The sequence below is a fragment of the Rutidosis leptorrhynchoides genome, chromosome 10 (genome assembly GCF_046630445.1).
Source record: "Rutidosis leptorrhynchoides isolate AG116_Rl617_1_P2 chromosome 10, CSIRO_AGI_Rlap_v1, whole genome shotgun sequence".
NCBI classification, from domain to species: Eukaryota; Viridiplantae; Streptophyta; class Magnoliopsida; order Asterales; family Asteraceae; genus Rutidosis; species Rutidosis leptorrhynchoides.
In genome coordinates, this window is record NC_092342.1 from 198,552,705 (window position 1) to 198,696,883 (window position 144,179).

The following is a 144,179-nucleotide window of genomic DNA, read 5'->3' on the forward strand; positions in this document are numbered from 1 at the left end:
ACTTATAATGTTTATACATATATTGTATAAGTAATGTATTTAATCACTTTTAAGAACTTAAATACATAAAATCATATAAGTGTATTCACAAAAGATAGCTATATTTGAATCCTCATTCCATTTTTCACAAAATTTCTATACGTATACCTAGAGTATTTGTACTCGTATCATACCAAGCTTCTATACGTATTTACTAATAGTAAATACACATCAAATCACCACCTAACCCACCCTTGTTACTGCCCTTAGAGCAAGGTAATTGGATTTTGGATGCATGCATGAATTATTACACAAAAATACAACATGTGAACTTGTCCATCATCATCATCATTCACGATTTTATGGTGTATATATACATGATCATTTTGCTTCATTTACTACTTCAATTTCCTAGCTAAAACACACACTCTTTCTTACTCTCTAAACTCCATAACAACCCAGCAAAATTCCATAAAGATCTAGCTTCAAAAACCATACTAAAACACCATAAGAAAACCATACAAAAACACTTCAAGAAAACCCTCCAAGAACACCAACTTACTTCCAATCTTTCATCCACTTCTATCACCCTTTTGATTCTAGCTTCTTACTTCTCTTTTACAGCAACTTCATCCAAGGAACTTGAGGTAGAATATATGTTCATAACCTTATTCGATTCATATATATATAGCTATCATATTTTGTGGTATACAAGTTTAACAACAAGAACATAGTTTGAATGTTTTCAAACTTGTTTGCAAACTAAATAGATCCTTCTAACTTAACTTTTAAAATACTTCAAGACCTGTAATATAACTTATGTATATGCTAATTTAACAAGGTAAAACTTGGTTTTTCAAAGTATAAGTATTTTTAGAAAAATGGTCATTAAATGATTTTGTTGTAACGAAAATGATTAACTTCATAAGTTTCACTAAAGTTTGACCTATGCCGTGTGATTTTGAATACAAACTAAGGTATTTACAGTTCATAGTCTTAAAGAGGGACTCGATCCAAGGAGATGGCAAGTTGAATCAACGAAAACGGACTTGTAACGAAGAAACTATGACCGAAACAAAATTGGTTATCCAAGGCTTAAATGACTTCGGGATTCATTGGAAAAATTTACATAAAATCACATACTTCTAAGATAACATGATATTTTATATATATGTACTCATAATTCAATTTCATATGGTTCAGGATCACCCGTAAGCAACACGAGAAGATTAATCATAAGATCCCATGATTGTACGCAACACGTCATTTGACAACACCGGTACCATGGGTCAAGATTAATCTCGACCAATACATTTATGATGGGGTTTTACGGGAGTTTTATTTATTTCGTTGGGGGTTGTATTTATTCATTGCGGGTATATTAAACATCTAAAAATGAACCATTAAAAATTGAATTGCTAACCTCGGACTGCTAACTTCGGACTAAGGAAATATTCAAAGTATTAAAAGTATAACAAGTATATATATAACGTTTGTTTAAAATGAAAACATATTGATATATTATATATGGATAGGTTCGTGATATCAACCGGAAGACCGAGTCAAATTATTTATATCATCAAGACAAAAGTGAGTATATAGTCCCACTTTTAAACTCTAAATATTTCGGGATGAGAATACATGTATTTTATGTTTTACATTATGGACACAAGTAATTGAAAAATATATTCTACGTTGAGTTGTACCACTGGCATACTTCCCTGTAGCTTGGTAACTAATATTTACAGCGGTAATGTAAACGCGAATCCTGTTGATAGATCTATCGGGCCTGACAACCCCAACCGGACTGGACGACCAGTATTCAACGGTTGCACAGTACTTCGTTTTGTGACTACACTTGGTACGGTGTAGTAAGATTTCATATTAAAGGGAATATGCGACGTGAAAATGTTAAGTATGGTTACCGAGTGCTCAACAACTTAGAATACTTTTATTAAACTGATTATATACGAAATCTTGTGGTCTATATATATATTGCAGCCGGCATTAAACCTATATCTCACCAACTTTATGTTGACCTTTTTAAACATGTCTATTCTCAGGTGATTTCTAAAGCTTCCGCTGCATCATGTTGGATCTAACCAGGATCTTGCGTACGCATGTTTGTGTCAAAAATAAAACTGCATATCCAAGATGTTGTACTGTAAAATATGCTAGAAACCGTGTTGTTGTCAACATTTGTAAAGTTTGTAAGTCGAAGATTATCGCTAAACGTTAATCTTCTTTTTATTGTCTTAAGTTTGTAACAAAAATAATGGTTATGGTTTGTAATGTATAATATATGCAGTTTTCTTTCAAAAATGTCTCATATAGAGGTCAATACCTCGCAATGAAATCATACGTTATCTAACGCGTTCTTATGGTTAAGGACGGGTTATGACATGTGGTATCAGAGCGGTGGTCTTAGCGAACCAGGTTTGCATTAGTGTGTCTAAACCGATAAGTCGTTAGGATACATTAGTAAGTCTGGACTTTGACCGGGTTTGATTTTAAAAAAAAAAAAAAAAAAAAACCATTGCTTATCACTGTTGGTTAAAAATTCATATGTAAATATTATGTAAGTACTAATGGGTTAGTTGTTGTGTGATAGATGTCGGGCTCGAAACTTATTATCACATTCAGCGACTCCGAATCAGAATCTTCAGATTGTGTTTCAGTCATTAACATATCCGATGACGAAAATGGTATTTTTGGGGAAGACTCACAATTTCCAGATGAACCAACTATAGAAATATCGGAAAGTGAACCCGAGGAGGAAAGTGAACCCGAAGAGGAAAGTGAACCCGAAGAAGAAAGTGAACCCGAGGAAGAAATACTAGAAATTACGAAAGAAAAATTCGATCAAGGAAAGAAACGAAAAGCGAATGAATTAGAAAATTCAAATCCCGAACTTAGTGAGAATGACGTAGCACCAATTCCACTCAACACTACCACCCCTATTCCCGCTATTCCTATTAGTGCTATCCCCGCATCTAGTTCTTCGGCTCCTCAGCCAAAACGTAGGCAGACAGCTAGGATAAGCGTTAGGCCATTCATTGGAACTAAACGCCCTAGAAAATAGACCAAACGATGCACTGCCGTATTAAGCCATGGAATCATATAATGTTTTGTATAATATTATTAGTGTGGTTTGCTTAAAGTTTGATGTAAGATAAGCATATGTAAAATAGCGAAGTATGAAATGCAATAATTTTCCATGGTTAAGTATTATTTAGATTGTAGTAATTGATTCTGTACTAAGCTATTAAGTATGAACATTAACGGGTAGGTACTACCCAAGATATAATTATAAAACGCTAATAAGAAGAAAAGGCTTTTATAATAATACCTGGTTCATATTATTAACAAGCTATAAATGTACTATAAATACATACTACATCTATAATAATCCATGTGAATAATTATTTTCTTTCATTAGGAAATGGCGCGATTGAACCGAATGACGGAACAAGAAGTCGAGAACTTCATCAACCAGCGAGTCAACGATAGAATGCTATGGGTCGAAGCTGCAAGAGCTACTGCAGTTAATCCAAATCCTCGTGTAGGATGCTCCTACAAGACGTTTCAAGCTTGCAAACCTTCATCATTCAGTGGAACGGAAGGACCTATCGGTTTAACCCGATGGATAGAAAAGATGGAGACGGTGTTCAAAATCAGCGGTTGTGATGAAAAAGACATGACCAAGTATGCATCGTGCACTTTACAAGATAGTGCACTCACATGGTGGAAGAATTATGTGAAGGCGGTAGGAGGAGATGTAGCTTATGATACTCCATGGGAAGAATTCAAAGCAATGATAATCACCGAGTATTGTCCAAGGAATGAGGTTATTAAGTTAGAAGATGAGTTACGAAGTTTGAAGGTGGTTGGTACTGAAATCACCAACTACAACCAGCGATTCATGGAATTAGTTTTACTATGCCCTGAATTGGTCCCAACCGAAGCACGGAAGATTGAAATGTACAAAGGTGGTTTGCCCAAAAAGGTCAAGGCAAACGTTACGGCGTCGAAACCTAAGACAATTCATGAAGCTATAACCATGGCGAACGAGCTAATGGATCAGGTCATTTTGGACAAGAAAGCATTTAATACTGAGGTGAAGGTATTGGGGAACAAGAAAAAGTGGAATGGAGGTTATGATCGAGGTAACTAACAACAACCTTATAAGAAACAAGAAACCACGAAAGGTGCGGGTAGCGGTTCAGGCTTTGGTTACAAAGGACAAAGTCCTTTATGCAACCGTTGTCACAAACATCATTTTGGTTACTGCAGTGTGTTGTGCACCAAATGCAATAGACAGGGACATCTTGCTGAAGATTGTAAGGCTCTCGTTACAAATGCAAATGGTAACAAGACTCCTGCCACCAACGCAAATAGAACTGCTTTGGCTAACATTACTTGTTTTGGGTGTGGAAAACAAGGTCATTATAAGAGCCAGTGCCCGAATCAGAATGGCGGACCTGCACGTGGAAGAGCGTTTGTTATTAATGCTAGAGAGGCACGAGAAGACCCGGAACTTGTTACGGGTACGTTTACCATTAATAACTTATCAGCATCTATTTTATTTGATACTGGCGCCGATAGAAGTTACGTGTGTATAAATTTTTACACTAAATTGAATTGTTCATCATTACCTCTAGATGCTAAGTACTTGATTGAGTTAGCTAATGGTAAGCTAATTAAAGCCGATAAAATTTGTCGTGATTGTGAAATAAATCTAGCCGGAGAAACGTTTAAAATCGACTTAATACCCGTAGAATTAGGAGGTTTTGATGTAATAGTCGGCATGGACTGGATGTCCAAAATAGGAGCGGAAGTTGTTTGTGCTAAAAAGGCAATTCGTATTCCTGGTAAGGATAAAATGCCAGTGATGATTTATGGAGAGAAGGGTAATTCAAAGCTAAAACTCATTAGTTGTTTGAAAGCCAAGAAGTGTTTAGAAAAGGGATGTTACGCTATTTTAGCACATGTTAATAAAGTCGAAAAGAAAGAAAAGGGCATCAACGACGTGCCTGTGGCAAGAGATTTTCCTGAAGTTTTTCCGGAAGAGTTGCCGGGATTACCTCCATTTAGATCGGTAGAATTTCAAATAGATTTAGTACCAGGAGCTGCACCAGTGGCTCGTGCTCCATATAGACTTGCACCGTCCGAGTTAAAAGAACTTCAAAGTCAGTTAAAAGAATTACTGGACCGTGGATTCATACGACCGAGTACTTCACCGTGGGGAGCTCCAATTTTGTTTGTTAAGAAGAAAGATGGATCTTTTAGGATGTGCATAGATTATCGTGAATTAAATAAGTTAACTATCAAAAATCGGTATCCACTACCGAGAATTGACGACTTATTTGATCAACTCCAGGGATCATGTGTTTATTCGAAAATCGACCTAAGATCGGGCTATCATCAACTACGTGTCAAAGAAGAGGACATTCCGAAAACTGCTTTTCGAACACGTTATGGTCATTACGAATTTTTGGTCATGCCGTTTGGGTTGACAAATGCGCCAGCTGTATTCATGGACCTCATGAATCGAGTTTGTAGTCCGTATTTAGATAAGTTTGTTATCGTTTTCATTGATGATATTCTTATCTATTCCAAGAGTGAGCAAGAGCATGAAGAGCATTTAAGGTTGATACTGGAGTTGTTGAGAAAAGAACAACTTTATGCTAAATTTTCTAAGTGTGCTTTCTGGTTGAAAGAAGTGCAATTTCTTGGTCACGTTGTTAATAGCGAAGGAATTCAGGTTGATCCAGCAAAAACTGAAGCTATTGAAAAATGGGAGACTCCTAAGACACCAACGCAGATACGTCAATTTTTGGGTTTAGCCGGTTATTATAGAAGGTTTATTCAAGATTTTTCCCGAATAGCTAAGCCGCTGACAACATTAACGCAAAAAGGGAAGAAATACGAATGGACCTCGGAGCAGGAGAACGCATTTCAATTACTGAAGAAGAAGTTAACTACGGCGCCTATTTTATCGTTACCTGAAGGGAATGATGATTTTGAAATATATTGTGACGCTTCGCGACAAGGTTTTGGTTGTGTTTTTATGCAACGAAAGAAAGTAATTGCATTTGCATCTCGACAATTGAAGATTCACGAGCGGAATTATACGACGCATGATCTAGAATTGGGAGCAGTCGTGTTTGCATTGAAGATGTGGAGACACTACTTGTATGGGGTTAAATTCACTGTGTTTACTGATCATAAAAGCCTTCAACATATTTTTGATCAGAAACAGCTGAACATGAGGCAACGTAGGTGGGTCGAGCTGATAAACGACTATGATTGTGAAATTCGTTATCATCCCGGGAAGGCGAACGTGGTGGCCGATGCTCTAAGCAGAAAGGAACGAGAACCAATCCGAGTACGAGCGATGAACATAAAAATTCGCATGAATCTCAACTCACAAATCAAAGAAGTTCAACGAGAAGCACTTACTAAAGAAAATATAGGAAATGAAATAATGAAGAAGTATGAGAAGCAACTCGTTATGCGGGAAGATGGAATTCGATATTTTGCAAATCGTATTTGGGTACCGAAGTTGGGTGGATTAAGGAAGTTGATATTGAACGAGGCACATAAGACAAGATATTCGATACATCCTGGAGTTGGAAAGATGTACCAAGATCTTAAGATGCATTATTGGTGGCCTAATTTGAAGATAGACGTTGCAACATATGTTGGGGAGTGTTTAACTTGTTCTAAGGTCAAAGCAGAACACCAGAAGCCGTCAGGGTTACTTCAACAACCAGAAATCCCAGAATGGAAATGGGATGGTATTACCATGGATTTCATCACGAAGTTACCAAAGACTGCCTGGGGATACGACACCATTTGGGTGATTGTTGATCGTCTCACCAAGTCTGCACATTTCTTGCCTATAAAGGAAACGGATAGAATGGAGAAACTATTACGATTGTATATAAAGGAAGTTGTTTCAAGGCATGGGATACCTATTTCCATTATATCCGATCGTGATAGTAGATTTACCTCAAAGTTTTGGCAATCACTACAGGAGGCATTAGGAACTCGTTTGGATATGAGTACCGCATATCATCCGCAGACCGACGGGCAGAGTGAGAGAACAATTCAGACTCTTGAAGACATGCTCAGGGCATGTGTGATCGATTTTGGAAACGGATGGGATAAATATCTACCGTTAGCAGAATTCTCGTATAATAATAGTTATCATGCGAGCATTGGAGCTGCGCCATTCGAAGCATTGTATGGAAGGAAGTGTAGATCTCCTATCTGTTGGAATGAAGTAGGAGATCGACAATTAACTGGTCCCGAGATCATACATGAAACGACTGAGAAGATAGTGCAAATCAAGGAGAGATTAAAAACAGCCCGCAGTCGCCAAAAGAGCTACGCCGATGTCCGAAGGAAACCATTAAAGTTTCAGGTCGGGGACATGGTTATGCTAAAGGTGTCACCTTGGAAAGGTGTAATACGTTTCGGCAAAAGGGGTAAACTGAACCCAAGATACGTAGGCCCGTTTAAGATCATCGAACGCATTGGACCGGTAGCTTATCGACTCGAGTTACCACAACAACTCGCCGGAGTACATAATACCTTTCACGTCTCAAACCTTAAGAAGTGTCTTGCAAAGGAAGACCTCACCATTCCTCTTGAAGAAATCCATGTCGACGAGAAACTACAATTCGTCGAAGAACCAATCGAAATCATGGACCGTGAAGTTAAACAGCTCAAACAGAGCAATATACCGATTGTTAAGGTTCGTTGGAATGCTAGAAGAGGTCCCGAGTTTACTTGGGAACGAGAGGATCAGATGAAGCAAAAGTATCCACACTTGTTTCTCGATGACGCAAAATAGGTACAATTTTAAAATTTCGGGACGAAATTTATTTAACGGGGAGGTAATGTAACGACCCGCACTTTTTCGATCATTCTATACTTATAAGATTAATATTTACATAAATTAAACCTTGCCAACATGATAAGCAATCCAAATTGTCGAGATTTATATTTCCGAAAAGAGTTTTACACAACGTTCGACCGTCTAGTTTGACCGATGATATCACGAACTATACAATATATGATAATTATACGTTTGTGTATATAAATGTATATATACATATTTAACATGATTAATAAATGTTTTAATATCTCATTTTGTATTAATAACAACAAGTTATATGTGTATTTTGAAACTACTAACTTAAGTTTTCAAAACGATAACTATACGTAACGTTATTTGACATAAATACTTAAGACTTATAATGTTTATACATATATTGTATAAGTAATGTATTTAATCACTTTTAAGAACTTAAATACATAAAATCATATAAGTGTATTCACAAAAGATAGCTATATTTGAATCCTCATTCCATTTTTCACAAAATTTCTATACGTATACCTAGAGTATTTGTACTCGTATCATACCAAGCTTCTATACGTATTTACTAATAGTAAATACACATCAAATCACCACCTAACCCACCCTTGTTACTGCCCTTAGAGCAAGGTAATTGGATTTTGGATGCATGCATGAATTATTACACAAAAATACAACATGTGAACTTGTCCATCATCATCATCATTCACGATTTTATGGTGTATATATACATGATCATTTTGCTTCATTTACTACTTCAATTTCCTAGCTAAAACACACACTCTTTCTTACTCTCTAAACTCCATAACAACCCAGCAAAATTCCATAAAGATCTAGCTTCAAAAACCATACTAAAACACCATAAGAAAACCATACAAAAACACTTCAAGAAAACCCTCCAAGAACACCAACTTACTTCCAATCTTTCATCCACTTCTATCACCCTTTTGATTCTAGCTTCTTACTTCTCTTTTACAGCAACTTCATCCAAGGAACTTGAGGTAGAATATATGTTCATAACCTTATTCGATTCATATATATATAGCTATCATATTTTGTGGTATACAAGTTTAACAACAAGAACATAGTTTGAATGTTTTCAAACTTGTTTGCAAACTAAATAGATCCTTCTAACTTAACTTTTAAAATACTTCAAGACCTGTAATATAACTTATGTATATGCTAATTTAACAAGGTAAAACTTGGTTTTTCAAAGTATAAGTATTTTTAGAAAAATGGTCATTAAATGATTTTGTTGTAACGAAAATGATTAACTTCATAAGTTTCACTAAAGTTTGACCTATGCCGTGTGATTTTGAATACAAACTAAGGTATTTACAGTTCATAGTCTTAAAGAGGGACTCGATCCAAGGAGATGGCAAGTTGAATCAACGAAAACGGACTTGTAACGAAGAAACTATGACCGAAACAAAATTGGTTATCCAAGGCTTAAATGACTTCGGGATTCATTGGAAAAATTTACATAAAATCACATACTTCTAAGATAACATGATATTTTATATATATGTACTCATAATTCAATTTCATATGGTTCAGGATCACCCGTAAGCAACACGAGAAGATTAATCATAAGATCCCATGATTGTACGCAACACGTCATTTGACAACACCGGTACCATGGGTCAAGATTAATCTCGACCAATACATTTATGATGGGGTTTTACGGGAGTTTTATTTATTTCGTTGGGGGTTGTATTTATTCATTGCGGGTATATTAAACATCTAAAAATGAACCATTAAAAATTGAATTGCTAACCTCGGACTGCTAACTTCGGACTAAGGAAATATTCAAAGTATTAAAAGTATAACAAGTATATATATAACGTTTGTTTAAAATGAAAACATATTGATATATTATATATGGATAGGTTCGTGATATCAACCGGAAGACCGAGTCAAATTATTTATATCATCAAGACAAAAGTGAGTATATAGTCCCACTTTTAAACTCTAAATATTTCGGGATGAGAATACATGTATTTTATGTTTTACATTATGGACACAAGTAACTGAAAAATATATTCTACGTTGAGTTGTACCACTGGCATACTTCCCTGTAGCTTGGTAACTAATATTTACAGCGGTAATGTAAACGCGAATCCTGTTGATAGATCTATCGGGCCTGACAACCCCAACCGGACTGGACGACCAGTATTCAACGGTTGCACAGTACTTCGTTTTGTGACTACACTTGGTACGGTGTAGTAAGATTTCATATTAAAGGGAATATGCGACGTGAAAATGTTAAGTATGGTTACCGAGTGCTCAACAACTTAGAATACTTTTATTAAACTGATTATATACGAAATCTTGTGGTCTATATATATATTGCAGCCGGCATTAAACCTATATCTCACCAACTTTATGTTGACCTTTTTAAACATGTCTATTCTCAGGTGATTTCTAAAGCTTCCGCTGCATCATGTTGGATCTAACCAGGATCTTGCGTACGCATGTTTGTGTCAAAAATAAAACTGCATATCCAAGATGTTGTACTGTAAAATATGCTAGAAACCGTGTTGTTGTCATCATTTGTAAAGTTTGTAAGTCGAAGATTATCGCTAAACGTTAATCTTCTTTTTATTGTCTTAAGTTTGTAACAAAAATAATGGTTATGGTTTGTAATGTATAATATATGCAGTTTTCTTTCAAAAATGTCTCATATAGAGGTCAATACCTCGCAATGAAATCATACGTTATCTAACGCGTTCTTATGGTTAAGGACGGGTTATGACAAATATTGATACGTGAGTACTCATAATTTAACTTTCACATATTAATAGTGTATCCCTGACTAGTGCTCGAGTATATAGGATTATACATGCTTGTACTTTTGATATTGCCATTAGATAGGTTATGTTGAATCCTGAATTAGTTACATATGTGGTTGAGATAAGGTATAAGATATGCATTTCGTTGGAAAGCTAGCGAAAAATAGTTGAATTTTGGTTTAAGAATCGCTTGAATCCAAGTAACGGTTAGAAAGTTATGAAATAAACAAATTGCATAATTAATTTCGTAATTAATATTGCTAATGATAATTAGTGAACTAATTTTCTGGGTTATAAAAAGTGGTTATTTGGATCCTACTCGTCGATTAGATAAATTTTCATATAAAGCACGTCTCGTTTCGTTGAACGGTTGTCAAGTTATGGACAAAAGAAGTTTTGTAAATTTTGATGAAATGTCGAAACGAGAACTGAAATTCTCGCTGATCTGCGTTGTTTCAGATTTAAAAAAAATACCATTGAATTCTTTGAGGTAAGGTATAACAAACGACTCTGGCCGTTTGTCAATTCGAGTCTCGACGATTTTTCTAAAAATCGTCAAAGTTGACTGTTTGGTCACATTTTAAAATTCTAAAAAGAGCTGAAACTTTTTTTATTTAAGAATGTCAGTTTTGTATCAGTTGTCATGGTCGGCCTGATGTGTGTCTACTTTTGCCAAAAATTATGTTATATCTTTGTGGTAACGAGAATTTTCAGGCTTTGACCGTTTGTCAATTCGAGTTTCGAGGAATTTTCTAAACATCTCCAAAGTAGGCTACTCGGTCACTTTTGTAAATTTATTAAAGCTGAAAAATCAACTTTGAAACCCCAAAACCGCGTTGTCAAGTACGAGTTGTCTAGGTTTAGTTTACTTCTGTAACATTTATGCTTAATCTTTTTGGTAATGTGTAACTTTTATCTTTGGCCGTGTATCAATCGGAGCTCCGATAATTTTTCTAAAAATCGCTGAAGTGGCCCGTTTAGTCATGTTTGACCGAAAATCATTTTTGTATAAGTTATTGTATATTTGCATGCGATCTCATTTTTACTTTGACCTTTGACTTTTGACTTTAACCTTTGACTTTTGACTTTGAACTTTGACTTTTCCAGTTAACTTTTCAGTTATTTTTTTTGTGTTGACTTTCTCTAAAAACTAAAATACTATTTTATGATTATGAAACCATTTGTGTTACGTTGTTTCACATGTCACCTTTTACTAGAATCTTAATTGAGCATGAGCAATATAACATGTTACTCTACTGTTGAGTCAGACTCGAGCTATAGGATAGGATTACACTATGACCTGACCTAAATTGCTATACAAATATTGACCAACATATATATATATATATATATATATATATATATATATATAGGTTCGTGAATCCGAGGCCAACCTTGCACTTGTTCAATGACGTTATATGTATTTTTACTACGAAAAACAATAGGTGAGTTTCATTTGCCTTTTTACCCTTTATATTTTTGGGCTGAGAATACATGCGCAATTTTTATAAATGTTTTACGATATAGACACAAGTAATCGAAACTACATTATATGGTTGAATGATCGAAGCCGAATATGCCCATTTTGCTTGGTAACCTAAGAATTAGTAAACCGATCTACTAATTGACGCGAATCCTAAAGATAGATCTATTGGGCCTAACGAACCCCATTCAAAGTACCGGATGCTTTACTACTTCGATGTTGTTTTATATCATGTCCGAAGGATTTCCCGGAATGATAGGGGATATTCTTATATGCATCTTGTTAATGTCGGTTACCAGGTGTTCATCATATGAATGACTTTTGTCTCTATGCATGGGACGTATATTTATGAGAACAGGAAATGAAATTCTTGTGGTCTATTAAAATGATGGAAATGAATGATTATGATAAACTAATCAACTCACCAACCTTTTGGTTGACACTTTAAAGCATGTTTATTCTCAGGTGTTAAAGAAATCTTCCGCTGTGCATTTGCTCATTTTAAAGATATTATTTGGAGTCTTTCATGGCATATATCGAAGAACGTTGCATTCGAGTCATTGAGTTCATCAAAGATTATTATTAAGTCAATTTATAGTTGGATAGTGGATATTATGAAATGGTATGCATGCCTGTCAATTTTCGATGTAAAGAAAGTTTGTCTTTTAAAAATGAATGCAATGTTTGTAAAATGTATCATATAGAGGTCAAATACCTCGCGATGTAATCAACTATTGTGAATCATTTATATTGTATATGAACGGGTCCTTTCACTTAAACTCCAAGTTTAATGTCATGAATGAAGATCACATCAACTAGTCACCGTTGCATGGGGAATTAATGACCATGGCTAGTCACCACCTACATTCCCTCTCCTAATTACACGCCACCACCACCCCCCTATAAAACCACCACTTTCTTCTTCTTTCACCACTTTTATATGCACATTACACTTAAACTCTCTCTAATTACCAGCCACTTTCTCCTACATTCTTCTTCATCATCAACATCTCCATCTTCATTCATCAAGGTAAAAACACTAACAACACTTATATTATCCATTACAAGTTAACTTTCAAGAGGAAAGGGTGTAAAAGCTTAATCTAGGGTGTTAAACACTCAATGATGATTGCATGGATAGCCCTAATCTTGACCTTAAGTGACTGATATTATGTCTTACATATGTTCAACAATCAGATATAAACTTGCAATAAAGATTAAAATGGCTAAAACACGTAGAAACATCATTAGGTTGAAATTGTCCAAATCAGTCCTAATGAGCAAATAAAAGATCATGACCTAAAAACTAACATAAACTTTGGTTTTGAACTTAATACTTTTACCACATGTTCTTTTATATGTTTGTGACTTTCTGTTAATTTTCATAATTTTCTAGAAAGAAAAATTATTTTTAATTTCTCACTACATGTCTGTTTTCAAGCAAATTTGACCAAGTCCTAAAGAATCAAGTATAAACCAAAAACCAAAATGATTCTGGAAATATATATTTGTAATCTTTAAATGGTACACATAGAGGAGTAGATCGCAATTTAAATGACCTAAATCCATGTAGTAATCATGGAGAGATGGTCATTTGAATTTGACCCATGATTTTGTTGTAGTCAAATGATGGTCTAGAGCACCATTTCTAAAAAATAGGTTAATAAAGACCTGGAGATGATTCCTTTTAAAAGAGTGTACTTTTTTATCTTTTAAACTCTTTATAAAAGTCCTAAGTAATAAAAATGTATTTTACTATTTTTAAACTTGCATGGGAGCTTATAGTGTAAATCTGGAGAGTTTTACACACCTGTAAAAGAATGCACTTTTGACCAACTTATATATTGAATCCGGAAACCAAACTTACATATTTGGAAACTTCACAAAAGAATCTTTCCAGGGGTGGTAATCTCTTCTTAAATGAATAAGTATTTTGGGAGAAACACTTAGGTAAAGTTATTGGTCCAACACCGAAATTCCGAAAATACTAAACTAAGAAACTAAGTAACAAATGAAACGAGAACCGAAACGAACATGTGAAACTTATCGAAACTAACTAAAAACTTAACTAAACCCTATATTAAATATAGTATGACCTATGCCCTTAATTCATATATTTAGGTCTCGATCCCGGATCACCGCGAAACGTTTAAAACCGCACTTTCCGAGCTTCGCACCGTGTTGCATCGATCCTGAGCTTCATATTCCCTTTTTCAATAGTTTTGGGCTGAGAATCATGCTTAATGTTGTAATACATGCTTTATGTTTTTCAAAACATGTTATATATATATATATATATATATATACATATATATATATATATATACATATATATATATATATATACATATATATATATATATATATACATCTATATATATATATATATATATATATATATATATATATATATATTTTTTTTGAAGCTTGATATGAGTTAACTGTGTGGTTCCTTTTAAACGTTTTGGTAACTTGAAATGAGAATAATGTCTAATCTATGTTTTATGTTGTGGACACGAGTAACTAAACTATATTCTACGAAGTAACTTTTATAGTCCACTAAAATCTCGATTCCAATAATGTTAATTACCTGGATTTGGTAAACGCGATTAATGAGGATAGATATATCTGGGTTGACAACCACATTAGGATAGGACTTCTAGGCTATCGGATGCTCAAACTTCGTAACGTGTCACTTTTGGACTGTGGGTGACCAGGATTTTTGGGTACGGAAACTTCGGTATCTAAAACGTTAAGTTCAATATTGGATATAGTATGACCTATGCCCTTAATTCATATATTTAGATCTCGATCCCGGATCACCGCGAAACGTTTAAAACCGCAGTTTCCGAGCTTCGCACCGTGTTGCATCGTTCCTGAGTTTCATAGTTCCCTTTTTCAATAGTTTTGGGCTGAGAATCATGCTTAATGTTTTAAGACATGCTTTATGTTTTTCAAAACATGTTTGCTATATTAATACGATATTATATTATATTATATTATATATATATATATATATATATATATATATATATATATATATATATATATATATATATATATATATATATATATATATATATATATATATATATATATATATATATTGAAGCTTGATATGAGTTAACTGTGTGGTTCCTTTTAAACGTTTTGGTAACTTGAAATGAGAATTATGTTTGATCTATGTTTTACGTTATGGACACGAGTAACAAAACTATATTTTACGAAGTAACTTTTATAGTCCACTAAAATCCCGATTCCAATAATGTTAATTACCTGGATTTGGTAAACGCGATTAATGGGGATAGATCTATCTGGGTTGACAACCACATCAGGATAGGCCTTCTAGGCTATCAGATGCTCAAACTTCGTAACGTGTCACTTTTGAACTGTGGGTGAACAGGATTTTCGAGTACAGATACTTCGGTATCTAAAACGTTAAGTTCAATATTGGAAGCTCCCTCATATAGAATATACTTTTTGACTTTTTTTGAACCAACTTGACAATCGTTTGGAAACTAGCTTTAACTTGAACTGTTGTTATACTTTGAAATCTTGTGGTCCACAAAAACCATTTAAAGACCGTTTATGAACTTGATAACTATAAAATCTTATAGTCCGTGGAACTGTTTATAAACTTGAAATATTACGAACTACGAAGCTATTTTTGTATTTGAAAGCTTGAGATCATATTACGTCTAAACCATTTATGAACTTGAAAACTTACAATCCGTATTACTAGTAAGTTTTTGCAAAACTTGTGATCCTACGATCCTACTTACGTTCAGGCTATTGAAAATTTGAAAACTAGCGAATCATGATACGATTTACAAACTTGAGAACTTGTGATTCATTTACCATCAACTTCCTTTTTAAAATATTTTCACGACAAATCACAAATTGATTTAAACTGTGAACCTTGGTGGTCAAATCGTTTTACTTGTGCAACTAAAACCTATGAACTCACCAATGTTATGTTGACCAACTTTTTATGCATGTATTCTCAGGTTTGTTGATAGATTCCAAGCACTCTGATAGAAGACTGGACTAGGACCATGAAGTCATGCCACCTCATAAAGAGTTAGGTGGGAGTGTGACAAGAGGAGATTGAGGCCGAGAGGTTTAGTGTTGCAGGGAATGCAAAGAAAACTCCAGAACGTAACACGTAGTCTGGATCTGGCCGAACTCTTGAAATTGATATTGTTGGCCCTACTCCCACTCCTCCACCAAAAACTCGCTAGTTGAGGTCAAAAAAGGATCGAGAGCATCTAGTAGATCCTTCAATTAACCCAAAACCTTCAAAACGTCCAATGAGTATGTGATTACTTTTAATATTTTACATGCTTCTTTGTGTTTATTTTTTATTTATTCATTCATGATATTTAATTATGATTTCTTCTATTATTTTACTAGCTTTTGTTGTAGTTGTTCTTTTAGATTCTGATTCTGATAAAGATGAGGATGATGATGATGAAGATGATGATGATGAAACTCCTCATTCCCCTCTTTACAGTTCTTTTATTCCTCTTCAGGCAAATCCACTGGATCCTATGTGTGAATTTATTGAGAATCCTCTTAATAAATCTGGTAGTTTTCTTGAATTTATGAATGTATGATTTTCTTGATAATACTTTGTTTTCTTTGATAATTTTCCCGAGTTTCTATTCTTATGTTGTTTAGAAACTTACTAATTAACTTGTTTATTTATTCCTATTTACGTAAGTTCTGTTGCTGATCTTACCCCATCACTCACCAACCTTCCCTTCACCGAAAGTCTTCAATCTACAGTTGCTTCTCTTATCTTGCACACACAACATGTGTTGCATAGCTTGAAATGCAAGAACTCAAGGATATTTGATTGTTCAAGGTCAGGAGAACAAGAAAAAATTGTTTGTTGTTGAACGAAGGATTAAAGAGTTAGTAACAGAATTTGCGAGGGCTGTTGATATTGGCAAGAAAAAAATGAAAGTTTGGTGGATGTTGAGAGATTAAGTGTAGCTGTAAGAGAAGAAAATGAAAATCTAAAGAAAAAACTAGAAGAGGAGAGTGTGAAGTTGAGCGATGCATCCAAAGTTGTTGTTGTTGCTGAAGGTGAACTGAAAAAGCTTGTGAATGGGCTCCCAGAGTTTATGGAGAGTTTGCTTGATTCTAACACCGTGAATGATCCTTTTCAAACTTACCTTCATGCTTTCGTTAATCAAGCTACTTCCAGTGCTATTGAAGTCGTTCTTAGCAAGCTTCTAGATGTCCTTCATCCACTACCTCAAGAGATTTCAAAATTCATTTTGGCAGATGCAGATGAAAAATGAGGAAGCAAAGACAATAGTAGCCAACTTGAAAGTTGATGTGCTAGGTGAATTATGCAGCAGATAAAATGTCTCCGTGAAGGAGATTTTGGAAAGTACCACTTTAAATGTCCATGGTTATTGAATGATTTTAGTTTGTAATGATTACATACAATGTTACTCTTGTGTATAATCTGCTTATTATTATCATATTATTAAGCCGTACAATGTGTAAGAGCAAAACGCAGAACTGAATCATTAAAGACAGAAGAACATCATATTTTACAATCATATCTTTAGAAAAATAAGAAAAGACAAAGTATAGTTATATCAATTTACCAAAAATTTGGCATAATTTGATTGTGAAAAAATATTCAGCTAAAGACGCAGGATGGACAAAAGCAAAATTATTTCTATTTGACACTTAGTCAAAATTCTTATCAAAAATCCAACAATTGAAAACGCGGGACGGACAAAAGCAAAATTATTTCTACTTGACACTTAGTGAAACTTCTTATCAAAAATGCAACAATTGAAGATGCATGACAGACAACAGCAAAATTTTTAGAACAAACAGATATATAAACAAACAGATTTACTTCGTATTTTTAACATGCCAGAGCTTTATTTGTTTCTTGAAATGTACTTACACTTTTGAAGTAAGCCATTATACTTTTGTCATGACATTTTATAGGAACTGAATTTTTCCTCGGTGCTTCTAATGAAGTCTATCTTTACACTAGTCAATCCCTTGTGCCTATTTTTGCCGGTACAAAAGCTTATGCCATCGATAGCAAAAAATGCTTTACTTATGTGGGCAGGATAATGAATGCAATGTTTCACATTCGTCACCTGTAGCACTTTGCAAAAGAAAAAAAAAATAGAATTTATTAATAATATGTTGCATCCTTACAAAATTTGTTTACATTTTTAGACGGTTAGAGTAATCAGTTCTAACTGGAAAAACACATAATATTGTTACATGCCTTATTGTAATATTTACATGTTTTTTCCAGAGAAAACATTTTTTTTTGTTTCTATGTACATTCTTTTTTGAACATCATTCCATCCTCCAGCTTTCTTGAATCCTGTCCTTCAATTGTTTATTCGATAAAACTCATTGACTTGAATCCATGAAAAGAGACGTTCTTGTTACCTTCTTCTTGTCATGTTGTCCTTTGGATCATGAAAAACTGAACGTTCTCTTACAGGAGCAACATACTCAGAATGGATAACTGCTATTCCATTTTTAGTAGGGAATTAAAGATCGACATGTGTTATTGAAGTTGCCCCAAACTTACCCAAATATCTTCTTCCAAACAATGAATTAAACCTTGATATCCCATCCAGCACCGTGAAATCAATTGTTTTCGTGCGGATTAGTGGATATTGACCCAGTATTACCTCCCACTTGATTCTTCCAAATGCCCTTACAGTTTTCCTTGTAATCCCTGCAATTCGCAAATCCGTTCTAAGGATTCTATTTTGAATGCTACACGAAAAATACCTGAGATATTCTAAATACGTGATATCAGCTTCACTCCTAGTGTCTGTATAAATCTATGAATGAATTAATTTGCTATTACTGCAGAAATGACCACTTGGTTCTTCAGATAACCTTTAGTTTTGATTTTTCTAAAATATGAGTGGTGCATACATCCATGCCTCTTGATCTTCTCGGTTTTGTGGTACAACATCTTCTCCTTCATTCCAAATTATATTGATTCGCAACTCTGTCATTTGTTCGCTTTCCTCTCTCCATTCTCCGTCTTAATTTCTTTATGTCCTTCATCATAGTTCCTCTCTTCTCTCCATACGCCCTCCATTCCTCGACTTTCATTGCCATCTAAATCTTTTATTTGGTTCATTGTGTTTGTACTTCTTTCTACGTAACAAATGATTTACCTCACCAGCCTTAATTTTTACGATGATTTCCCTCATTAAAGATTTGAAATTGTCTGTGTCATGACTATATGCCTCATGAAAGTTACACCATAACTCACTTTTAGGTCCTTATCGCTCTTCCATTGGTGCTCGAGGATTGTACGTTTCTTTTAATTGCTTTGTAAACAAATTTCCTTTGGAGTTTTTGTCAAAGTCATTATCAAAGGATAACTGTCCAACGGTATCCTTGTGTGATGATAATCATTTGGATGATTATTTCCCTTCCATCCTTGATGAAAATTATCATTTCTTCTCTGGTGCCTATAAAAATACCATCGTCCATTGTTGTGCCTTAAACCGCAAATCGGTATTGTCCCATTTCCACAGCTCGTAAATGCTTGTGAACAATTCCTAAAGCTTGGTGTAGCGTTTAGGCACATCATATCATAGTGAATGAACTTGGCTTCTAAAGCTTCTCTTATCTAAGCAAAATATAATAACCATACACTAGCTGTGACTCTGGAATATCTGGTATTTTCTGACATTCAAGAGTGTATCTTTTCATAAAGTTACTCAACGACTGATTATTATGCATTTTTATCTCGTGTGCATCTAAATTCGTCGGTGTGTAACTTCTCAAGCTTTGATAATGCATGACAAATATGGCTCGTAAATCTAAAAAGCTAGTAATACTTATTTCCTGTAAACTGGCAAACCATTCCCTTGCCATTTTTTGTAAGACCATCGGAAACATATGACAGGCTACTTCATCTTCCTGGTATTGTAAGCACATTACTCCTTTAAACATAGCTAGAAAATCCTCTAGGTCCATTGTTCTGTCATAAACTCTAATTGATGGTATCCCCAAATTTCTTGGAAATGGATAATTGGTTATGCGATTAACAAAACATTGAGTTGATTCTGAGACGACCCGTCCTAATCCATAAGGACGAATACAATAACATATGTTTACATCGCGAGGTACTTGACCTCTATATGATACATTTTACAAACATTGCATTCGTTTTAAAAAAAAATAAACTTTCATTTACATCGAAAGTTGACGACATGCATACTCTTTCATAATATATCCATCTATAATTGACTTAATAATGATCTTGATGTACTCGATGACTCGAATGCAACGTCTTTTGAAATATGTCATGAATGACTCCAAGTAATATCTCTAAGATGAGCAAATGCACAGCGGAAGATTTCTTTCGTACCTGAGAATAAACATGCTTTCAAGTGTCAACCAAAAAGGTTGGTGAGTTCATTAGTTTATCATAAATAATTATTTCATAATTTTAATAGACCACAAGATTTCATTTTCAGTTCTCATAAATATACGTCCCATACATAGAGACAAAAATATCATTCATATGGTGAACACCTGGTAACCGACATTAACAAGATGCATATAAGAATATCCCCTATCATTCCGGGACATCCATCGGACATGATAAAACAACATCGAAGTACTAAAGCATCCGCTACAACGGATGGGGTTCGTTAGGCCCAATAGATCTATCTTTAGGATTCGCATCAATTAGTAGACTGGTTTACTAATTCTTAGGTTACCAAGTAAAAAGGGGCATATTCGGCTTCGATCATTCAACCATATAATGTAGTTTTGATTACTTGTGTCTATTTCGTAAAACAGTTATAAAAAGCGCATGTATTCTCAGTCCCAAAAATATATATTGCAAAAGCATTTAAAAAGGGAGCAAATGAAACTCACCTAATGTATTTTGTAGTAAAAATACATATGACTATATTGAACAATGCAGGGTTGGCCTCGAATTCACGAACCTATATCATTTGTGTATTCATTAATACATATAATTGTAATCGACCAATTTCATATATTATAGCTTTATATATTATTCATTTAATTTGTATATATATTTGCAAATGATTATTATTTATACAGTTATATATATATATATATATATATATATATATATATATATATATATATATATATATATATATATATATATATATATATATATATATATTAAAATACCTAATTTGTTTTTTATGAATATTTATATAAAAATTGTTAATATAATATATATTCCTACTTATATGTAATATTAATTATGAGTATATTTTTATATACTTAATAATATAGTAATTAAAAGTTGTATTTTATTATAATGATAATATTAATAATAACATTACTTATAATAATAATTATAGTAAGAATCATAGTAATAATAATAATAGTGACATTAATAATAATACTTATAACAATATTGATTTTTCTGTTATTGCTAGTCATGATACCGATTTTAGTATTTACATAATAATATTCGTGATATTAATATTACTTTTGTTAATATTAACACTTCTATTATTTATAAAAAGATTTTAATACTAATATTAATGATAATAATAATAGTTTCTGTTATTTTCGTAATAACAATAGTAATACTAATAATCATATTCATAATAATAATGATAATCATACTTATATCCATGATAATAATAATAATAATAATACTGTTAATACTTAGTGATATTACATAACAATAACTAAAATTATAATAATAATAACAATTATAATATTAATATTAACATAACAATAGCAATAATTAATAATCATATTTGTAATTTTAATTATGATAGATAATAAATGGTTACTAATACTTTTTTTTAGTAATAATAATAATAATAATAATAATAATAATAATAATAATAATAATAATAATAATAATAATAATAATAATACAATATTAATAATAATAATGATAATAATAATAATAATAATAATAATAATAATAATAATAATAATAATAATAATAATAATAATAATAATAATAATAATAATAATAACAACAACAATAATAATAACAACTTTTAAAAAATGAAAACTACCTTCAAGAGCTTTAAAAAAAATTGCCACAAACGAGCCTCGAACCCGCGACCTCACGCTAACCCGAAACAACACCCAACCATCCACACTATTCTGTTTTTCAGTTTACATCCGTTCCCCAAAATATTTAACCCGCTAGTTTTCCTGTTTCATATGTTTTCTTCTTCTTCCATACTCTGATCGACCAAGGTGAAATTCTTCAACCAAATGTTATTACAACTAATCGAGCTTAGATATGTGTTTCAAATCAGGTTTCCTAATTCTTGTTCTAATATGTATTGATTAACAGCAACAAATCTAAAAGTAATTACATCAAGTTCTTCATGTTCCATCGTCTCCAACTGTGTTGAGCTCCGAATTGATTGGAAAAGAATTACAGAAAATTGAAAGTGAAGAGATGTTCTAAATATATTACCGAAATTATCTGCCAACTTTGAAAGGTTGAATCGAAAAAACTGATAATGAATTTCGGAGTCAAAGATTCAAAACAAAAAGTCAACCATCAGTTCAAGAATCAAATTTGAAATCAATTGAGTGTTTCTGATGAAATTGATGGTCGAAGAAGGTTGTATGGAAGACTTAACGAGTACCTCATTAAGAAAGCGAGCACTATAACTAATCCAGACTGCAAAATCACATATTATCTTCATCTTCACAAAGTTCCTGTTGTATGAATATTTATTCTGCTATACTATGATTATGATGGATCGAATTCACTCATCCCATGATATAAATCGATTCCTAGTGTCTAGTATCAGTTGATCGATTGATGTAGATGGAGAAGAGTCGACAAACGTTCACAGGAAAATAGAGAAAAATTAGAAAAAGATAAGGAACAGAATTTGGTAACCAGTAATGTCGTGTATATATCTGTATTATATATAATTAACTGGGTTTCTTTTATATCTGTTTATATATATATATATATATATATATATATATATATATATATATATATATATATATATATATATATATATTTTATTAAATTTCGTAATGTTAGTTATTAATATAATTCTATTAGCAATTTTAGTAAGATTTCTAATAATATTAGAGATATAATGTTGATAATATTAATAATAAACATAATAACCAAAATTATAATTTTGACTACTAATTATAATAATAATGATATTATTAATAATAATCTTGATTAAAATAATAATAACAATACAAAATCATTTGTAGTAACTAAAATTGTAATCTTTCAACTAATTACGATATGAATAATGACAACAACAATACTAATAATACTAATAATAATATAACAAATTGATTATATAAAATTTCATATTTATATATCATACAATATAATAATAGTAACACTATTATTAATATTAAATACATATTCTAATAATAGTAATGAAAGTAATAATAATATTAGTAAAGGTAACAAATTAAATGCATTAAATTTCATATCAATATATTATCTATAATAGTATAACTAATACTGATGTTAATTATTAATATTAATATTAGTATTAATAATAATAATGAAAGTAATAATAATCTTATTATAACAACTATATTTTAATTTATTAATATATTATTAATTATATAATATTTAATAATCATATACCATTTTATATAGTAACTATTATTGATTCTTTATTATTTAATTTTATATATATTATTATACATAGATCTCATATGTCTTTATATATAGAGTCAGTTTAAATTGTACTTAATTATTTTGTATCTCATTTTATATAACTAATTCCAATGTTTAAATTATATTTTATAATTTCAAATTACTACATATATATATATATATATATATATATATATATATATATATATATATATATATATAATTATTTACAAACAGTTGTTCGTGAATCATCGGAGATAGTTAAACGTTAAATGAATCCATGAAAATAGTTCAAGAATTTTTGAGACTCAACATTACAGACTTTGCTTATCGTGTCGAAATCATTTAAAGATTAAGTTTAAATTTGATCGAAAATTTTTCGGGTAGTCACAGTACCTACCCGTTAAAGAAATTTCGTCTCGAAATTTGAGTGGGGTGGTCATGGCTAATAATAAAAATATTTTCATGACTCATATGAGTTGATAAATAGAGTTTTATCATCATTGAGTAATATGGATAAAATAATTTGATTATAGAGTACGAGTGAAGCTATCACTAAAGAGTGGAATGAGTAAATACATATTTGACTTAACCGGTGATGTAGTCACAATTGATTTCCGAAATTTAAGGGATTAAAGAGAATCTTCAAAATATAAAAAGATTTGATTCTTCGGCGAATAAGGAATTTAAGATCTCTATAATTAAATACGATGATCTGCCTCGTTTACTCTGTCTGATATTTCCATTATAAATTAAACTTTTTCCATTCCATTATTTTCACTATTCCTATACTTTCTTTCTTAGTTCATAATTCCAAAAGATTGTGAAATTGCTTAATCCCGTTCTAATCCTTGATATTTTCCTAATTATCATTTCTGTCATCCTTCTTTTCAATCTTCCACCAGAAAAATCTGTTTACTTCTACTTTTACCTTGGGGTGATACTATTCTTAACTATACCGTGTCTTTATATTGCTATTCGTATTAATATCCACGGTTTGTAACTTCTGTGTTGTTATTGGGCTTCATATTTTCTCTTATATTTTGGAGCTCTTTGCCCTTTTATTATCCTCCCGACCTCAAGTAAAGCGAGTAACGGTCCAGAATTCGTAAGTATGGAATTTCAGATAAACATCATGTTCTAAATAAGGAAGAATGTATTAGCATGATTTGATTTGTCAAATTACCAGAATCACTGAGAATAGAACTATCAAGAATATACTTTATTGATATATTCAGAAGTTAAGCAGAATGAAAGAGTTATGTAACATGGCACATGATGACGTTATGGTCTGTGAATCATCACGTTTCATTAGAAACTCAGCATGACTTACTGTAATATAATCACGTTGATCAAGTGTCATTATATAATACTAATTCATGCATCAGTCCCCAACATTACTTCAATAACATTCATATTTTAAGCTCGAAAGTTTACAGAATATAGAAACTAACAGTTTCTATATGATGTAACACTGATAGCACTAAGAGATTAATGATTTTAGATAAGAATAGTTATGAAAATATCTCCAGAAATATGGAGGATATTTATAATGAAAGATACGATGATATCTTGGAATTTCTAATATCGAAGGATGGTGAAGAAAATTTGTGCGTAAGAGTTTGGAGTCAGAAGAAAGGTATTCGCTAAAGATTTCATCAGAAACAGAATCATCATGATTCTTAATGTACAAGCTTAGTCCTTATGATTTGTTCAGAGACTCCTTCGTAGTTTGCTCAATCAGTTTTTCAGTTTCAAACTTTTTTTCTGAGCTTTGACAACATACAATTCTTTATCATTAATTTTTGGCTGTTGAGGTCGTTTACAGTTTTTTTTTTTTTTTTTTTGCTTCATTCAACTTTCAAAATTCAGAGTATTAATTCGCAGACTGGGTGCTTTTCAGAATTTCAGAATGGAGGATCATAGTTCTAAGAGATAAATGTTATATCGATACATATAACTGTTATTGTGGAAACGTTGCGAGACTTACAATACAGATTTGCTGATTCCCGGTAATTGGTATGGCAATTCTTGTTACAAGATGCGGATGAGTACATGATGAGACTTCAATAGATAAATATAGTGATTTGTCGGAGAGATTTAAACCAAGGAGCGACGAGGTTGATGGTACATCTGCTGGTAATATGGTGGAATATAAAAGGTTCTCCGATAACAATAAAAGAGCATGCATATATATCAAGGTTATAATAAGGTTGTTTCGAATGAAAAGTCGAAGTTGACTTGCTGGAGCTGTGACAAAATTGGCTAATTTGAAAAGGGATTGCAAAGTTATTTTTGATAATAACAACTCCCAAAGAGTTAGCACAGATACATTTTAAACATCTACTTGGATTCCAGAAATTCTCCCAGGTGCTTGACTGTGGATAACATGTAGTTGGATCATCATCTCGATTGAGGTGTTTTCAAGAATCATGAAAGGTTTGAACGCAGATCGTAATCATCAAGATACAAATGAAGTTTAGGATGAAATCAAGTGGCAAACTTGAAGAATTGTTTAGTTTCATATGTTATAATCAATATTTTAATTCATTTTAATTATCCAATGTTGGTAGTCCTTAGTTGATAGTCCACAGTTAGCAATATATAATATTCGAATTAATTAATACGTGTCGTGACCCGTGTACATGTCTCAGACTCGATCACAACTCAAAGTATATATATTATTATAGAATCAACCTCAACCCTGTATAGCGAACTCGATCATTACAGCATATAGAGTGTCTATGGTTATTCCAAATAATATATATAGATGCGTCGATATGATACGTCAAAACCTTGTATACGTGTCCCGATATTTAAAGTGCGTAAAAATAAATAACATAAATTAAATGACGATAAATAAAGTGCGTAAAGTAAATAAAAGAAATTAAACGACGATAAATAAAATTGCGAGAATGTAAATTACGATAATTAAATTGCGATAAATAAAATGTAATCAGTTAGCTAGGAACAATTAGCTAGGAACAGTTAGCGTGGATTCTTAACAAAATTTCTCATAGTTAATTTGTTTGTTTCTAACAAATTTTATTTTTGTCAAATGTTTTCTTCTTTATGTCACTTGTTGGATTCTGATAAATCAAAATCCAAATATGAAATTGGATGAATATAGTTATTCTATGGTGAACGGATTTGTATATCGGTGGATATAAGTAGGATAGTAAACGACTGTTGAATCAGATTCGAAGAATGTACAGTGTAACTTATTAATGTGAAATCTAAATATTTTTAGGGTATTACCTACCCGTTAAAATATTTTCACCATTAACAGTTTGTACAAAAGAATTTTTAATTACAATCTTTATGAAAATATACTTACATATATTTTTTCCTCAGATGTAATCAAGGATTTAATGAGTTAATATGATATTAAACTCATCTGATTTACCGTTAGAACAAGAATATATATAATCTCTAAAACATTAGAGATTATATAATCGTCATGTCGAACAAAGATAAATGATGTAGAACGTCATGTAGATTATACTCGAGGTACAAAATGAGATGTTGAGGCATGTGATGTTAAAACTTGGGGTGTTGGTGGTGTTGCTGAAGCTGGTAAGTTTTGCACCATATACTCCAAAGCTATTACTCGAGCTCGAAGTTCATTGACTTCTTGTATTACTCCGTGATGATTGTCGGTTCGAACGAGCGGATGAATAAGGTCTAGAATGGTAGATAGAATATAATCGTGTAGAGCTACTCCAGAAAAGAGGCTGAAAATGGTGTTTCGGATAGGTTCGCCAGTAAACGCTTCAGGTTCATTGTCAAGAGGTGAATTCGGTTGGTGGAAGGGATCGCATTCTTCGCGTCTCCATTGATTAAGTCGACTATGAACCCATCAGATGAATTGGGGATGGCTGATTGATTGATTCATTCCGGTGACACCGCTTTCGGAGCTTAGGTAAATATCTGATGTTATGCGAGGTGTATATGAAATAGCTTATATTTTACTAGGAAATACTATTAAATACGATACAATTTTACACAAGATATTTATTTATTTATAGAATGGATATACTTAAACCTTGCTACAACACTTATAGGCAGTGTACCTAATCGTACAGTAGTGTAGTTTTTAGTAAGTCCGGTTCGTTCCACAGGGAATCTTTTAAACAAGCTTAACGCTATATTAGTTTTATTTTATAAAAATACGAATATATATATAAGTAATATTATTATTTTAAAGGGGGGTTTTTACCGTTTAATGACCGGTTTGTCGATTTTAAAACTTTAGTTGCAGTTAAAACAAAATGTAAAATATTAAATAAATAAAAGACTTAATTTAAAGCGTAAAGTAAATAACGATAATGAAATTGCGATAAATAAAAGTGCGATAAAATAAACTTGCGATAATTAAAAAGTACGATAATTAAAAGTGAAATTAAATACAATAACAATAAAAGTGCGATAATTAGAAGTGCAATTAAATATAAAATAAAGGAAATTAAATATGAAATAAAAGAATTATGCTTATTTAAACTTCTGTAATCATGATGTTTGACGTGTTGATTTTAGTTTTATGCCCATGGGTTAATTGTCCTTTGTCCTGGATTATTTAATATGTCCGTCTGGTTTTTGTCCATAATAGTCCATCAGTCATAAATATAAAGTGCGAGTGTCCTCGTCAAATTATCCTTATACCCGAAGTTAAATATTCCAACTAATTGGGGACTTAAACTGTAACAAGATTTTAATACTTTGTTTAATAATTACACCAGGTTATCGACTGCGTGTAACCCAGGGTTTTAATACTTTGTTATCAATTATGCCAAGTGTCCTTGTACATAATTTCACCCCTGTTTTAATAATTCTAGTGACTATTAATCCATTCCCGTGTCCGGTTAAATGAACGATTATTCGTACATATAAATACCCCGCCCATCGTGTTCGATCGAGTGTATATGGTTATTTATAGGTACGTCCAATTGTAAACCTTTATATTAAAATTAACAAACTATCATTTAGTTAAACAAATATAAAGCCCATTAATAGCCCATAGTCTAATTTCCACAACTGTCGTTCTTTTGTCCAAACCCCAATTATGGTACAAAGCCCAATTACCCAATTTTAATAATTAGCCCAACATCATGATTACTTCGGATTAAAAAAGCATAATAATAACTTAGCTACGAGACATTAAATTAAAAAGGTTGAACATAACTTACAATGATTAAAAATAGCGTAGCGTTACACGGACAGAATTTCGACTTACACCCTTACAACATTCGCTAACATACCCTTATTATTAGAAATTAAAATTAAAATTAAAATTAAAATATAAATATAAATATTTACGTATACATATATAGAGAGAGAGAGATTGATTATGGATATTAAAAACGATCAAACTGCGTTGCCTTTTATAGGGATTTGAGTCCAGGGAATCTCCGCGACTCGCGACCCTTTCCTTCTTCAAACTCCGCGAGTCGTGCAGTTTGTTTTTACAGCTCACCAAGCCTTGGCTCCTAGCTTGTCGACGGATTATATAAATAAATATAATATATAAATAATTTTAGTAATTATTTAAATATTATATTATATTTATGTGCATAGTTGACTTGTAATTTTTAGTCCGTTGAGTCGAGCGTTGAGAGTTAACTCTGGTCCCGGTTCCGGATTTTCGAACGTCCTTGCGTACAATTTAATATCTTGTACTTTGCGTTTTGAATCTTGTACTCTTGTAATTTTGAGACGTTTCTTATCAATAATTGGAACCTCTTTGATTGTATTTTGTACTTTTGAGCTTTTTAGTCGTTTGCGTCTTCAATTCGTCGAATCTGTATTTTGTCTTCACCTTTTATTATTTAAACGAATATTACTTGTAAATAGAAAAATTGCAACTAAAAGCTTGTCTTTCTTGAGGAATAATGCTATGAAATATATGTTCGTTTTTAGCATTATCAAATATTCCTACACTTGAGTGTTGCTTGTCCTCAAGCAATATAGTCTTGAAATACTAGAATCACTTCTTTATTCTTCACACTTTGTACATCAGTGATTTCTATACGGCGGTATAAACAATGGTAGTAACGATATGGTTTACAGTCCCACATGACTATAATAATTTAGATCCATTAAGGAAATTGGATCTTTATGAAAACATTTGATCTTTTGAAAATTAAATCTAGCTTTTACCCTAGATAAGTTTTCCGGAATAACCCTTCACCGGTGTTTGCAAATTCTTTTTGTGGGTTTGGTGGGTTTCTGATTTGAAATTTTAGCTCAAAACTTGTGGTTTTGTGTCACCCACTTGCTTACCTTGTATTGGGAAAGCAACACGTCCAATATACTTGTTCCGTATATTACCTTTCGGTAAACTACCGTCCGGTTGTAAAGGAAAGCGTTGAACAAGCACTGTTTAAGGCAATGTCCCCTGACATGCTTTTAATTATGGTTTATAACGTGTCGGACGCAATTACTATCCTTTGTAGGAGCAATAGTAAAGCTCACCCTTATAATTTTTCGGTCTGGCACAAGGTCCTGTCTTCGACCATGCTATGCAACCATCGTTCTTACGGTTGACACCTGATTTAGTTCAGGTGACCTAATGAATTCCAGGTGAATTCCTAGGATTTTACGTTCAATGGTAATGAACGCATTGAAAATAGGTTTTCAGAAAACAAATCGGTTTTAATTTTTGATCAAAATATTTTCTCGTTCAAGCTCGAGTTTAGATATCATTGAATTCCATGAGTTTGTAATTCTCAATCTTTAAGGTCAATCTCAAGGATTGAGTAATATCAGTCTTAAAAGCTGATTTTTGATCTTTTAAGGAGATTATCCTTTCTGGGGATCTGATTCATTAGTCTTATCAAGCTAATTTGCACGGTGCCCCCCATTGTACGAGATAAATCCTTCTCATGGTTAGGATAAATCTAACCACTTGGCGACCCAATTTGATGCTGAGGTCCGTGGATTTCCTGCTGATTTTAGTGATGACTTTTCTAGGTTTTTCGTCAACCTACAGCTGGTCTGGACGACAACTTCATGACCTAAATCAAGAAGCGCGTTTCTTTTTCGGAAGACTTTACTTCCTTTTAATGATGGAATTGATTCATCGTGTAGATCCATCTTTCTTTCAAAAAGTATTACCATAAACTGGGTAAAACATATTATTTTAGTCCAAAATAAAAGTATTTTCAATTATTTGTTACAGAAATATGTGACATATGTTTAAGATAACTTGGTGAATTTTCCCACACTTGGCTTTTATTTTTCCTTTTTGTTCTCCTCTATTCCATTCTTAAATGAATTCTAACATTTTGGTTTGTTTCTCAATTTATGTCCTTTTCGAGGTATCAATAATTTCGGTGTTAACACCTAGTTTTATCGTTCATAAATATGTATAAACATGATTTTGAGTTCATTTAGTTGAAAATTTTGAAAAATTTTACTAGAAGTGGGTAGTCAGTATATAAGACTAGGGTTGTTCTTTATTATCAGAGAGCACTAGATTCTAATACAACTACTGATTTACTAGTATTTCTAATGGTAACCAAGTGTATAAAGTAAAAAAATTTAAAATTCCGAAAGAATTTAACCTCTTTCCACACTTAAGATCTTGCAATGCCCTCATTTGCAAGAAATCAGTAACAATTTAAATTATTGAGGGTGATTAGCGTAGAAAAATGATTAAATTTTACCAAAGTTTCCAAACATATTGTTGTTTGTGTTGAATGATAAATGGTGCACATCATTTGTTCATTCCGTCTTGTTGTTATTTCACATATATTTTGCATCTTGTCGTCAAAATTAGTTGCTTTTGCTGAACTTAATGCCAGTCTTTGAAAATGCGTTGTTTTACCGTGTTGTATACATAAGATAAACTGCAAACATATATACATATTTTTGAAGTTTGGTATATTACCCCACATTCAAAAATTATTAAAATCTAATAATAAAAGTTAGAAAATTATAAAAACTATTACAATATTAACATAAGTATTAAATGTATCAACATTACAAATAATAAAATAAATAAAACTAAGTAGACTAGGGTTGTTACTGATACCAGTAGGGGTTCCATGCATAACCGTATGTGTTATAAAATGCTTCAGCTGGGTTATAAGTAGGATACGGTGGTTGCATCTCTATAGACCAGGGAGGAAATATGGGCGATGGAGTAGGAATATAGTTTCTACCTACATGTTGGCAATGAGCTATGATTTGGTTTTGATGAACTTGCCAATCTTCAAATGCTCGATGTCTAGCATTTTCATATTCTTGTGAAGCTATAAACCTTTGCATTTCTGTCATTTCATTTCCCCCTCCCACATTACCTCGCTGTTGATTTCTCTCAACCTGTGGATGTCTTCCTTGGTATTGTACTGCGGCGTTATTTCTCCTCTTCAAAACCTTCGCACCATGGTATACATTTAAACCTATTGTATCGCGGGGTTCTGGTTCTTCGACTAATAATCCCCCCCGACTTATATCTACATCGAGATACTCTGCAATTAATGTAATAAATATACCACCTCCTATTATACTGTGCGGTCTCATCCCCCTAACCATAGCTAATAAATAATAACCCACACAATAAGGTATACTTACAGCGCTTTGTGGGTCTCGAATACATATGTGGTAAAACAAATCCTATTCATTTACCTTTTCCTTATTCTTACCTCGTCGTGTAATCGAATTGGCTAAAAACCTATGAATTACTCTTAACTCAGCTCTATCTATATCTAAATAAGAGTAATTTCCCCCTTTAAATCGGTGATGGCTAGTCATTTGACTCCATACACCATGTGTATCAAAATTTTCATCAATTTTCCTACCATTTAATATCAACCCTCGACAATCGGCAGATGCTAACTCCTCAGGCGTATATATACGTAAGGCCTGAGCCATGTCTAGTAAAGACATGTGGCGCATCGAACCTCCTAACAAAAATCTAATAAAAGATCGATCGGTTAAACTAACTACCCGATCATTTATTTCTATACTACACAATAATTCTTCACACCATACTTTATATACAGGTCTACGCATGTAGAATAAACGTACCCAATCGTTAAAAGTAGAATTACCATACCTCTGAGTAAGTAATTCCCTAATTGACCCGGCCAATTCTACAGCTTCTAACGGTTCCCATTCTATTACCCTAGGTACTTCAACAGCTTTAGAATGAAGAGTATGCAAGCCCCTTTGGTATTTTGGATAATCTATCCAACGCCTGTCAAATCTCAAGTTCGGGTGCAAATCTTCCAAGTGCATATCTGAAAATGTCATAACTGGATGAGGTATATCTTGTTTATAATAGCTATCAACATCCTATTGTTCTGCATTCTCAGGAGGAGCATTGCGAGCTTGGGATGAAGATTCACCCCTTTCAGTCTGCAAAACACATCAAACACAATTTTTGTGCATCCAAATATGCATTAGTGTCAGCAAAATCATCAATCAAAATAATTACAATGACATGTTCAATTTATATCAAACTTATGCTTATTTTCATATTTTTATCAAATCTACACTTTTTCAAATAAGCAGATACGAAAATGTTCGCCAAGTTCATAAGTATTCAACTCAAATAACTTGTCAAAATAATCATTACTAGCAATTAAACAAGTTTCAAATGGCATTATCTCTCAAAAATCAAATTCATGAATTTTAGACTTGAAAAAGTCCACTTTAATTCTCAAAAATCATGTTTAGGCTCAAAGTATGGATCATTTAACTACCTAAACATGTTACACTACTTAATTTAGCAACAATTCATGACAAAAATCGGCCATAACCTGTTTATATCAAAAAGCCCCAAATTTGCTCAAGAACAAAACCCTAGATTACTCAAAATTTGAAGTTTAAGGCTTCTAATCATGTTAAATAGCATCAATCTAGGTTATACAAGCATAATACATAAGCAATTTAAACATAATTACACTAAAAAGCATCAAAATCGAATTGGGTATAAAATTGCTCAAGAACACTAATTTTCGGATTAAATGGTGTTTAGGTGTAGAAATTTACCGTTTTTCTTGTGTAATTCCTTGATAGCATCCTTCTCAACATGATTTTTGTAAAAAATGTGATGATTTTTGGTGAAAAAATTCGATTTTTGGGAGTCTTTTTCGCTATTTTTCGCAGTATGTTTGTGGGCGTGGGTGGTGTGGACTGATCAGTTCGGGCCTTTTATTTTTTTTCTGTAATTTTGGTCCTCCGCGACTTGCGGTGTTTTTGTTCTTCAAACTTCGCGAGTCGCGGCGTTTTTTTTTTTTTTTTAATAAGCCTTAACTTATAAAACAAATATAAAATAAATTTAAAATTTTGTTTTCCTTTATTTAAGGATGAGGTCGTTTCGGATCGATGTCCTAGTTCGTCCCTCGACAAAATTTTAAAATTTGTCTTTTCAAGCGATTGTTTTAAAAGCTTAGATTTTTGGGTTTTTTTAATGTTTTTGGCATACTTTAATTCAATAAGATTAAAAATAATGATAATAAAAGTTCTCGTCCCTCCCTCGGGTAAAGCAATTTCGGTTCAAAGACCTAGTCTTCAACTCACGACGAATTTTAAAAATCATATTTTTAACTTAACGAAATAAAGTAAATTTTTGTTTTTAAATTCACACCAAACTTAAATTTAAAATGCATAAAATTAAAAATTCAAACCAAACTTAATTTTAAAAATTCATATTTTTAAAAATTAAAAATTCACACCAAACTTATATTATATTTTTGTTTTTATACATACAAACTTAAAAATATCAATTGTTCAAATATTTACAATTTTAAATATATTAATTTAAAAAGTTTACAATATTAATTTAAGATTTATATATTAATTTTAAAAACATGGTAAAAATAAAATTAAAAATCTTTTTGGTCTTTTATCCCACTTTAATCAATCAAATATTATCAAAAATATGCGCCCCTCTTTTCGGTAAAGTAATTTCGGTTCCATGACGTAATTTAACTCATGACGAATTTTTGAAATATTTTGGGTTGATTGATTAAAGATATTTATACCTTAAGAATAAACGTTAAATTTCACAGTGATGAAATAAATTTTTGTATGATATCAATAATTTCGGTCGCCAAACCTAATTTTATTCAATACCAATTTAATACTTTATAGCGAACAAATTAGCGTTTATTATCAAAAGGTTAAAAATGAAAATAAAAAATAAAAACTGTACAGACTTACCTGTGAGATAGTATTCTTAGTGATACGATCTATCCCACTCATAAGATAGTCGGTTTAATTGGTTTTCCATGGCTACATAGGCGTAACCTCGAGCATTCAGTGTTTTTTCTTCTAAACATATGAACGGTCCGTCTCTGCATAAAGTAACAAATTCGGTGTTTGAATAGGTTTGATTATTTGAACATTTACCTCCATGTGACCATTTTCCGCATTTGTGACATCTTTCTAGGTGTCGTGCTCTTCTTTTCGCTGCAGATTTTGATTTTCCTTTACCAAATTGTAACTTATTATCTTCGCATCTGGATTCTTTTCTTACTCCGTCCAATCTTTCTCTGATTACTGATACTAGTTCACTTAGAAGTGTGTCATTATTACGTTTAGTGATCAAAGCGTGTAGCATTAGACCATGGTTTAGTTCACAGGAAGTCTTCATTTCGTAAAAACCTAAAAAAAATAAAAATTCAGAATGGGGGGAGAAGACTAGTTCTTTAGGGTCTGCTAGGGAAAGACCATTCGGGTTTCATTTTCGAGAACTACACGAAAACAGAAAATCTAACTCTAACAGAAATACATATTATCCTTTAAAGACTTGATTCTCCCCACACTTAGTTAGCTATGGTATCGAAATTGTGATTAACTTCGTTGTCGACTTCCATCGGACTATCTATGTAATATTTAACTCTGTGACCATTAACTTTAAATTCAATTCCATTTGAATTTATTAATTCTATCGTTCCGTATGGGAAAATTCTTTTGACTATGAATGGTCCAGACCATCTTGATTTCAATTTTCCAGGAAATAGCTTGAATCGTGAATTGAAAAGAAGAACTCTGTCTCCTTCTTTAAATTCTTTTGAACTTCTGATTCTTTTATCATGCCATTTCTTCGTTCTTTCTTTATAGATTAACGAATTTTCGTATGCTTCATGTCTTAATTCTTCTAATTCGTTTAGTTGACTTAACCGTAGACGTCCAGCTTCATGTAAATCAAGATTACATGTCTTCAAAGCCCAAAATGCTTTGTGTTCAATTTATACTAGAAGATGACATGCTTTTCCGTAAACGAGTTTAAAAGGTGTGGTTCCAATTGGAGTTTTGTAGGCTATTCTAAAAGCCCAGAGTGCATCCTCCAATTTAATGGACCATTCCTTCGGATTTGATCCTACAGTTTTCTTTAGAATACGTTTTAAAGCTCGGTTGGTATTTTCAACTTGTCCACTTGTTTGTGGATGATATGCGGTGGAGATTTTATGAGTTACTCCATATCTTTTAAGAACTTTCTCAAGTTGATTATTACAGAAATGAGTTCCCCGATCACTTATTAAAGCTTTCGGTGTTCCAAACCTTGCAAAAAGACATTTTAAAAAGTTGACTACAACTCGTGCATCGTTAGTTGGGAGAGCTTGTGCTTCCGCCCATTTAGATACATAATCAATGGCTACGAGAATATAGAGATTATTATGAGATTTTGGAAATGGACCCATAAAGTTAATACCCCAAATGTCAAATACTTCACATACTTGAATGACATTTTGTTGTATTTCATCACGTTGACTTATTTTTCCGGCCCTTTGACAAGCATCACAGGATTTGCAAAGAAGGTGTGCGTCTTTGTAAATTGTAGGCCAATAGAATCCAGCATCATAAACTTTTCTTGCTGTTAGTTGAGGCCCATAATGCCCTCCTGTTGGTCCTATGTGACAATGGTTTAAGATTTGATTGGCTTCATCTCCGAATACGCATCGGCGTATTATTCCATCTGGACAACTTTTAAACAAATGTGGATCTTCCCAGAAATAGTGTTTTATATCACTGAAGAATTTCTTTCGTTTTTGGTACGATAATCCCTTTTCAAGGAATCCACATACTAAGTAGTTTGCATAGTCTGCAAACCATGGAATTTCATTATAATCTATCTTCAATAGATATTCATCAGGAAAGTTGTCTTTTATGGCCGATTCATTTAGAACTTCTAATTCGGGATTTTCAAGACGAGAAAGATGATCAGCGGCGAGATTTTTTGCTCCTCTTTTATCTCGGATTTCAATATCGAACTCTTGTAAGAGTAAGATCCAACGGATTAATCTTGGTTTGGCATCTTGTTTCGAAAATAGGTATCTAAGAGCAGAATGGTCGGTATAGACCACCGTTTTTGCTAGAACGAGACATGAACGAAATTTGTCAAAAGCAAAGACAATAGCAAGGAGTTCTTTTTCAATAGTTGTGTAATTCGTTTGTGCTCCTTGTAACGTCTTACTAGCATAATATATAGGTTGAAATCGTTTTTCAATCCTTTGTCCTAAAACGGCTCGCATTCCAAAATCACTTGCATCGCACATAAGTTCAAACGGTAGATTCCAATTTGGTGTTATCATGATCGGCGCATTAGTAAGTTTCTCTTTAAGAATATTAAAAGATTTGATGCATTCATCTGAAAAGATGAATGGAGCATCTTTTTCTAGGAGTTTATTCATAGGAGTGGCAATTTTAGAAAAATCTTTTATGAAACGTCGGTAAAAACCGGCATGCCCTAGAAAACTCCTAACTCCTCTAACATTGGTGGGATGTGGAAGTTTAGCAATTACATCTACTTTAGCTCTATCCACTTCAATTCCTTCTTTTGAAATTTTATGTCCAAGAACAATGCCTTCTTTAACCATGAAATGGCATTTCTCCCAATTAAGTACTAGATTTGATTGTTCGCATCTAATAAGCATTCGTTCAAGATTAACTAAACATGATTCAAATGTATCACCAAAGACTGAAAAGTCATCCATGAAAACTTCCATGCATTCTTCTATCATGTCGTGAAAAATCGCAATCATGCACCTTTGAAAGGTTGCAGGGGCGTTGCAAAGTCCAAATGGCATGCGTTTGTAAGCAAAAGTACCATAAGGGCACGTGAATGTGGTTTTCTCTTGGTCCTCGGGTGCTATTGGAATTTGAAAATATCCGGAAAAACCATCAAGAAAACAATAGTAACTATTTTCGGCTAATCTTTCCAACATTTGATCAATGAAAGGTAAGGAAAAGTGATCTTTTCTGGTGGCGTCATTTAATTTTCTATAATCAATACATACACGCCATCCTGTTACAGTCCTAGTAGGAATAAGCTCATTTTTCTCATTTGTAATGACAGTCATGCCACTCTTCTTAGGCACGCATTGAACTGGGCTTACCCATGGACTATCAGAAATCGGATAAATTAAACCTGCATCTAGCAGTTTAATAATTTCTTTTTAACAACATCTTGCATATTAGGATTTAGTCTTCGTTGGCGTTGCACATACGTTTTATGACCTTCTTCCATAAGGATTTTATGTGTGCAATACGAAGGACTTATTCCTTTAATATCATGAATCTTCCATGCAATAGCTGGTTTATGAGCTTTCAACACAGAAATGAGTTGAGATTTTTCATTTTCAGTAAGAGAAGATGATATTATTACAGGTAATTCAGATTCACCATGTAAATAAGCGTATTCCAAATGGTTTGGAAGTGGCTTTAACTCTAATGTCGGAGGTTCTTCTATCGATGATTTGTATCGATATCTGTCTTCTTCTTTTAGCATTTGAATTTCTTCTGTTGTTGGTTCATATCCATTAGCTATTAGTGTAGCTAACATTTCAGGTTCATCAATTGGTTCAGTTCCTTCTCCTAAAGAACATTTTCCTGTTCCTTGTAATTCTGGAAATTCTTCTAACAATTCTGCATGTGAATCTATAGTTTGAATATAATAACATGTATCATCTGCAGATTGCGGTTGTTGCATTGCTTTATCAACTGAAAAGGTAATACTCTCATCCTTTAAACTTAGGGTCAGTTTCTTACCAAACACGTCTATCATTGCTTTAGCCGTGTTTAAGAATGGTCTTCCTAATATGAGAGGAACTTGAGAATCTTCTTCCATGTCCAGAACAACAAAATCTACTGGAAATACTAAAGTACCAACTTTAACTAGCATGTTCTCCATTATCCCTCTAGGATATTTTATTGATCGATCGGCTAGTTGTATACTTATTCTTGTTGGTTTCAATTCTCCAAGGTCTAGTTTAGCGTATAGTGAATACGCCATTAGATTTATACTAGCACCTAAGTCTGACAATGCTTCTATTGAACTAAGACTACCCAGAAAACATGGAATTGTGAAACTTCCTGGATTAGATAATTTTTCTGGTATCTTATTCAACAGTACTGCAGAACAATTAGCATTCATAGTAACAGCCGAGAGTTCTTCCATTTTCTTTCTATTCGTGATCAGATCTTTCGGAAATTTAGCATATCTAGGCATTCCTGAAATTACATCAATGAAAGGAAGATTTACATTTATCTGTTTAAACATATCCAAGAATTTGGATTGCTCGGCTTCAAGTTTCTCTTTCTTCAATTTACTTGGGTAAGGAAGTGGTGGTTGGTATGGTTTAACATAAGGTTTATCCTTAACTGTGTTATCTTCATTAACCTTTTCAACTACCGGTTCTTTTTCCTTATCTTGATCAGGTTGTGGTTCTTGTGGAGTAGGAATAGCTTCATCAGAAGTTACAGCTATTTCAAGTGGTTTAAGTGTTGTACCACTTCTTGTGGTAATGGTTTTAGCTGTTTCATTCTGGGGGTTAGCATTTGTATCACTAGGTAAACTTGCCGGTTTTCTTTCACCTATTAACCTTGCTAGGTTACTTACTTCTTGTTCCAAGTTTTGAATAGAAGCCTGTTAATTTCTAAATGCTTGAGCATTTTGTTCATTGGTTTGTTTTTGAGATGTGAAAAACTGCGTTTGAGTTTCAACTAGCTTCGTCATCATATCTTCTAAATTCGGCTTTTTATCATCGGGTTATGGTGGTTTGTTTTGAAAATTAGATCTTTGCTGATTGTAAGTATTATTGGATACTTGTTGATTGCTAGGACCTTGTTGATTGTTGTATAGAATATTTCGGTTATAATTCAGGTTTTGATTGTAAATCGGTCTTGGCGGTTGATAATTATTCTGATAATTATTTCCAGGCCTTTGGTTTAGATATGAAACATTCTCTCTTTGTTCCATTGTTAGTTCAATACTGAGACAATCTTTTGTCAAATGTGGTCCTCCACACTGCTCACAACTAATTCGTATTGAGTGGATATCTTTAGTCATCTTTTCCATTCGTCTCTCGACAGCATCTATCTTTGCAGAAATGGAATCTAAGTCATGGCTAGAATCGGCTCTAGCTGCTTTGGATGATCTAACGATATCTTTTTCTTGGTGCCACTCATGTGAGTGGGAAGCAGTGTTATCAATAATTTTTTAAGCATCAGTTTCGGTTTTCTTCATAATAGAACCACCAGCTGCTATATCTATGTCTTTCCTTGTAGTGATGTCGCATCATTGGTAGAATATTTGTACTATTTGACATGTGTCTAAACCATGTTGCGGACATCCTCTCAATAACTTTCCAAATCTGGTCCAAGCCTCATATAGAGTTTCATTTGGTTTCTGTGTGAACGTAACAATTTCTCCTTGAAGTCTTACGGCTTTAGATACCGGAAAGAATTTTTAAGAAATTTTTCAACTAAAACATCCCATGTATCGATCGCCCCTTCAGGTAACGATTCCAACCAATCTTTGGCTTCTCCCTTTAAAGTCCAGGGAAATAACATGAGATATATCTGTTCATCCTCCACTTCTCTTATTTTAAATAGTGTGCAGATCCTATTAAAGGTACGAAGATGTTCGTTTGGATCTTCCTTCGGCGCACTACTAAATTGGCATTGATTAGTCACCATGTGTAGAATTTGTCCTTTGATTTCATAATCTGGCGCATTAATGTCAGGATGAGTAATTGCGTGACCTTGGCCAGTGCGTTTAGCTCTCATTCGGTCTTCCATACTTAAAGGTTCCAGATTCTCCATAATTGAATTTGTTGAATCGGAATCACTAGAGGATTCTGATTTAATGGTTCGTTCCTCAACAATCTCTGTTTGAATGATTGGTGATTTTGGAGGAAAAATTAATGGTTCAGGATCTACGAATCGTCCCTGAATATTCTCCGGATTCTCAATTGTGAGGTCGGTTTCAAAAAATGGATTATCGGAAATTTGAATTGGAGTACTTGGTTGACTGGATGACGATTCTAAAGAAAAATCAATGGCGGTAATATTTGCTAGATGTCTTGATCGAGTTACAGGTGGTGAACGTACAAAATGTGGTGAACGTCTTGCTCGGTGCATTCACTGAATATCCTATTAGTTTTTAAAAGAAAAGAAAAATTATATAAGTTATCCAATTAATAGACTTTTCTGATTTTGCCCACGTTTCGAATAGCCAAAAGATGCAGCAGAGGGGCAGGATTCGTTTGGTCTCAATACAATTGAGGACTGTTTGGCTCCAATAACCCGGTCCACGTACAAATCCAACTATTACTACGAACCAGAAAATTTTGATGTCTATCAATTTAACCACTTAAAATAAATTTTCGTAATTTTAAGAAATTTAGATAAGAAGTAGAATAAAAATCTATGTCCTAAAACTAGAATAGCGAGAAATAAGAAAGAAAAAGAGCGCGTCGAAAAAGGTCGAAAAAGAAAAAAAAAATTTGAAAAATAAAAGGCGTCGAAAAATAAGAAAGAAAAAGAGAGACTTATAAAACTTAAAAACACTCGACTAACCCAACCTTATTACTATCACTAACTTAAAATTATAATCGCAAATTGAGATTACTAATTTGAGTGATAATTGATACATAGGTAAAAGGCGTCGAGAAATAAGAAAATAGCGCGTCTAAACTTAAAAAGGAACTAAAAACTAAAAACTAAAAGTTGCGTCTAAAAATATTAAAGCTTACAAGTAAAACTATATCCCAAATGGAAATAACTTAAAAAGATACTAAAACTTAAAAAGGCGTCGCAAAATTCTAAAGCACCTAAATCTTAGTCTAAAGAAAAAGCACTTAAGGGATTTTACGAGAAAGCCTAACAATCTAGAAATAAAAATAACTACGGCAAAAATTATATTTAAAACAAAATACGAACGAAAAAAATATAAAAATTACGCTAAAACAAATAAAAAGGAACAAAATATAAAAATAAACTAAAAGTTGTAAAAAGTATAATTTTTATAAAAAGTATTATTTTTATATTATTTATTTTATAAAACTATTAATTTTATAATTTAATTAAACTAATTAAACAAAATAATAATAAAAACTAAAATAAATAATTAATTAAAACCTAATTAGGGTTTTATAATAATAATTATAATAATTACCCCGTAATTAATTGCTGACTAGGGTTTCTGTCGGTGTCAGAGTGGCTCCGCGAGTCGCGGTTCCACCTGGCAAAAATCTCCGCGAGTCACGGTGAATGAAAATTCAGATCAGGTGCAGTATTAAATTCGACGTTTTACTTTTTTTTTTTAGTTTCTGTTTTATATTTTCTGTTTTAATAAAAATATTTATATAATAAAAACTTATATTAAAAACCTAAAATAAAAATAGAAATACTTTGTAATTTTATAAATAAAAAAATCTTAAAAATAGATTTATATATATATATATATTTTTTTTCGGTTTTTGATTTTATGTTTTAATAAAAACAAAATATTTAAATAAAACTTATATTTTTTCTAAAAAAAATAAAGAAACTTTATAAAACTTAATTATTTAACAAACTCGTAAAAATATTTAAATTTTTTATTTTCTTTTCTATGTTTCGAATATTTAAAACGTATTTTTACAAAAACGTATTTTTATAAAAGTAAACTAAAAATAATTTTTTATTATTATTTAGCGTTGCGCTTCCGGCTTTTAAGCAAGAAATTGAGTCCCCGGCAGCGGCGCCAAAAATACTTGATGTTATGCGAGGTGTATATGAAATAGCTTATATTTTACTAGGAAATACTATTAAATACGATACAATTTTACACAAGATATTTATTTATTTATAGAATGGATATACTTAAACCTTGCTACAACACTTATAGACAGTGTACCTAATCGTACAGTAGTGTAATTTTTAGTAAGTCCGGTTCGTTCCACAGGGAATCTTTTAAACAAGCTTAACGCTATATTAGTTTTATTTTATAAAAATACAAATATATATATAAGTAATATTATTATTTTAAAGGGGGGTTTTTACCGTTTAATGACCGGTTTGTCGATTTTAAAACTTTAGTTGCAGTTAAAACAAAATGTAAAATATTAAATAAATAAAAGACTTAATTTAAAGCGTAAAGTAAATAACGATAATGAAATTGCGATAAATAAAAGTGCGATAAAATAAACTTGCGATAATTAAAAAGTACGATAATTAAAAGTGCAATTAAATACAATAACAATAAAAGTGCGATAACTAGAAGTGCAATTAAATATAAAATAAAGGAAATTAAATATGAAATAAAAGAATTATGCTTATTTAAACTTCCGTAATCATGATGTTTGACGTGTTGATTTTAGTTTTATGCCCATGGGTTAATTGTCATTTGTCCTGGATTATTTAATATGTCCGTCTGGTTTTTGTCCATAACAGTCCATCAGTCATAAATATAAAGTGCGAGTGTCCTCGTTAAATTATCCTTATACCCGAAGTTAAATATTCCAACTAATTGGGGACTTAAACTGTAACAAGATTTTAATACTTTGTTTAATAATTACACCAGGTTATCGACTGCGTGTAACCCAGGGTTTTAATACTTTGTTATCAATTAAGCCAAGTGTCCTTGTACATAATTTCACCCCTGTTTTAATAATTCTAGTGACTATTAATCCATTCCCGTGTCCGGTTAAATGAACGATTATTCGTACATATAAATACCCCGCCCATCGTGTCCGATCGAGTGTATATGGTTATTTATAGGTACGTCCAATTGTAAACCTTTATATTAAAATTAACAAACTATCATTTAGTTAAACAAATATAAAGCCCATTAATAGCCCATAGTCTAATTTCCACAAGTGTCGTTCTTTTGTCCAAACCCTAATTATGGTACAAAGCCCAATTACCCAATTTTAATAATTAGCCCAACATCATGATTACTTCGGATTAAATAAGCATAATAATAACTTAGCTACGAGACATTAAATTAAAAAGGTTGAACATAACTTACAATGATTAAAAATAGTGTAGCGTTACACGGACAGAATTTTGACTTACACCCTTACAACATTCGCTAACATACCCTTATTATTAGAAATTAAAATTAAAATTAAAATTAAAATATAAATATAAATATTTACGTATACATATATAGAGAGAGATTGATTATGGATATTAAAAACGATCAAACTGCGTTGCCTTTTATAGGGATTTGAGTCCAGGGAATCTCCGCGACTCGCGGCCCTTTCCTTCTTCAAACTCCGCGAGTCACGGAGTTTGTTTTTACAGCTCACCAAGCCTTGGCTCCTAGCTTGTCGACGGATTATATAAATAAATATAATATATAAATAATTTTAGTAATTATTTAAATATTATATTATATTTATGTGCATAGTTGACTTGTAATTTTTAGTCCGTTGCGTCGAGCGTTGAGAGTTGACTCTGGTCCCGGTTCCGGATTTTTGAACGTCCTTGCGTACAATTTAATATCTTGTACTTTGCGTTTTGAATCTTGTACTCTTGTAATTTTGAGATGTTTCTTATCAATAATTGGAACCTCTTTGATTGTATTTTGTACTTTTGAGCTTTTTGGTCGTTTGCGTCTTCAATTCGTCGAATCTGTCTTTTGTCTTCACCTTTTATTATTTAAACGAATATCACTTGTAAATAGAACAATTGCAACTAAAAGCTTGTCTTTCTTGAGGAATAATGTTATGAAATATATGTTCGTTTTTAGCATTATCAATATCCATGTCGGAATAGTTGTCGGAATAACTATCGAAATAACTATCGAAATCTGAGGGACTCGAACTGGTTGAGGGATTCGTCTCGTACGATCAGATGAATGATTTTCGATAAGAAATAGATTATAGGATGTAGATTAGTACCCTGCTATACATAATTTACATATGCATATATAATACTAAAATCCCATAAGTTACGGAGGAATCTACGGAAACTGTCAGGCAAAGGTAACAATAACAGATATGCTAAGATATGAATTTATCTATACACTGTCTATGCAATAGAGGCAGTAAGATGTGTCTAGACTTTAAGGATGATAAGCAAATAATTTTAGACACTAAATGATAAGCAAAACTTTTGACATGCAGACACGGTCGAAGTCCAGACCCACTAATGCATCTAAACTACTATCAGTTAGACACACTAATGCAAGACCTGGTTCGCTAAGACCACCGCTTTGATACCACATGAGACATCATGTGGGGACAACCACTATCCCACCCAGTGCCTTCCCACCTAACCGCCTGGTGACTACTGAGTGTACCTCAGATACTAATTTTAGGGCCTGCCTCTCGGCTACTTCCAACCCTCGTTAGGGATCGCAAGGAGTAAGAGCCAATGCTTCATCATAGGTAACACTGTGAGAACCTCCTTTACGACTAACCCGCCACACATGGATGGCGTTATACCAGCTCTGATGCCACATGAGTCGACCCGTCCTAATCCATAAGGACAAATACAATAACATATGATTACATCGTGAGGTACTTGACCTCTATATGATACCTTTTCCAAATATTGCATTCGTTTTTAAAAAAAAACAAACTTTCATTTACATCAAAAGTTGACGGCATGCATACTCTTTCATAATATATCCATCTATAATTGACTTAATAATAATCTTGATGAACTCGACGACTCGAATGCAACGTCTTTTGAAATATGTCATTAATGACTCCAAGTAATATCTCTAAGATGAGCAAATGCACAACGGAAGATTTATTTCATACCTGAGAATAAACATGCTTTCAAGTGTCAACCAAAAAGTTTGGTGAGTTCATTAGTTTATCATAAATAATCATTTCATAATTTTAATAAACCACAAGATTTCATTTTCAGTTCTCATAAATATACGTCCCATGCATAGAGACAAAAATATCATCATATGGTGAACACCTGGTAACCGACATTAACAAGATGCATATAAGAATATCCCCTATCATTCCAGGACATTCATCGGACATGATAAAATAACATCGAAGTACTAAAGCATCCGCTATAACGGATGGGGTTCGTTAGGCCCAATAGATCTATCTTTAGGATTCGCGTCAATTAGTAGACTGGTTTACTAATTCTTAGGTTACCAAGTAAAAAGGGGCATATTCGGATTCGATCATTCAACCATATAATGTAGTTTTGATTAATTGTGTCTACTTCGTAAAACAGTTATAAAACGCGCATGTATTCTCAGTCCTAAAAATATATATTGCAAAAGCATTTAAAAAGGGAGCAAATGAAACTCACCTAATATATTTTGTAGTAAAAATACATATGACTATATTGAACAATGCAGGGTTGGCCTCAAATTCACGAACCTATATCATTTGTGTATTCATTAATATATATAATTGTAATCGAACAATTTCATATATTATAGCTTTATATATTATTCATTTAATTTGTATATATATATATATATATATTAAAATACCTAATTTATTTTATATGAATATTTATCTAAAAATTGTTAATTTAATATATATTCCTACTTATATGTAATATTAATTATGAGTATATTTTTATATACCTAATAATATAGTAATTAAAAGTTGTATTTGATTATAATGATAATATTAATAATAACATTACTTATAATAATAATTATAGTAAGAATCATAGTAACAATAATAATAGTGACATTAATAATAATACTTATAACAATATTGATTTTTCTGTTAATGCTAGTCATGATACTGATTTTAGTATTTACATAATAATATTCATGATAATTATATTACTTTTGTTAATATTAACACTTCTATTATTTATAAAAAGATTTTAATACTAATATTAATGATAATAATAATAGTTTCTGTTATTTTCGTAATAACAATAGTAATACTAATAATCATATTCATAATAATAATGATAATCATACTTAGATCCATGATAATAATAATAATAATAATAATTTTAATACTTAGTGATATTACATAATAATAACTAAAATGATAATAATAATAACAATTATAATATTAATATTAACATAACAATAGCAATAATTAATAATCATATTTGTAATTTTAATTATGATAGATAATAAATGGTTGCAAATACTTTTTTTAGTAATAATAATAATAATAATAACAATAATAATAATAACAACTTTTAAAAAATGAAAAACTACCTTCTTTCAAAAAAATTGCCACAAATGAGCCTCGAACCCGCGACCTCACGCTAACCCGAAACAACACCCAACCATCCACACTATTCTGTTTTTTTGTTTACATCCGTTCCCCAAAATATTTAACCCGCTAGTTTTCCTGTTTCATATGTTTTCTTCTTCTTCCATACTCTGATCGACCAAGGTGAAATTCTTAAACCAAATTTTATTACAACTAATCGAGCTTAGATATGCGTTTCTAATCAGGTTTCCTAATTCTTGTTCTAATATGTATTGATTAACAGCAACAAATCTAAAAGTAATTACATCAAGTTCTTCATGTTCCATCGTCTCCAACTGTGTTGAGCTCCGAATTGATTGGAAACGAATTACAGAAAATTTAAAGTGAAGAGATGTTCTAAATATATTACTGAAATTATCTGCCAACTTTGAAAGGTTGAATCGAAAAAATTGATAATGAATTTCGGAGTCAAAGATTCAAAACAAAAAGTCAACCATCAGTTCAAGAATCAAATTTGAAATCAATTGAGTGTTACTGATGAAATTGATGGTCGACGAAGGTTGTATGGAAGATTTAACTAGTACCTCATGAAGAAAGCGAGCACTATAACTAATCCAGACTGCAAAATCACATATTATCTTCATCTTCTAAAGTTCCTGTTGTATGAATATTTATTCTGCTATACTATGATTATGATGGATCGAATTCACTCATCCCGTGATATTAATCGATTCCTAGGGTCTAGTATTAGTTGTTCAATTGATGTAGATGGAGAAGGGTCGACAAACGTTCACAGGACAACATAGAAAAATTAGAAAAAGATAAGGAACAGAATTTGGTAACCAGTAATGTCGTGTATATCTGTATTATATATAATTAACTAGGTTTCTTTTATATCTGTTTATATATATATATATATATATATATATATATATATATATATATATATATATATATATATATATATATATATATATATATATATATATATATATATATCTATTTTATTAAATTTTGTAATGTTAGTTATTAATATAATTCTATTAGCAATTTTAGTAAGAATTCCAATAATATTAGAGATATAATGTTGATAATATTAATAATTTAATAATAAACATAATAACCAAAATTATAATTTTGACTACTAATTATAATAATAATGATATTATTAATAATAATCTTGATTAAGATAATAATAACAATACAAAATCATTTGTAGTAACTAAAATAGTAACCTTTCAACTAATTACGATATGAATAATGACAACAACAACAACACTAATAATACTAATAATAATAGTAGTTATATAACAAATTGATTATATAAAATTTCATATTTATATATCATACAATATAATAATAGTAACACTGTTATTAGTATTAAATATATATTCTAATAATAGTAATGAAAGTAATAATAATATTAGTAAAGGTAACAAATTGTAAGACCCAATATTTATTGTACATAATGTAATTATGGTGTACGACGCATGTATGAAGTGTATGAAGCATGTACGTGTTGCTTGCTCGCTTGATCGAACGTCGAAGGAAAACTGGACGTTGTTTGAGTTTGAGTCACAAGGTGTGTACGTACCTTTTCGACCCCAAATAAAGTTTGAGTTGATGTTTCAAAGCCTTACCATTGGAAAGAAAAGCTTATTACGTTTCCAATGATTTTTGATTCATCGAAAACGGAGCTACGGTCAAAAAGTTATGGCCAAAACAAGTTACTGAAAACTGACCTGAAGGTTGGAACGGCGCTCCACTCTTTGGCGCGGAGCTCCGATCCCGTCTAATGCAATTTTCAGCCTTTTTTAAAGGGTAAATGAGGGTTACTTTGGTCCTTTCACTTATGGACGGATTTGTGGCTTTAATATCAGTTTTAGATCCACTTTTGGATCATTTTGACATCCACACAACACTCCCATCTTATCTTAGAGAGTGAGTTCTAGAGAGAGGAAGCTTGAATGGATGATGAAGATGGTGATTTTTGCCCAAATTGGAAGCGGGTTTTGGTTCTCCTTGGTGTTTCTAGCTATTAGAGCTCGTTTTGGTGCTTGAGGTAAACCCTAATCCGAATTTCATTGTTAAGATTATTGTTTGAGTTAGGGTTTGTGTTAGTTAGTATTATAAACCCATTTTATTGTGAAATTTAGGGGTTTTGGGTAAGATTCAAGTAAGTAAACCTAAATGGGTGACTTTGGGTTTCGAGTGATGAAATTATGAGTTTGGGTCTTGCGTGTGTTGGTTAAACTTTAGAATACTTTTGTTGACTTGGTTTTTGGGTGTAAACCCTAATTTAGGTCAAAACGGGTCAAATGGGTATTTCGGGACAAGTAAGCTTGATTCGGTGTCAAATTAAGTTTTAAGTCAAGTTTTAGTAAATCAAGTAGGTAAATACTTGATTTAAGTGTTAGTGGTTGTCTTGGAAATATAATCACTAGTCGTTAGTGATTTTGGGGCGTTTTATGACTTTGATCAAAATGAGCAATTTGAATTGGGTCAAAATTGAGGATGACACTAATTTGGATTAATTGGATGTTAAACGCATTTGTTAAGTGTTAAATGATGCTTTTGATGTAATTACTCGCGAGAAGTGATTTTAGGTTAAAATTTGGTGTTTTAGCAATAAAGTCAAACTTGGTCAACCATGGAATGAGTTTTGTGTAAAATACGAGCTAGAATGCGTTTAAAGGTTAAAGTTGACATATTTGGGTATTTCGAGAATGAAATGTCCCGTTCATATTGATTATAAACATTCCATATTAATTGATTTCGTTGCGAGGTTTTGATCTCTATATGAGACGTTTTTCAAAGACTGCATTCATTTTTAAAACAACCATAACCTTTATTTTATCAATAAAGGTTTTAAAAACATTACGTAGATTATCAAATAATGATAATCTAAAATATACTATGTACACATGACCATTACATAATGGTTTACAATAGAAATATATTACATCGACATATGTTTCTTGAATGCAGTTTTTACACAATATCATACAAACATGGACTCCAAATCTTGTCCTTATTTTAGTATGCAACAGCGGAAGCTCTTAATATTCACCTAAGAATAAACATGCTTTAAACGTCAACAAAAATGTTGGTGAGTTATAGGTTTAACCTATATATATCAAATCGTAACAATAGACCACAAGATTTCATATTTCAATACACATCCCATACATAGAGATAAAAATCATTCATATGGTGAACACCTGGTAACCGATATTAACAAGATGCATATATAAGAATATCCCCATCATTCCGGGACACCCTTCGGATATGATATAAATTTCGAAGTACTAAAGCATCCGGTACTTTGGATGGGGTTTGTTAGGCCCAATAGATCTATCTTTAGAATTCGCGTCAATTAGGGTGTCTGTTCCCTAATTCTTAGATTACCAGACTTAATAAAAAGGGGCATATTCGATTTCGATAATTCAACCATAGAATGTAGTTTCACGTACTTGTGTCTATTTTGTAAATCATTTATAAAACTTGCATGTATTCTCATCCCAAAAATATTAGATTTTAAAAGTGGGACTATAACTCACTTTCACAGATATTTCCTTCCTCGGAAATATGACTTGGCCACGGATCGATTCACGAACCTATACAAATATGTACATATATATCAAAGTATGATCAAAATATAATTACAACCATTTTTATTATGTTTTAAAGATTTGAGTGTATTAAGTCAGCCGTCCTCGTTAGTAACCAACAACTAGTTGTCCATAATTAGATGTACAGAAATAAATTGATATATATTATCTTGAATCAATCCACGACCCAGTGTATACACGTCTCAGGCTAGATCACAACTCAAACTATATATATTTTTGGAATCAACCTCAACCCTGTATAGCTAACTCCAACATTACTGCATATAGAGTGTCTATGGTTGTTCCAAATAATATATATAGATGGGTCGATATGATATGTCAAAACATTTGCATACGTGTCTATGGTATCCCAAGATTACATAATATATTAGAATACATGTATAATATAATATAAGTTAGCTAGGATATGATTAATATAGATTTGTTACCAATTTTCACGTAGCTACAACAAGCAAAAATAACCAATCTTGTTTTACCCATAATTTCTTCGTTTTAAATCCGTTTTGAGTGAATCCAAATGCTATGGTTTCATATTGAACTTAAGTTTATGAATCTATACAGAAAAAGTATAAGTTTATAGTCAGAATTACAGGTTACAAGTCGTTTTTGTAAAGGTAGTCATTTCAGTCGAAAGAACGACGTCTAGATGACCATTTTGGAAAACATACTTCCACTTTGAGTTTAACCATGATTTTTGGATATAGTTTCATGTTCATAATAAAAATCATTTTCCCAGAAGAACAACTTTTAAATCAAAATTTATCATAGTTTTTAATTAACTAACCCAAAACAGCCCGCGGTGTTACTACAACGGCGTATATCCGGTTTTACGGTGTTTTTCGTGTTTTCCAGTTTTAAATCATTAAGTTAGCATATCATATAGATATAGAATATGTGTTTAGTTTATTTTAAAAGTCAAGTTACAAGGATTAACTTTTATTTGCGAACAAGTTTAGAATTAACTAAACAATGTTCTAGTGATTTCAAGTTTAAACCTTCGAATAAGATAGCTTTATATGTATGAATCGAATGGTGTTAAGAACATCATTACTACCTCAAGTTTTGTGGATAAACCTACTGGAAAAGAAAAAAATAGATCTAGCTTCAAAGGATCCTTGGATGGCTTGAAAGTTCTTGAAGCAGAATCATGACACGAAAACAAATTCAAGTAAGATCATCACTCGAAATAAGATTGTTATAGTTATAGAAATTGAACCAAAGTTTGAATATGAGTATTACCCTGTATTAGAAATATATCTTACTGTAAATTAGAAAGATTTCTTGAGGTTGGATGATCACTTTACAAGATTGGAAGTAAGCTAGCAAACTTGGAAGTATTCTTGATTTTATGAAACTAGAACTTATAGAATTTATGAAGAACACTTAGAACTTGAAGATAGAACTTGAGAGAGATCACTTAGATGAAGAAAATTGAAGAATGAAAGTATTTGTAGATGTTTTTGGTCGTTGGTATATGGATTAGATATAAAGGATGTGTAATTTTGTTTTCATGTAAATAAGTCATGAATGATTACTCATATTTTTGTAATTTTATGAGATATTTCATGCTAGTTGCCAAATGATGGCTCCTACATGTGTTAGGTGACTCACATGGGCTGCTAAGAGCTGATCATTAGAGTGTATATACCAATAGTACATACATCTAAAAGCAGTGTATTGTACGAGTACGAATACGGGTGCATACGAGTAGAATTGTTGATGAAACTGAACGAGGATGTAATTATAAGCATTTTTGTTAAGTAGAAGTATTTTGATAAGTGTCTTGAAGTCTTTCAAAAGTGTATGAATACATATTAAAACACTACATGTATATACATTTTAACTGAGTCGTTAAGTCATCGTTAGTCGTTACATGTAAATGTGGATTTGAAACCTTTAAGTTAACGATCATGTTAAATGTTGTTAACCCAATGTTTATTATATCTAAAGAGATGTTAAATTGTTACATTTTCATGATATTATGATATATATATACAGTTAGATGTCGTTACAACGATAATCGTTACATATATGTCTCGTTTCGAAATCATTAAGTTAGTAGTCTTATTTTTACATATGTAGTTCATTGTTAATACACTTAATGATATATTTACTTATCATTTAACATAATTAACCAAGTGTATCAATATATTAATATGATTCATATGTACTTAGTAAGACGTTGATATAACGATAATCGTTATATATAACGTTTTCGAGTTTCTTAAATTCAATAGTCTCATTTTTATGTATATAACTCATTGTTAAAATACCTAATGAGATACTTACTTACCATAATATCATGTTAACTATATATATAATCATATATATGTCATCATATAGTTTTTACAAGTTTTAACGTTCGTGAATCACCGGTCAACTTGGGTGGTCAATTGTCTATATGAAACCTATTTCAATTAATCAAGTCTTAACAATTTTGATTACTTAACATGTTGGAAACACTTAATCATATAAATATCAATTACATTTAATATATATAAACATGGAAAAGTTCGGGTCACTACAGTACCTACCCATTAAATAAATTTCGTCCCGAAATTTTTAAGCAGTTGGAGGTGTTGACGAATCTTCTGGAAATAGGTGCGAGTATTTCTTCTTCATCTAATCTTCACGCTCCCAGGTGAACTCGGGTCCTCTACGAGCATTCCATCAAACCTTAACAATTGGTATCTTGTTTTGCTTAAGTCTTTTAACCTCATGATCCATTATTTCGTCGGGTTCTTCAATGAATTGAAGTTTTTCGTTGATTTGAATTTCGTCTAACAGAATAGTGAGATCTTCTTTAGAAAAACATTTCTTCAAATTCGAGACGTGAAAAGTGTTATGTACAGCTGCGAGTTGTTTGGGTAACTCAAGTCGGTAAGCTACTGGTCCGACACGTTCAATAATCTTGAATGGTCCAATATACCTTGGATTTAGTTTCCCTCGTTTACCAAATCAAACAACACCTTTCCAAGGTGAAAATTTAAGCATGACCATCTCACCAATTTCAAATTCTATATCTTTTCTTTTAATGTCAGCGTAGCTCTTTTGTCGACTTTGGGCGGTTTTCAATCGTTGTTGAATTTGGATAATCTTCTCGGTAGTTTCTTGTATTATCTCCGGACCCGTAATCTGTCTATCCCCCACTTCACTCCAACAAATCGGAGACCTGCACTTTTGTGACGACCCGGCAATTTCCAACCAAATTTAAACTTATTCTTAATATGATTTCGACACGATAAGCAAAGTCTGTTAGATCGAGTCTCAAAATGATTGAAATATTTTATGAAATCATTTAACCTCAGACTATGCCCAACGATTCACGAACAATTTTTGAAAATAAATATATATATATATATATATATATATATATATATATATATATATATATATATATATATATATATATATATATATATATATATATATATATATATATATATATATATATATATAAATATAAGTGTATATGTATTAACTCGGATTAATAAAATATAAAATAATCATTTGATCTCAATATATAAAATAAAATACAACTTAATCAATTGGAATTAAAAATGTAAAATGATATACAGAATAATTAAGTTTTATTATTAGAATGAATATTTATTCTATATATAAGTAATGTTATATATATTGTAATATATATATATATATATATATATATATATATATATATATATATATATATATATATATATATATATATATATATATCAACCCTTAAATATTTAAGATATTATATATTTAGTAAAGGTTAGATAATTAATAAATTGTAAATATATCAAATTTAATTACAAGTTGGATTTAATAGTTATATTGATATTATCATTACTTCTATTAATATTACTAATGTAATATTAATATTAATATTTGTATTATTAATATTAATACAAGATATATATACATATATATAAAAAAAATGAATATAAGCTTTGTTTTAAGACATAACATATTTCTATTATCTCTAGTATTATTATGAATATACAAAATTAACAGAATTATTATTTATAATATATATTTATTATTAATATTAAATTTAATATATATAATCTGATACATATAAAATTGCTTCGTATATAACCTGTTTAATATCACTTTCTAAACTGTGTTGATTATATTTTCCTGTCTACTAGTCGATTACAATTCATACAACATTACAAGAATTAGTTTAAAGTCATAATCTCCTTTTCATTTTTTTTATCTTTTTCTCCCTTGGAAGATTCCTCCTGTCGAGCTTACTGACCATAAAACAATCGGGTTAGTCACGTTATTAGAAAAACCCATTCAAGTATTCACCATCCGTATCAAGTCCAATTACATTTATCAGATATTAGTGTTGAATTTTACAGAAAATATAAAAAAAAAGAAGGGTACGTAGCCCTGTTCTTGCACCATTTATGCAATCCTTCGTTATCTAAACAATTTTCAAAAAGTAACAATGCAATTTTGTTGGAAATCCTTTAATGAAACTTTCTGAAAAGTTACAACCTCCAATTCCTTTTATCGATTTGTAATTTCGAAGTTAAAGTTTTCGTTTCAAAAAGTCAACCAAATCGTTCTTGAGGAAATTCGAACTCGTTTTGGTGTTTCAAGTCCAATTGACGATTTCTATAGTTTTTAGATATGATTTGGAAAATATGTCATGAAGGAGTCATGATCTAAAAATGTAAAAAAAAATCGAAATCATTTTTTTTTTTTAAATAAGCTGCGACAGCAGTATTTTTTTTTATTTATTTATTTTCTTTTCAATTGATTTAAGGACTGAAAGAGGTTGAATTTATATGGTTTGAAAGTCCAAAAAAAAAACCGTTTAGTTGATTTTTATGTTGGTTTGATTCTTGGGTCAATTTAAAGAATGAAGAAGAAGAAGTAGAGACGCATGAAATACGGAATATATATTTGTTGATTTCAATATAATCAGAAAAACAGATTCGCTAGGATGGTTAGGGGAGGTGACGGGGTATCGAGAGGTCTCGGGTTCGAGACCCGCTGGTGGCATTTCTTTTTTAAACCCCATTTATATGAGGTAGTTTCCTAATTATTTATTATAATTATTATTATTATCATTATTATTATTATTGTAATTATATTTATTATTATTATTGTTATTATTATTATTATTATTATTAATTTATTATTACTATTGTTATTATTATTATTATTATTATTATTATTATATTATTATTATTATTATTATTATTATTATTATTATTATTATTATTATTATTATTATTATTATTATTATTATTATTATTATTATTATTATTATTATTAAGTATTATACATATTAGTGTTATTATGAAAAATGATAATGATTGATATGTTTTGATGACAAAAATATAAGTATGATATGAATATGAACATAAATATAAATATGTAAATAGAATTAGGGATGAAGATAATAATAAAACCTTTATTATGATACAAACTTGATATTATAAAACAATAATAATTATATTAGGAATTGATTAAGTGAAATTATAATGTTATGAATGAGATTATGATAATATAAGTAATACTAATATTAGTATCATTATTGTTAACATAATTATTATTATAAATATCATTATTATTATTATTATTACTAAACAAATGTATCATTAATAGCAATATCATTATTTTCATTAATATTATCATTCTTAATAAAATTATTATTTTTATTATAAGTAAATCATTAATAACTATCATAGACAGTAAAATTAATATTTTTACAAGTATTATTATTAATATCATGATTATTATCATTAATAGGATTATTATTAATATATGTATATTATTAATGTTATTATCATTATTTTTACTAGTATTAACTTAATATAACAGAATTACTGTTTTGATAAACAAATGAAATACATACATAAACATATATATTTAACACATATAACATAACAAAATTTAATATTTTATTATATACAAAATGAACATATAAAACATATATATATTATTAACATAAAAATGATATAACTAATACATTTATATATATGTGTGTTCAATTACAACCATGAATATTAATAAATATACAAATGATATAGGTTCATGAATCCGAGGCCAACCCTATACTTGTTCAATATCGTTCTATGTATTTTTACTACAAAATACATTAGGTGAGTTTCATTTGCCATTTTACCCTTTATATTTTTGGGATGAGAATACATGCGCTGCTTTTATAAATGTTTTACGATATAGACACAAGTAATCGAAACTACATTCTATGGTTGAATTATCGAAGTCGAATATGCCCCTTTTTATTTAGTCTGGTAATCTAAGAATTAGGGAACAGACACCCTAATTGACGCAAATCCTAAAGACAGATCTATCGGGCCCAACAAGCCCCATCCAAAGTACCGGATGCTTTAGTACTTCGATATTTATATCATGTCTGAAGGAGGATCCCGGAATGATGGGGATATTCTTATATGCATATTGTGAATGTCGGTTACCAGGTGTTGAATCCATATGAATGATATTTTTGTCTCTATGCATGGGACGTATCTTTATGAGAAATGGAAATATGAAATCTTGTGGTCTATTAAAATTATGAAATGATTATTTATGATACACTAATGAACTCACCAACCTTTTGGTTGACACTTGAAAGCATGTTTATTCTCAGGTATGAAAGAAATCTTCCGCTGTGCATTTGCTCATTTAGAGACATTACTTGGAGTCATTCATGACATATTTCAAAAGACGTTGCATTCGAGTCATTGAGTTCATCAAGATTATTATTAAGTCATTTATAGTTTAGATATATTATGAAATGGTATGCATGTCGTCAACTTTTAATGTAAATGAAAGTTTGTCTTTTAAAAAACGAATGCAATGTTTGTAAAATGTATCATATAGAGGTCAAGAACCTCGCGATGTAATCAACTGTTGTAAATCATTTATAATCGATGTGGACTTCGTCCGAATGGATTAGGACGGGTCTTGACAACTTTCTACCATAAAGTGCTTCAAACAGCGTCATCTCAATGCTTGAATGGTAGCTATTGTTGTAGGAAAATTCTGCTAACGGTAGATGTCGATCCCAACTGTTTCCGAAATCAATAACACATACTCGAAGCATATCTTCACGCATTTGTATCATCCTTTCACTCTGCCCATCAGTTTGTGGATGATAGGCAGTACTCATGTCTAGACGAGTTCCTAATGCTTGCTGTAATGTCTGCCAGAATCTTGAAATAAATCTGTCATCCCTATCAGAGATAATAGAGATTGGTATTCCATGTCTGGAGACGACTTCCTTCAAATACAGTCGTGCTAACTTCTCCATCTTGTCATCTTTTCTTATTGGAAGGAAGTGTGCTGATTTGGTGAGACGATCAACTATTACCCAAATAGTATCAAAACCACTTGCAGTCCTTGGCAATTTAGTGATGAAATCTATGGTAATGTTTTCCCATTTCCATTCTGGAATTTTGGGTTGTTGAAGTAGACCTGATGGTTTCTGATGCTCCGCTTTATCCTTAGAACACGTCAAACATTCCCTTACGTATTTAGCAACATCGGCTTTCATACCTGGCCACTAAAAATGTTTCTTTAGATTCTTGTACATCTTCCCCGTTCCAGGATGTATTGAGTATCTTGTTTTATGAGCTTCTCTAAGTACCATTTCCCTCATATCTCCAAACTTTGGTACCCAAATTCTTTCAGCCCTATACCGGGTTCCGTCTTCCCGAATATTAAGATGCTTCTCCGATCCTTTGGGTATTTCATCCTTTAAGTTTCCCTCTTTTAAAACTCCTTGTTGCGCCTCCTTTATTTGAGTAGTAAGGTTAGTGTGAATCATTATATTCATAGATTTTACTCGAATGGGTTCTCTGTCCTTTCTACTCAAAGCGTTGGCTACTACATTCGCCTTCCCCAGGTGGTAACGAATCTCAAAGTCGTAATCATTCAACAATTCAATCCACCTGCGCTGTCTCATATTCAGTTGCTTCTGATTAAATATATGTTGGAGACATTTGTGTTCGGTATATATAATACTTTTGACCCCATATAAATAATGCCTCCAAGTCTTTAATGCAAAAACAATAGCAGCCAATTCCAAATCGTGAGTTGTATAATTTTGCTCGTGAATCTTCAATTGTCTAGACACATAAGCAATCACCTTCGTTCATTGCATTAATACACAACCGAGACCTTGCTTTGATGCGTCACAATAAATCACAAAATCATCATTCCCTTCAGGCAATGACAATATAGGTGCCGTAGTTAGCTTTTTCTTCAATAACTGGAACGCCTTCTCTTGTTCATCCTTCCATTCAAATTTCTTCCCTTTATGCGTTAATGCAGTCAAGGGTTTTGCTATTTTGGAGAAATCTTGGATGAATCTTCTGTAGTAACCAGCCAATCCTAAAAATTGACGTATATGCTTCGGAGTTTTTGGGGTTTCCCACTTTTCAATGGTTTCGATCTTTACCGGGTCCACCTGGATACCTTCTTTGTTCACTATGTGACCGAGGAATTGAACTTCTTCCAACCAAAATGCACACTTTTAAAACTTAGCGTACAATTTTTCTTTCCTCAATACTTCTAGCACTTTTCTCAAATGTTCTTCGTGCTCTTGATCATTCATTGAGTAAATAAGTATGTCATCGATGAAAACAATGACAAACTTGTCAAGATATGGCCCACACACTCGGTTCATAAGGTCCATGAACACAGCTGGTGCGTTAGTCAATCCAAACGGCATAACCATAAACTCGTAATGACCATAACGCGTCCTAAAAGCAGTTTTTGGAATATCATCCTTCTTTACTCGCATTTGATGATATCCAGAATGTAAATCGATTTTTGAATAAACCGACGAGCCTTGTAGTTGATCAAATAAGTCGTCAATTCTCGGCAGTGGATAACGGTTTTTGATGGTAAGTTTGTTCAACTCTCTGTAGTCAATACACAACCTAAATGTACCATCCTTCTTCTTGACAAACAAAATAGGAGCTCCCCATGGTGATGTTCTTGGTCGAATGAAACCACGTTCTAATAGTTCTTGCAGTTGGCTTTGCAGTTCTTTCATCTCACTGGGTGCGAGTCTGTAAGGAGTACGAGCTATTGGTGTAGCTCCTGGTACAAGATCTATTTGAAGTTCACAGATCGATGTGGAGGTAGTCCCGGTAATTCTTTCGGAAATACATCGGGAAATTCTTTTGCGACGGGAACATCATTGATGCTCTTTTCTTCAGTTTGTACATTCTCGACGTGTGCTAGAACAGCATAGCAACCTTTTCTTATTAGTTTTTGTGCCTTCAAATTACTAATAAGATGTAGCTTCTTGTTGCCCTTTTCTCCGTACACCATTAAGGGTTCTCCTTCTTCTCGTACAATGCGAATTGCATTTTTGTAACATACGATCTCTGCTTTCATCTTCTTCAGCCAGTCCATGCCAACTATTACATCAAAACTCCCTAACTCTACTGGTATCAAATCAATCTTAAATATTTCGCTACCCAATTTAATTTCTCAATTCCGGCATATATAATCTGCTGAAATTAATTTACCGTTTGCTAATTCGAGTAAAAATTTACTATCCAACGGCATCAATGGACAGCTTAATTTAGCACAAAAATCTCTACTCATATAGCTTCTATCCGCACCCGAATCAAATAAAACGTAAGCAGATTTATTGTCAATAAGAAACGTACCCGTAACATGCTCCGGGTCTTCCTGTGCCTCTGCCGCATTAATATTGAAAAATCTTCTGCGGCCTTATCCATTCGTGTTCTCCTGGTTCGGGCAATTTCTAATAATGTGGCCCAGTTTTCCACATTTATAACAAACTACATTGGCATAACTTGCTCCGACACTACTTGCTCTGCCATTACTCATTTCGACACCATTTGTTCCTTTTATTCTGTTAACCCCTGGTTCGTAGACCTCACACTTCGCCGCGTTATGACCAATTCTTTTATACTTGTTGCAAAATTTGGTGCAGAACCCCGAGTGATACTTTTCACACCTTTGTCATAGCTGCTTCTGATTGTTGTTGTTGTTGTTGAGGTTGTTATTGTTGTTAGGATGATTGTTGTAGTTGTTGTTGTTGTTGTGCCGTTTGTTGTAGTTGCGATTGATATTGCGATTGTTGGGATAGTTGTTGTTGTTTTGGAGACTCTTATCACCGTTTTCCTCCCACTTTCTTTTGACTAACTTCACGTTGGCCTCTTCGACCGCCTGTTCTTTAATTCTTCCCTTAATCTGGTTCACTAGTTTGTGAGCCATTCTACATGCCTTTTGTATGGAGGTAGGCTCGTGTGAACTTATATCTTCTTGGATTCTCTCCGGTAACCCTTTCACAAACGCGTCGATCTTCTCTTCCTCATCTTCGAACGCTCTCGGACACAATAGGCACAATTCTGTGAATCGTCTTTCGTACGAAGTAATATCGAATCCCTGTGTTCGTAACCCTCTAAGTTCTGACTTGAGCTTATTGACCTCGGTTCTGGGATGGTACTTCTCATTCATCAAGTACTTGAATGCTGAACACGGTAGCGCGTAAGCAGCATCTTGTCCCACTTGCTCTAGATAGGTATTCCACCATGTTAACGCAATACCTGTAAAGGTATGCGTTGCGTACTTCACTTTTTCTCCTTCAGCACACTTACTTATGGCAAACACCGACTCAACTTTCTCGGTCCACCGTTTCAATCCGATTGGTCCTTCGGTCCCATCAAATTCTGAAGGTTTGCAGGCAGTGAATTCCTTGTAGGAGCATCCTACACGATTTCTTGCGCCGTTAGCTGTATTGCTAGATTCAGAGTTATTGTTGGTATGTAGCGTGGCCTGTACTACTGCTATGTTTGAAGCAAGAAAGGCACAAAATTCCTCTTCGCTCATATTCAAGGTGTGTCGAGTAGTCGGTGCCATTTCTTTCAAAATAGTCAAATGAAACAATTTAATCATACAGAATATTAAGAGTAGTCAATAGTATCTCGTAGCATAATATGAACTCATTTATAAAAGCTTTTTCTTCATATTAGCGTTTTATAAGTTTAAATTCGGGTACTACCTACCCGTTAAGTTCATACTTAGTAGCTAATATACAATTCAACTACTAAATTCCATATGAAAAACTGATTATAATAATATATCACATACAAATATTCTTCAAACTTACAACTTCGCTATATTACATATAACATGAAATATAGTACACTATGATACAGGACAGTTTTGAAGATAAATCTAGTTAATACGCAAGTTGTTCAGCAAAGGAAATAAAGACACGTAATTCATAAGTCCAGAAACAAGTCATGCATTCTGATTTTACTAAGACGACTTTCCATCCTTGGTCTTGTGGAAAATAACCGTTATGACCATTGGCTAGGCAGCATGTTGTAATGTCGTCAAAAGGACGAGGGTTTCGTAATGTCCAACAGCCCCGTAATAATCTAAAAACCTTGTTTCTCACCCCAAATACTGAATCCGTCACTTGTGGGAAGGTTTTATTTAAAAGTTGCAATCCAATGTTCTTTTTCTCACTTTGGTAAGAAGCGAACATCACTAACCCGTAAGCATAACATGCTTCTTTATGTTGCATGTTAGAAGCTCTTTCTAATTCACGAAATCCTATGTTGGGATATGTTGAGTCAAAATAGGTTCTTAACCAGTAGCGTAAAATTGCATTTGGGTTACCCGTATTTAAGGCTTTAAAGAAAACACTGCGTAACTTACGGTCTCCCCAATGTGATATACCCCACCTATCAAAGGAAAGCCTTTTATAAACTAAGCCATTTCTGGAAAGTCTTTCAAATGTTTGACAAGTTAATTTTGCCATAACTAAATATGCTGATGAATTCTGACCTACTCTAGACAAGATTTCCTCAATCATATCCTCTGGTAGGTCTTCTAAAATATTCATTTGTCTACCCTTAATGTCCATTTTTTTTTATACTGTAAAATAGACAAGGATTAGATTCGTAAAAGATAATTAACAAAGAATACAAGCAATTTTTACATAGAACATAAAAGTACAAGTACACTATAATACATATAATACACAACATGATTACAACCTTCTAATCTGAATCACTGGTTTCTTCTTCTTCGGACTTAGTTCGTTTTCCTAATTTTCTAGGAATATATGGTGTTCCTCTAATATGAGCCGTCATTTTTCACAATGGTTTAGAAAAACCTGGTGGTTTAGAGGTTCCCGGGTCATTGTTACATTTTAGGAAATACGGATGTTGTCGATACATATAAAGTTCATCGGGGTTGGAATCTGGTTTCTCTATTTTTATACCTTTTCCCTTATTATTTTCTTTCGCTTTATTAAATTGGGTCGAGGTAATTTCTATAACATCATCGGAATCCTTATCGGGATCCGATTCATCAGAAAATTGGTAATCTTCCCAATATTTTGCTTCCTCGGCGGAAACACCATTGACCATTATTAACTTTGGTCTGTTGTTTGAAGATTTTCTTTTATTTAATCGATTTACTATAGGTATCAATATTTCTTCCTCTGGAACCTCTTCTTCTGGTTCCTCCTCTTTTGATTCCTCCTCTTCTAGTTCATCTTCTTCCGGTTCCTCCTCTTCCGGTTCTTCTTCTTCCGGTTCCTCTTCGGGAATTCGTGAATCTTCCCAAAATATATTCGACTCTTTATTATTATTAGGTGAATCAATGGGATTTGTACTAGAGGTAGACATCTATCACACAAATATCAAACACGTTAAGAGATTAATATATCACATAATATTTACATGTTAATAATATATAGTTTCCAACAAAAAATGTTAAGCAATCGTTTTTGAAGAAAAACACGGTCGAAGTCCAGACTCACTAATGCATCCTAACAAACTCGGTAAGACACACTAATGCAATTTTCTGGTTCTCTAAGACCAATGGTCGGATACCAACTGAAATGTCCCGTTCATATTGATTATAAACGTTCCATATTAATTGATTTCGTTGCGAGGTTTTGACCTCTATATGAGACGTTTTTCAAAGACTGCATTCATTTTTAAAACAACCATAACCTTTATTTTATCAATAAAGGTTTTAAAAACATTACGTAGATTATCAAATAATGATAATCTAAAATATACTGTTTACACACAACCATTACATAATGGTTTACAATAGAAATATATTACATCGACATATGTTTCTTGAATGCAGTTTTTACACAATATCATACAAACATGGACTCCAAATCTTGTCCTTATTTTAGTATGCAACAACGAAAGCTCTTACTATTCACCTGAGAATAAACATGCTTTAAACGTCCACAAAAATGTTGGTGAGTTATAGGTTTAACCTATATATATCAAATCGTAACAATAGACCACAAGATTTCATATTTCAATACACATCCCATACATAGAGATAAAAATCATTCATATGGTGAACACCTGGTAACCGACATTAACAAGATGCATATATAAGAATATCCCCATCATTCCGGGACACCCTTCGGACATGATATAAATTTCGAAGTACTAAAGCATCTGATACTTTGGATGGGGTTTGTTAGGCCCAATAGATCTATCTTTAGGATTCGCATCAATTAGGGTGTCTGTTCCCTAATTCTTAGATTATCAGACTTAATAAAAAGGGGTATATTCGATTTAGATAATTCAACCATAGAATGTAGTTTCACGTACTTGTGTCTATTTTGTAAATCATTTATAAAACCTGCATGTATTCTCATCCCAAAAATATTAGATTTTGAAAGTGGAACTATAACTCACTTTCACAGATATTTCCTTCCTCGGAAATAAGACTTGGCCACGGATCGATTCACGAACCTATACAAATATGTACATATATATCAAAGTATGATCAAAATATAATTACAACCATTTTTATTATGTTTTAAAGATTTGAGTGTATTAAGTCAGCTGTCCTCGTTAGTAACCTACAACTAGTTGTCCATAATTAGATGTACAGAAATAAATTGATATATATTATCTTGAATCAATCCACGACCCAGTGTATACACGTCTCAGGCTAGATCACAACTCAAACTATATATATTTTTGGAATCAACCTCAACCCTGTATAGCTAACTCCAACATTACTGCATATAGAGTGTCTATGGTTGTTCCAAATAATATATATAGATGGGTCGATCTGATATGTCAAAACATTTGCATACGTGTCTATGGTATCCCAAGATTACATAATATATTAGAATACATGTATAATACAATATAAGTTAGCTAGGATATGATTAATATAGATTTGTTATCAATTTTCACGTAGCTACAACAAGCAAAAATAACCAATTTTGTTTTACCCTTAACTTCTTCGTTTTAAATCCGTTTTGAGTGAATCCAATTGTTATGGTTTCATATTGAACTTAAGTTTATGAATCTATATAGAAAAAGTATAATTTTATAGTCAGAATTACAGGTTACAAGTCATTTTTGTAAAGGTAGTCATTTCAGTCGAAAGAACGACGTCTAGATGACCATTTTGGAAAACATACTTCCACTTTGAGTTTAACCATGATTTTTGGATATAGTTTCATGTTCATAAGAAAAATCATTTCCCAGAAGAACAACTTTTAAATCAAAATTTATCATAGTTTTTAATTAACTAACCCAAAACAGCCCGCGGTGTTACTACAACGGCGTATATCCGATTTTACGGTGTTTTCGTGTTTTCCGGTTTTAAATCATTAAGTTAGCATATCATATAGATATAGAACATGTGTTTCGTTTATTTTAAAAGTCAAGTTAGAAGGATTAACTTTTGTTTGCGAACAAGTTTAGAATTAACTAAACTATGTTCTAGTGATTTCAAGTTTAAACCTTCGAATAAGATACCTGTATATGTATGAATCGAATGATGTTAAGAACATCATTACTACCTCAAGTTTTGTGGATAAACCTACTGGAAAATATAAAAATGGATCTAGCTTCAAAGGATCCTTGGATGGATTGAAAGTTCTTGAAGCAAAATCATGACACGAAAACAAATTCACGTAAGATAATCACTCGAAATAAGATTGTTATAGTTATAGAAATTGAACCAAAGTTTGAATATGAGTATTACCTTGTATTAGAAAGATATCTTACTGTAAATAAGAAAGATTTCTTGAGGTTGGATGATCACTTTACAAGATTGGAAGTAAGCTAGCAAACTTGGAAGTATTCTTGATTTTATCAAACTAGAGCTTATAGAATTTATGAAGAACACTTAGAACTTGAAGATAGAACTTGAGAGAGATCACTTAGATGAATAAAATTGAAGAATGAAAGTGTTTGTAGGTGTTTTTGGTCATTGGTATATGGATTAGATATAAAGGATGTGTAATTTTGTTTTCATGTAAATAAGTCATGAATGATTACTCATATTTTTGTAATTTTATGAGATATTTCATGCTAGTTGCCAAATGATGGTTCCCACATGTGTTAGGTGACTCACATGGGCTGCTAAGAGCTGATCATTAGAGTGTATATACCAATAGTACATACGTCTAAAAGCAGTGTATTGTACGAGTACGAATACGGGTGCATACGAGTAAAATTGTTGATGAAACTGAACGAGGATGTAATTGTAAGCATTTTTGTTAAGTAGAAGTATTTTGATAAGTGTATTGAAGTCTTTCAAAAGTGTATGAAAATATATTAAAACACTACATGTATATACATTTTAACTGAGTCGTTAAGTCATCGTTAGTCGTTACATGTAAATGTGGATTTGAAACCTTTAAGTTAACGATCATGTTAAATGTTGTTAACCCAATGTTTATTATATCTAAAGAGATTAAATTTTTACATTATAATGATATTATGATATATAATATATCTTAGTATGATATATATACAGTTAAATGTCGTTACAACGATAATCGTTACATATATGTCTCATTTCGAAATCATTAAATTAGTAGTCTTATTTTTACATATGTAGTTCATTGTTAATACACTTAATGATATATTTACTTATCATTTAACATAATTAACCAAGTGTATCAATATCTTAATATGATTCATATGTACTTAGTAAGACGTTGATATAACGATAATCGTTATATATAACATTTTCGAGTTTCTTAAATTCAATAGTCTCATTTTTATGTATATAACTCATTGTTAAAATACCTAATGAGATACTTACTTATCATAATATCATGTTAACTATATATATAATCATATATATGTCATCATATAGTTTTTACAAGTTTTAACGTTCGTGAATCACCGGTCAACTTGGGTGGTCAATTGTCTATATGAAACCTATTTCAATTAATTAAGTCTTAACAAGTTTGATTGCTTTACATGTTGGAAACACTTAATCATGTAAATATAAATTTCATTTAATATATATAAACATGGAAAAGTTCGGGTCACTACAGAGAACGCGGAAACTAGTCTCGTTAGTTTTGGACCTTCGGGTAGCGTTAAAAGTGAAAAAGGGTATATTTTGCACTTGTTGTTCATTTTGGCGGGTCGAGAGTCCAAATGGGGTTGTATGTTGATTATGTGTATACCTATATGCGTATTATAGGTAAAATCTTGCTCGGTTGCGTGTGGTGAAGATTTCGCGCATGGTTTGTAATGCTCGAGTTCACGAGGTGAGTGGAATGATTATACATGTGTGTATATAACGTATTTACTTGTACGAGATCCGATGTGGGTTTTAAGTTCGGGCGATCGATACCACATCGAGTCATTATATGATATGGGTTTAAAGTTCGGCCGTTTGATACCATGTCATATATGTGTGTGGGCGTGAAGTGTGGGTTTAAAGTTCGGGCATTCGATACCACATTACACGTGACGGGTGGGTTTAAAGTTTGGGCGTTCGATACCACTCAGGGGTTAGTGATATATTTCGTTGTACACTAACAGTTGTTGGGAACACCGATGGGAAATTCAAAGTACCATTCCCTTGTACTATTGGTTAACCATGGTTATTTTGTTGTAGTGTAGCATATTATATTGTTCGGGTTATATATATGCAATTGTTGTGCTAGCTTGTGGTATTGGAGGTTTATAGCTTTGTATTTGTGATGATAAGCTATTTGTGTTGCTAGCATGTATGCGGTATGTGAGTAAGTGTTTGCAAGTAGGTATATTATATATGTATGTGTATAATTATTGCATTCACTAAGCTTTCATAGCTTACCCTCTCGTTGTTTACATTTTTATAGATTCGCGTGGAGGTGATGGCTCGGGTAATCGTGAGAACCATTAGATTGTGTAGGTTACTTTAGAGGATGTGCTTTGGATTGATTAGGATTGAGTAGCGTATCCTTAATCGCCATGCCCGGTCTAAGTTTTGTATTAAACTAAAATGGGTCGAAATGGTCACTTGTGGTAAATTGGGTCGATGTGGATCCGGTGTTGTAAAACTAGTTTTATCATGAAAACGTGTTAGTTTTACTAACTTTATCGTGTTGTGAAAACCGTTTCGTCTAAAAGTGCCCGGAAGTGGACGATCTTTTTGTCAAAAAGGGAAAGAGTGGACAGACCACTTTGGAGTGCCGCTCCACAGTGGGGCGCGTCGTGCCGAATGCTGAACTGGCCAGATTTGATAAAAAAAAAAATTTAAGCGTTGTCGGTTGGATAACGGGTTGGGTTGTTACAAGTGGTATCAGAGCATGGTCTAAGGGAATTAGGTGACCTTGGAATAGGTGCCTAGTCTTAGACTTATTGATAGTGGTGCGTTAATTGAGGGACTTGTAGGATTATGGGTCGGATTGAGAATTGTTAGTGCCTTAGAGTAGGTGACTAACTAGGACTTGTGTTTGTCCAATGTGGGATTTTGCGGGGCCCTATTTCGTGTGTAAATTAGTACCTTATATTGCTAGTGCCTAATGTAAGTAGGCGAACTTGGACGTTGTTTTAGCGATAGTCACCTAGGTTGTAGGTTGACTTGTTGTTGTGGTGTACTTGTGTACGCTTATTATTATTGTATATTGGTGTATATATATACAGTTATCTTTTGGTGCGGTGTCCTAGAGATGAATCTATTGGAGAGATTCGCATGTTTGGCGGTTTGAGTGCTCAAGTTCACGGTAAGGACTTTGGTCATTCGAGTACTAGGAGTTATCGCGTGTTATTTTGTGTGAATGTCGTGTCAGTCCGGGTAAAGTACTTTGCGTGACCATGCGAAAATGGTAAGGTACGCAATTGTAATAGTGACTGATCACCATTATTACAACTGTGTATCTTGACATCGAGCATGACATGACGGGTACCGAGCAGAGGAAACGTGGCATGGTTGGGGTAGATTCGGGATGAATGAGGAATCTTTTAATGGTTCCTAGGTTATAGTTGTCTCGGGTGATGTGATTATTGTCACGTCGAGTTCATTGTGAGTCGGGAAGTGTTACGCTGGATTCGGTTAGTAAGTGAGCGAGCCAACTCACGAGTTTGGCGCGTGCTTAGTCACCCTAAGTAGTGGGTGTACTGTTGAGAATGTTATTGGTTTTAGTTACCCATCGTAACTAGGATGACCAATTCACGTGTGCGTGTGTACGGCGAAGACTTGAATTCCGTAATGGAATGCAATAAGTCTAATGATTGTAGTTTTGAGTTACGCTCGGTAGAGTGTGTGGTTAGAGAATCGTGTTAGGATTCTAGTTGTGAGTCGCCTTGGAATTGGCGAATCGAGGAATCTCCGGGTCATTAAACTCATGGGAGTGGGACCCATATGATGATGATTGTGTTAGTGTGTTGTGGCTTATAGAGTAACATTCCTAACGGAATACCCCTTGATGATGTGGTCGTGTCGATGTGCGAAAGAGTGTAAGACTTGGTGTTTTCAAGCATCTCTTTAGTGTTAGATGAAGGGTTACGTGAGACTATATCATTTGGAATTGTGGAAATTGCGAGTAGTGTGTGATCGCTAGGAACTTTCGATAAGACGATAAACTGTAAGGTTTTGTCGGGTGGATATGACTTCGGGTCATTACTATAGAGAGATAGGTGACATCGGGTGTATGGAACCTAAAGATCGAGTTTCTAAAATTCGGTTGATTGTGGTGGGAGTCTGCATGACACAGCGTCAGGTGCCCTCTTATACCTGCTAGTGTAATGTTCAACTCCGGTGATGGTGTGATCACTTTGTGCTTAGGGTGCCTGTGAGATACCCTTTGGAAGCATCGAAGATTTTAAATAGTGATCGACGAGTGATAGTAATTCGACGGTTGCGAAGGTCGAAGTTTAGGAGCATTGCAGTAAATACTTCTTATGAAGTGGCAGATGAGCGAATCTTGTTGCTCTTATGTGATGGACGAGTAAGGATGACCGGCGTGCCGGTGATGGACTTAATGGTGGATTAGGTCGAACGTTATGAAGAAGCGTTGATATTGCGGTCAATGCAATTATTGTGTCGGATTGGTCACTTCCCCATGAGAGTGAGCAATTGTTGATAATGGTTCGGTGCGTAGAAGGTCGGGTGATCTCGACTGTGATGCACGACTAATTAAGCGGAGTGGCATATGCCTAGTCATAGAGGCGTATTTGGGACTTTGGTGGAGTTCGCTTTGCGAATGATGAAGAGATGTTAATTATGATTTGTGGTATGACGGTGCAATGTCGTCGCTTGTACGACGTCTCAAGTGATAGTACATGTCGGCTCTGAGAGCCTAAAGTGAATTTGCGGTGATTTGATGTTTATGACCAACGGTGAGAATGGTTAGGTGTGACGTGGAATTACAATTCCGCGGGATGTTATCATCTTGGCGATGAGAATGGAGAGATAAATCCTAAGTGGGGGAGTTTTTACTGCCGCCCGAGGAATCTCCGGTGGTGTTAGATCAAGTGAAGCATAAGTATTCTTGTATAAGGTGGTCGTGCAGTACCAAGTACTGTATGAGACCAAGTGTGAAGTTTGAGATCACGGTCGTGAGAGAATGTAACTGTCGTTGCGGGTGCTCTCGTGATGTAAAATTGGGTTGGTGAGAAACCCGGATAGTGCTGTTGAGTAGGTACGAGTTTGATTTCGGTATGGATACAGTATTTTTCCTTTTGGGAAACGTGATTGTGGATATTGTCGGTGGATTATTCCACTTTATGGATGATTGTGAGGCGGGGAGTTCTATTTCCGATTGTCTCACATAGAGAAACGCGGGTTTTGCTTATTTGCGAGGGTGCATTCCCTAGTGATGCGACCCGTTAGCCGCATTGGAATGTCGAAACCATCCTTAACGGACGGTCTAGGTTGGAGGATTCACCTGACATTGGTGAAAACTTTTGAAGGTGGCATGACGAATTGCGAATTGTTGGGTTGATAATTCGCTATTGACAGGATTCTAGTACACAAATAGTTTCTATGCTAGTGCTAGGAAGCCGTATTGTATGGATGTGTTGTTGGGTTTAGGGGAGAAACCCTGTGTCAATTGTTGATGTTTTGTCTAACTTGTGGTGTATTATTGTCGTCCTGGATTAATTCAGAGACGTAAGGTCGTGTGCGGATCCATTCATGGGAAAGTTTGTATCCCTCGTGTGATTAGTTGGTGATACCAAAATTTCTTCGTTGAAGGAATGACCCGGTTGTGGAGACGAGGGGAGTTGGTTCTTGAATCGGAGAACATTCATGATTGAACGGTTGAGTGTACGTTTATGAACCGGTGAAGCACGAAGTTTTAATGCGGCATGAATCCTTCTCGATTTGGATTAATGCAAGACTTGGGTCACAGCGTAGTGGACCTAGTAGATCGCGTTGGGTGATATAGTTAAGGATGTAGCTTGTTGCGAGTTGTAGACGGGAGAACTTGAAGGGATGTTAAGTGGTAAGTGTTATCCGTAAGGATTTACTTTTACTCGGTCTTCGTCGTTTAGGATGTTGACCTTATTGTGGGACGTGGTTACTCTTGGCATTGTACTTGTGAAGGGTACACCAAAGGGGTGATATCTCGGTACGAGATTGGTTGAGTTCTTCCCGATGGGAGGGATTGAGCAAGTTTCTAGTGCTCGGATTTATGGATTTGGAAAATCGCGGATGGAGATTTAAGTTGAAAGGGGGTGATTCATCGGAAGGGTAGCTTAAGTGCGGTGTAAGATCTTCGCGTTGCGGGAAATTTCGTAGACTTCGAGTTCAAAAGTACGTCGAAGGACCATAGGATGTAGGTCCGGATGGGTTAAGTGACGAAGATCACAAGGACGTGATCGAGTTTAAGTGGGGGAGAGTTGTATGAAGTGTACGAAGCATGTACGTGTTGCTTGCTCGAACGTCGAAGGAAAACTGGACGTTGTTTGAGTCACAAGGTGTGTACGTACCTTTTCGACCCCAAATAAAGTTTGAGTTGATGTTTCAAAGCCTTACCATTGGAAAGAAAATCTTATTACGTTTCCAACGATATTTGATTCATCGAAAACGGAACTACGGTCAAAAAGTTATGGCTAAAACAAGTTACTGAAAACTGACCTGAAGGTTGGAGCGGCGCTCCACTCTTTGGCGCGGCGCTCCGATCCCGTCTGATGCGATTTTCAGCCTTTTTTAAAGGGTAAATGAGGGGTACTTTGGTCCTTTCACTTATGGACGGATTTGTGGCTTTAATATCAGTTTTAGATCCACTTTTGGATCATTTTGACATCCACACAACACTCCCAGCTTATCTTAGAGAGTGAGAGTGAGTTCTAGAGAGAGGAAGCTTGAATGGATGATGAAGATGGTGATTTTTTGCCCCAATTGGAAGCGGGTTTTGGTTCTCCTTGGTGTTTCTAGCTACTAGAGCTCGTTTTGGTGCTTGAGGTAAACCCTTATCCGAATTTCATTGTTAAGATTATTGTTTGAGTTAAGGTTTGTGTTAGTTAGTGTTATAAACCCATTTTATTGTGAAATTTGGGGGTTTTGGGTAAGATTCAAGTAAGTAAGCCTAAATGGGTGACTTAGGGTTTCGAGTGATGAAATTATGAGTTTGGGTCTTGCGTGTGTTGGTTAAACGTTAGAACACTTGTGTTGACTTGGTTTTTGGGTGTAAACTCTAATTTAGGTCAAAACGGGTCAAATGGGTATTTCGGAACAAGTAAGCTTGATTAGGTATCAAATTAAGTTTTAAGTCAAGTTTTGGTAAATCAAGTAGGTAAATACTTGATTTAAGTGTTAGTGGTTGTCTTGGAAATATAATCACTAGTCGTTAGTGATTTTGGGGCGTTTTATGACTTTGGTCAAAATGAGCAATTTGAATTGGGTCAAAATTGAGGATGACACTAATTTGAATTAATTGGATGTTAAACGCATTTGTTAAGTGTTAAATGATGCTTTTGATGTAATTACTCGCGAGAAGTGATTTTAGGTTAAAATTTGGTGTTTTAGCAATAAAGTCAAACTTGGTCAACCATGGAATGAGTTTTGTGTAAAATACGAGCTAGAATGCGTTTAAAGGTTAAAGTTGACATATTTGGGTATTTCGAGAACGCGGAAACTAGTCTCTTTAGTTTTGGGCCTTCGGGTAGCGTTAAAAGTGCAAAAGGGTATATTTTGCATTGTTGTTCATTTGGGCGGGTCGAGAGTCCAAATGGGGTTGTATGTTGATTATGTGTTTACCTATATGCGTATTATAGGTAAAATCTTGCTCGGTTGCGTGTGGTGAAGATTTCGCGCATGGTTTGTAATGCTCGAGTTCACGAGGTGAGTGGAATGATTATACATGTGTGTATATAACGTATTTACATGTACGAGATCCGATGTGGGTTTTAAGTTCGGACGATCGATACCACATCGAGTCATTATATGATATGGGTTTAAAGTTTGGGCGCTCGATACCATGTCATATATGTGTGTGGGCGTGAAGTGTGGGTTTAAAGTTCGGGCGTTCGATACCACATTACACGTGACGGGTGGGTTTAAAGTTCGGGCGTTCGATACCACTCAGGGGTTAGTGATATATTTCGTTGTACACTAACAGTTGTTGGGAACACCGATGGGAAATTCGAAGAACCATTCCCTTGTACTATTGGTTAACCATGGTTATTGTGTTGTAGTGTAGCATATTATATTGTTCGGGTTATATATATGCTATTGTTGTGCTAGCTTATGGTATTGGAGGTTTGTAGCTTTGTATTTGTGATGATAAGCTATTTGTGTTGCTAGCATGTATGCGGTATGTGAGTAAGTGTTTGCAAGTAGGTATATTATATATGTATGTGTATAATTATTGCATTCACTAAGCTTTCATAGCTTACCCTCTCGTTGTTTACATTTTTATAGATTCGCGTGGAGGTGATGGCTCGGGTAATCGTGAGAACCATTGGATTGTGTAGGTTGCTTTAGAGGACGTGCTTTGGATTGATTAGGATTGGGTAGCGTATCCCCAATCGTCATGCTCGGTCTAAGTTTTGTATTAAACTAAAATGGGTCGAAATGGTCACTTGTGGTAAATTGGGTCGATGTGGGCCCGGTGTTGTAAAACTTGTTTTATCATGAAAACGTGTTAGTTTTACTTACTTTATCGTGTTGTGAAAACCGTTTCGTCTAAAAGTGCCCGGAAGTGGACGATCTTTTTGTCAAAAAGGGAAAGAGTGGACAGACCACTTTGGAGCGCCGCTCCACAGTGGGGCGTACCGCGCCGAATGCTGAACTGGCCAGATTTGATAAAAAAAAATTTAAGCGTTGCCGGTTGGATAACGGGTTGGGTTGTTACACAAATTAATTGCATTAAATTTCATATCAATATATTATCTATAATACTATAACTAATACTGATGTTAATTATTAATATTAATATTAGTATTAATAATAATAATGAAAGTAATAATAATCTTATTATAACAACTATATTTTAATTTGTTAATATATTATTAATTATATAATATTTAATAATCATATACCATTTTATATAGTAACTCTTATTGATTCTTTATTATTTAATTTTACATATATTATTATACATAGATCTCATATGTCTTTATATATAGAGTCAGTTTAAATTGTACTTAATTATATTGTATCTCATTTTACATAACTAATTCCAATGTTTAAATTATATTTTATAATTTCAAATTACTACATATATTTACATTTATATATATATATATATATATATATATATATATATATATATATATATATATATATATATATATATACACACACATATACATATTTATTTACAAACAGTTGTTCGTGAATCGTCGGGGATAGTCAAAGGTTAACTGAATCCATGAAAACAGTTCAAGAATTTTTGAGACTCAACATTACAGACTTTGCTTATCGTGTCGAAATCATTTAAAGATTAAGTTTAAATTTGATCGGAAATTTTTCGGGTCGTCACAGATTCAGTCATTGCAGGTGGTTTGGTTGCCGGTTCTCTTGTTGTTAAAGCAAAAAAGTTGCCCACTACTGCTTCACGGATGATGGGTTGCGCTAACTTTTTCTTGTACTTTGATGGTGATGTTTTTGTTAGAATTCCGTTCAATATTTTAATTGCCATCTTTTCAGAAATAGCATCTTCCTCATCTTCCTCTTCATCCTTTATTTCGTTGCTTAAGAAAAAATCGTTATCTTCCTCTTGCTCTGAATCATCAATTGAAATACCCAAATGTTCTAGCAATTTGGAAAGTTGTTGTTTCCTCATCTTCTGCTTTTTCAATGTCCGTTTTGTTTTGCTTACTGATGACTTCTTGAATTGTACAACTTGTGGTCATCGTCTCACTTGCAAAATTCTTGACTTAGGCGTATCAGTTGTCAATTTTTTGAAATGCGTGACCATTTCCGTTATTATTCACTCTGGTATCTCTCCGCTTACATGCTCATTTTATTCTTCTATGTTTTCTTCTGGTATATCTTCAATTAAAGTCCCCAAGTTGTTTCCATTTGTGTACTTATTGAAGGTATATCAACTGCTTAGGTGTTCTCTTGGTATTCTTTGGAACGGATGGCACCATATGTGGGTACGTATTTCCTACTAGCGTCAATACATATCAATACAGTAATATAACTACTCTGTGTGATGAGGTGACTTGCCAATTGATGTTTATCCTCGGGATGAATCCCTGCAGACCCGGTTCAAGACCTAGAAGTTGTAGGGTGGCTTTATCAATCATCCGGGACTAGAATGTGAGTTGGCCCGTTTAGCGCTTTATAGCTATGCGGTTCAGTTATAGTGATAGAAAATACTGTGTGAGAGAAAGATAGTGTGTTCTCTGCCATAATTTCAATTGATTTGTAAAGTGATGGCCTAGGTGGCTTATTTATAGGCATAAATGCTCTGTGATATTTAGAGACTTCTGTCATGCTGCTATTGATTAATTTGTACGAGGTTTGTGTAACCAACTTTATTGTTAAATAGTGACGTGGTATTTGTATACTTACGTGTTTATTTAAGGGCTTAAGCATATAAAGCTGTCTTCAGGGCTTACACAAAACGCTGGGCAGCCTGACAAGTAATTTATTTACTGTTCTTAATGAAACATGCTGAACGGATAATAATAGAAACTGGTTTAAACACTGTTTTTGTGTATAGAACCTTTTCTTCGTACAGAAATGATGTTTTTATGCTTGTAACCATATGATACACACTATTAAGTGATGAGAACTATTGATCATTAATAACATTAAATATGTCACTAATCGAGTTAGTGACCAACATAGGTTGGTCACTGCTCGTCACTATAGATCCTTCTCAAAACATTATAAGAGACCAAAATACTAAAGTTGGTTACTATAGTACCATTTGTTTGGTCACTAATATCATATAGTGAGGATTTGTTTTTAATGGTAACTAAATAGCATTATTAGTGACCGTTGGTACAATTTTCCGTATAGCGGGTGTAAGGTACCAGTACAGAACAATATCCACCTAGCGTGGAGCGATAGTATATTGATTGATGTTTGCCCTCGAGAAATAATCCCTATAGAACCGAAACACGGATGAGAGATCCGTGGGGTGGCCTCAATCAATCTGTGGATCAATCTGTAATTGATCCGTCTAGCATTTTGCTCCTAAGCGGTTAATGTTTTAAAGTGAAAAAGAACTGTGTGAGAGAGAAAGTGTACTTCTCTCAGACTGAAGTTCAGATGTCAAATGTGGTGACCTAAGGGGTCTATTTATGGGCGTAGAATGTCTGAAATTCTCGGGAAACACGTGTCAAATGCTGATTAATTTAGTTATGCGAAATATCTGGAACCGACTTTTGTGTGGCTGACGTGGCTGTGTGCCGCTCACGCACCTAATAAAAGGGCTTAAGCATTGAAGCTGCCTGCAGGACTTACACATGACGCTGGACGACCTGCTGAGCACTGGACGACAAATGCTAAAAACTGCCAAATATTGTTATCTTTTATGCTTTCTGTTGGTACGATTTTTCGTATAGCAGGTGTAAGGTACCAGTACAAAACAATATCTGCCTAGCGTGGAGCGATAGTATGTTGATTGATGTTTTTCCTAGGGAAATAATCCCTGCAGACCTGGAACACGGATGAGAGATCCGTGGGGTGGCCTCAATCAATCTGTGGATCAATCTGTAATTGATCCGTCTAGCGTTTTGCTGCTAAGCGGTTAATGTTTTAGAGTGAGAAAGAACTATGTAAGAAAGAAAGTGTACTTCTCTCTGACTGAAGTTCAGATGAGAAATGTAGTGACCCAGGGGGTCTATTTATAGGCGTAGAATGTCCGAAATTCTCGAGATACACGTGTCAAATGCTGATTAAATCTGTTGGGCGAAATATCCGGAACCGACTTTGGTGTTGCTGACGTGGCTGCCTATCACTCACGCGCCTAGTAAAAGGGCTTAAGCATTGAAGCTTCCTGCAAGGCTTACGCATGACGCTCGGTGGCCTGCTGAACGCTCGGCTGCAAATGCTAAAATCTGCCAAGTATTGCCATCTTTTATGCTTTTTGATCCATTCTGCTGTATAAAAATGATGTTTTTATGTGTGTATCCCCTAGGATACACCATTAGTGATCAAATAATAAGTCGTCACTAAAACATTGTTGATCATATATTTAAACTCAACCAAAGTTTTGCACAAAAAGAAAGCTTAATAAGGTGGTCTAATACTTTAAAGCAACAAGAGGTCACATGAACCAGGATTACCTACAAATGATATACATAGAATCTATACAACAACAATGCATAAACCTTCTCCACCAAAAAGGATTTCAACTTTTGATATTATCCTGTTTTGACTGCATTCTAAGTTGTCAGTCAATCACTATATGAAATATATACAAATAAGTCAAAAAGTTAACAACTATCAAGATACTTAAAATGATAAATTCAATACATACATCACAACTGTGTATTTAAACTAAATGCTCATACATAGATCTAATAATATAAGCTTTTCTTCGGAGGATCAAAAAGGTTCCACTTCAAAAAATCTTAACTTGCCGAAGGTAGATTTTTAATGAGTGTGGAAAATATTCTTAAAACAAAGACAATCAACAAACAGAACTACACATTTACTCTATGCACAACCTCAATTTATGGTCATCTTAACAGCTTCCCCAGGTTTTGATGTCACTTCTACTCTTTCAAATAGCCCAAGAATTGGGACCAAAATTAGTTAGCAGAGATGTAGCGACCCGTCCAAATCCACCTAGACAAATACATCAACATATGGTCCCATTGCGAGGTACTGAACTCTATATGATACGTTTTGTAAACATTGCATTCATTTTAAAAGACAAACTTGCTTCAAAATATAACCTTTCTATACAAATGATATATGATTCCAATAATATGAATAACTAATCTATCATTGACTTAATAACAGTCTTTTTGAACTTAAACAATTTGAATGCAATGTCTTTTGAAATATGCCATGAACGACTCTAAGTAATATCTTTAAAATGAGCAAATGCACAGTGGAAGATTTCTTTAATACCTGAGAATAAACATGCTTAATAGTGTCAACCAAAAGGTTGGTGAGTTCATAGGTTTATCATAAACAATCATTTCAATAATTTCAATAGACCACAAGATTTCATTTTCATAAATAATCCTCAGGAACACCCATCTGCAAAATCCATTCATACGAATAAACACCTGGTAACCGACATTAACAAAAATGCATATAGAATATCCCTAATATACAGAATTAACACATATGTATAATAATTGAAGTACTAAAGCATCCAAACTCTCAGGATGGGGGTCATTAGTGCCGTAGATCTATCTTTAGGATTCGTGTCAATTAGTGGCCAGTTCACTAATTCTTAGGTTACCAAGCTAAAGGGGTGATATCCGGTATAATAATTCAGTCGTAGAATGTTTTGAAGTACCCGTCCTAATCCATCTGGACGAAGTCTTCAACAGCTGGTCCCATTGCGAGGTTCTGACCTCTATATGCCATGAACGACTCCATGTAATACGAGCAAATGCACAGCGGAAGATTTCTTTCATACCTGAGAATAAACATGCTTTAAAGTGTCAACCAAAAGGTTGGTGAGTTCATAAGTTTATCATAAAATAATAAAATTCTGTAATTTTGATAAACCACAAGATTTAAATGCTGCATGGTACAAATGGGCCCGAATCCTATACCCACCTGTAATGTACATGCGATATCTTTTAAATACAGTACACCTTTCTCGTGTACGAAATCATCTTTCATAAATCTTAGTAACCGTACACATATTCCATGCACAAAAATAACATACACATAACCTGTGTATAAGATCATTCTCTCGATACATAACATTCACTCCAATTGGTGGCAATTATCATGTCCACATAATTCAATGGTGACAATTATCATGTCCACATAATTCAATGGTGGCAATTATCATGTCCACATAATTCAACAATAATCCGCAGAACTTCTGTCTGCATAATAATTCATTCGAGGAATGTTTTGCTTGTGTCTATCTTGTCAAACATTTATAAAAATATTTCATGTATTCGCAGTTCAGAATATATTTCAAAAGCATTTAATAAAGCAGTTGTAAAAACAGCGCATGTATTCTCAGTCCCAAAAATATAAAGAGCAAAAGGGAGCAAATAAAACTCACCATAATGTATTTTATAGTAAAAATACATATGACGTCATTTAACAAGAGTAGGGTTGACCTCGGATTCACGAACCTATATCATTTGCGTATATATTAAAATATATAATCGTAATCGAACAAGTTTGGATATTATATCTTAAATTATATACTATATATATTTAGTTTGTGTATATGTTCAAAATGCTTAATATTTATATAATTATATCAATATATATTTGATTAATATTTTAATAAAATACCTAATATGTTATATATGAATATTTATATAAATTTTGTTAATATGATTAAAATATACTTATAACCTTAATAATAATCTTAAAACTTTTATTTTCCTAAACATTATTATTTTTAATAATAATGATACTTTTAAATTTAAATAAAAAGATAAGTTTACTAATAATGATAATTCTAATTTTAGTCTTCATGATAATATTACTAATTTTTAAGGATAAGAGTCATTATGTTAATCATAATAAGGATAATATTATTTTTAGTAATAATGTTAATCTTAATAATCAGTAGTAATAATAAAAATAATAATAATCACACTAAAAGTAATAATAATAACTACCTTACTAGAAAAAGATCCAAAAAGAATAACTGCCCCTGCCCGAACGCGAACCCACGACCTCTCGGTTAAACCTAACACCCGTTAACCATTGCTCTGTTGCTTCTTAACTAATTTATATCCCATTTAAATTTTTATAACCCGTTTAATTCCTTTCAATTTCTTCTTCAATTTGGCCCAATAGTAAATAGGCTACAACCCAACCAAAACATGGCAGCCCAACTTGAAAAACATTTGGCCCAATAAAAAATGGATCTCGGCCTAAAGTAATAACATAACCAAACCCAATATCATCTTTAGGTTAAATTGAACGGTGGTGTATTTGGAGTATTCACTCGACACAGACCACACCACAAGGATCGATTCGGTTTGGTTGATTCCATCAAGCAACAAATCATCATCATTCAGTTCATTAATCATCAACATCAACCGATCCAAAGTTAGGTCATAGATGGTTAGCAGGTTAATCGGTTCACTTATCATTCTCTCATTATTAAATCCCTCTATTTATTTTGTATAATTATTTTAATTGGAATCGAACACAACCAGTAACAGTCAAAAGGTTTCAATTGATGTTGATAATGAATCATGGTATTTTAAATGGGTGGTGATGGTAAATTGTTGGGATCGAATAATTAGAAAACAAAAAGTAGTAGATAGTCTAATGACGTTTGGTTCTAGGTCTCGATTCAACAGAGTTTTCGAAGTTCTAACATCCACAATTAACCAATATAGAGAGGAGTAGGTTGTGATGGTGGTGTCTGTAGTTATGATGGTTTGATTCACCAACAGAAAACATCGAGCAGCAAGGCAGTAATAAAATCAGGGTGTTTGACTTCGGTTATCGTAGAATTAGGAATAGAATATCGAGCAGTGATGGTTTCAAAGTAATTAAGGGTGTTGTATGGTTCACGATGGTTGTTTAACCGAATCAATAAAATAATGAAAAGTATCAATTGATCGGTTCTTGTTGATAGTTAATGGTGGTGTTGCAGGTGGCTTCGGTGGTGGTTAGACAACAGAAAAAAAAAAACACAACAGCAGTAGCAACCATTAGTTGCAAATAATAGTAGTTTTGAATGTGGTTTATGGCTAAATAGAAGCAGCAACAAAACGAATAATGATGGTTGTTTTAGCCTTCGATGTTACAGCAACAAATGAGGACCCAGATGGTAGCAGTAACGTTGATGTGGTGTGTGGCGTCATCGTATAACAGCAGTCCTAGTGAAGTGGACGTTCATAGCCTTGGTGGTTTTGGTGAGCTCATCCGAACAAGAATAATCATAAACGAAATTCGCTCGAATAGGATGAGGAAAATATTGATGATAATAGTTCAGTGATGGAATGGGATGGTGGTGTTCGATGATGTACAGCAAAACCGGAATGATGAGGTTTATGAGAGTGACGATTTAAATGGTAGTCGGGTTGTGGTGTTTTAAGTGTGGTTGTTTTAATGGTGATGGGTGGCGTTTAAAGGGTGATGGTGGTATAATATGGTGGTTTAAGCTCATCATACAAAAGTAACCAAAACAAGTTGCAAATTTTCTTAAGAATAGAGCTCGTTTGGGTGTTCTTCAAATTTCAGTTTAATTTCAATTATATGGAAACTGATAAGGGTGTTTGAAAGTGATAATTGATGTTAGTACAAGTGATTTTGATTATTTTGTTTGCATTGAGAATTCGATTCCTAAAGTTACCATTATACAGACATGAAGGACGAACTAATGAAATATGATGTTGAAATGCAACAGCATTTGATACTTTATGAGTTTAATAATTCACAATTTGATACTGGTCAAACGCCTTTTATATTTCATATATATAAGGTTTGTAATTTTTAATAAAATTAAATACTAGTAATACAGTTTATAAAATTTAAATAATAAAAATACTAATGATATTAATAATAATCAGAATATTTTTAATAATAATAATATTATTAAGATAATTGAGTAATAATAATAATACTTTTAATTTTATTAATGAATATACTAATAATTTAAATAGGAATAATAATAATATTTATGATATCACAATAGTAACTAAAATCATATTCTTATTACTAATTTTAATGTTTATTAGAAATAATAACAATACTATTAATAATAATGTAATATTCTAAATTTGTAAGTAAATTTATATGTTTCAACTTTTATATTTATATATAATACATATATTAATATTAGTTTTAACATTAATAACAATAATGAAAGTAATACTAATAATATTGTTACTAGTGATAATGATGACTATTACTATAAATTGTATATCAATAATCAATAATTTTATTAATAACAATAATACTACTTGTAATAATACTAATAATACTAATATTGATAATAATGAAAGTAATATTATTAATATTAATGTTACTATAACAACTATATTTTTATCTTGTAATTTAATATATTAATATTACATGTTATGATATTTTATAATTATATCATATATTTTATATTTTGGTACATACATAATATTTAATATTTATATCTTCCAATATATCACAGTATCCATATAGTCAATAATCATATATATATAATTATGTTTTTAAATATCAAGTTTTAAATTATCTTAGGTTATCTGTCATAATACTAAATCACATAATAATTTAATTAATAATTTTTATTTATTTACATATATACTTATTTATATGTACATCTTCATTTACAACAATTTGTTCGTGAATCGTCGGGAATAGTCAAAGGTTCACTGAATCCATATAAGTAGTTCAAAGGTCAAATGTATGCATGAACACAGTTCAAAATTTATAAGACTTTAACATTACAAACTTTGCTTATCGTGTCGGAAACATACAAAGATCAGGTTTAAATTTGGTCGAAAATTTCTTGGTCGTCACAGTACCTACCCGTTAAAGAAATTTCGTCCCGAAATTTGATTGAGGTGGTCATGGTTAACAATAAAAATGTTTTCATGTCAAATATGAGTTGATAAATAGAGTTTTATCATCATTGAGTAGTGTGGATAAAACGATTTGTTTATGTGAAGAGTACAAATGAAGCTATCACAAAAGATTGAGATATAGATTTAACTTTTGACGTAATCAGGGTTGAATTTAGAAAATAAGATGTATCTTAACTTTTGACATTGTCTTGGTTGAATTCCGGAATTCAAGAGATTTAAAGAAAATCTTCGAAATCTAAAAGATTTGATTCTTCGGTGAGTAAGGAAATTAAGATCTCTATAATTAAATACGGTGATCTGCCTCGATTACTCTATCTGATATTTCCATTATAAATTAAGCTTTTCCGTTCCATTATTTTCACCATTCCTATACTTTCTTTCTTAGTTCATACATCCAAAAGATTATGAAAATGCTTAATCCAGTTCTAATCCTTGATATTTTCTTATTTATCATTTCTGTCATCCTTCTTTTGAATCTTCTACCAGAAAAATCTGTTTACTTCTACTATTACCTTGGGATGATACTATTCTTAATTCTACCGTGTCTTTATGTTGCTATTCGTATATCCACGGTTTGTAGCCTCCGTGTTGTTATTGGGCTTTATATTTTTTCTTATATTTTGGAGTTCTTTGTCTTTTTATTATCTTCTCGATCTCTAGTAAAGCAAGTAACGGTCCAGAATTCATAAGTATGGAAATTCGAATGAACTTAATGTTCTAACAAGAAAGAACGTAATAGCACGATTTGATTTTCAAATTAATCAACATCACGGAAGATAGAACCATCAAGAATACATTTTCTTGATATGTTCAGAAGTTATGTAGAATGAAAGAGCTATGTAACATGGCACATGATGATGGTATGATCTACTGTGAATCATCATGTCCCATTAGAAACTCAGCATGACTTACTGTAATATAATCACGTTGATCAAGTGTCATTATATTATACTAACTCATTCATCAATTTCCAACACTACTTCAAAATCATTCATAATTCAAACTCAATTTTTTAAGAAATTTAGAAACTAAAGTAGTTTCCTTTATGATATAATATAGATAGCACGAAGAGATAAATAATTTCAGACGAGAATATTTATGAAAATATCTTCAGAAATATCGAAGATATTTATGATGATATTTTGGGATTTCTAAGTTCGATGGTTGATGAAGAAAGATTTTTCGTAAGATTTTAACATGAGTACGGAGTAAGATATTCGTTAAAGGTTTCATCGGATCTAAAATTACCCGGTTTCTTTGAGTATATGGTATGGTCTTTGTATTTGGCCTTGGTCTCCTTCATGGTTTGCTCAATCTGTTTTTCAGTACCAAACTTTCTATCGAGCGTTCCTAACACTCTCTTCTTTATCACCAACCTTTTGGCCGTTTAGACCATCTACAGTTTTTTTTTCTGTTTCCTCTGCATTTAATGCTACGATGTCTGAATCATAGGTTATCAATCCGAGGTGGTTTCAGGAGAATTGTGTTTTTAGATGATTAAACGCTGATGGTAATATGGTGGAATATAAAAGGTTTCCCGATAACAATAAAAGATCACACATATATATCAAGGTGATAATAAGGTTGTTTCGAATGAAAAGTCAAAGTTGACTAGTTGGAGCTGTGACAAAATTTGCTACTTTGAAAGGAATCACCAAGTTATTTTGGGTAATAATAACACTAAAGGAATTAGCACAGATACGTGTTAAATGTTTACTCAGGTTCTGAGTGTTTTTAGGTGCATAACTATACGCATCAATCTTTTCTTCCGTAGATGAAGTACGGTTGGTTCATCCTCTCGATTAAGGTGTTTTTCAAGAATCATGAAAGGTTTGAACGCAGATTGTAATCGTCAAGATACAAATGAGGTTTAAGATAAAATCAAGTGGCAAACTTGAAGAATTATTTAATTTCATATGTTATAATCAATATTTTAATTCAGTTTGATTGTCCAATGTTCTTAGTCCACAGTCGATAGTCCACAATTAGCAGTTCAATAATTTAATATATAATATTAGAATTAATTAATATGTATCGTGACCCGTGTACATGTCTCAGACTCGATCACAACTCAAACTATATATATTATTGTAGAATCAACCTCAACCCTATATAGCTAACTCCCACATTACTGCATATAGAGTGTCTATGGTTATTCCAAATAATATATATAGATGCGTCGATATGATATGTCAAAACCTTGTATACGTGTCCCGATATTTAAAGTGCGTAAAATAAATAACAGAAATTAAATGACGATAAATAAAATTGCGAGAATTTAAATTGCGATAAATAAATTATGATAATTAAATTACAATAAATTGTAATAAATAAAATGTAATATGGAGTTAATCAGTTAGCTAGGAACAGTTAGCGTGGATTCTTATCAAAATTCTTCTCATAATTAAATTATTTTTTTCTAACAAGTTTTATTTTTTTTTTTGTCCAATGTTTTCTTCATTATGCCACTTGTTGGATTCTGATAGGTCAAAATCCAAATATGAAATTGAATAAAAATGGTTATTCTGCGGTGAACGGATACGTATATCTGTGGGTGTAAGTAGGATAGTAAATGAATTCGAAGAATGTACAGTGTAACTTATTAATGTGAAATCTAAATATTTCTCGGGTATTACCTACCCGTTAAAATAATTTCACCATTAATCGTTTATACAAAAGAATTTTTAATTACAATCTTTATGAAAATATACATACATATATATTCTCTTCAGATGTAATCATGGATTTCATGAGTCAATATGATATTAAACTCATTTGATTTACTGTTAGAACAAGAATATATAATCTCTAAAACATTAGAGATTACATAATCGCTATGTCAAACGAAGATAAATGATGTAGAACGTCATGTAGAATGATGATTATACTCGGGGTACAGAATGAGATGTCGAAGCTGGTGATGTAGATGTTGTTGTTGGTGGTACTAGTGCTGTTGGTGCTGAGTCTGATGATGTTACTGGTGTTGGTGATACAGCTGGTGCTTGCAAATTGTGTACCGTGCTCTCTAAAGTTAACACTCGAGCTCGGAGTTCTTTAACTTCTTCTACTAACCCTGGTTGGTTATCAGTGTGAGGTAGAGGTCGGATATCTTCTCTAGTTCCGTTAATTGTAGCCTCAAGACAAAAAATTCTTGCAAAAAGGGTATAAACGGTGTTGCGAACAGGTTCGCCGGTGAGCGGGTTGAGTACTCCAAGGTTAGGTGGTAGATTCGGTTCATGATATGGAGTACATTCTTCCCTTCTCCATAGGGTGAGTATGTCGCGAACCCACCCCCATTTTATCCAGTAATCACGGTAGTTGATTGGTTGGTGTGCTCCTGTTACGCTATCTTCGGAGTCAGAGGAACGTGGTCGATTCGTAGAGGCCATCTTACGCGATCACAGAAAAGATTTTTAGTATGAAGAGTTTAGTGACAGCAATTGATAGTTGAATGTATTCTCAATGCATAATATGCATAGACATATATAGTACCAGGATCCCTTAAATTACAGAGAAATTTACGACAGATATTAGGCAAGGTCTACAGTAACAGATACGCTAAGATATGAATTTTGTCTATACACTATTCATGCAATCAATGCAGTAAAACGTGCCTAGACTAAGAATAATAAGCAGATAATTTCCTAAGGATGATAAGCAGATGATTTCCGACAAAAATGATAAGCAAAATTTTTGACATGCAGACACGGTCGAAGTCCAGACTCACTAATGCATCCTAACGACTATCAGTTAGACACATTAATGCAAGACCTGGTTCGCTAAGACCACCGCTCTGATACCAACTGAAAGGACCCATCCTAATCCATCTGGACGAAGTCTTCAACAGCTGGTCCCATTGCGAGGTTCTACCTCTATATGCCATGAACGACTCCATGTAATACGAGCAAATGCACAGTGGAAGATTTCTTTCATACATGAGAATAAACATGCTTTAAAGTGTCAACCAAAAGGTTGGTGAATTCATAAGTTTATCATAAAACAATAAAATTCTGTAATTTTGATAGACCACAAGATTTAAATGCTGCATGGTACAAATGGGCCCGAATCCTATACCCACCTGTAATGTACATGCGATATCTTTTAAATACAGTACACCTTTCTCGTGTACGAAATCATCTTTCATAAATCTTAGTAACCATACACATATTCCGTGCACAAAAATAACATACACATAACCTGTGTATAAAATCATTCTCTTGATACATAACATTCACTCCAATTGGTGGCAATTATCATGTCCACATAATTCAATGGTGGCAATTATCATGTCCACATAATTCAACAATAATCCGCAGAACTTCTGTCTGCATAATAATTCATTCGAGGAATGTTTTACTTGTGTCTATCTCGTCAAACATTTATAAAAACATTTCATGCATTCGCAGTTCAGAATATATTTCAAAAGCATTTAATAAAGCAGTTGTAAAAACAGCGCATGTATTCTCAGTCCTAAAAATATAAAGAGTAAAAGGGAGCAAATGAAACTCACCATAATGTATTTTGTAGTAAAAATACATATGACGTCATTTAACAAGAGTAGGGTTGACCTCGGATTCACGAACCTATATCATTTGCGTATATATTAAAATATATAATCGTAATCGAACAAGTTTGGATATTATATCTTAAATTATATACTATATATATTTAGTTTGTGTATATGTTCAAAATGCTTAATATTTATATAATTATATCAATATATATTTGACTGATATTTTAATAAAATACCTAATATGTTATATATGAATATTTATATAAATTTTGTTAATATGATTAAAATATACTTATAACCTTAATAATAATCTTAAAACTTTTATTTTCCTAAACATTATTATTTTTAATAATAATGATACTTTTAAATTTAAATAAAAAGATAAGTTTACTAATAATGATAATTCTAATTTTAGTCTTCATGATAATATTACTAATTTTTAAGGATAAGAGTCATTATGTTAATCATAATAAGGATAATATTATTTTTAGTAATAATGTTAATCTTAATAATCAGTAGTAATAATAACAATAATAATAATCACACTAAAAGTAATAATAATAACTACCTTACTAGAAAAAGATCCAAAAAGAATAACTGCCCCTGCCCGAACTCGAACCCACGAACTCTCGGTTAAACCTAACACCCGTTAACCATTGCTATGTTGCTTCTTAAATGATTTATATCCCATTTAAATTTTTATAACCCATTTAATTCCTTTCAATTTCTTCTTCAATTCGGCCCAACAGTGAATAGGCTACAACCCAACCAAAACATGGCAGCCCAACTTAAAAAACATTTGGCCCAATAAAAAATGGATCTCGGCCTAAAGTAATAACATAACCAAACCCAATATCATCTTTAGGTTAAATTGAACGGTGGTGTATTTGGAGTATTCACTCGACACAGACCACACCACAAGGATCGATTCGGTTTGGTTGATTCCATCAGGAAACAAATCATCATCATTCAGTTCATTAATCATCAGCATCAACCGATCCAAAGTTAGGTCATCGATGGTTAGCAGGTTAATCGGTTCACTTATCATTCTCTCATTCTTAAATCCCTCTATTTATTTTGTATAATTATTTTAATTGGAATCGAACACAACCAGTAACAGTCAGAAGGTTTCAATTGATGTTGATAATGAATCATGGTATTTTAAATGGGTGGTGATGGTAATTTGTTGGGATCGAATAATTAGAAAACAAAAAGTAGTAGATAGTCTGATGACGTTTGGTTCTAGGTCTCGATTCAACAGAGTTTTCGAAGTTCTAACATCCACAATTAACCAATATAGAGAGGAGTAGGTTGTGATGGTGGTGTCGGTGGTTACGATGGTTTGATTCACCAACAGAAAACATCGAGCAATAAGGCAGTAATATAATCAGGGTGTTTGACTTCGGTTGCCGTAGAATTAGGAATAGAATATCGAACAGTGATGGTTTCAAGGTAATTAAGGGTGTTGTATGGTTCACGATGGTTGTTTAACCGAATCAATAAAATAATGAAAAGTATCAATTGATCGGTTCTTGTTAATAGTTAATGGTGGTGTTGCAGGTGGCTTCGGTGGTGGTTAGACAACAGAAAAAAAAAAAAAACACAACAGCATTAGCAACCATTAGTTGCAAATAATAGTAGTTTTGAATGTGGTTTATGGCTAAATAGAAGCAGCAACAAAATGAATAATGATGGTTGTTTTAGCCTTCGATGTTACAGCAACAAATGAGGACCCAGATGGTAGCAGTAACGTTGATGTGGTGTGTGGCGTCATCGTATAACAGCAGTCCTAGTGAAGTGGATGCTCATGGCCTTGGTGGTTTTGGTAAGCTCATCCGAACAAGAATAATCATAAACGAAACTCGCTCGAATAGGATGAGGAAAATATTGATGATAATAGTTCAGTGATGGAATGGGATGGTGGTGTTCGATGATGTACAGCGAAACCGGAATGATGAGGTTTATGAGAGTGACCATTAAAATGGTAGCCGGGTTGTGGTGTTTTAAGTGTGGTTGTTTTAATGGTGATAGGTGGCGTTTAAAGGGTGATGGTGGTAGAATATGGTGGTTTAAGCTCATCATACAAAAGTAACCAAAACAAGTTGCAAATTTTCTTAAGAATAGAGCTCGTTTGGGTGTTCTTCAAATTTCAGTTTAATTTCAATTATATGGAAACTGATAAGGGTGTTTGAAAGTGATAATTGATGTTAGTACAAGTGATTTTGATTGTTTTGTTTGCACTGGAATTCGATTCCTAAAGTTACCATTATACAGACATGAAGGACGAACTAATGAAATATGATGTTGATATGCAACAGCATTTGATACTTTATGAGTTTAATAATTCACAATTTTGTATTTAACTGAATGTTAACATGTATTATTGATTCCCACTGGTCAAACGCCTTTTATATTTCATATATATAAGGTTTGTAATTTTTAATAAAATTAAATACTAGTAATACAGTTTATAAAATTTAAATAATAAAAATACTAATGATATTAATAATAATCAGAATATTTTTAATAATAATAATATTACCAAGATAATTTAGTAATAATAATAATAATAATACTTTTAATTTTATTAATGAATATACTAATAATTTAATTAGGAATAATAATAATATTTATGATATCACAATAGTAACTAAAATCATATTCTTATTACTAATTTTAATGTTTATTAGAAATAATAACAATACTATTAATAATAATGTAATATTCTAAATTTGTAAGTTAATTTATATGTTTCAACTTTTATATTTATATATAATACATATATTAATATTAGTTTTAACATTAATAACAATAATGAAAGTAATACTAATAATATTGTTACTAGTGATAATGATGACTATTACTATAAATTGTATATCAATAATCAATAATTTTATTAATAACAATAATACTACTTGTAATAATACTAATAATACTAATATTGATAATAATGAAAGTAATATTAATAATATTAATGTTACTATAACAACTATATTTTTATCTTGTAATTTAATATATTAATATTACATGTTATGATATTTTATAATTATATCATATATTTTATATTTTGGTACATACAGAATATTTAATATTTATATCTTCCAATATATCACAATATCCATATAGTCAATAATCATATATATATAATTATGTTTTTAAATATCAAGGTTTAAATTATCTTAGGTTATCTGTCATAATACTAAATCACATAATAATTTAATTAATAATGTATATTTATTTACATATATACTTATTTATATGTACATCTTCATTTACAACAATTTGTTCGTGAATCGTCGGGAATAGTCAAAGGTTCACTGAATCCATATAAGTAGTTTAAAGGTCAAATGTATGCATGAACACAGTTCAAAATTTATGAGACTTTAACATTACAAACTTTGCTTATCGTGTCGGAAACATACAAAGATCAGGTTTAAATTTGGTCGAAAATTTTCGGGTCGTCACACTCGGATTCACGAACCTATATCAGTTATATATATATTAAAACATATAGAAAGTTTATATATTAATATTATTAATATACTTGTTATATTTAATGATTCATATGTTATATTAATAACTAAATTAAATATAACTATTTTATATATTTTAATTAAAAAATTAATATTTATATAACAGATTTTTATTAAATTATATAATATATGTCATTTATTATAATTATTATACATTAATGTTTAGAAATATTATATAATGTATTAAAATTAATATTTATATATATATATATATATAAATATATATATAATATCTTAAAATGTATTTATATAGTTATGAGATACGTACTATATAATTATAGATACTAACATTTTATTAAGAAAAATAGTATGTAATATTAATATAGTTATGAGATATGTAATAAATATATTTTTATATAAATATCATTTGTTTGTTAAAATAATTAATATAAAATACTAAAATAATAATAATAATAATAATAATAATAATAATAATAATAATGATAATAATAATAAAAATAATGATAAAAATAATAAAAATAATGATAAAAATAATAATAATAATAATAATAATAATAATGATAATACTAATAATAATGATAATAATAATATTAATAATGATAGAAATAATAATAATAATGATATTTTATTTAAATCATAACCTTAACATTATTTTTAACTAAATCATAATACTTATACTTATTATTTCATAATCATATAATAATATCAATAAAGATAATAATTATTATTATTATTATAATAGTCATAATAATAGTAATAATAAAAATAATAATAATAATAATAATAATAATAATAATAATAATAATAATAATAATAATAATAATAATAATAATCATAATAATAGTAATAGTAATAATTATAATGATAAGAAAAATAATATACCATCATTATCATCATCATCTCATTATCATCACCATCATAATCATTATCATGATCATCACTATCATCATTTCGTTAACTACATCATCATCTTAACATTTCCATCATCGACATCATTATCGTGATCATCATCATTCTTTATCATCATCAACGAACATCATCACCATAACATAATCATCACCATCGTTATCATCTTTCATCATCTTCTTCGTTGTTTCTTCTTCATCACCATCATCAAACTATCATCGTCATCGTGTTATTGTTGCATGTTCAAGATAGCAGCAAGTGTTGTGGGTTTTGATGATGGTAAACGAAAATAGAAACGGAAGCTAATAGCAGCAGCAATACAGTAGAATTGCAGGTGGTGGTGAGTGGTGGTTTGCGTTGGTGAAACAGAAAAGGCAGCAGCAAAACCATACGACAGTAGTAGCCTGTGGTTTGTGGTGGTTTTGGTCGTGATGGTGACGGTCAAAAACATAAACAGAAACAGAAATCTTGTAGCAGGTTTTGTGGGTTTCTTGTCGACTGAAAATAGAAAATGAGGTAGTGGTGGTAGCTCGATAGTGGTGGCGGTTTATGGTGGTTGAAGATTGAAGAAGAAGGGTTGAAGATGGCGGTTACAGGGGATGGGTGGTTCGAAATAGAAACAGTAAATAGCAGGTGCAGTAGTTTATAAAATGATCTTGGTGATGGTTGTCTTGTTGACAACAGTCGGAAAGGAGAAAAATATATGGGTATGTTCAATTAATAACATAAGGAGTAATATATATATATATATATATATATATATATATATATATATATATATATATATATATATATATATATATATATATATATATATATATATATATATGATGTTTGAATCGAATAAGTGGAAATGGAGTTGGGGTTTTCAAGTGATGGTTGTGGGTCTCGGTTAGTACCAGTAAAAAGAAGGAACATAGAAAATGATATAAGTATTCATGTATGTGTTGATGATGCATGTATATGTAGGGTTAGAGTATTACAAAGAAATAAAACAATCATCAATTAGCAATAGTAACAAGATGGTGACTTGGGTAGTATTCTCCAAAACAATGAACGAAAAGGAGTAATAATAAGGTAGCGTAGTGATAATGTATATATATTATAATGTATCTAATTTTGATTATAGAAGAGTCATGATTCACGCAAGTAGTAAGGGTAGTAGGCTTGAGTGTCTAGATATATATTAGTTATATATGCATATATCAAAAGAAACAAAAACAGTTACAATTGTATGAAAATCAAAAAGGTGTAAATGTGTGAAGTGAATTTGTTTGTTAACAAACTACTATACATCTTTAGATGTTTATACTCTGTTGAAAACTATGAAATAATTGGGTTTTAGCATCATCCCCACATTTCAATTTTTGACAGCTCGATATCCACTTCATGTTCTTTAACTTTCTAAATTTTATATAATTCATTTATTATTACTATAGTTAAAGTTAAAGGTGATGGATGTATATTTAATGTAGGAATAGGAAATCATAATGTATCGATTAATTAATAATTTAGATGGTGATGCATTATTAAATAGTTTACTTATATTATTATATTTGACCAATTATTTACTCAAACTCAATTTGAGTTTGCTAACTGAATGCATGCTTGTAAATTGGCCCACCTATTCTTAGAACAAGATGAAATCAATTATTATGAAGTGCACACGTTTATCATCAATCTAATGATTTTCTATTAGACTTTTATTTATAGAAAAAATATATCACGGATATATTTAATCTTATGTAAAAATATGCATCCATATATATATATATATATATATATATATATATATATATATATATATATATATATATATATATATATATATATATATATATATATATATATATATATATATATTAATAATATATTTTACTACGTTGTTAATTATATATATATATATATATATATATATATATATATATATATATATATATATATATATATATATATATATATATATATATATATATATATATATATATATATATATATATATACATATCTATTTATAAATAGTTGTTCGTGAATCATCGAAAATGGTTAAAGGTAAATGAATATATGAAAACAGTTCAAAAATTTTGAGACGCAACCTTACAGATTTTGCTTATCATGTCAGAAATATTAAATCATATTGAGAATTTGAGTTAAAAATAAGTCGAAATTTTCCGGGTCATCACAGTACCTACCCGTTAAAGAAATTTCGTCCCAAAATTTGACAGAGGTCGTCATGACTGACAATAATAATATTTTAATGAAGAATACAAGTGGTATAATAGTGAAGTTTATCACCATTGAGTAAAATGAATAAATAATTCGATTTCGCGAAGAGTACAAGTTAAGCTATCGCAAAAGAGTGAAATGAGGAAATAAATTTTCGTCTTAACTTTTGACGTAGTCACGGTTGATTTCTCGAATTCAAGGAATTTAAAGAAAATCTTCGTAATCTGTATAAGATTTGATTCTTCGATAGTTAAGGAAATTAGAATCCTCTTTAATTAAATGTGGTAATCGGCCTCGACTGCTATGTCTGATATTTTACTATAAATTTATCTTCTTTGTTCCATTATTTTCACCACTCCTATACTTTCTTCCTCAATTTCTACTTCCAAAAGATTCGTTAAGATGCTTAATCCTATATTGATCTTTGCTATTATATTGACCATATATGCAGTCATTCTTCTTTTCAATCATCCACCAGAAGAATATTTTTACTTCTACTATGCTCTATGGATTATTGTATTTATCATTCTCTCGTGTCTTTATATTGTTGTAAGCATTGACATACACAGTTTGTAATTTCCATGCTGTTGTCATGCTTATATGTTCCGTTATATTCGGATCTACGTGCTTTTGTTTATCTTCCCACCTTTAAGTAAAGCGATTAAGACGTCTCCGATTTGTAAATTAAATTTTTGAATATCGAATGAACATGACTAATGTTCTAAGAAAGAAATTGTAATAGCACGGTCTGATTTGTTAAATTATCAGAAAATCCGAAAAAGATAGAACTATCAAGAAATTATGTTCTTGATAGGTTTAGAGGTTAAATAGAATGAAAGAGTCGTGTAGCATGGCACATGATGAGGATATGGTTTGTGAATCATCATATTCCATTAGAAATTTTAGCATGACTCACTATAATATAATCACGTTGGTCAGGCGTCATTATATCATACTAACTCATGCTTCAATTCCCAACACTACTCCAGAAAACATTCATAATTTAAACTCGAATTTTACAGAAAGATAAAAACTAAACAGTTTCCTTTATGATGTAACACAGATAGCGCGAAGAGATAGATAATTTCGGACGAGAATAGCTATGAAGATATCTTTAAAAACATGGAAGATATTTATAACGATAGATACGATGATATCTTAGAATTATTTTGTAAGGATTTAGAATATGTAAGGAGAAAGGTATTCGCTAAAGATTTGATCAGATATTGAATCATCTGGATTCTTTAAGTACATGTTTAGTCCTTGTGATTTGTCCACAATCATCTTCATGATTTGCTCAATCCGTTTTTCAGTTCCAAATTTTCTTTTGAGCTTTTCCAACATACCATTCTTTATTATCAAACTTTTGGCTATTAAGACCATCTAGCTTTTGCTGCTTCATCAGCATTCTCATATCTGAATCATTGGATATCAATCCAAGGTGTTTTCAAGAATTTTGAAGGGTTTGAACGTAGATTGTAATCGTCAAGATACAGAGGATGTTTAAGATGAAATCAAGTGGCAAGTTTGAAAAAATGTTTAGTCTAATATGTTATAATTAATATTTCACAATTTTAATACTTTTTATTTGTCCATCGTTAGTAGTACAATGTTAGTAGTCCAAATATAGTCCAACAGTCCAATAATTCAATAGTCCAATACTCCAATAGTTCAATATATAATCTTAGAATTAATCAAGACATATTGTATATGTATTGTGCAAGACTCAGTCTCGACCCATTGTACACGTATTATCTTAGAGTTAACCCAGACGTATTGTGTTCATGTGCCTTACGATTTATCCGAGGTATTGCATAACTATTGTCTTAACTAACTAAGGTTATATTATATTATCTCAGGATTAACCAAGACTAGTATATTACAAGGAAATAGTCATGACGGACATAGCAATGGTTAGCTAGGTTATGGTTAGCGTAGATTCTTAACAAAATTTTACGTAACTAATTAGTTTGTTTCTAAACAATTTTATTTTGTCCATAATTTCTTCATTATGCCACCTGTTAAATCTTGACTTGGATTCTGATCTGTCCAAATCAGAATATGTAATTGAATTTGAATGAAAATGGTTGTTCTTTGGTGAACAGATACATATATCTGTGAATGTAAGTAGGATAGTTAATAACTGTTGAATCGAAATTGAAAAAAGTACAGTGTAACATATTAATGTGAAATCTAAATATTTTTTGGGTATTACAAACCCGTTAAAATATTCTCATCATTAACAGTTTGTACAAAGAATTTTTAATTACAATCTTTATGAAAATATACCTACATATATATTTTCTTCAGATGTAATCATGGATTTTATGAGTTAATATAATATTAACTCATTTGATTTATCGTTAGAATTAGAATAAATAATCTCTAAAACATTAGAGATTACATAATCGCCATGTAGAATGGAGATAAATAATGTAAAACTATACATAGAAAGAAGATTATGCTCGAGTTACAGATTATGATGTTCATGTGACGTGGATGTTGTTGTTGGTGATACTAGTACTGTTGGTGCTGATGTTGGTAGTACTGCTAGTGCTTGTAAAGTTTGAACCATATTCTCCAAAGCCATTACTCGGGCGCGAAGCTCGTTGACTTCTTCTATTACACCGGGATGATTGGCGATTGGGACGAGGGAATGAATAAGGTTTATAATTTGAGAGATGATATAATCATGGCGAGATATTCTGGAAATGAGAGAGAAAATGGTGTTTCAGACTGGCTCGCCGGTAAGTGCTTCAGGTTCTTCGCCAAATGGGAAATTCGGTGGATGAAAGGGATCACCTTCTTCTCGTCTCCATTGATTAAGTCGACTACGAACCCATCCCCAATTCATCCAGAATTGTAGATGACTAATTGGTGGATCCACTCCAGTTACACTGCTTTCGGAGTCGGGTGTATATCCATCGGAATAGCTGTCGGAATCCGAAGAACTCGAACTTGTTGCGGAATCCATGTTGTACAATCAGGGAAATGATATGAAATAGATTATAGGACTTAGATTGGTATCCTTCCATACATAATTTACATATGTATATATAGTACCAAAATCCCATAATTTACGGAGGAATGTTCGAAAGATGTCCGGCAAAGTTTACAGTAACAGATACGCTAAGATATGAATTTGTCTATACACTATCTATGTATTAAATGCAGTAAGACGTGTCTAGACTAAGAATGATAAACAGATAATTTTTGAAAAGAAATGATAGGCAAAACTTTTGACATGCAGACACGGTCGAAGTCTAGACTCACTAATGCATCTTAACAACTATCAGTTAGACACACTAATGCAAGACCTGGTTCGCTAGGACCAAAGCTCTGATACCAACTGCAGCGACCCGACCTAATCCACCTCGACGAATACATTAACATCTGGTCCCATTGCAAGGTACTGACCTCTATATGATACGTTTTGTAAACATTGCATTCATTTTAAAAGACAAACTTGCTTCAAAATATAACCTTTCTATACAAATGATATATGATTCCACTAATATGAATGACTGATCAGTCATTGACTTAATAACAGTTTTTTTTAAACTTAAACGATTTGAATGTAACGTCTTTTGAAATATGCCATGAATGACTCCAAGTAATATCTTTAAAATGAGCAAATGCACAGCAGAAAATTTCTTTAATACCTGAGAATAAACATGCTTAAAAGTGTCAACCAAAAAATTGGTGAGTTCATAGGTTTATCATAAACAATCATTTCAATAATTTCAATAGACCACAAGATTTCATTTTCATAAATAATCAGGAGGAACACCCATCTGCAAAATCCATTCATACGAATAAACACCTGGTAACTGACATTAACAAAAATGCATTTATAATATCCCCAATATACATGATTAACACATCAGTATAATAATCAAAGTACTAAAGCATCCAAACTCTCAGGATGGGGGTCGTTAGTGCCCATAGATCTATCTTTAGGATTCGCGTCAATTAGTGGCCAGTTCACTAATTCTTAGGTTACCACGCTAAAGGGGTGATATCCGGTATAATAATTCAGTCATAGAATGTCTTTAAGTACTTGTGTCTATTTCATCAAACATTTATAAAAGTAGCGCATGTATTCTCAGCCCAAAAGTATATATTGCGAAAGCATTTAAAAAGGGAGCAAATGAAACTCACGATACTGTATTTTGTAGCAAAATATGCATACGATGGAACTGAACAATGCAGGGTTAGCCTCGGATTCACAAACCGATATCAGTTATATATATATTAAAACATATAAAAAGTTTATATATTAATATTATTAATATACTTGTTATATATAATGATTCATATGTTATATTAATAACTAAATTAAATATAACTATTTTATATATTTTAATTAAATAATTAATATTTATATAACAGATTTTTTATTAAATTATATAATTATAAATATTATACATTAATGTTTAGAAATATTATATAATGTATTAAAATTAATATTTATATATATATAATATCTTAAAATGTATTTATATATTATGTGTAGCCTAATTAATACGTAATATATAATTATAGATACTAACATTTTATTAAAAAAAATAGTATGTAATATTAATATAGTTATGATATATATAATAAATATATTTTTATATAAATATCATTTATTTGTTAAAATAATCATTATAAAATACTATAATAATAATAATATTAATAATAATAATTATTATTATAATAATGATAAGAAATAATAATAATGATAAAAAATAATAATAATAATAATAATGAAAATACTAATAATAATAATAATGATAATAATAATATTAATAATGATAGAAATAATAATAATAATAATAAAAATAATAATAATAATAATAATAATAATAATAATAATAATAATAATAATAATAATAATAATAATAATAATATTTTATTTAAATCATAACCTTAACAATATTATATAATAATATCAATAATGATAATAATAATTATAATTATAATAGTAGTCATAATAATAATAATAATAATAATAATAATAATAATAATAATAATAATAATAATAATAATAATAATAATAATAATAATAATAATAATAATAATAATAATAATAATAATAATAATAATAATAATAATAATAATATTAATAATAATAATATTAATAATAATAATATTAATAATAATAATAATTATAATAATAATAATTAGAAAAATAATAGTAATAATTATAATGATAAGAAAAATAATATACCATCATTATCATCATCATCTCATTATCATCACCATCATAATCATTATCATGATCATCACTATCATCATTTCGTTAACTACATCATCATCTTAACATTTCCATCATCGACATCATTATCGTGATCATCATCATTCTTTATCATCATCAACGAACATCATCACCATAACATAATCATCACCATCGTTATCATCTTTCATCATCTTTCATCATCTTCTTCATTGTTTCTTCTTCATCACCATCATCAGACTATCATCAACATCGTGTTATTATTGCAGGTTCAAGATAGCAGCAGGTGTTGTGGGTTTTTATGATGGTAAATGAAAACAGAAACGGAAGCTAATAGCAGCAGCAATACGGTAGGATTGCAGGTGGTGGTGAATGGTGGTTTGCGGTGGTGAAACAGAAAAGGCAGCAGCAAAAGCATACGACAGCAATAGCCTGTGGTTTGTGGTGATTTTGATCGTGATGGTGACGGTCAAAAACAGAGACAGAAACAAAAATCTTGTAGCAGGTTTTATGGGTTTCTTGTCGACTGAAAATAGAAAATGAGATGGTGCTGGTAGCTCGATAGTGGTGATTTATGGTGGTTAAAGATTAAAGAAAAAAGGTTGAAGGTGGCGGTTACAGTGGTTGGGTGGTTCGAAATAGAAATAGTGAATAGCAGGTGCAACATTTTACAAAATGATCTTGGTGATGGTTGTCTTGTTAACAATAGTAGCAGGAAAGGAGAAAAATATATGGGTGTGTTCGATTAATAACATAAGTATATATATATATATATGTGTGTGTGTGTGTGTGTGTGTGTGTTTGTGTGTGTGTGTGTGATGTTTGAATCGAATAAGTGGAAGTGGAGTTGGGGTTTTCAAGTGATGGTTGTGGGTCTCGGTTAGTACTAGTAAAAAGAAAGAACATAGAAAATGAAATAAGTGTTCATGTATGTGTTGATGATGCATATATATGTAGGGTTAGAGTATTACAAAGAAATAAAACAATCAACAATTAGCAATAGTAACAAGATGGTGACTTAGGTGGTATTCTCCAAAACAATGAACGAAAAGGAGTAATAATAAGGTAGGGTTGTTGAAATGTCCCGTTCTTATTGATTAAAAACGTTCCATATTAATTGATTTCGTTGCGAGGTTTTGACCTCTATATGAGACGTTTTTCAAAGACTGCATTCATTTTTAAAACAAACCATAACTTTTATTTCATAAATAAAGGTTTAAAAAGCTTTACGTAGATTATCAAATAATGATAATCTAAAATATCCTGTTTACACACGACCATTACATAATGGTTTACAATACAAATATGTTACATCGAAATCAGTTTCTTGAATGCAGTTTTTACACAATATCATACAAACATGGACTCCAAATCTTGTCCTTATTTTAGTATGCAACAGCGGAAGCTCTTAGTATTCACCTGAGAATAAACATGCTTTAAATGTCAACAAAAATGTTGGTGAGTTATAGGTTTAACCTATATATATCAAATCGTAACAATAGACCACAAGATTTCATATTTCAATACACATCCCATACATAGAGATAAAAATCATTCATATGGTGAACACCTGGTAACCGACATTAACAAGATGCATATATAAGAATATCCCCATCATTCTGGGACACCCTTCGGATATGATATAAATTTCGAAGTACTAAAGCATCCGGTACTTTGGATGGGGTTTGTTAGGCCCAATATATCTATCTTTAGGATTCGCGTCAATTAGGGTGTCTGTTCCCTAATTCTTAGATTACCAGACTTAATAAAAAGGGGCATATTTGATTTCGATAATTCAATAATAGAATGTAGTTTCACGTACTTGTGTCTATTTTGTAAATCATATATAAAACCTGCATGTATTCTCATCCCAAAAATATTAGATTTTAAAAGTGGGACTATAACTCACTTTCACAGATTTTTACTTCGTCGGGAAGTAAGACTTGGCCACTGGTTGATTCACGAACCTATAACAATATATACATATATATCAAAGTATGTTCAAAATATATTTACAACACTTTTAATATATTTTGATGTTTTAAGTTTATTAAGTCAGCTGTCCTCGTTAGTAACCTACAACTAGTTGTCCACAGTTAGATGTACAGAAATAAATCGATAAATATTATCTTGAATCAATCCACGACCCAGTGTATACGTATCTCAGTATTGATCACAACTCAAACTATATATATTTTGGAATCAACCTCAACCCTGTATAGCTAACTCCAACATTCACATATAGAGTGTCTATGGTTGTTCCGAAATATATATAGATGTGTCAACATGATAGGTCGAAACATTGTATACGTGTCTATGGTATCTCAAGATTACATAATATACAATACAAGTTGATTAAGTTATGGTTGGAATAGATTTGTTACCAATTTTCACGTAGCTAAAATGAGAAAAATTATCCAATCTTGTTTTACCCATAACTTCTTCATTTTAAATCCGTTTTGAGTGAATCAAATTGCTATAGTTTCATATTGAACTCTATTTTATGAATCTAAATAGAAAAAGTATAGGTTTATAGTCAGAAAAATAAGTTACAAGTCATTTTTGTAAAGGTAGTCATTTCAGTCGAAAGAACGACGTCTAGATGACCATTTTAGAAAACATACTTCCACTTTGAGTTTAACCATAACTTTTGGATATAGTTTCATGTTCATAATAAAAATCATTTTCTCAGAATAACAACTATTAAATCAAAGTTTATCATAGTTTTTAATTAACTAACTCAAAACAGCCCGCGGTGTTACTACGACGGCGTAAATCCGGTTTTACGGTGTTTTTCGTGTTTCCAGGTTTTAAATCATTAAGTTAGCATATCATATAGATATAGAACATGTGTTTAGTTGATTTTAAAAGTCAAGTTAGAAGGATTAAATTTTATTTGCGAACAAGTTTAGAATTAATTAAACTATGTTCTAGTGATTACAAGTTTAAACCTTCGAATAAGATAGCTTTATATGTATGAATAGAATGATGTTATGAACATCATTACTACCTCAAGTTCCTTGGATAAACCTACTGGAAATGAGAAAAATAGATCTAGCTTCAAAGGATCCTTGGATGGCTTGAAAGTTCTTGAAGCAGTATCATGACACGAAAACAATTTCAAGTAAGATTTCCACTCGAAATAAGATTGTTATAGTTATAGAAATTGAATTAAAGTTTGAATATGATTATTACCTTGTATTAGAAAGATAACCTACTGTAAGTAACAAAGGTTTCTTGATCTTGGATGATTACTTGGAATGGATTTAGAAAACTTGGAAGTAAACTTGCAATCTTGGAAGTATTCTTGATTTTATGAAACTAGAACTTTTGGAATTTATGAAGACCACTTAGAACTTGAAGATAGAACTTGAGAGAGATCAATTAGATGAAGAAAATTGAAGAATGAAAATGTTTGTAGGTGTTTTTGGGTGTTGGTGTATGGATTAGATATAAAGGATATGTAATTTTGTTTTCATGTAAATAAGTCATGAATGATTACTCATATTTTTGTAATTTTATGAGATATTTCATGCTAGTTGCCAAATGATGGTTCCCACATGTGTTAGGTGACTCACATGGGCTGCTAAGAGCTGATCATTGGAGTGTATATACCAATAGTACATACATCTAAAAGTTGTGTATTGTACGAGTACGAATACGGGTGCATACGAGTAGAATTGTTGATGAAACTGAACGAGGATGTAATTGTAAGCATTTTTGTTAAGTAGAAGTATTTTGATAAGTGTCTTGAAGTCTTTCAAAAGTGTATGAATACATATTAAAACACTACATGTATATACATTTTAACTGAGTCGTTAAGTCATCGTTAGTCGTTACATGTAAATGTTGTTTTGAACCTTTAGGTTAACGATCTTGTTGAATGTTGTTAACCCATTGTTTATTATAACAAATGAGATGTTAAATTGTTATATTATCATGATATTATGATATATAATATATCTTAGTATGATGTATATACAGTTAAATGTCGTTACAACGATAATCGTTACATATATGTCTCGTTTCGAAATCATTAAGTTAGTAGTCTTATTTTGATATATGTATTTCATTGTTAATACACTTAATAATATATTTACTTATCATTTAACATAATTAACCAAGTGTATCAATATCTTAATATGATTCATATGTACCTAGTAAGACGTTGTTATAACGATAATCGTTATATATATCGTTTTCGAGTTTCTTAAATTAATAGTCTCATTTTTATGTATATAACTCATTGTTAAAATACCTAATGAGATACATACTTATAATAAAATCATGTTAACTATATATATAACCATATATATGTCATCGTATAGTTTTTACAAGTTTTAACGTTCGTGAATCACCGGTCAACTTGGGTGGTCAATTGTCTATATGAAACCTATTTCAATTAATCAAGTCTTAACAAGTTTGATTGCTTAACATGTTGGAAACACTTAATCATGTAAATAACAATTTCATTTAATATATATATAAACATGGAAAAGTTCGGGTCACTACAGTACCTACCCGTTAAATAAATTTCGTCCCGAAATTTTAAGCAGTTGGAGGTGTTGACGTATCTTCTGGAAATAAATGCGGGTATTTCTTCTTCATCTGATCTTCTCGTTCCCAGGTGAACTCGGGTCCTCTACGAGCATTCCATCGAACCTTAACAATTGGTATCTTGTTTTGCTTAAGTCTTTTAACCTCACGATCCATTATTTCGACGGGTTCTTCGATAAATTGAAGTTTTTCGTTGATTTAGATTTCATCTAACGGAATAGTGAAATCTTCTTTAGCAAAACATTTCTTCAAATTCGAGACGTGGAAAGTGTTATGTACAGCCGCGAGTTGTTGAGGTAACTCAAGTCGGTAAGCTACTGGTCCGACACGATCAATAATCTTGAATGGTCCAATATACCTTGGATTTAATTTCCCTCGTTTACCAAATCGAACAACGCCTTTCCAAGGTGCAACTTTAAGCATGACCATCTCTCCAATTTCAAATTCTATATCTTTTCTTTTAATGTCAGTGTAGCTCTTTTGTCGACTTTGGGCGTTTTTCAACCGTTGTTGAATTTGGATGATCTTCTCGGTAGTTTCTTGAATTATCTCCGGACCCGTAATCTGTCTATCCCCCACTTCACTCCAACAAATCGGAGACCTGCACTTTCTACCATAAAGTGCTTCAAACGGCGCCATCTCAATGCTTGAATGGTAGCTGTTGTTGTAGGAAAATTCTGCTAACGGTAGATGTCGATCCCAACTGTTTTCGAAATCAATAACACATGCTCGTAGCATGTCTTCAAGTGTTTGTATCGTCCTTTCACTCTGCCCATCAGTTTGTGGATGATAGGCAGTACTCATGTCTAGACGAGTTCCTAATGCTTGCTGTAATGTCTGCCAGAATCTTGAAATAAATCTGCCATCCCTATCAGAGATAATAGAGATAGGTATTCCATGTCTGGAGATGACTTCCTTCAAATACAGTCGTGCTAACTTCTCCATCTTGTCATCTTCTCTTATTAGCAGGAAGTGTGCTGATTTGGTGAGACGATCAACTATTACCCAAATAGTATCAAAACCACTTGCAGTCCTTGGCAATTTAGTGATGAAATCCATGGTAATGTTTTCCCATTTCCATTCCGGGATTTCGGGTTGTTGAAGTAGACCTGATGGTTTCTGATGCTCAGCTTTGACCTTAGAACACGTCAAACATTCTCCTACGTATTTAGCAACATCGGCTTTCATACCCGGCCACCAAAAATGTTTCTTGAGATCCTTGTACATCTTCCCCGTTCCAGGATGTATTGAGTATCTGGTTTTATGAGCTTCTCTAAGTACCATTTCTCTCATATCTCCAAATTTTGGTACCCAAATCCTTTCAGCCCTATACCGGGTTCCGTCTTCCCGAATATTAAGATGCTTATCCGATCCTTTAGGTATTTCATCCTTTAAATTTCCCTCTTTTAAAACTCCTTGTTGCGCCTCCTTTATTTGAGTAGTAAGGTTATTGTGAATCATTATATTCACAGATTTTACTCGAATGGGTTCTCTGTCCTTCCTGCTCAAGGCGTCGGCTACCACATTTGCCTTCCCCGGGTGGTAACGAATCTCAAAGTCGTAATCATTCAACAATTCAATCCACCTACGCTGCCTCATATTCAGTTGTTTCTGATTAAATATATGTTGAAGACTTTTGTGGTCGGTATATATAATACTTTTGACCCCATATAAGTAGTGCCTCCAAGTCTTTAATGCAAAAACAACCGCGTCTAATTCCAAATCATGCGTCGTATAATTTTGTTCGTGAATCTTCAATTGTCTAGACGCATAAGCAATCACCTTCGTTCGTTGCATTAATACACAACCGAGACCTTGCTTTGATGCATCATAATAAATCACAAAATTATCATTCCCTTCAGGCAATGACAATATAGGTGCCGTAGTTAGCTTTTTCTTCAATAACTGGAACGCTTTCTCTTGTTCATCCTTCCATTCAAATTTCTTCCCTTTATGCGTTAATGCAGTCAAGGGTTTTGCTATTCTGGAAAAGTCTTGGATGAACCTTCTGTAGAAACCTGCTAGTCCTAAAAACTGGCGTATGTGTTTCGGATTTTTCGGGGTTTCCCACTTTTCAACAGTTTCTATCTTTGCCGGATCCACCTTAATACCTTTTTTGTTCACTATGTGACCGAGGAATTGAACTTCTTCCAACCAAAATGCACACTTTGAAAATTTAGCGTACAATTCTTCCTTCCTCAATACTTCTAACACCTTTCTCAAATGTTCACCGTGTTCTTGATCATTCTTTGAGTAAATAAGTATGTCATCAATGAAAACAATGACAAACTTGTCAAGGTATGGTCCACACACTCGGTTCATAAGGTCCATGAACACAGCTGGTGCATTAGTTAAACCAAACGGCATGACCATAAACTCGTAATGACCGTAACGTGTTCTAAAAGCAGTCTTTGGAATATCATCTTCTTTCACCCGCATTTGATGATACCCGGAACGTAAGTCAATCTTTGAATAAACAGACGAGCCTTGTAGTTGATCAAATAAGTCATCGATTCTCGGTAGTGGGTAGCGGTTCTTGATGGTAAGTTTATTCAACTCTCAGTAGTCGATACACAACCTGAATGTACCATCTTTCTTCTTGACAAACAAAACAGGAGCTCCCCACGGTGATATGCTTGGTCGAATGAAACTACGCTCTAAAAGTTCTTGTAATTGGCTTTGCAGTTCTTTCATCTCGCTGGGTGTGAGTCTGTAAGGAGCACGAGCTATTGGTGCAGCTCCTGGTATAAGATCTACTTGAAATTCAACGGATCGATGTGGGGGTAATCCCGGTAATTCTTTCGAAAATACATCGGGAAATTCTTTTGCGACGGGAACATCATTGATGCTCTTTTCTTCACTTTGTACTTTCTCGACGTGTGCTAGAACAGCATAGCAACCTTTTCTTATTAGTTTTTTTGCCTTCAAATTACTAATAAGATGTAGCTTCGTGTTGCCCTTTTCTCCGTACACCATTAAGGGTTTTCCTTTTTCTCGTATAATGCGAATTGCATTTTTGTAACAAACGATCTCTGCTTTCACTTCTTTCAACCAGTCCATACCGATTATCACATCAAAACTCCCTAACTCTACTGGTATCAAGTCAATCTTAAATGTTTCGCTAACCAGTTTAATTTCTCGATTCCGACATATATTATCTGCTGAAATTAATTTACCATTTGCTAATTCGAGTAAAAATTTACTATCCAACAGCGTCAATGGACAACTTAATTTAGCACAAAAATCTCTACTCATATAGCTTCTATCCGCACCCGAATCAAATAAAACATAAGCAGATTTATTGTCAATAAGAAACGTACCCGTAACAAGCTCCGGGTCTTCCTGTGCCTCTGCCGCATTAATATTGAAAACTCTTCCGCGGCCTTGTCCATTCGTGTTCTCCTGGTTCGGGAAATTTCTAATAATGTGGCCCGGTTTTCCACATTTATAACAAACTACATTGGCATAACTTGCTCCGACACTACTTGCTCTGCCATTACTCGTTCCGACACCATTTGTTCCTTTCGTTCTGTTAACCCCTGATCCGTAGACCTCACACTTCGCCGCGCTATGACCATTTCTTTTACACTTGTTGCAAAATTTGGTGCAGAACCCCGAGTGATACTTTTCACACCTTTGGCATAGCTGCTTCTGATTGTTGTTGTTGTTGCGATTGTCATTGTTGTTGGGACGATTGTTGTAGTTGTTGTTGTTGTTGTTGTTGTTGTTGTTGTTGTTGGGCCGTTTTTTGTAGTTGCGATTGATGTTGCGATTGTTGGGATAATTGTTGCGATTATTATTGTAATTGCTGTTGTTGTTGTATTGGTGATTCTTATCACCGTTTTCCTCCCACTTTCTTTTGACTTGCTTCACATTGGCCTCTTCAGCTGTCTGTTCTTTAATTCTTTCCTCAATCTGGTTCACTAGTTTGTGAGCCATTCTACATGCCTGTTGTATGGAGGCGGGCTCGTGTGAACTTATATCTTCTTGGATTCTTTCCGGTAATCCTTTCACAAACGTGTCGATCTTCTCTTCCTCATCTTCGAACGCTCCCGGACACAATAGGCACAATTCTGTGAATCGTCTTTCGTACGTGATAATATCAAATCCTTGGGTTCGTAACCCTCTAAGTTCTGTCTTGAGCTTATTGACCTCGGTTATGGGACGGTACTTCTCGTTCATCAAGTGCTTGAATGCTGACCACGGTAGTGCGTAAGCATCATTTTGTCCCACTTGCTCTAGATAGGTATTCCACCATGTTAACGCAGAACCTGTGAAGGTATGCGTAGCGTACTTCACTTTGTCCTCTTCAGTACACTTACTTATGGCAAACACCGATTCGACCTTCTCGGTCCACCGTTTCAATCCGATCGGTCCTTCGGTTCCATCAAATTCCAAAGGTTTGCAGGCAGTGAATTCTTTGTAGGTGCATCCTACACGATTTCTTGTACTGCTAGATCCAAGGTTATTGTTGGTATGTAGCGCAGCCTGTACTGCGGCTATGTTTGAAGCTAGAAAAGTACGGAATTCCTCTTCATTCATATTCACGGTGTGTCGAGTAGTCGGTGCCATTTCCTTTAAAATAGTCAAATGGAACAAGTTAATCATACAGAATATTAAGAGTAGTTAATAGTATTTTGTAGCATAATATGAACTCATTTATAAAAGCTTTTTCTTCATATTAGCGTTTTATAAGTTTAAATTCGGGTAGTACCTACCCGTTAAGTTCATACTTAGTAGCTAATATACAATTCAACTACTACAATTCTATATGAAAAACTGATTATAATAATATTTCGCGTTCAAACTTTTATACAATATTTTACAAACTTACAATACCGCTTATTTTACATAAAGCATGAAATATAGCACACAATAACTTTGATACAAGATAGTTGTGAAGATAATTCTAGCTAGTACACAAGTCATTCAGCAAAGGCAATAAAGACACGTAATTCATACGTCCAGAAACAAGTCATGCATTCTGGTTTTACTAGGACTACTTCCCATCCTTGGTCTTGTGGAACATAACCGTTATGGCCGTTGATAAGACAGCGTGTTGTAACGTTGTCAAAGGGACGAGGGTTACGTAATGACAACAGTCTCGTAATAACCTAAAAACCTCATTTCTTACCCCAATTACCGACTCCGTCACTTGTGGGAACGTTTTGTTTAATAGCTGTAGCCCGATGTTCTTTTTCTCACTTTGGTGAGAAGCGAACATTACTAACCCTTAAGCATAGCATGCTTCTTTATGTTGCATATTAGCCACTTTTTCTAAATCATGAAGTCCTATATTCGGATACATTGAGTCAAAATAATTTCTTAACCCGTTGCGTAAAATAGCATTTGGGTTCCCCGCAATATATGCGTCAAAGTAAACACATCGTAACTTATGGGTTTCCCAATGTGATATCCCCCATCTTTCAAACGAAAGTCTCTTATAAACCAAGACATTCTTGGAACGTTCTTCGAATGTCTTACAAACTGATCTCGCCTTAAATAGTTGTGCCGAGGAATTCTGACCGACTCTAGACAAGATTTCATCAATCATGTCTCCGGGTAGGTCTCTTAAAATATTGGGTTGTCTATCCATTTTGTGTTTTTAAACTGTAAAATAGACAAGAGTTAGATTCATAAAAAAATACTTATTAATACAAGCAATTTTTACATATATCTGATGTTAAAGCTAAGGGGTATAAAATACTATTAAATACGATACAATTTTACACAAGATATTTATTTATTTATTGAATGGATATACTTAAACCTTGCTACAACACTTATAGGCAGTGTACCTAATCGTACAGTAGTGTAGTTTTTTAGTAAGTCCGGTTCGTTCCACAGGGAATCTTTTTCACAAAGCTTAACGCTATATTAGTTTAAATTTATAAAAATACAAATATATATATAAGTAATATTATTATTATAAAGGGGGGTTTTTACCGTTTAATGACCGGTTTGTCGATTTTAAAACTTTAGTCGCAGTTAAAACCAAATGTAAAATATTAAATAAAAGACTTAATTTAAATCGTAAAGTAAATAACGATAATGAAATTACGAATAATAAAAGTGCGATAAAATAAACTTGCGATAATTAAAAAGTACGATAATTAAAAGTGCAATTAAATACAATAACAATAAATAAAAGTGCTATAATTAGAAGTGCAATTAAATATAAAATAAAGGAAATTAAATATGAAATAAAAGAATTATGCTTATTTAAACTTCCGTAATCATGATGTTTGACGTGTTGATTTTAGTTTTATGCCCATGGGTTAATTGTCCTTTGTCCTGGATTATTTAATATGTCCGTCTGGTTTTTGTCCATAACAGTCCATCAGTCATAAATATAAAGTGCGAGTGTCCTCGTCAAACTATCCTTATACCCGAAGTTTAAATATTTCAACTAATTGGGGACTTAAACTGTAACAAGGTTTTATTACTTTGTTTAATAATTACACCAGGATGTCGACTGAGTGTAACCCAAGGTTTTAATACTTTGTTATCAATTATGCCAAGTGTCCTTGTACATAATTTCACCCCTGTTTTAATAATTCTAGTGGCTATTAATCCATTCCCGTGTCCGTTTAAATGAACGATTATTCGTACATATAAATATCCCGCCCATCGTGTCCGATCGAGTGTATATGGTTATTTATAGGTACGTCCAATTGTAAATCTTTATATTAAAATTAACAAACTATCATTTAGTTAAACAAATATAAAGCCCATTAATAGCCCATAGTCTAATTTCCACAAGTGTCGTTCTTTTGTCCAAACCCAAATTATGGTACAAAGCCCAATTACCCAATTTTAATATTTTTAGCCCAACATCATGATTACTTCGGATTAAATAAGCATAATAATAACTTAGCTACGAGACATTAAATTAAAAAGGTTGAACATAACTTACAATGATTAAAAATAGCGTAGCGTTACACGGACAGAATTTCGACTTACACCCTTACAACATTCGCTAACATACCCTTATTATTAGGATTTAAAATTAAAATTAAAATTAAAATATAAATATAAATATAAATATATATTTTTACATATAGATAGAGAGATTGATGGATGGATTTTACGTTCACCAAACTGCGAATTTATAGGCATGTGGACTGAAAAAGGATCTCATGCGATCGCATGAGCTTTGCTCTTCAAGGCCATGCGATCATATGGCCAGCTGGGGAGGCTCACATTTTATTGTTTTCTTCTGCTGACGTTTATTTATAATAATATAATATATATATATATATATATATATATATATATATATATATATATTAATTTTAAGAATTAATTATATATTATATTATATTCATGTGCATAGTTGACTTGTAATTTTTAGTCCGTTGCGTCGAGCGTTGAGAGTTGACTCTGGTCCCGGTTCCGGATTTTCGAACGTCCTTGCGTACAATTTAATATCTTGTACTTTGCGTTTTGAATCTTGTACTCTTGTAATTTTCAGACGTTTCTTATCAATAATTGGAACCTCATTGATTGTATTTTGTACTTTTGAGCTTTTTGGTCGTTTGCATCTTCAATTCGTCGAATCTGTCTTTTGTCTTCACCTTTTATTATTTAAACGAATATCACTTGTAAATAGAACAGTTGCAACTAAAAGCTTGTCTTTCTTGAGGAATAATGCTATGAAATATATGTTCGTTTTTAGCATTATCAAATATTCCCACACTTGAGCGTTGCTTGTCCTCAAGCAATATAGTCTTGAAATACTAGAAACACTTCTTTATTCTTCACACTTTGTACATCAGTGATTTCAATACGGCGGTATAAACAATGGTAGTAACGATGTGGTTTACAGTCCCACATGACTATAAAATTTAGATCCATTAAGGAAATTGGATCTTTATGAAAATATTTGAACTTTTGAAAATTAAATCTAGTTTTTACCCTAGATAAGTTTTTCGGAATAACCCTTCACCGGTGTTTGCAAAATATTTTTGTGGGTTTGGTGGGTTTCAGATTTGAAAATTTTAGCTCAAAACTGTGGTTTTGTGTCACCCACTTGCTAATCTTGTATTAGGAAAGCAACACGTCCAGTTTACTTGTCCCGTATATTACCTTTCGGTAAACTACCGTCCGGTTGTAAAGGAAAGCGTTGAACAAGCAACTGTTAAGGCAATGTCCCCTGACATGCTTTTAATTATGGTCTATAACGTGTCGGACGCAATTACTATCCTTTGTAGGAGCAATAGTAAAGCTCATCCTTATAATTTGTCGGTCTGGCACAAGGTCCTGTCTTTAACCATGCTATGCAACCACCGTTCTTACGGTTGACACCCGATTTGGTTCAGATGACCTAATGAATTCCAGGTGAATTCCTAGGATTTTACGTTCAATGGTAATGAACGCATTGAAAATGGGTTTTTAGAAAACAAATCGGTTTATAATTTGATCAAAATATTTTCTCGTTCAAGCTCGAGTTTAGATATCATTGAATTCCATGAGTTTGAATTCTCAATCTTTAAGGTCAATCTCTAGGATTGAGTAATATCAGGCTTAAAAGCTGATTTTTAATCTTTAAGGAGATTATCCTTTCTGGGGATCTGATTCATTAGTCTTATCCAGCTAATTTGCACGGTGCCCCCCCATTTTACGAGATAAATCCTTCTCATGGTTAGGATAAATCTGACCACTTGGCAACCCTGTTTAATGCTGAGGTCCGTGGATTTCCTGCTGATTTTAGTGATGACTTTTCTAGGTTTTTCGTCAACCTACAGCTGGTCTGGACGACAACTTCATGACCTAAATCAAGAAGCGCGTTTCTTTTTCGGAAGACTTTACTTCCTTTTAATGATGGAATTGATTCATCGTGTAGATCCATCTCTTCTTTTCTTTCATCGGGTAAAATAGTTTAGTTTAGTCCAAAGCAAAAGTATTTTCAGTTATTTGTTACAGAAATATGTGACATATGTTTAAGATAACTTGGTCATTTTTCCCACACTTGGCTTTTATTTTCCTTTTTATTGTCCTCTATTCCATTTTAAATGAATTTTAACATTTTGGTTTGTTTCTCAATTTATGTCCTTTCTGAGGTAACAATAATTTCGGTGTTAACACCTAGTTTTATCGTTTATAAATATGTATAAACATGATTTTGAGTTCATTTAATTAAAAATTTTGAAAAATTTTACTAGAATTAGGTAGTCAGTATATAAGACTAGGGCTGTTCTTTATCATCAGAGAGCACTAGATTCTAATACAACTACTACGTTACTAGTATTTTTAATGGTAACCAAGTGTTTAAGATAAAAATTTTAAAAATCTGAAAGAATTTAACCCCTTCCCACACTTAAGATCTTGCAATGCCCTCATTTGCAAGAAATCAGTAACAATTTAAATTATTGAGGGTGATTAGCGTAAAAATGATTAAATTTTACCAAAGTTTCCAAACATATTGGCGTTAGGTTGCTGAATGATAAATGGTGCATATCATTTGTTCATTTCGTCTGTTGTTACATCACATTTATTTGTCATCTTGTCGTCAAAATTAGTAGCTTTTGCTGAACTTAATGCCAGTCTTTAAAAATACGCTGTTTTATCCTGTTTTGTACAATTTACAATATACATACATACAAATATAAACATGCATGGCAATTTGAAATGGGACTTAATATCCCACTTTCAAATCTTAAATGTGAAATATTAGTACACAATAATAATAAAAATGATAACGATTACATAAGTATATTCAATAACATAAGTTTAAACATGAATAAGTAAAAAGATAAAAACATAAAAATCATATAAATAACCAAATGGAACTAAATCAGTCTGGATATGGGTTCCAGTTCATCTCGTCAGGTGGGTTCCATTGTTGGTTATAGGTGTTTTGATAGGCTTGGTTATAGTCATACCGGTTAAAGGGTGGTCGGATATCGGGGCTATGTGGCGGAAAATGAGTAGGTCGAGTAGGTACGTAATTATTTGGTACCTGATATGATAGCTGGCTCATGATTTGGTGCTGATGAACTAACCAGCTATCGTGTTGGCGTCGCCTATAATCCTCGTATACTCGCTCGGAGTTCCACTGCTCATACATACTATGTCTGGCAGCGTTCGTCATTGCTTCCTCATCTATACGAACGTGGACGTCAAGAATAGCATCTCGAAAGACATCTCTAATGTCTTCCGCCTCCTCCATTTCCTCATCTGAGCCTCTCTCTACCTGAGGATGAGATCCCTCATAGGGTACTGCCTGGTTACGTCTACTTTTCAATACCTTAGCACCCACATAAACTTTCAATCCTAAGGGCTCAACCTGTTCTCTACAAAGCTGTAATGGACCCCCTTGGTTCCTATCAACACCTAAATACTCTCCAATGAGAGTCACAAAAATACTTCCTCCTATTATACTCCCGTCCTGCATTCCCTCTACCATTTTAGATAAATAAAAAGCAACACAGTAAGGGATATTGACAAAGCTTCTAGGATCCCGAATACACTTTAGGTAGAATAAATCATGTAAGGTAATTTTTTCTTTATTATGACCTCTCTGTGTAATCGAGTTAGCCAAAAATCTATGAATAATATGAAGCTCAGCTCTGTCAATATGTGTATAGGAGTGTCCTCCTGCTCGTGTAAAAACATCAAAATATGACATACGCCTCCAAATGGCGTCAGCGTCAAAGTTACTATCTACCCTTTCACCATAATGAATCAAATTTGTACAATCGGGTAATAGCAACTCACCAGGAGTATATATCTGTAAGGCCCTGGCCATGTCCAGCATGGACATTCTGTACATCCTACCACCAAGGATAAACCTAAGAAATCTTCTATCATCTATTCTAACTATATTTGTATCAAGTGATACAGTACTCCTCAACTCAACACACCATTCCTCATATACAGGTCTACGAATGGTGAAAAGACGTTCCCAATCTGTAAAAGAAGAACTGCCATACCTTTGAACTAAAAGCTGTCTAACACGGTCAGCTAGATGGACCGTTTCCAAAGGGGCCCAATCGATTACCCTTGGCACCTCTACATTTTTTGTTACCAATTTGAATTTGTTCCTTTTATATGTCTCGTAATCTCTCTATCTCCTATCAAATCTCAGATTAGGATGCAGAGTGTGCTCAGGAATCGTTGGGAATTCTACTGGCGGCCTCATTGGGAATACTATGAATTCATCAACAAACTGTACCGGATCATAATAAGGTATGTGCTGATCAGGCTGTTGTTGTTGTTCCTGTTGTGGTTCTTGTTCGTGTTGCATTTCTGGTTCTGGTTCTGGTGCTGGTGCTGGTGCTGGTCGTCTAGATGATGATGCTCCAGAACCTCCAGTATCGGCTTTCTGCAAAACACATTAAACACAAAATTTGTGCATCCAAATATGCATTAGTGTTAGCAAAATAACAACTTAAAACAATCACTATAACATGTTAAATCAAAATTAAACTTATACACATTTTCACAATTTTTCACAATTCTACACTTTTCAAATAAGCACATATGAAAATGTATACAAAATTCATAAGCATTTAACTCAAATAACATGTCAAAATAGTCATTACTAATAATTAAACAAGTCTCAAATGGCAAATATATCAAATTAATCAAGTTCATGAATTTTGGACTTAAAAAATCCACTTTAATTTCTAAAAATCATGTTTAGGATCAATGTTTGGATCATTTAACTATCTAAACATGTTACACTACTCAATTTAGCAATAATTCATGACAAAAATCGGCCATAACCTGTTTATATCAAAAAGCCCCAAATTGCTCAAGAACACAAACCCTAGATTTCTAAAATTTTTGAAGTTTTTGGCTTCAAATCATGTTAAATAGCATCAATCTAGGTTATACATGCATAAAATACTAACAATTTAACACTAATTACACTAGAAATTAACAAAATTGCATTAGGTAAAAAATTGGTAATTATCACAAAAACTAGGAATTTATAGAGTTTAGGGGTGTAATTTTTACCATTTTGCTGAAGAATGAGAATCTATGCATGATTAGAGCAAGAAAAATGACGAATTACGGTGAAAAATGGCGAATTTTAGAGGTGATTTGGGAGTATTTTCGTATGTTTTGTGTGTGTGTTGTGAAGAACTCAGCTCTCTGAGCTATTTGTTTCTGGCCTGCATTTGGTCCCCATGCGATCGCATGGGTTCCAAGTGCAAACCCCATGCGATCGCATGGGGTGCCGGCTACAGTTTTTTTTTTTTATATCTTATACTAATTAAAACAATTAAGTAATTAATTTTAAAATTTTGTTTCCCTTGTTATTTAGGACGAGGTCGTTTCAGATCGATGTCCTAGTCCGTCCTTTGACAAAATTTTAAAATTTGACTTTTTGTAGCGATTGTTTTAAAAGCTAAGATTTTTAGGTTTTTTTTTTAAATGTTTTTGGCATACTTTAATTCAATAAGATTAAAAATAATGATAATAAAAGTTCTCGTCCATCCCTCGGGTAAAGCAATTTCGGTTCAATGACCTAGTCTTCAACTTACGACGAATTTTAAAAATCATATTTTTAACTTAATGAGATAAAGTAAATTTTTGTTTTTAAATTCACACCAAACTTAAAATAAAAATACATAAAATTCAAAATTAATATTAAAAAATTCACACCAAACTTAAAATTTGAAATGCATAAAATTAAAAATTCTTATTTTAAAAATTAAAAAATTCACACCAAACTTAATTTAAAAATTCATATTATAAAATCACACCAAACTTATATTATATTTTTCAAATATTTACAATTTTAAATATATTGTTTTTACAAAGTTTACAATATTAATTTAAGATTTATATATTAATTTTACAAACATGGTAAAAATAAAATTAAAAATCTTTTTGGCTTTTTATCCCACTTTAATCAATCAAATATTATCAAAAATATGCGCCCCTCTTTTCGGTAAAGTAATTTCGGTTCTATGACCTAATTTAACTCATGACGAATTTTTGAAATATTTTGGGTTGATTGATTAAAGATATTTATACCTTAAGAATAAACGTTAAATTTCGCAGTGATGTAATAAATTTTTGTATGATATCAATAATTTCGGTCGCCAAACCTAATTTTGTTTAATACCAATTTAATACTTTATAGCGAACAAATTAGCGTTTATTATCAAAAGGTTAAAAATAAAAATAAAAACAAAAAAAACTGTACAGACTTACCTGTGAGATAGTATTCTTAGTTACACGATCTATCCCATTCATAAGATAGTCGGTTTAATTGGTTTTCCATGGCTACATAGGCGTAACCTCGAGCATTCGGTGTTTTTTCTTCTAAACATATGAACGGTCCGTCTCTGCATAAAGTAACAAATTCGGTATTTGAATAGGTTTGATTATTTGAACATTTACCTCCATGTGACCATTTTCTGCATTTGTGACATCTTTCAAGGTGTCGTGCTCTTCTTTTCACTGCGGATTTTGATTTTCCTTTACCAAATTGTAACTTATTATCTTCGCATCTGGATTCTTTTCTTACTCCGTCCAATCTTTCTGTGATTACTGATACTATTTCACTCAGAAGTGTGTCATTATTACATTTAGTGATCAAATCGTGTAGCATTAGACCATGGTTTAGTTCACAGGCAGTCTTCATTTCATAAAAACCTAAAAAAATAAAAATTCAGAATGGGGGAGAAGACTAGTTCTTTAGGGTCTGCTAGGGAAAGACCGTTCGGGTTCCATTTTCGAGAACTACACGAAAACAGACAATCTAACTCTAACAGAAATACATATTATCCTTTAAAGACTTGATTCTCCCCACACTTAGTTAGCTGTGGTATCGAAATTGTGATTAACTTCATTGTCGAATTCCATCGGACTATCTATGTAGTGTTTAACTCTGTGACCATTAACTTTAAATTCAATCCCATTTGAATTTATTAATTCTATCGTTCCGTATGGGAAAACTCTTTTGACTATGAATGGTCCAGACCATCTTGATTTCAATTTTCCAGGAAATAGCTTGAATCGTGAATTGAAAAGAAGAACTATGTCTCCTTCTTTAAATTCTTTTAAACTTCTGATTCTTTTATCATGCCATTTCTTCGTTCTTTCCTTATAGATTAATAAATTTTCGTATGCTTCATGTCTTAACTCTTCTAATTCGTTTAGTTGACTTAATTGTAGACGTCCAGCTTCATGTATATCAAGATTACATGTCTTCAAAGCCCAAAATGCTTTGTGTTCAATTTCTACTGGAAGATGACATGCTTTTCCATAAACAAGTCTAAAAGGTGTGGTTCCAATTGGAGTTTTGTAGGCTGTTCTAAAAGCCCAGAGTGCATCCTCCATTTTAATGGACCATTCCTTCGGATTTGATCCTACGGTTTTTTCTAGAATACGTTTTAAAGCTCGGTTGGTATTTTCAACTTGTCCACTTGTTTGTGGATGATATGCGGTGGAGATTTTATGAGTTACTCCATATTTTTTAAGAACTTTCTCAAGTTGATTATTACAGAAATGAGTACCCCGATCACTTATTAAAGCTTTCGGTATTCCAAACCTTGCAAAAAGACGTTTGAAAAAGTAGACTACAACTCGTGCATCGTTAGTTGGGAGAGCTTGTGCTTCCGCCCATTTAGATACGTAATCAATGGCAACGAGAATGTAGAGATTATTATGAGATTTTGGAAATGGACCCATAAAGTCAATACCCCAAATGTCAAATACTTCACATACTTGGATAACATTTTGTGGCATATCATCACGTTGACTTATTTTTCCGGCCCTTTGACAAGCATCAAAGGATTTGCAAAGAAGGTGTGTGTCTTTGTAAATTGTGGGCCAATAGAATCCAGCTTCATAAACTTTTCTTGCTGTTAGTTGAGGCCCATAATGCCCTCATGTTGGTCCTGTGTGACAATGGTTTAAAATTTTACTAGCTTCATCTCCGAATACACATCGGCATATTATTCCATCTGGACAACTTTTAAACAGATGTGGATCTTCCCAGAAATAGTGTTTTATATCACTAAAGAATTTCTTTCATTTTTGGTACGATAATCCTTTTTCAAGGAATCCACATACTAAGTAGTTTGCATAGTCTGCAAACCATGGTATTTCATTATAATCTATCTTCAATAGATATTCAGCAGGAAAGTTGTCTTGTATGGCCGATTCATTTAGAACTTCTAATTCGGGATTTTCAAGACGAGAAAGATGATCAGCGGCGAGATTTTCTGCTCCTCTTTTATCTCGGATTTCAATATCAAACTCTTGTAAGAGTAAGATCCAACGGATTAATCTTGGTTTAGCATCTTGTTTCAAAAATAGGTATCTAAGAGCAGAATGGTCGGTATAGACCACCATTTTTGCTAGAACAAGATATGAACGAAATTTGTCAAAAGCAAAGACAATAGCAAGGAGTTCTTTTTCAGTAGTTGTGTAATTCCTTTGTGCTCCTTGTAACATCTTACTAGCATAATATATAGGTTGAAATCGTTTTTCAATCCTTTGTCCTAAAACGGCTCCCATTGCAAAATCACTTGCATCGCACATTAGCTCAAATGGTAGATTCCAATTTGGTGTTATCATGATCGGCGCATTAGTGAGTTTCTCTTTAAGAATATTAAAAGATTTGATACATTCATCTGAAAAGATGAATGGAGCATCCTTTTCTAGGAGTTTATTCATAGGAGTGGCAATTTTAGAAAAATCTTTTATGAAACGTCGGTAAAAACCGACATGCCCTAGAAAACTCCTAACTCTTCTAACATTTGTGGGATGTGGAAGTTTAGCAATTACATCTACTTTAGCTCTATCCACTTCAATTCCTTCTTTTGAGATTTTATGTCCAAGAACGATGCCTTCTTTAACCATGAAATGGCATTTCTCCCAATTAAGTACTAGATTTGATTGTTCGCATCTAATAAGCATTCGTTCAAGATTAGCTAGACATGTTTCAAATGTATCACCGAAGACTAAAAAGTCATCCATGAAAACTTCCATGCATTCTTCTATCATGTCGTGAAAAATCACCATCATACACCTTTGAAAGGTTGCAGGGGCGTTGCAAAGTCCAAATGGCATGCGTTTGTAAGCAAAAGTACCATAAGGGCACGTGAACGTGGTTTTCTCTTGGTCCTCGGGTGCTATTGGAATTTGAAAATATCAAAATCCATCAAGAAAACAATAGTAACTATTTCCAGCTAGCCTTTCCAACATTTGATCAATAAAAGGTAAGGGAAAGTGATCTTTTCTGGTGGCGTCATTTAATTTTCTATAATCAATACATACACGCCATCCTGTTACAGTCCTAGTAGGAATAAGCTCATTTTTCTCATTTGTAATGACAGTCATGCCACCCTTCTTAGGCACGCATTGAACTGGGCTTACCCATGGACTATCAGAGATTGGATAAATTAAACCTGCGTCTAGTAGTTTAATAATTTCTTTTTTAACTACATCTTGCATATTCGGATTTAGTCTTCGTTGGCGTTGCACATACTATTTATGACCTTCTTCCATAAGGATTTTATGTGTGCAATACGAAGGACTTATTCCTTTAATATCATGAATCTTCCATGCAATGGCTGGTTTATGAGCTTTCAACACAGAAATGAGTTGTGATTTCTCATTTTCAGTAAGAGAAGACGATATTATTACAGGTAATTCAGATTCACCATGTAAATAAGCGTATTCCAAATGATTTGGAAGTGGCTTTAACTCTAATTTCGGAGGTTCTTCTATCGATGATTTGTATCGATATCTGTCTTCTTCTTTTAGCATTTGAATTTCTTCTGTTGTTGGTTCATATCCATTAGCTATAAGTGTAGCTAACATTTCAGCTTCATCAATTTGTTCTGTTCCTTCTCCTAAAGAACATTCTCCTGTTCCTTGTAATTCTGGAAATTCTTCTAACAATTCTGCATGTGAATCTATAGTTTGAATATAATAACATGTATCATCTGCAGATTGCGGTTGTTGCATTGCTCTATCAACTGAAAAGGTAACACTCTCGTCCTCTATACTTAGGGTCAATTTCTTACCAAACACGTCTATCATTGCTTTAGCCGTGTTTAAGAATGGTCTTCCTAATATGAGAGGAACTTGAGAATCTTCTTCCATATCCAGAACAACAAAATCTACTGGAAATACTAAAGTACCAACTTTAACTAGCTTGTTCTCCATTATCTCTCTAGGATATTTTATTGATCGATCGGCTACTTGTATACTTATTCTTGTTGGTTTCAATTCTCCAAGGTCTAGTTTAGCGTATAGTGAATACGGCATTAAATTTATACTAGCACCTAAGTCTGCTAATGCTTCTATTGAACTAAGACTACCCAGAAAACATGGAATTGTGAAACTTCCTGGATCAGATAATTTTTCTGATATCTTATTTAACAGCACTGCTGAACAATTAGCATTCATAGTAACAGTCGAGAGTTCTTCCATTTTCTTTCTATTTGAGATTAGATCTTTCAAGAATTTAACATATCTAGGCATTCCTGAAATCACATCAATGAAAGGAAGATTTACATTTATCTGTTTAAACATATCCAAGAATTTGGATTGCTCGGCTTCAAGTTTCTCTTTCTTCATTTTACTCGGGTAAGGAAGTGGTGGTTGATATGGTTTAACATAAGGTTTAGCCTTAACTGTGTTATCTTCATTAACCTTTTCAACTACCGGTTCTTTTTCCTTATCTTGTTCAGGTTGTGGTTCTTGTGGAGTAGGAATAGCTTCATCAGAAGTTACAGGTATTTCAGGTAGTTTAAGTGTTGTACCACTTCTTGTGGTAATGGCTTTAGCTGTTTCATTCCGGGGGTTAGCATTTGTATCACTAGGTAGACTTTCCGGTTTTCTTTCACCTATTAACCTTGCTAGGTTACTTACTTCTTGTTCCAAGTTTTGAATAGAAGCTTGTTGATTTCTAAATGCTTGAGCATTTTGTTCATTAGTTTATTTCTGCGATGTGAAAAACTGCGTTTGAGTTACAACTAGCTTTGTCATCATATCTTCTAAATTTGGCTTTTTATCATCGATTTGTGGTGGTTTGTTTTGAAAATTAGGTCTTTGCTGATTATAAGTATTGTTAGATACTTGTTGATTGCTAGGACCTTGTTGGTTGTTGTATGGAATATTTCGGCTATAGTTCTGGTTTTGATTGTAAATCGGTCTTGGCGGTTGATAATTATTCTGATAATTATTTCCAGGCCTTTGGTTTATGTATGAAATATTCTCTCTTTGTTCCATTGTTAATTCAATACTGAGACAATCTTTTGTCAAATGTGGTCCTCCACACTGCTCACAACTAATTCGTATTGAGTGAATATCCTTAGTCATCTTTTCCATTCGTCTCTCGACAGCATCTATCTTTGCGGAAATGGAATCTAAGTCATGGCTAGAATCGGCTCTAGCTGCTTTAGATGATCTAACGATATCTTTTTCTTGGTGCCACTCATGTGAGTGGGAAGCAGTGTTATCAATAATTTTGTAAGCATCAGTTTCTGTTTTCTTCATAATAGAACCACCAGCTGCTATATCTATGTCTTTCCTTGTAGTGATGTTGCATCCTTGGTAGAATATTTGTACTATTTGACAGGTATCTAAACCATGTTGCGGACATCCTCTTAATAACTTTCCAAATCTTGTCCACGCCTCATATAGAGTTTCATTCGGTTTCTGTGTGAACGTAACAATTTCTCCTTGAAGTCTTACGGCTTTAGATGCCGGAAAGAATTGTTTAAGAAATTTTTTAACTAAAACGTCCCATGTATCAAACGCCCCTTCAGGTAACGATTCCAACCAATCTTTGGCTTCTCCCTTTAAAGTCCAGGGAAATAACATGAGATATATCTGTTCATCCTCAACTTCTCTTATTTTAAATAGAGTGCAGATCCTATTAAAGGTACGAAGATGTTCATTTGGATCTTCCTTCGGCGCACCACTAAATTGGCATTGATTAGTAACCATGTGTAGAATTTGTCCTTTGATTTCATAATCTGGCGCATTAATGTCTGGATGAGTAATTGCGTGACCTTGGCCAGTGCGTTTAGCTCTCATTCGGTCTTCCATACTTAAAGGTTCTAGATTCTCCATAATTGAATTTGTTGAATCGGAATCACTAGAGGATTCTGATTTAATGGTTCGTTCCTCAACAATCTCTGTTTGAATGATTGGTGGTTCCGGAGGAAAATTTAATGGTTCAGGATCTATGAATCGTCCCTGAATATTCTCCGGATTCTCAATTGTGAGGTAGGGTTCAAAAAATGGATTATCGGAAATTTGAACTGGAGTACTTGATCGACTGGATGACGATTCTAAAGAAAAATCAACGGCGGTAATATTTGCTAAATGTCTTAATCTAGTTACAGGTGGTGAACGTACAAAAGGTGGTGAACGTCTTGCTCGGTGCATTCACTGAATATCCTATTAGTTTTTAAAAAAGGAAAGAAAAATTATATAAGTTATCCAATCAATAGACTTTTCTGATTTTGCCCACGTTTCGAATAGCCAAAAGATGCAGCAGAGGGGCAGGATTCGTTTGGTCTCAATATAATTGAGGACTGTTTGGCTCCAATAACCCAGTCCACGTAGAAATCCAACTATTACTACGAACCAGAAAATTTTGATGTCTATCAATTTAACCACTTAAAATAAATTTTCGTAATTTTAAGAAATTTAGATAAGAAGTAGAATAAAAATCTATGTCCTAAAAACTAGAATAGCGAGAAATAAGAAAGAAAAAGAGCGCGTCGAAAAAGGTTGAAAAAGAAAAGAAAAATTGAAAAAGGCGTTGAAAAATAAGAAATAAAAAGAGTGACTTATAAAACTTTAAAACATTCGCCTAACCCAACCTTATTACTATCACTAACTTAAAATTATAATCGCAAATTGAGATTACTAATTGGAATGATAATTGATACATAGGTAAAAGGTGTCTAAAAATATTAAAGCTTACAAGAAAAACTATATCCCAAATGGCAATAACTTAAAAAGAAACTAAAACTTAAAAAGGCGTCGCAAAATTCTAAAGCACCTAAATCTTAGTCTAAAGAAAAAGCACTTAAGGGATTTTACGGCAAGGCCTAAAAATCTAGAAATAAAAATAACTATGGCAAAAACTATGAATTAAAAATAAATACGAGCGAAAAATACAAAAATTACGCTAAAACTATTAAAAAGGGACAAAATATAAAAATATATAAAAAGTTGTAAAAATTACAATTTTTATAAAAATATTATTTTTTGTTATAATTCAGTAGGCTTATAACTACCTTTAGTGGTTTGATTCTTGATGTTATAATTCAGTAGGCTTATAACTACCTTTAGTGGTTTGATTCTTGATTAAGAATGCTAATAATGAAGTGTAAGAACAAAGATGATAATGGAGAGAAAGAAAGAAACACTTTGTAAGTGTGAGAAAATGGTGCAAGTTTAATGCTTGCATTCATGGCTATTTATAGCAAAAATATCACAAGTTTAGGTAATACAATAATATTACTTTTGTGTATCAATAATTGACTATCCATTTATATATATATTTATATATTATAACACTCCCCTTTGGATAGCAATTTTATTTGTTGAAGATCAACTATAAGTTACTGCCTCGTTAAAAACCTTGCTAAAGAAAACCCAGTGGGAAAAAAACTTTAGCTAAGGGAAAAAGAGTGCAGCATGGAGTTGACTCCCCCTCAAGTAGACATCGCTTCAGTTGTTATATCTTTTGAACATGTATCATGCCAATGTTATGAACGTGTGTTCTGAAAATAGCAGTTGGAAGTGCTTTCGTGAAAAGATCAGCAGAGTTTTTGCTGGATTGAACATATCTCATTTCAATCTCGTTGTCCTTAATGAGATTTTGAGTGTATGAGAAGAATCTAGGAGATATGTGTTTGGTTCGGTCACTTTTGATATACCCTTCTTTCATCTGTGCTATGCAAGCTGCATTATCTTCATAGATAATTGTTGGACTTTTATCGCGTTCTAGTCCACAAGAATCAGTAATGATTTGTGTCATTGATCTCAACCAAAAACATTCCCGAGTAGCTTCATGTAATGCAATCACTTCGGCATGATTTGATGATGTAGCAACAAGTGTTTGTTTTTGAGAACGCCATGATATTGCAGTACCTCCATTTAGGAATACATATCCAGTTTGAGATTTAGCTTTATGTGGATCAGATAAATAACCTGCATCAGCATAACCAACCAAATCTTGTTTTGATTCGTTAGAATAAAATAATCCTAAATCAGTAGTTCCTCGAAGGTATCAAAATATGTGTTTGATCCCATTCCAGTGTCTTTTGGTAGGAGCAGAGCTGAACCTTGCCAACAAATTAACTGCAAAAGAAATGTCAGGTCTTGTACAATTTGTAAGATACATAAGAGCTCCAATTGCACTAAGATATGGTACTTCTGGTCCAAGAATATCTTCATGATCTTCACATGGACGAAATAGATCAATTTCAACATTGAGTGATCTAACAACCATAGGAGTACTTAATGGTTTTGCCTTGTCCATATTGAAACGTTTCAGAATCTTTTCAGTATATGTTGTTTGATGTACAAGTAAACCATTAGGCATATGCTCAATTTGTAAACCAAGGAAATACTTGGTTTTTCCGAGATCTTTCATTTCAAATTCTTTCTTTAGAAGTTGAATGGCTTCATGGATTTCTTTATTTGTACCTATGATGTTTAGATCATCAACATAAACAGCTATGATCACATATCCGGATGTTGTTTTCTTAATGAAAACACAAGGACAAGTAAGGTTATTTGTATACCCTTTGCTTATCAAGTAATCACTTAATCGATTATACCACATACGTCCCGATTGTTTTAACCCATATAAAGATCTTTGTAATTTAAACGAATACATTTCTTTGGGTTTTGCATTTGATGCTTCTGGTACCTTAAATCCTTCAGGTATCTTCATATATATATCACTATCAAGTGATCCATATAGATAAGCAGTCACAACATCCATGAGATGCATTTCTAAATTTTTAGAAACTGTCAGACTGATTAAGTATCTAAAAGTAATTGCATCCATAACAGGGGAATAAGTTTCTTCATAATCAATTCCCGGTCTTTGAGAAAAACCTTGAGCTACAAGTCTAGCTTTATACCTTGTAACTTCATTTTTCTCATTTCTTTTTCGGACAAAAATCCATCTGTATCCTACAGGTTTCACATCTTTAGGAGTGAGAATGATGGATCCGAAAACTTTTCTTTTATTGAGTGATTCTAATTCAGCTCGTATTGCTTCTTTCCATTGAGCCCAATCATGTCTATTTTTACATTCAACCATAGATGTTGGTTATGGATCATCATCATTATTCATGATGTCATATGCAACATTAAATGAAAATTTCTCATCAAGATTTTTCATTTCATTTCGGTTCCATAATATTTTTGAATGTGCATAATTGATTGCAATTTCTGTATTGACATCATCAATCTCCTCTGCAGTAGGAGTACTGATTTGTGGTTCTTCTTGAACACTTTCTTTTACCTTATTATCAGCTGATTTTCTTTTTCGAGGATTTTTATCTTTGGAACCAACTGGTCTCCCACGTTTCAGACGTGGCATAGATTCTTGAGTGACTACATTATCAGTTTTCCGATTTGGAATCTCAACTCGAGCTGGAGTATTAACTGCTGGTATATATGATTTAGTCACCCTTTTTGTATCTGTGAATGCATCAAGCAATTGATTTACAAGTTCTTGTATATGCATTATCTTTTGAACTTCTATCTCGCATTCTTTTGTGCGAAGATCAAGATACTTTAATTGAGGTTCACACCATGAAACATCATTTTCTTTATTTTTTATTTCTCCCCCTAATCTAGGAAACAATGTTTCATTAAAATGACAATCAGCAAAACGTGCTGTAAAAACATCACCTGTCATAGGTTCAATATACATTATGATTGAAGATGTTTCATATCCAACATATATTCCCAACCTCCTTTGAGGACCCATTTTTGTACGTTGTGGTGGCGCAATTGGAACATATACTGCACAACTAAATGTTCTAAGGTGGGAAATATTTGGCTCTTGACCAAAAGCAAGTTGTAGGGGGGAATATTTATGACTTGCACTTGGTCTGATGCAAATCAATGCAGCAGCATGTAAAATTGCATGACCCCATATAGATACAGGGAGTTTTGTTCTCATTATCAATGGTCTAGCGATTAACTGTAAATGTTTAATCAGTGACTCTGCTAAACCATTTTGTGTATGCACATGAGCAACAGAATGTTCAACAACAATTCCTATAGACATACAATAGTCATTAAATGCTTGAGATGTAAACTCACCAGCATTATCAAGTCTCATCTTTTTAATGATGTAATCAGGAAAATGTGCTCTCAATTTAATAATTTCGGCAAGAAATTTTGCAAATGCCACATTACGGCTTAATAATAGACAAACATGAGACCATCTACTAGATGCGTCTATTAGGACCATGAAATATCTAAATGGTCCACATGGTGGATGAATTGGTCCACAAATATCACCTTGAATTCTTTCAAGAAACATTGGTGATTCTTTCTCAACCTTAAGTGGTGAGGGTCTAGTTATCAATTTTCCAAGAGAGCAAGATATACATGGAACCATTGTATTATGAAGGATTTTTCTATCCTTCAGTGGATGTCCATGTGTACATTCAATAATTCCTTTTATCATTGTTGATCCTGGATGGCCCAATCTGTTATGCCATAAATTAAATACACCAGGATCAATATACTTTTCTTTAATCACCATATGTGCTTCTGGTACATTTATATGTGTATAATGTAATCCAGAATTAAGTCTTGGCAGTTTTTCAATCACGTGATTCTTGTTAGTGATACTTAAATATTTCTCATTTTCTGCCGTTACTGACTGATAATCATATCCATTAAGGTATATGTCAGAAAAACTCAATAAATTTCTGCTTGACTTAGGAGAGAATAAGGCATTATTAATTAAAAATGTTGTACCGTTTGGTAATATGAATTTTGCCTTTCCTATCCCTTCTATCAAGTTAGCAGCACCTGATATTGTATGTATAGTTCCTTCTGTCGGTTTCAAATCAATGAAATATTTTTCAGATTTAAGTATAGTGTGTGTAGTACCACTATCTGCTATACAGAGATCTCCACTACTTGATTAATGTTGTGTTCCAGCAGAATTCATATTAAACTTCATATATAAGAAACAAACAGTAAGTATATAAATGTTACACAAAATGTTTATTACACACAAATAGATAAAACTGAAACATTTGACATACATAGAATTGAAACATCAAACATAGAACTGGAACATTTGATAAAACATATAGAACTGAAACATTTGAGAAAACATGATGACAAAGGTTAAATCGTTTTATTTATAAAAGAAACATATTAATTTAATTCAAGAAATATTCATATAAATCAGATGGTTGCTCAGTGACTGTTGGATCAATATTATCCACAAAATTTACTTCCTTTTCTTTACCTTTTAGCGAATCCCGATACATCTTAACAAGATGTTTAGATGTTCGACAAGTATTAGCCCAGTGGCCCATTCTACCACATCTGTAACAAGATTCTTCAGAATTTTTAGAAGAATTTTCTTCAACATCTTGTTTAGTGGGCTTGTTTTGTGGTTGATATTTATATTTTCGTGGATTATTATTTCTTTGACCACCACGGCCACGACCACGGCCACGTCCACGCCCATTCCCATTACCATAAGGATGGTTTCTACCATAGTTATGGCTTTTGGCATGATGATGGCGATGGTTATTATAACCACGACCTTGCCCGCGTCCTTGTCCCTGTTTATAATTATTTGCAGTATTTGCTTCAGGGATTGCAAGTGTACCAGTAGGACGGGATTGCTGATTTTTCATTAATAGCTCATCATTTTGCTCTGCAACCAAGAGATATGAATTAAGTTCAGGATATGTGTTGAACTTTAGCATTCTCAAATTTCTTTGCACTGTGATGTTGGCAGCATTCATTGTGGAGAAAGTTTTTCTCCAACATGTCTGCATCACTTATTTCATGTCCACAGAATTTAAGTTGTGAGACTGTATTATACAGAGCTGAGCTGTATTCATTTACTTTCTTAAAGTCTTGGAACCTTAATGTTCTCCATTGATCCATAGCAGCTGGAAGTAAAATTTCTCTTTGATTATTGAATCTGCTTTTGAGACCTTCCCATAAAACATGAGGATCTTCTACAGTCACATAATTATTTTGTAAGCATTCATCAATATGTTGATGAATAAAGCAACATGCCGTTGCTTGTTCTTTTTCAGAACAAGTGTTGTTTTCATTTATGGTTTCAAGAATGCCCATTGATTTAAGATGCATTTTTACTTTTATAACCCATGGCATGTAGTTGTTTCCCGTTGATTCTAAAGGGGTAAATTTAAGCTTTTCCAGATTCGACATTTTCTATTATCAAAAATTAAAACAAACAACATGATAAATTAGAGTCAATTTATATTCATAAGTATATAAACATTAAACATAAATTTAATATAACATAAATGATAAGTAGGCGACAGTGTCGACCATATGTAAGCAATCATAAATAAATGTTATATAACATAAATGATAATTAGGTGACAGTGTCGACCATATAAATGTTAGATAATAGAAATATAAATATTAGTAACATAAATGATAATTAGGCGACAGTGTCGACCATATATTATTCAGGTGGTATAACCGACCATATATCATTTAGGTGGCAGAGCCAACCATAATTAGTATTAAGATTATCGTGCTGATAACGTGTTATAATTCAGTAGGCTTATAACTACCTTTAGTGGTTTGATTCTTGATGTTATAATTCAGTAGGCTTATAACTACCTTTAGTGGTTTGATTCTTGATTAAGAATGCTAATAATGAAGTGTAAGAACAAAGATGATAATGGAGAGAAAGAAAGAAACACTTTGTAAGTGTGAGAAAATGGTGCAAGTTTAATGCTTGCATTCATGGCTATTTATAGCAAAAAATATCACAAGTTTAGGTAATACAATAATATTACTTTTGTGTATCAATAATTGACTATCCATTTATATATATATTTATATATTATAACATTTTTATATTATTTATTTAATAAAACTATTAATTTTATAATTTAATTAAACTAATTAAACTAAATAATACAAATTAATAATTAAAACTAAATTAATAATTAAAAATTAAACCCTAATTAGGGTTATAATAATAATAATTATATATTAATTAAAACCCTAAACAGGCGGCTGAGGTTACCAGGCCTGTCAAATCACCTCATGCGATCGCATGAGGTGTTAGTTGATTTTTCATGCGATCGCATGGCTTGCTAAATTGGGCCAGGCTCTGGGCTGCAACAGTGATCGGGCAGAGTATGTTTTTTATATATTTTTTTTTTGTTTTGCTGTTTTAATAAAATTATGTAATATATTTATATAAATTAAATAAAACTTATATTTTTATAAAATAAAGATAAAGAAACTTTTATATAACTTACAAACTCTTAAAAATATTTATATTTTTATTTTTCTTTTTATATTTTCGAATATTTAAAACGTATTTTTACAAAAGCGTACTAAAAATAAAAATCTTTTTTTTCTGTTTTTTTTGTGTGTGGCGTTTCGCTTCGGCGTTCCCCGGCAGCGGCGCCAAAAATACTTGATGTTAAAGCTAAGGGGTATAAAATACTATTAAATACGATACAATTTTACACAAGATATTTATTTATTAATTGAATGGATATACTTAAACCTTGCTACAACACTTATAGGCAGTGTACCTAATCATACAGTAGTGTAGTTTTTAGTAAGTCCGGTTCGTTCCACAGGGAATCTTTTTCACAAAGCATAACGCTATATTAGTTTAAATTTATAAAAATACAAATATATATATATAAGTAATATTATTATTATAAAGGGGGGTTTTTACCGTTTAATGACCGGTTTGTCGATTTTAAAACTTTAGTCGCAGTTAAAACCAAATGTAAAATATTAAATAAAAGACTTAATTTAAAGCGTAAAGTAAATAACGATAATGAAATTACGAATAATAAAAGTGCGATAAAATAAACTTGCGATAATTAAAAAGTACGATAATTAAAAGTGCAATTAAATACAATAACAATAAATAAAAGTGCTATAATTAGAAGTGCAATTAAATATAAAATAAAGGAAATTAAATATGAAATAAAAGAATTATGCTTATTTAAACTTCCGTAATCATGATGTTTGACGTGTTGATTTTAGTTTTATGCCCATGGGTTAATTGTCCTTTGTCCTGGATTATTTAATATGTCCGTCTGGTTTTTGTCCATAACAGTCCATCAGTCATAAATATAAAGTGCGAGTGTCCTCGTCAAATTATCCTTATACTCGAAGTTTAAATATTCCAACTAATTGGGGACTTAAACTGTAACAAGGTTTTATTACTTTGTTTAATAATTACACCAGGATGTTGACTGAGTGTAACCCAAGGTTTTAATACTTTGTTATCAATTATGCCAAGTGTCCTTGTACATAATTTCACCCCTGTTTTAATAATTCTAGTGGCTATTAATCCATTCCCGTGTCCGTTTAAGTGAACGATTATTTGTACATATAAATGCCCCGCCCATCGTGTCCGATCGAGTGTATATGGTTATTTATAGGTACGTCCAATTGTAAATCTTTATATTAAAATTAACAAACTATCATTTAGTTAAACAAATATAAAGCCCATTAATAGCCCATAGTCTAATTTCCACAAGTGTCGTTCTTTTGTCCAAACCTCAATTATGGTACAAAGCCCAATTACCCAATTTTAATATTTTTAGCCCAACATCATGATTACTTCGGATTAAATAAGCATAATAATAACTTAGCTACGAGACATTAAATTAAAAAGGTTGAACATAACTTACAATGATTAAAAATAGCGTAGCGTTACACGGACAGAATTTCGACTTACAACATTCGCTAACATACCCTTATTATTAGGATTTAAAATTAAAATTAAAATTAAAATATAAATATAAATATATATGTTTACATATAGATAGAGAGATTGATGGATGGATTTTACGTTCACCAAACTGCGAATTTATAGGCCTGTGAACTGAAAAAGGATCTCATGCGATCGCATGAGCTTTGCTCTTCAAGGCCATGCGATCGCATGGCCAGCTGGGGAGGCTCACATTTGGTTGTTTTCTTCTGCCGATGTTTATTTATAATAATATAATATATATATTACTTTTAAGAATTAATTATATATTATATTATATTCATGTGCATAGTTGACTTGTAATTTTTAGTCCGTTGCGTCGAGCGTTGAGAGTTGACTCTGGTCCCGGTTCCGGATTTTCGAACGTCCTTGCGTACAAGTTAATATCTTGTACTTTGCGTTTTGAATCTTGTACTCTTGTAATTTTGAGACGTTTCTTATCAATAATTGGAACCTCATTGATTGTATTTTGTACTTTTGAGCTTTTTGGTCGTTTGCGTCTTCAATTCGTCGAATCTGTCTTTTGTCTTCACCTTTTATTATTTAAACGAATATCACTTGTAAATAGAACAGTTGCAACTAAAAGCTTGTCTTTCTTGAGGAATAATGCTATGAAATATATGTTCGTTTTTAGCATTATCAATATCATAAAGCATAAGCACACTATATTACATATATTACACCACACGAATACAACTATCTTATTCCGACTCGCTCGTTTCTTCTTTTTCGGTTTTGGTTCGTTTTGCCAAGTTTCTAGGGATATATGATGTTCCCCTAATACTAGCTGTCGTTTTCTACATTGGTTTAGAAAAACCTGGTGGTTTAGAGGTTCCCGGGTTATTGTCACAACTTAAGAAATACGGGTGTTGACGATACATATAAAGTTCATCGGGTTTGGAATCAAATTTCTCTATTTTTATGCCCTTTCCCTTATTGTTCTCTTTTGCCTTATTAAATTGTGTTGGGGTAATTTCTATAACATCATCGGAATTCTCGTCGGAATCCGATTCATCGGAGAATTGGTAATCCTCCCAATATTTTGCTTCCTTGGCGGAAACACCATTGACCATAATTAACCTTGGTCGGTTGGTTGAGGATTTTCTTTTACTTAACCGTTTTATTATTTCCCTCACCGGTTCTATTTCCTCCTCTGGTTCCTCCTCTTCCGGTTCTGATTCTTCTTCCGGTTCTGATTCTTCTTCCGGTTCCTCTTCGGGAACTTGTGAATCAGTCCAATATATATTCGACTCTTCGTTATTATTAGGTGAGTCAATGGGATTTGTGTTAGAGGTAGACATCTATCACACAATATCAAACATGTTAAGAGATTAATATATCACATAATATATACATGTTAATAATGTATAGTTTTCAACAAAAATGTTAAGCAATCATTTTTAAATAAAACACGATCGAAGTCCAGACTCACTAATGCATCCTAACAAACTCGATAAGACACACTAATGCAAATTTTCTGGTTCTCTAAGACCAACGCTCGGATACCAACTGAAATTTCCCGTTCTTATTGATTAAAAACGTTCCATATTAATTGATTTCGTTGCGAGGTTTTGACCTCTATATGAGACGTTTTTCAAAGACTGCATTCATTTTTAAAACAAACCATAACCTTTATTTCATAAATAAAGGTTTAAAAAGCTTTACGTAGATTATCAAATAATGATAATCTAAAATATCCTGTTTACACACGACCATTACATAATGGTTTACAATACAAATATGTTACATCAAAATCAGTTTCTTGAATGCAGTTTTTACACAACAGCGGAAGCTCTTAGTATTCACCTGAGAATAAACATGCTTTAAACGTCAACAAAAATGTTGGTAAGTTATAGGTTTAACCTATATATATCAAATCGTAACAATAGACAACAAGATTTCATATTTCAATACACATCCCATACATAGAGATAAAAATCATTCATATGGTGAACACCTGGTAACCGACATTAACAAGATGCATATATAAGAATATCCCCATCATTCCGAGATACCCTTCGGATATGATATAAATTTCGAAGTACTAAAGCATCCGGTACTTTGGATGGGGTTTGTTAGGCCCAATAGATCTATCTTTAGGATTCGCGTCAATTAGGGTGTCTATTCTCTAATTCTTAGATTACCTGACTTAATAAAAAGGGGCATATTCGATTTCGATAATTCAACCATAGAATGTAGTTTCACGTACTTGTGTCTATTTTGTAAATCATTTATAAAACCTACATGTATTCTCATCCCAAAAATATTAGATTTTAAAAGTGGGACTATAACTCACTTTCACAGATTTTTACTTCGTCGGGAAGTAAAACTTAGCCACTGGTTGATTCACGAACCTATAACAATATATACATATATATCAAAGTATGTTCAAAATATATTTACAACACTTTTAATATATTTTGATGTTTTAAGTTTATTAAGTCAGCTGTCCTCGTTAGTAACCTACAACTAGTTGTCCACAGTTAGATGTACAGAAATAAATCGATAAATATTATCTTGAATCAATCCACGACCCAGTGTATACGTATCTCAGTATTGATCACAACTCAAACTATATATATTTTAGAATCAACCTCAACCCTGTATAGCTAACTCCAACATTCACATATAGAGTGTCTATGGTTGTTCCGAAATATATATAGATGTGTCGACATGATAGGTCAAAACATTGTATACGTGTCTATGGTATCTCAAGATTACATAATATATAATACAAGTTGATTAAGTTATGGTTGGAATAGATTTGTTACCAATTTTCACGTAGCTAAAATGAGAAAAATTATCCAATCTTGTTTTACCCATAACTTCTTCATTTTAAATCCGTTTTGAGTGAATCAAATTGCTATGGTTTCATATTGAACTCTATTTTATGAATCTAAACATAAAAAGTATAGGTTTATAGTCGGAAAAATAAGTTACAACTCGTTTTTGTAAAGGTAGTCATTTCAGTCGAAAGAACGACGTCTAGATGACCATTTTAGAAAACATACTTCCACCTTGAGTTTAACCATAATTTTTGGATATAGTTTCATGTTCATAATAAAAATCATTTTCTCAGAATAACAACTTTTAAATCAAAGTTTATCATAGTTTTTAATTAACTAACCCAAAACAGCCCGCGGTGTTACTACGACGACGTAAATCCGGTTTTACGGTGTTTTTCGTGTTTCCAGGTTTTAAATCATTAAGTTAGCATATCATATAGATATAGAACATGTGTTTAGTTGATTTTAAAAGTCAAGTTAGAAGGATTAAATTTTATTTGCGAACAAGTTTAGAATTAACTAAACTATGTTCTAGTGATTACAAGTTTAAACCTTCGAATAAGATAGCTTTATATGTATGGATCGAATGATGTTATGAACATCATTACTACCTCAAGTTCCTTGGATAAACCTACTGGAAATGTGAAAAATAGATCTAGCTTCAAAGGATCCTTGGATGGCTTGAAAGTTCTTGAAGCAGAATCATGACACGAAAACAATTTCAAGTAAGATTTTCACTCGAAATAAGATTGTTATAGTTATAGAAATTGAATTAAAGTTTGAATATGATTATTACCTTGTATTAGAAAGATAACCTACTGTAAGTAACAAAGGTTTCTTGATCTTGGATGATTACTTGGAATGGATTTAGAAAACTTGGAAGTAAACTTGCAATCTTGGAAGTATTCTTGATTTTATGAAACTAGAACTTTTGGAATTTATGAAGAACACTTAGAACTTGAAGATAGAACTTGAGAGAGATCAATTAGATGAAGAAAATTGAAGAATGAAAGTGTTTGTAGGTGTTTTTGGTCGTTGGTGTATGGATTAGATATAAAGGATATGTAATTTTGTTTTCATGTAAATAAGTCATGAATGATTACTCATATTTTTGTAATTTTATGAGATATTTCATGCTAGTTGCCAAATGATGACTCCCACATGTGTTAGGTGACTCACATGGGCTGCTAAGAGCTGATCATTGGAGTGTATATACCAATAGTACATACATCTAAAAGCTGTGTATTGTACGAGTACGAATACGGGTGCATACGAGTAGAATTGTTGATGAAACTGAACGAGGATGTAATTGTAAGCATTTTTGTTAAGTAGAAGTATTTTGATAAGTGTCTTGAAGTCTTTCAAAAGTGTATGAATACATATTAATACACTACATGTATATACATTTTAACTGAGTCGTTAAGTCATCGTTAGTCGTTACATGTAAATGTTGTTTTGAAACCTTTAGGTTAACGATCTTGTTGAATGTTGTTAACCCATTGTTTATTATAACAAATGAGATGTTAAATTGTTATATTATCATGATATTATGATATATAATATATCTTAGTATGATGTATATACAGTTAAATGTCGTTACAACGATAATCGTTACATATATGTCTCGTTTCGAAATCATTAAGTTAGTAGTCTTATTTTTACATATGTATTTCATTGTTAATACACTTAATAATATATTTACTTATCATTTAATATAATTAACCAAGTGTATCAATATCTTAATATGATTCATATGTAGCTAGTAAGACGTTGTTATAACGATAATCGTTATATATATCGTTTTCGAGTTTCTTAAATTAATAGTCTCATTTTTGTGTATATAACTCATTGTTAAAATACCTAATGAGATACATACTTATAATAAAATCATGTTAACTATATATATAACCATATATATGTCATCGTATAGTTTTTACAAGTTTTAACGTTCGTGAATCACCGGTCAACTTGGGTGGTCAATTGTCTATATGAAACCTATTTCAATTAATCAAGTCTTAACAAGTTTGATTGCTTAACATGTTGGAAACACTTAATCATGTAAATAACAATTTCATTTAATATATATATAAACATGGAAAAGTTAGGGTCACTACAGTTGTGATAATGTATATATATTATATTATATTATATCTAATTATGATTATGGAAGAGTCATGATTCACGCAAGTAGTAAGGGTAGTAGGCTTGAATGTCTAGATATATATTAGTTATATATGCATATATCAAAAGAAACAAACACAGATACAATTGTATGAAAATCAAAAGGTGTAAACGTGTGAAGTGAATTTGTTTGTTAACAAACTACTATACATCTTTAGATGTTTATACTCTGTTGAAAACTATGAAATAATTGGGTTTTGGCATCATCCCCACATTTCAATTTTTGACAGCTCGATATCCACTTCATGTTCTTTAACTTTCTAAATTTTAGATAATTCATTTATTATTACTATAGTTAAATTTAAAGGTGATGGATGTATATTTAAAGTAGAAATAGGAAATCATAATGTATCAGTTAATTAATAATTTAGATGATGATGCATTATTAAATAGTTTACTTATATTATTATATTTTACCAATTATGTACTCAAACTCAATTGGCCCACCTACTCTTAGAATAAAATGAAATCAATTATTATGAAGTGCACACGTTTAGCATCAATCTAATGATTTTCTACTAGACTTTTATTTATAGCATAAATATATCAAGGCTATATTTAATCTTATGTAAAAATATGCATCCATATATATATATAAATATATTTTAATAATATATTTTACTACGTTGTTAATTATATATATACATATATATATATATATATATATATATATATATATATATATATATATATATATATATATATATATATATATATATATATATATATACATATATATTTACAAATAGTTGTTCGTGAATCGTCGAAAATGGTCGAAGGTAAATGAATATATGAAAACAGTTCAAAAATTTTGAGACGCAACCTTACAGATTTTGCTTATCGTGTCAGAAATATTAAATTATATTAAGAATTTTAGTTAAAAATAAGTCAAAATTTTCCGGGTCATCACAAGAGACACTTTAACTGGTCGCGTATGTCAATATTTGGCCCAAATAAAATAATACCAGCAAATGTGTAATCTTCTAAATCAAGGCTTGAATAATTAGAAATCATGATATTTCATATGGGTATAACAGATACATGTATTCTTGACAACATAAACATGCATCATCTTTATAAGACGGATTTTATATGCTTCGTATGACATAATTACCAACTCACCAAAATGAATCCAAGAAAACCAACAACAATGGTAAAAAAAATATTAGATTAGTTCAATTGTAGTGTTTGATGAATGTTAAGTTCTTTGACCCATAAACCACTTTAGAGTATTATAATTGTAGGTAGCATAACTTAAATCAACTCAATCATATGATCTCACATTTTAAGAAAATTTGAAATTAGTAAGCATAGCATTTCTCATATAGCGAAATAAATCTAAACGAACTTTAAGGGAATTTCCACCCATTTGCTTGTAAATGGGTTGAGCTGGACTATTCTTAATGTCTGACAAGTCATGTGTACCAAGTTGAAAACCTGTTTTTGATAAAACAGGTCAATTTTGAAGTTAGTACAATACCACTATCTTATAAACAATGTGAAAATGGAGAACATTTTAGCTACAAATTCGCAGTCATTAATGTCAAAAATCTCATGATATAATCTTTTTGAAGGGCTCATGCTATTGTTGACAAAGATCTTTATATAATTGACTTTACCAATGGTATTCAAGCATCGTGACTCCCTAGAAATAAGTTAGTCCTTAAAAACGATGTGCACATTATGCTCTTAACAAACATTGGTCAAACTGATGAATTATACAATGCTACTTGTCTTCAAGTTGTTGCACACTATATTAAGGCAAAGTTTATATCAGAACAAATAATGCCCCAAGCAGATTAGGTTTATATCTATAAATAGTAAATGTTATATACATAATCAAGTGAAGATGAAAATAGAAGAAGATGTAAAGGAAAGTGATCGATTAACCAAAATCAATGGAATAATGATCATAAAGGACGCTTTCTAAATAAAAAAAATAATTTGAACATCAAGTCATCGATCAAATGTTTGAAAGTATGCATATGACAAGAACAGATATAAAATGTAATTTTAAGATATGAATATCGCTATACACATATATTATCCATATATATGAAAATTAAATTGAATAATAATACCTTATCCTCAACAATAATTATTTACTTATTCTGTGTAATATATACTTGCAACACATAATGGGTGGGATACATTGAAAGGACCCGTTCATATATATTATAAACGATTCACAATAGTTGATTACATCGCGAGGTATTTGACCTCTATATGATACATTTTACAAACATTGCATTTGTTTTTAAAAGACAAACTTTCGTTACAACAAAAATTGACGGCATGCACACCATTTGATAATACATCCAACTATAATTGACATAATAATAATCTTGATGAACTCAATGACTCGAATGCAACGTCTTTCAAAATATGCCATGAATGACTCCAAGTAATATCCTTAAAATGAGCTAATGCACAGCGGAAAATTTCTTTAATACCTGAGAATAAACATGCTTTAAAGTGTCAACCAAAAGGTTGGTGAGTTCATAGGTTTATCATAACAATCATTTCAATATATTAATAGACCACAAGATTTTCGTTTATAAATATATGTACACTCGCAAGTGTATAAAAGTATTCTATAAGTTGTAGGCACCCAGTAACAAGCCTTAACGTTCATGTTTTACCCTATGAAGTACATCAGATCAGGTGTGTTTAAAATAACCTCGAAGTACTAAAGCATCCCATAGTCAGGATGGGGTTTGTCAGGCCCAATAGATCTATCTTTAGGATTCGCGCCTACCGTACATAGACAAGTAGTTTAATGTTACCAAGCTAAGGGTATATTTCTGGTTTAAACCCACGTAGAATTAGTTTTAGTACTTGTGCCTATTTCGTAAAACATTTATAAAAACAGCGCATGTATTCTCAGTCCCAAAAATATATATAAAAGGGAGCAAATGAAACTCACCATACTGTATTTCGTAGTAAAAATACATATAACGTCATTTAACAAGTGCAAGGTTGGCCTCGGATTCACGAACCTATATTAATTATATATATTTATATGTTGGTCAATATTTGTCAAACAATTTTTGGTCAAGTCATAGTGTACCACAATCCTAATGCTCGAGACTAATATGCAAAAGTCAACAAAAGTCAACTTGACCCAAAATGACTTCTAAAATTTATACGTGTTTATTATATAACTTAACTATAGTCGTTTTATATATTTAAATATATTTATTAGATTTTATAATAATAAAAGTCATTTATTAATAAAAAATTATATTAACGTTTATATATAATATATACTTTTATATATCTTAAGTAGTAAAATTTATAAAGTTCACTTAATATCATAAAACTATAGTGGTAAGTATTATTAATGTAATTATATTACGCATGGTGAAAAATATCTTTGTATCCCCTATTTATTTGATAAAATAATATTGATCATAATAATAATAAGTAAAAGTTGTATTATTTTGTAATAATAGTTATTATTATTCTATAACAATATTTATATTTACTAAAAATGGTATTATGATAAAATGATAATACTAACATAATAGTAATAATGATATTTTATAATAACAATGATATTTCTATTAAAATAATAACGACGATAGTAATAATAATCATTTTAACAATAATACTAAAATTCAGTTGACTATAACTTCTAATCCGTTCATCGAAACCATTCGATATCTAAATGAAAAGTTCTTAATTTTTCGCTAGCTTTCCAATGACATGCATATCATATACCCTATCTCAGTAGCATATGTATCTAATTCAGGATTCAACAAACCTATCTAAGGACAATATCGAATGTACAAGCATGCATAATCCTATATACTCGAGCACTACTCAGGGATACACTATTGATATATAAAAGTTAAGTTTGAGTGCTCACGTATCAATATTGAGATTCAATATTGCAGGAAAGTACGTAGACGCAACGGAGATGATAAACACTAGATTGACCTCACGAGCATACCCATGAACCATACACATCACCTCCATAGCTATAACCCATAATTTCCTTAGCTTCGACTCATTCAAAAAACTATTTTGAAATCACTCGGACATCACTCCATCGTAATATTTTATGTATACTAATAATATCTTGAAATAATACAGAGCAAATATATATATATATATATATATATATATATATATATATATATATATATATATATATATATATATATATATATATATATATATATATATATATATATATATATATATATATATATATATAAATTGATTGAGAGAGTTTAGAGAAATATATTTTCAAGTTTCTATGAAATAATGAAACCTATTGAATTCTATTTATAATAGATTTTTGAATTATTAAAGTGAATTATTAAAGTATGAATTATTAAAGTGAATTATTAAAGTATGAATTATTAAAGTGAATTATTAAAGTATGAATTATTAAAGTGAATTATTAAAGTATGAATTATTAAAGTGAATTATTAAAGTTAAAGTAAAGTAAAAGTAAAGTAAAGGTAAAGTTAAAGTATAGTAAAAGTATAAAAACTATGTATGTATAATACGCGTATAAATATATATAATATTAATTTAAATCGTTATATATATTTAATGAAATAAAATATAAATATCGTTATATTTATTATACTGGTTAAGTAATGAGTTGTCAAAAGTGATTCTAGATATTTATAAAAGTTATATACGTTTTAATAATAAAGTTCTTTTTAAACTGAAAATGTTTTTGTACGTTTAAAAATAGATTAATAGAATATTATGGAAACCAATTTTCCACTAGCTTTTGTCTAACTTTCGTAAATGACACTTTTTATTTTTATTTATAAATAGCTTTACAAATTATTCCGAATATCGTTAAGAGGAATAGATTTTCTCAAATCATAGTGGACCTCTCAACAGAGACTTGTAATCATAATTCAATGTTTCTGATAATTCAATCATTTAATATTTTTTTTTTAATTTCGTCGATAATCATATTGAAACAAATACGTTCATATAAAGCATTATATGTTTAAATACTTTGTTGACATTTTCAATTTATAACATATACACATATACATACATATTCATATATGTTCATTTAATGGTTCGTGAATCATTGGAATTTGGTCGAGGTTTAAATGAATGTATAAACATAGTTTAAAATCCTTGAGGTTTAACTTAACAAACATTGCTTATCGTTTTAGAATAATATAAAGATAAAGTTTAAATTTAGTCGGAAATTTCCGGGTCGTCACATACATGAATGTTGATCTTCATCTGCATTGTCAACACCAGCCTGTATTGATTAATTTATCATCATACAGATCAATCTAACATGTAATCACAAATCAATATCAAGAACATTAAAGTAAAACTTACTTGATGATGGAAAAATCGATTTTGAGTTTGATTATGAAGCCTTAATCAAATTAGGGTTGATCAATTCAAGTACTGATATCAATATTCCAATGGAGCAAAGGATTTATTCTCTTGAGAGTAATTGGTGTTCTAGAGAAAATACGTGATATGATATTGTAAAAGAAAAGTCACGCCCTAATATTTATATTTAGTTATTACAGTTATTTCCATTAAATAACTGAAAATTAATTAATTAGGGTAGTTATTTTCATTTAGGCATATTTAAGGGGAGTATTGTTATAAATGGTACATGGGTCATAATATGGAATACGTTCAAAATTCTCCCACTTGACCGAGTTACCATTTTAGATAAACAAAAATTAAGTTGACCAAGTTTATCTTAATTATCATAATCTCATATAGCACCAAAGCAAAAAGATACAGCCTACACGTGTCGCGTTTGACACGGGACCCCCTCAATTATACTAATGGTAATAATATAAAATATATGATTTCTTTAAGCCAAAATGACAAGAGCATAATGTGGTACACAACATTAGTTTATTTATAATGAAATTAAGTGTACACATTTTAAGTAAATATAGACAAACAAGGCATTATAATGAAGGATGCTGTCATAAAGCGCTTTCATTAAGAATTAAATGTTATCATGAAATAGTACACTAACTACAACATCATGTAAGGTCTCGACAAAAACCCATTTTAGTAACGTGACATGTAAAATAAAATGGGTGGTAAAACTTTAGTTAGCGGATCCGCAAGCATTTCATGAGTTCTAATGTGCTCGATGCATATATGTTGTTCCTCCACTCTTTCACGTACGAATTAGTAATTTGTATCGAGGTATAAACTAGCTCCAGTCGAACTGTTACTGTTCGAGAAGCTCATGACTGCGTTATTTATCGCAATAAATCTTCAATGGCCTTGAGTTGGAATTAACAATTTTAAGTCTAGTGATCAAGTTTTTCAACAACATTTCTTGACATGTCGCATTATAAACCATAACATACTCAGCCATCATCGTTGAAGTCATCGTTAGCACTTGCTTTTGACTCTTTCAAGAAATCGGCCCACCTGACAACATGAAAATATACCCCATAGTCGATCTACTAGTATCTTTGCATTTTGCAAAGTCTGAATTCGAGTATCCAATGACTTCAAGGTTTTCGGATCTAGTGTAGGTTAACTTGTACTCCTTCGTTCCTTGAAGATATCGCAATACTTTCTTAGCAGCTTTCCAATGATGTAGGCCAGGATTAGATTGAAATCTTCCTAACATGCCACATATATACACGATATCTGGTCGAGTACATACTTGGGCATACGTCAAACTTCCTACTATGGAAGCATAAGGAAGTCGCTTCATTTCTTCAGTTTCAACCTCAGTTTTCGGACATTGATGAGATCTGAAAACATCACCCTTAACCACGAGAGCACTGTAAAGGAGCATTGTTTCATATTGAACTTATTTACTACACGTTCAATATATGCCTTTTGAGACAATCCTAATGTCCCATTGGCACAATCTCGGTGTATTTCAATTCCTATAACATAAGAGGCTTCACCAAGATCTTTCATGTCAAAGTTTCTAGAAAGAAAATGCTATAACTCATGCAACAAATCAACATTATTTAATTGCCAAAAGGTTACCATCAACATAAAGCACAAGTTAAATAAAGTTGCTCCCACTCAACTTGAGGTACACGCATTGATCTACCTGATATTTGATGAAGTTGTGTTTTTTCATTACATCATCAAATTTTAAGTACCACTGACGAGAAGCTTTCTTAAGCCCATAAATAGATTTCTTTAGTTTACAAAGTGTTATTGGCCTTCAGATATAAAACCTTGAGGTT